Raw genomic sequence first — 140576 nt, forward strand, 5'->3', positions numbered from 1 at the left:
AAGTGTGCGAAAATTAATTCTCAATATATATATCAAATCGAGAAATCACTAATTAGTTTCAAATGCACCCAAGTTCCAATTAGTCAACTCACTTGAGCCTGTATGATTGGGCTGCGAGGTTCAGGTGCATCTTACTGGTTGTCTTGTCGAAGGAGTGTTGGATTCAAAAATGGTTTTACAACTAACACATTTCGATTTGCTTATAAAAGAGAAGTAGATTTGACAAATGCTAGTCGAAATTAAGGATCGAGTCTCGTCCATGGGAACACCAATCTCGGAATATGGATGGAGGCATATGTCACCACTATTTTGTCAATTAGGTTTCACTGTTTTCATATGTGACAATACCAATAAGAGTTAAACTTTGAATTCTGCTGTAAAACCTCGAATTTATGTATTTGTGTCTGTATTTCTCATCACGTGATATAATTGACGTGGATAGAAGGATAAATATCATCAATGTAGAGAAATAAACAACCTTCATGTTGGAGAGATTTAATAATCGGTGTCATTCTCGCATTAACTTGATATTACCAATTTATTTATGTTTTAACACGTCTATTTATTTTTAAAACTAGATCCTAGTTTCATGAAACATTAACCATGTCATCTACCAATATTATAACACGTTAATTATTAATAGTATATGACATGTCACACTAAAAAAATTTCTCCTCTTATTCAGACAAATCTCCCATTTGGACTAGGATATATAGAAGTAAAGAAAACAGTTTTGTAAGAGTTTTTCATATGTGAGTTGATCAAACTATTTATTTTGGTATGTCACACAACAAGTAAATAAGGGATTGTGATACATTGAGACTTAACACATGGTTTAATCAAGTGAATTAATATAATTAATTCTTAGAATTAGAGTTGGTTACAAACTCTTAAAACTGATGATTGTCTCTACGATAGGAAGAGCAGTTGTCATATAAGTGGCTTGATCCCTCTTCTCAAATCAACGTCGTTCCATTATGATCACTAGTCCTATTGAAAGCAAGGAGCGCTAAAGGATTTCTGAGAAGGGAAGATCAAACACAAAACCTTATCGTGATGTCTTCCAGTGCAAGTAAATCCTTTTCTCTAACTAGGATTACTGGTATATGAAACGTGGATTAATCACTTGATTGTTGTGATCTCTGGATGATGGTTAATAATGGTTGACATGTTTTTCATAAATATTTTCATCAAAAACAGTTTTTCTACTGGAGCGATTTTTCTATGTTGTTGCTTGACTCAGCACACGATGTGGCATTATCAATCTATTTATTAATAATATACTCTAGGTCGATGAAATATCAATTTCATCGTCCGCCAATATTGTAACAGGTTGAATACTCATCTATTAATATTACAACATGTAAATTAATTATTAATATATACTACATAAAAATGTGACTTTCAGTCTAACAATTTCTCCTTCAATTCAGCAAGCAAGAAATTATAAGTTTAATTTGGTGTTGCGTTGTGAGAAGAAAGGGTTTGGGTGAGTGGAGGATATTTAAAACCCAGGGTTTATAAAACCAAATTGAGGGAATGGTTTAAAACTAAGAAAGGGTTTGGGTGACGTGAGTGAGAAGAAAAGGAACTTTCTCCATGTCCTAGTAGGATTAGGAATACATCCTTAAACTGCCAAACCCTAAAATCTCCATCTATAAATACTTGCTCTTGTATTTCAATAGAGATATATCCTTGACAACCCTAGGAGAACTTCTCCATGACGAAGGCATCCCCATTAGGCCATTACCGCCGAGAAGATTGCAACCTTGGTGAAAGCTGCCAACGTCCCTGTCGAGCCTTACTGGCCTGGCCTGTTCACCAAGCTCGCTAAGAAGAAAAACATTGAAGATCTTATCCTGAATTCTGGTGCTGGTGGTGCTGTTGCCGCTCCTGCCCCAGGTGTAGGAGATGCTACTGCCCCGGCTGCTGCTGCTGCTGCTCCTCCACCGGAGGATAAGAAGAAGAAGGAGGAACCTGAGGAAGAGAGTGACGACGATTGTCCAATTTCCGATTTGTTCAGTTAGGAGCTCCTTTCAAACAAGACAGTGACGTCCAATTTTCAATTAATTTCCTGTTTTTCCTACTTAGTTTGAGATTAGTTACCTTATGAATAGTGGTGAAGCCAGGATTTCCTGCCCGGGGAGGGGGAGGGGCGAACTTAAAAAAATACAAGGTTAAAGAAAAATGGCAACAACTAAATCTTTTTATATAGTAATGTCTTCCATGATTAATCTATACAAACAAATTACAATTGTTGCCGGCGATGTTTTATGTCATGAAAACGTCGCATAACGGCAAAATGCAGCATCTTTTGATATACTATACTCCAACCACTTAAACTTATCAAACCAACCGATGATAAAACATCGTTTGTCGCTAGCTTTTCTGGGCATGATGTGGTCTCTAGGTTGACAAAGATCATTTTGGAGATAGTGTCTACGAATTGCTTCACGATAATTAGGTGGATAATCAAGCATTCGACGTCTATATGCATGGTCTGCAGGAAGATTAGCCAATATTTCATCCAACTCAATGGCCTCACTTTGTTGTGACCTGCTCGGAATATTTGAAGGAGAATGACTACCCGAAATGTTTGAAGGAGGATTTAAGAGCAACTCCACCCCTAAAGACTTTGCGCCAGCACCCAGCCCATTTATCCACTTAATTGAACAGTAATAGACTGGATGAATAGTAATAGGCCAAAGCATCTCCACCCCAAAAAAAATGTGCTGGCACCCAGTCTAAAAATGCGTTGGCACAAACGATCTCCACCCCTACAAAATGCGCTGGCACCGAGTCCATTTAAAATATTAAATAATTTTTTTATAAAATAATAAATAAATAAAAATAGTTTTAATTTCAGATAGGATTTTTAACCAATCTCGTCACGCCACGTGTCATTATCCGAACGTACTATTTTTTGAATAGATTTCCGCTAAGATTTTCAACCAATCCCGACAACCCACGTGTCACTTCCTGTTTACAATAATTTAGGCAAGATTTCGATAAGATTTTTAACCAATCTCGTCACGCCACGTGTCATTATCCGAACGTACTATTTTTTTAATAGATTTCCGCTAAGATTTTCAACCAATCCCGACACGTCACGTGTCACTTCCTATTTACAATAATTTAGCCAAGATTTCGATAAGATTTTCAACCAATCACGTAGTGCCACGTGGCATTGTCCAGAACCTCATCTTCTTTTTTTTTTTGTCCATATAAACCCTACATCCCTACATCCATCCTCACACTAAACTTAATCCTTTTTTTAGCTCAGAATTCTTCTTTATCGTTTTCAAATCTTGAGTTCTTACAATGTCTTCTTAAAGGAGAGCGTATAAACAGTTGCAAGAGCAGCAGAAAAGGTTGTTGGCACAACAGGAAGAATTGGTCAATCTTGACCAAGGTGGAGGTGGAGATGAGGCCTTCGCAATGGAGGAGGATAAGGATGATCACCATAGAAGGCGGAGGGCCTCACATTCCCGCCATATCATGGAAGCTATGGGTCAGATAGCCAAACTCAGACGTGCGGCAAACATCGATAGAAGAAGGGAAAGACGAGGTAAAGATCTCTTGGAAGATTATTTTATTCCCAACAGCGTTTTCCCTGATCATGTTTTTAGACGTCGTTTTAGAATGCAACGAAGTTTGTTCGATAAAATCATGAGTGATGTTTGCAACCATGATCCATATTTTGTGCAAAAAGATGATCCATTTTCATGTTCTAGGTCTTCTTCCTGAGCAAAAAATTACGGTTGCCTTGCGAATGCTTGCATATGGAGCATCTGCAGATCAAGTGGATGGGATCGCAAGGATGGGAAAAACAACAGTTCTGGCACTTGTTCAGGCGTCCCTTCCATGTCTTCAAATGTGTTGGCTTCTTGTTCGGCTGTGTCTGCTTCTGGCGAACTGTGTAGACCCATACCGTGCATGACAACTTCTGGACCGGTTGCCACAATTTTGTATCTAGGGCAATCTTTGACAATTTGCCAACATTCCCATTTGTTAAATGATTTGTTATGGTTCTTTGCATTGTAGAATGCTTGTGCTTGTAGTGTCTATAAAAATGTGGGATAATATAGTATTAAAAAATACGGGTGTAACGCAAATAAATAAATTAAAATATTGATGGACGTGGAATGCATATAAATTACATAAGAAATTACATAGAAATTACATAAAAAAAATTAAATAAATTAAAATATTGATGTGGGTGTAACACAAATAAATAAATTAAAATATTGATGGGCGTGGAATGCATATTACATAAAAATTACATAAGAAATTAAATAAATTAAAATATTGATGTGGGTGGAATGCATATAAATAAATAAAAATATTGTTACCTCATCCGCTAAACTTGTCCCACTACGCAGATTACCAGAAGCATGAGAGAGGGCGTTTTTCCAACAAGTAAAGGATGCGTTGAGTTTTTTCCAACGACCTTGAAGACCTTGACTAGATCTGGCATATTTTCCATGTACATCTTTTCCATGTACATCGCAAAACGATTTCGTAATTTTACTCCACATTTCTCGCTTATCCATCTCATTACCCGTAATCGGGTCATGAGTAGTGCGAACCCAACATTCACACAACGTAACATCTTCATTGAGCTTCCACGAAGTCATTTTTTTCTCTCAAAGTGTACAAAATATTCAAATGTAGAAAGTGTAGAAAATATTGAAATGTGGTGTAAGGTGGAAGATGAGGGTTAGGTATTTATAGAAAAAAAAATTAATTTTTTAAAATTTTTCTGTATTTTTTAAAAAAATCTTGACAATTTTTAATTAATTTTTAATAAATTTTAATGTTGTAATTAATCTGGACCGTTGGATTTGAAAAATAATCAAATCCAACAGCCAACACGCTGCCACGTGGCCAACGGTCAAATTTCTGACCGTTGGGCCTTTTTTTTTTTTTTAAATTTTTGGTGAAAAAAACGTGGACCGTTGATCTGTGATTGGACGGTCCAATTTAAAAGTCAAATTTAAATTTTTTTTACCGTTGGAAATCCAACGGCCTACAATAACTAGCCGTTGGAAATCCAACGACTCTGAGGAGGGCCATCAGCCGGTCGAACGCAACTTGCCCTGCACGCGGGCCCCACCGCCTACAATTGTTGTCGGCTACTCGCGCACAGTCGCGCGTGTTGTGCACGCGCCAGCCTTTTAGACCGGCTTCTGGGTCTGTCCGAAATGGGCAGGGCTGCTGCCTGGCTTGGGCTGGGTGCCAACCTGTTTTGCGGGCTGGAGGTGATGGACAGGGTGCCAGGCTATTTTTTTCACTTGGTGCCGGTCCAAATGGCTTGGGCTGGAACTGCTCTAAGCATTGTTTTTTATAGTATCGTTCCATTACATAATTGTAAAATGGAAAGAAGAAAAAAAATCTTGGACTTTTAATCCTAGAGTAGACTATACTACAGTATGCATAGTAACTAATCCAACCAACAATTTAATTAATCAATACCAATAAGCATACAAATTATTCGATAAATAAAAATTCAATTCAACTAATCATATGAATACAACTAATCAATTCAACTAATAATCAAGAATTCAAATTTTTTTCACCCTAAAAAATAATTTCATATCAATAATCATATAATCATATCAATAATCAATAACCAATAACCATACTAGTGAATTACCATATGATTTTATACCAATTAAACGAAATTCGTATTAAATAATTAATTAGGGTTAAGGATTATAAATTTAAGAAATAAAAAAATTAGCTTTGATTGAAGTCGCGGCTCAAGACTTCAGTGGCTGCCTGGCTAGTGATGGCTACAAAAAGACAACAGGAATCAACCTTCCAAACTTTTTCATTCCGTTGGGCTTGGGCAATTGGGCATTGGCTACTGGGATTTTGGGGGCAAAGTTGCTCTCTCCCTCTCTGATTGGTGAATGAGATGTCGAAACAATAAAGGGGGACAGTACACGGGGCTGAAGGACTGAGGAAGGTGACATGTAGTCCCCTATATATATATATATATGTATATATTTTTTTTCAAACACCAAAAACGACATCGTTTTGGTTTGGTTGTTAAAAAAAAAAAATCAAATCTTCTGCTGCTGCTGCTGCGCGCAGCAGAAACAGAACACCGGAAACAGGGGCTGCACCAGCCAGTTTTCCGTCGAGGGGAGGGGCTGAACCCAGCTCTCTAATGGTGTTTTCCGGTGAGGGGAGTGGCGGCCGCCACTCCTCGCCCTCATGTGGCTTCGCCACTGCTTATGAATATCATAGTAGGGCTTTCTTTTTTTATTTTTGGCTTATGATAGCGTTGCTATATGGACAAATTGTTGTTCTTTTTTGGGTCAATATAATTATATATTCATGGACAAATTGTTCAAACTCTTTTTTTTTCTCCTACCGAGCACCCTAATTTTGAACATATAATTTGTCTCAATTTCTGGGTAAAAAAGTTTGCCATGTGGTCCCTGCAACTCAGTTCTTAATTGTTTCCGGTCGAAATTCGTACACAGCTTTCTGACTTTGTTTCCTGTTGAATTTAATGCTTGTGTATAATGCGTACGTCGATCTTTACCTTCTTAAATTTTATGATTTAAGCTTCATCTTAAATCAAAGGATCTGGTTGGAGATGAGGGTTTCCTTTTCACAATTCTCTGCTCACACGATATTTGGCTGGAAACAAGAACTTTCTTGTCACGATTTTATTATCCCTCTCTTCCTGTGGCATTTTATAAGCGATGAGAGCCTCCTTGTTACGGTTTTACTGTCTTTCCCCTTAGGTGATATTTTGTCGGGGATGAAAACTTCCGCGCCACTATTTTTGCCCAATCTTTCTATTTGATCTCAAATTAGGTGAGAAATATGGAAAAGAATCGATGAGTAATGAAACTGTGACATGCATGGATGTATTTTTCCTTGTTGAGAGCAATGAATTAATCCTTCAATCATTTTATTGGGTCTGGCCTCATCCTTGATTCGCTTAGAAAGAAAAATACGCTTATGAGGAATGTATAATAAAATTTTAAAAGTGCTAATAATAGTTCTCTTTTATAATACCCAACATCATTTACAGTTAACCGTCACATTCGATAGATTAGTAACATCATGTTGCTTCGCCCACCTCCAAACCGACGGATGCGGACAACCATTTTCCAGCCAGCTGGGGTGGGGCTTTAGCTTACAATAAAAGAGAAAAGCCATTGTTTCTCCTATTTCTTTGTGCAATGGTCTCCATAGATTTTGGCATCAATTTTGATTGAACTGATGAGTGTGATGACTCTGAGTGGGTGGGGACTGCGATTTATTGCTTTTGAGAAGAGTGAGGAGACGCGGAAGAAGAATAAAAGGATTTGGGAGGGGGGTTGAGTTGGATTCACAGTTGACATGGTTGTGCCAATTTTTTTTTTCTATTTTAAGTAGAGATAATTTAAGAATATTATAAATTTACATGGATGTCCAGAAAAATATATAAATTTAATTGTGGGTGTCCAAATCTTTATATATAAACCCAACAACCTCTTTGGGGTCACAAGTTTTACCAAGAAATTTTGAACAAATTAAAATGCCCCAAAACAAAAAATTTCAAAAGCAACTCAAAATAATGCAAAAATAATGTAGGGGTATTTTCATCATTTTAACAGTATTTTTTAATAATAATTATTTTTTGTACAGTTTTATTTTTAATTTTTTAATTTTTATAATTAATACCTAACAATAGGCTAGCAATAATGTTATTCAATCAGTTGTTCATTAAATATTATTTTCTCTATTTTTAAACACGTTCAAAACATCTTAAAGCATGTAATGTCGGTTATAAAAAAAATCTTTTGCACATGCATAATAATATGATTAAATTAGTTATCAAATGATTTTTTGTTTTGTTTGAATACATGATATTATCTACACTAAGGGAGAGAGGGATGAGCTTAGCCTCACAATGGGCTAGCAATAATGTGATTCAATCAGTTGTTTATTAAATATTTTTTTCTCTATTCTTAATGTAAATTCAATAGAATGTAAATGGAAATTAAAAGACCTATTTTATTATGTGAATTTAGCTGCTTTGATTGGTTTGTGAGAGATTTTTTCTAGCATGATTTAAGATTATTCATTTACTTCAAATATTTGACTGTCTTTTTTGTCAATTCACATATATAAATACATTTAAAACGTGTAAGTTGTGCGTAACATGCTGTGATTCAAAAAATATCTTTTGCACACTCGTGAACTCGCGCATGAAAGCTAATAAAAAAAGAGTGTTCAAAGATAAAATTGAAAGTACAAAGAACCACTCTTAAAAATTTATCCTCCGAAGCAAACAAAGAACATTTTAAGGCATGGTTGGTCCAATGAACTCCCACATATTGAGGCCTGTTAAAGAAAAGTGAGCCCACTAATTCAATTATGGGCTTCTTCTAACCCACTCAACTCGACTTGAATTTCTAATCGAATTAACCCGACCCGTTATTACGGATCCATACCAAATCCCCTTTGCACCTGTGAGGGTTTTAGACGATTAAGCAGAACAAGAAGCTGAACAAAGGGCTTCAGGGCATCAACCCTCGAGAGACCAGACTGAACCAGCAATAACCGTAATGGGTATGCTTCGTTTTCCGATTTTTCTTACGCATTTTCTTGGCATCCAAACAGGACATAAAGTTCCTTCTTTTTCTATTTTTTTAATGTTTTTAGTGGTGTTCTTCAAAGGGTTTATCTTTATCTGACTTAGCAGCGGCAATTCTTTTGGTTTATTAGGGTCGTACAAGTGTGCTATGGACTTATGGAGGAAAAATCAAGTAGATTTGATTAGGGTTTTGCCCAGGATGAGATTGTGGGGGCAGAGGGCTTTCCACACAGAGGAGGTCAAGGCTGATCAGGTTTTTTTATATGATTTGATTGATTTGCATTTCTGTTTTACTCTAAAGGTCACATTTGTTTTCTGAGTTACTGTTTGATTGCGATGCAGTTGCTGGCAGTAGTGAGATCAGGTTTTGCAAGTCAATCTGCTGCTCCTGGAAGCCATTTGACTAGGGTGAGGTAATTGTATGATATTGGTTTTACTATTCTGTTTCTTTCGCACATTGCGCGCTGATGTTTGTTTTCTCGTAATTATGCAGGGCGTAGCTGGAGCTAATGGTTGGTGACTGTGTTTCCAATTCATATAGTTGATAAGTAGTCTTGTGCTTAGAATAAGTATTTCAACTTTCTTCTGTTGGTTTGTTTAAGCAAAATAATCTCTGGTGGCTTCTTTTTCATTTTCTGTCGTAGATAGTTTTTGTTCAACTATGGGATGTGAAAGAGATGCTTAAAGTGGATGACTTTTTTTCAGTCGATCAAGCCTTCTGTTAAATGACTTCAGTTAGAGTATTCATATGATGTACCTCTGATCATTAAATCTTCTCTTAGTTTCTAGCTTTGAATATACAGTATGGACAGGAAAAGTTCATTAGTTAAACTTTCTAGGGTCTGGATGTATATGTATGCTATATAGTTTATGGATAAAAACCAGGAAGCATTTGGTGCCAAAAGTTTGCATTCATATTTAAGTCTGAGGTGTAATGATACACTCCACTCGTGGGGAGTAGGGAAAGATCATATTGTTTTGCATTATCAAGTAGTTTATTATTTGCAGTTGAGTTTTATACAATCATCTTCCAGGAATTCCTGTTCTATATGGAAGGAATCCCGCCAAAGTGTTTATGCATGCTTCTTGGCAACAGTCACAACTCACAAGAAACTATGGAGCAAGTACCACCATTCCTCTCTTTAGCAGATCCTTTTCATCAAAAGCTACACGGAAACAACAACAAAGTTCATCTGAGGTTTGAGTTTGAACCGATTTTTTTTTAAATTTACATGTGTGTTATGTCCGCATGTTTGTGGCCGGGTGATTTAACGTAGTCAAACATCACTCTTGTTTGGTTTGATCCATCGTCTATGCGCGTGATCTGAAACTAGCATTTGCTTCGATGAATACAAATTATTAGGTTGAAGAGGTCAAGGGATTTTCTAGGCATCTCAATATCTGTGTTATATGGAAACATTAGGATTATCTATCTGTATCAACTTACTTCCTCAAGACCGTCTGTGCTTGAGATTGCTAAACTTGCTTTTCACTGGATACTCAAACTCAACTTTTGGTTTCTTAATTCTTCAACTATTTCTTTTTCCAGAATAAGAAAGACGTATCTACTGTAGAGGATCCTTTTGATGCTCCTACATACAACATCCCAGAAAAGCCTGTGACATTTGTAGAGGGAGCTTCCTACAGTCTTGTCATTCTTGCAGGGCTTGGAGTTGCTGTTGCTGCAGGATATGCTGTTTTCAAGGAGCTTATTTTTGAACCAAAAGAGTAAGGAGATAAAAAAACCTTATTTTAATTTTCTAGATATGATATTTGATTCTGTCGTAAATTGAAAAATTGAATTATTCGGTATTACTCTATGATGACAACATGGTCCTTGGCAGGTACAAGATCTTTAACAAGGCTCTTAAAAGGATTCAAGATGATGCACAGGTTAGTATGTCATTATTGTTTCTCTAAAAGAAGTGTGGGGTAAATAATTTCCCTTCATCCTGGAACTGTGATTTCCAGAAAGGGGTTGGGGCTTTATTTATCTGTGCAATGGCAGTGAACCTTGAAAATATTTGTAAATTTGTAACATGGGTGGCAGTTTTTTTCATGTCCAACACTGGAAAATTCAAGAGCTACATAATTAAGGCTATCAACGTATAAATTAAATGTATGATCATCCATAGATATGCTAGCTACAATTGCATATAGGACTACAATTGCTTGGGGGAGAGAAACCCGTATTTTTTATGCACTTCATGGGATTTATGAGCCGTTTCTGAATTAAATACTGGTCAATATTACACATAATCCTCTTCGTGTGTTTCTTTGTGAACATTGTGTTGCCAATATTGTGGCTTAAATGACCTTGATTTGCCTTTTTTATCAGGTTAGGATGAGGGTCGGATATCCTATTACTGGATACGGTCAAGAAAGTAGAAATCGTGCTGCTCGCCAACGCATTCCCAACAGAGTATGGCACGATGAAGAAGGCGTAGAGCATGTAGAGGTGATTTCTTATTGTCAACTTCACCACGTTACTTGCAATACAAATTGATTCCCAGACCCGCATTTTGAATTTTGTCATTGATGCAAATGACCTCTCACCATTTAGCCTAATTTTTTTTTTTACTTGTGCTTCTACCAATTGAGCGCAGGTTAACTTTCATGTTCGTGGGCCGCATGGAGCCGGGAAAGTATTTGCGGAGATGTTCAAAGACGGAACAGACAAGCAATGGAAGTTCACATATTTGATCGTTCAGATACAATCACCTTCTCCGGCACAATTGATTCTGGAGTCTTATCTGCCTGCTTACAACGCAGCCAACTAGTCACGGCGCATGCTCACGTCTGTACCAAAATGGCATCGGGGTAGGATCGATATAGGGTTAGTCCTGTTAATAATTTTTCTCTTCTTTTTCCCCTAATATCCCGAAAAATTGAGCTTAAACTTGTCCCAAATTCTTGATCAACTCGCATAAGAAATTTAATAAATTTTATCCGGAATTTTGAGCAGCTTATTATTTAGCAGGGAAAAGTTGAAATGCTTTGTTCCTTCCTACTCACATTTTATTACAAACTTTTCACCACCTCCAAGTTTTTAAGATTTTGATATTAACCTAATTAAATGTTTAATTATTGTTAATCAGCTTTAGGTCCAACTTTTGGCGCTGTCATGTTAGTTAGTTAATCTTACAGGGATCTGGATATAAAGATGTGCTTTTAATTGTATAAAATATATTCTTTATATAAAAGCTAATAGTTGTATGTTTATGTACATATTGTTTTCCCACCAACTTACTAATACATACATACATACATACATATATATATATATATATATATATATATATATATATATTTCTTTGGCCCCTCTCGGTCAATTTGGTCTTTTCAGTTTGTCTAAATTGGTCTCTATAGTTACATTCGTTAGCCAATCTGTTAAATAAACAGTAAAATTGACATGTCTTCCACGTGAGAGGACAAAAATGTAATTTCACTGTAAGCTTGTTAAATCCATGCAAGTTCATGTTCGTTCGAAAATGATCATCTCATGTGCAAGGTACAAGTCAGTTTTAACTGTTCTTTAACGAATTATCTAAAGTTGTCATGAAGGTATATATGGAAATCAATTTGACCAAATTAAAAAGACAAAGACCAAATTGATCCATCGGAGAAACACATACATCATATTGACATTTAAGCCCATCTTTTCACAAGTTTATTTTATTACATCATGGTGAAGTGAAAAAGTTGCAACGTGTGGAAATAAAGCGAATCAGTTTGAAAGTGTGGATTTTGATTGCAATCTTCTAATTGATACCGTGTGTCAAGGCGGTCTTTATTGTCCACTTTCTTCAACGATACTGCAGCAACGGCCGTGATTGCACCGCATGTGGGTCCCTGGTCTGCACCGTTGGTTTTTTGGGATTTGGATAATGAAGAGGATCCTCTTGACTCATCATCGTAGACTGTTAAATTTTTATTCAACAGTTATAATTATTATAACTTTAAAATGATCCCTTATTTGTAGTCGTTGGATAAAATTTCAACGGGCCATGATGATGGATCAAGAGGATCCTCTCCATTAGTTCAGGAGAGAATCCAAATCCGGTTTCTTGACCCCATTGGATGTTGACATTTTCGTTTTGCATGTCCTCCAGACTCAAATGTTAGAAGGAGGTGTTAATGCGCGCCCAAGAACGTGCCCACAAGTGCCTTAACACTGAAAATTCAAACCCACGCTCACGTTTGCACGCGCTCGGGTTGGTTGTCTTTGTTTTCTAATTTGTTATTTGTTTTTAAACCAACAATATTATGTACAATAAAGAGATGAAAGAATCATCTAAGCTTTTGGGCTAGTCATAATAATGTAGTTCAAATTTTCTGTTTGCGAGAATTAAATCTAAGATATTTAACTTATAAGTGAAAATGAATATCATTAGACCGTAATACTAAGTGAATAATTTAATTTTTATTGTCTTTAGAATATCCCACCTTCTTTCATATATTATTCTAGGACAATAAAAATCCGAAAAGGAAAAGCATTAGTTTAATCAACAGAAATAAGAAGTATAATAGAACCTCGATAATTTAATACTCGATAAATTAATAATTTAAGAATATTTTTTGTCAATCCCAACTTGACGATAATGTGCTAATTTAAAAAAAAAGAAGTAATAAGAGTTTATTAAGAAAGCATCAGGAACGTAGGTAGGAGAAGCAGAACTCGGATCCCAATATCCTAAGCCTAGGGATCAAATCATCCGGGCCGTGAAATTTAATCCAACAGTTACAAACAGGGGATCCTTTTAAAAAGTTATAATAATTGTAATCGTTTGATCAAATTTCAACAGTCCGGATTAAATGATCCCTAGGCTTAAGATATTGGGATCCGGAGGGGATCCGGGTTTGTACAAGCATGTCAAATGTAACAAATATGTCACATACTCAAAAAAATACCACACAAATTTACAATTACAAACTCAAGAATGCAATATAATTTTCCAACCACCATGGAAACCCATATCTAACCAATAAGAAGTATAACAACCTTGTGAGTCGTAGAACCACTGTAATAAACATCACGAGGAAGAGACTACACCACCTTTGATGACTTGCAATTGTCTGCAAAGAAGTACTGCTACAAGTCATCTTCAACAAATGTCAAGTTTCTTCCTCACAATCATTTTCCAAGAGCACAAACCAAAAGAAAAAAACAAAAATCAACCTTAACTATGAACAGTAGTCTCTCCTTTAAGATTTGAGTTTGATATGTAACTCATAGCCATTACAAAGGATCTCCTCGACAAAGCGAGAGTGCGACAACAATCACGAAAACTCTTTTTGCCCTAATGAAAGAGTGACCACAACTAAAAAAGAAACACGAAAGAAAATAGAAGGAAGATACCAAGGGAGATTGTCGCCAACCCCAAAGCTAATTGCAAGGGTCGACGGCTGAGGAATTTTTCCTTTAGATTTTATTCTTTAGATAGCGGCTAGGGTTTTGCATTGGTGAAACGAAGAATGAGAAAGATTTAGTTGACTATTGTTAAATTAATAATTCACCAAACTTAGAAGATAATACAATAAAAAAATCATTTAAATCCCACATAATATATAAATTAATAACTTATTGATGCATAGTATTTATGATTCGACTATAAAGCCTTTATAAAAGATGACTCAATCATTATTTGTTTCTGCTTAAAATTGATGTCACTTTAGATATCATCTTCAACTTTCTAACATGATAAAAAGTGATGGTGTGATATTCTCATACCACAACAAAAATTATTCAATATCATCACAGCTTTGAGAGCTTTTTTTCGCTAAACGGGCTCTATGGTCATGTACCATCTATTTAATTAATTAATAAATTAATGATTTATCGATTATTTAATATTTCTTTAAATTAATAGATTTTGTTGGTCCCGATGCTAATGCTATTAATTTATAGAGGTTTGGCTGTAGTTTGACAAAGAGAAACAATAATAAGGCGCGTGGTGGGTTCTTCTATTTCCAACATCCTTGAGTCGATGAGGTGACTTCAAAGCCACGTGGCTCCTTTTTATTGGGAGTCCTCAAGTAACTTGTGACTTTAGCCATTTGACTAGGTTTGGCAGTTTATTCTCTCCATCTGTGCTGTTGATGCCGCGTTTGGCTTAATATTTTTGTCCCCTCCCATAACTACCCCCAAAACTGAGTTATTATTACGAAAGTAGCCTTTCTATATTTCAACGCACATTCAAGCATTTGTGGCTACTTGGTACTACGGTCTACGATCTAGTGGTATCATTCTTCATTTGTAAGTGAGATATCTTAAATTCGATTATCCAAAAAAGTGAATTTAAACCACATCCTTACTAATCTATTGTGAGGTTAAGCTTACCTCATTTCTCTTAATGTAAATATTATCGTACATTAAAAAAAAAAAAAAATTTGTGTGCATCCTCTCATGGTCTAGATTTTGGTGTAGTTCCTTATATCATAAGTTCATGGAAAATGCTTGAAAACTATGTTTTTAGACATTTTACAAATCATATGATGCGACGGTTGATAGTTGGTTCTATTATTTATTGATTGTTTTTTTAAATTCAACCAAGAACCACCGTATCATTTGGTGATGATACAAATTTTATATTTATTGTTGATTCACAAATCTTCTATATCTGACCTGATCACAATGGAAAATGTTTCAGCTAATTAACTATATCATAAATAGAGAAACTGATTGTGACAGCCCACATCGCCCAGGGGAGTGATCCTTATATGTATATTCCTATCCCTACCTAGCACGAGGCATTTTGGGAGCTCACTGGCTTTGGGTTCCGTAGGAACTCCGAAGTTAAACAAGAAGGGGGCTAGAGCAATCCCATGATGGGTGACCCACTGGGAAGTTGCTCATGAGGTCTCAAAAACAAAACCGTGAGGGAATGGTAAGCCCAAAGCGGACAATATTGTGCTACGGTGGTGGAGCGGGGCTGGGAAGTGATCCGCCCAGGGCCGGGATGTGACAATTTGGTATCAGAGCCTAACCCTGATCGTGGTGTGCCGACGAGGACGTCGGGCCCCTAAGGGGGGTGGATTGTGACATCCCACATCGCGCAGGGGAGTGATTCTTATATGTATATTCTCATCCCTACCTAGCACGAGGCATTTTGGGAGCTCACTAGCTTCGGGTTCCGTAGGAACTCCGAAGTTAAGCGAGAAGGGGGCTAGAGCAATTCCATGATGGGTGACCCACTGGGAAGTTGCTCGTGAGTTCCCAAAAACAAAACCGTGAGGGAATGGTAAGCCTAAAGCGGACAATATCGTGCTATAGTGGTGTAGCGGGCCTGGAAAGTGATCCGCCCCGGACCGGGATGTGACATTGATGAGTCTAATCGGTAACAATATTTGTATTATTTGTCGAAGCCTTAGAAATCACTACGTCTAACCTAAAAATTATCAAGAAGAAGCATAGCAAGTTTTTTTTTTAATATTATAAAACTTAAATAAACCTATAAAGCTGTACTATGACAAAATAAAATACAAATATGATTGCCGATTAGTACTACGGTCTAGTTAGTATTCATTTTCACTTCTTAGCTTCAATTTTCGTCAAATACCAATTTGAACCATATTATTGATAGCTGTTGTGAAGCTAAGCCTATCCCCTCATCCTTAGTGTAGATAATATCGTTTGTTAAAAAAAATAAAATATAGTACCCCTTTTATTAGTGCTTGAAATTGAGAAGATAGCCCAAACCAAATAGTATTATCATTTAAATGCTAGCCAAACAAATGTAAATTTAATGTAGGGATGGGGAGAAAATTTAGAAAAAATAACAACCTTTCATAAATTTTAGGATTTAATGAATTAACATATTTGTCCTACCAAAAATAGCAATATTCATCGTAACATTTCCTTACAAGTTCATGCCATATATATGAATGATACACTGTAATTTTTTGTAAAGTGATTAATTGTAAATAAAAATTGCTTCTACCAAATACAAATCATGCGATTAATCACCAAAATTCTCTTGCATTCGCATCATTTTTGTGTCGTGCATGGTCCGTATGATGCTGTGAGTTAAAAAAAAAAAAAAAAAATCTTTTTACTAGTTTTAAATCTCAAATTATTTATAAATCCTTTAACATTTCTCTTACCGGTAAAATTACGATAAAAAAAACAATTAACATTCAATAGCGAAAGCGATCAAGAGTACTGCTCATGAAAAGAAGTAGACAAAGTAGAGAAATAGAGAGAGTTTACCGCGTCCGGTATTCGATTAAAAGGTCAAAGTTTTCACACAAGTCCCGTGTGAAGTCCAGCGGGACCGTGTCTTAAAATTGCGTAATTACAGTCAACATCCAAGGGCAGTTTCGGAAACTCAGGAAGTTAATAGGCGTTTTATTTTGTTAATTAAATCGTTAATTGGAACAAAATTATGTTAATAAAACTTTACAGAGACCCGAAAAAATAAAAACCAAAGTCGACAGAACAGAGAAAAACAAAGGGCAAGAAAATCTAGTTGGAAAAAAACAGAGGGGGGCTTAATCTCTTCGGCAAGTTATTTGGATTTGTTGGAGGGGTTTAAGCTTCTCATATGTCATTCAATTTTTTTGATTAAATTATTTTTTGGAAAGAAAAATCGGCAAAAATTGTAGTGGAAGGAGGAGAAGTTGGAAGCTTTTGTGGTTGCTGGAATTGGATGGTTTCTGTTGGGAAGGGCTGGGAGTAGATCCAGAAGCAAACCCAAGTCCCTGATCTGATCAGTTTACTGTAAAAATGGTATTTTTATATATTTTATTTATATTTCTGTTGATTTTTTTGGATAGTTCATTGATTTGGAGTTCTGGGATTTTGATATTGTATGTAGGTTGTGTTTAAAGATTGGAATTTGTTGATCATTTCATGGTTGTGTTTGCTTGACTTGCTTGTGGACTGATCTGTGCTTGGTTTGGAGGAGAACAGAGATTTGATTTGCTTTCGTTGTTTTATGTTTTGCTTCATTTGGTCGGATTTGTTTACTTATGCTGTCATGTTGAAATGCCCGTCTGGATTTAGTGAGCAACCGCTTCGAGCTTTGTCTTCGGTAGCATAAACGTATTGGCTACGTTGCTTAAAGTTTCGGAATTTAATTGACAGGAATGAGACTTTATAACTCAATGTGATTGAACTGAAATGCCCGACTGTGTTCAGTGAGCAACTGTTTCGAGCTTCTTCTTCGTAGCATTGACTTGTTGGCAACACTGTTTAGGGTCTAGGAATTTATTTGACTAGAGGGAGACTTTGTAACTCAATGTAATCAGTAATTTGGATGTCTGTTTCTGGGGTTGCCCTGGCAATGACTCATTGGTTCAGCTCCCGTATGCAATATGTACTAGTATTCAGGCTGCAGATTTAACGAGCATGTCTAAATCAGTCACTGAACATCAGTTAGATTTGTTTGGCAGTAGGAATATAGAGTCTTGGAAGTGAAACTGGGAATGATGTGGTTGTTTTTGAGTTGCCAATAATTTTGAGTTCAGTAACTGAGTTTGAACTTCAAAAGGTTCATTATTCAGCTTATTTCATGCTGAATCTAGCTTAGTTATCAGTCAACTTATTTAAACCGCTGACTCTCTTCCCGTTTGAGTGGTTAACTATTTTTTTATCAATTATCATAGAATGCATTATTTTCTTTATCTTCTTTATTTTGGATTGGATCACTCCTTTTTTTTTTTCTCTCTTAATTGCACGTATGCTGACTCTTCTGCTTAATTCTGTTGAGTTCCTTTGTTTTAAAAATTAAAAGAAAATCTTTCGGATACACTATGTGTTGTTGGCGTTACAATAAATTCTTGTTCTAATAATCCACTTGGTATATTAACTATTTGGACTCTTTACTCTAGGCTACTGCTATTAGTCTTGTGGTTGGATCTCTTGTTTGGATCGAGGATCCTGAAGAAGCTTGGCTCGATGGTGAAATTGTGGAGATTAAAGGTGAAAACTACAAGGTTCTCTGCACTTCAGGAAAGACGGTGGGTGCATTTTATTTTTGTTTACCACGAATTTGTGCATCCCGACCTCTGTAATTATGTTCAATGTTGAATCATTTAGCCTGTTCTGATAGTTCTATGGATCTTCCTTGCTTTCCCTATTTCTCGCAGGTTGTCGTTAAAGCCTCAAATGTCTATCCTAAAGATGCTGAGGCCCCACCCTGTGGAGTGGATGATATGACCAAGCTGGCTTATTTGCATGAACCAGGTGTCCTAGATAATTTAAGGTCAAGATATGATATCAATGAAATATATGTAAGTATTGACTAAATTAAATACATTCTTCCATCTTCTTGCGTATGTGAGTGTGCTTTTAATTTTAACTTTTAGTATATGAAAGCCAATGATCTGATGTACTAAATGCTGCTTCCAGACGTACACAGGGAGCATTTTGATTGCCGTGAACCCTTTTTGTAGACTACCTCATCTGTATGATAGCCATATGATGGAACAATATAAAGGGGCTGATTTCGGTGAACTAAGCCCACACCCGTTTGCTGTTGCAGACGCAGCATATAGGTACATTTTCACATTCTCACTACTTATTTGTTTATTTATGTGATTTCTTCTTGTCCAATGGTGTAAGGTTCCATTGGTTTGGTTGGTTACAGACTTATGATTAATGACGGAATAAGTCAGTCAATATTGGTTAGTGGTGAGAGTGGGGCTGGTAAAACAGAAAGCACCAAACTGCTTATGCGCTATCTTGCCTACATGGGAGGGAGAGCTGTTGCCGAAGGGAGGAGTGTTGAGCAGCAAGTCTTGGAGGTACCCAGGATTTAGAACCTCAGTTTAAGTTGCAAACAGATATGAGAAGTCATAAGATTTGATACAATTTATGATCCACAACTATTTTCTTTCTTATCTCTGTTTTATCTTTGTATGACGTTAATATGTTATGGTTTCTCTTGACTTTCAGTCAAATCCTGTTTTAGAAGCATTTGGGAATGCGAAGACTGTTAGAAACAATAATTCCAGGTGAGAGGGTCTTTATTCAAAATGTTTCTTCACGTCTTGAGTTTTATGTTTACTACATGCTCGACTTGGGTATAACTTTATTTGCCTGTCTTGATTGCTGCAGTCGTTTTGGTAAGTTTGTGGAGCTTCAGTTTGATAAGAATGGGAGGATCTCCGGGGCTGCAATAAGAACATACTTGCTTGAAAGATCGCGTGTTTGTCAGGTGTCCAGTCCTGAAAGAAACTATCACTGTTTCTACATGCTTTGCGCTGCACCACCTGAGGTAAATGAATCTCTTAATATGAAATTAAATCCAACTAGAAGCAGAAACGCTTAGTCTCTGTGTTTTCAGGCAAAGCTCAAGGTTTCTTCTCTAACAATTTGGATTGACTTTTCTTTGTCATCTCCAGGATGTTCAAAGGTTCAAATTGGGACACCCAAAAACATTTCACTATTTGAATCAATCAGATTGCATTGAATTGGATGGGCTTGATGATGCCGAAGAATACATTGCTACAAGGAAGGCAATGGAGGTTGTTGGAATAAGTACTGAAGAACAGGTATTAATGATAGAGGGTACCTTCAAGTGTTAAGATTTCTCATAAGTGGCCTTGAATTATAATTAACCTTTGCATCTGTATTTAGGATGCCATATTTCGAGTTGTGGCAGCAATTCTACATCTCGGAAACATTGAATTTGCAAAGGGAAAGGAAATGGACTCGTCCATGCCGAAGGACGACAAGTCTTTGTTCCACCTAAAAACTGCTGCTGAGCTTTTCATGTAATTGTGCAATTTCATCGACACAGTCACACACAAGCTGGTGCTCTTATATTAAGTTTGCTTCTCCATATTCTATAAATTAATAAAATGCATCCTTTTCTTTCAATGAATTTTGTTCAGGTGTGATGCGAAGGCGCTAGAAGATTCTCTTTGCAAACGTGTTATTGTTACGCGTGATGAAACAATCACAAAATGGCTGGATCCAGAAGCCGCAGCTGTCAGTAGAGATGCTTTGGCTAAAGTTGTGTACTCGAGATTGTTTGATTGGTAAGCTTCTATACCAAAAAAAGTTTGACTGAAGATATAGTAGTATGGTCTTTCCTTGGTTTTACTGTTTACTTAGATTTGGAACCATAGTTGAAACTGAGGTTACTTATGCTGGTATCACTGTAATTTCCCTTGTTTGTGCAGGCTGGTGGATAAGATTAACAGTTCAATTGGTCAGGACCCTGACTCAAAATTCTTAATTGGAGTTCTCGACATTTATGGATTTGAGAGTTTCAAAACTAACAGGTGCTTCATTGGTATTCCTTTTTTTTTACATAATTGACATGAAATAGTTTCGTCAAGTGAAAAAGTATCCCCCTTCCTCGATGATAGTGTGCGCATCAGATGCAAAATAGTTGGAGCATAATCTCCCATCAGTTACTTTCAAGTCATTGCTCTCATGATCATATAGCAGTCCACTGTGCTCCACTGAATACGCTAGGTTTCAACCAGATCCTATTGAGTATTGTAAATTTATCATATTAGGTACCACTCATATGATCTTCCCACTTTTTACGGACAGCCTAGGGTTGGTCGGAAAGTTCACAGTTTGTAAGAGAGACATGATGGTCCTGGTATCCATAAGATGCATTGAAAATATGATTTACATTTCAGCTCATTAGAGTGTGATAATCCATTTATTAGAACTTGTTTGGCTCTTTCTCCTGATGGTTGCTTATGAATTTTGCAGTTTTGAGCAATTTTGCATCAATTTGACGAATGAGAAGCTTCAGCAACATTTCAATCAGGTTTGTCGGTCAATGGACTCCCTATTTTCTCTATCCTCAGCACTTCTTCAGTACATCTAATCTATGTTGCTTATTTTATTTGGGCAGCACGTTTTCAAAATGGAGCAAGAAGAATATACAAAAGAAGAGATTGATTGGAGTTACATTGAATTTGTTGACAACCAAGATATCCTGGATATGATTGAAAAGGTTTGTGCTGTCTAACTCGAATACTGTAATTTCTTTCTATGTCGCTATTTAACACCATGTATTTATATGTATATTTAGTTTAATTTTTTTGTGAATGTACTGTTCAAGTAATTGTGTTGATTTGGTTTTTTGTTGTATTAATTATTCACACTTATTTTTATGATGATTCTTGTGTCAGAGTTCTTATGATGTTTTTAAATTTAACTCTGTTTTATTTCAGAAACCTGGTGGCATAATTGCTCTTCTCGATGAAGCTTGGTGAGTGAAATAGTTTGGATTAGCCTGTCGTTTTATGTCACGTTGATTTCCTTGACTTACCATTGTTTAAAAAGTATTTTGATACTCTTTTATGGTGCGATAACTGAGGCTTATTTTTTGTAGTATGTTTCCAAGATCGACACATGAAACATTTGCTCAGAAGTTATATCAAACATTCAAAAATCATAAGCGCTTCACCAAACCAAAATTGTCGCAAAGTGACTTCACAATTTGCCATTATGCTGGTGATGTAAGTATACTTGTTTGTCGACCTCTACGGTTACTGCTAGTTTTAGGGATAAATGTAATATGTTTTGGTTATAGAGTTTAGAGTCTTATCTGTACCAAGTAACAAGGTTTAATATAACTTTCAGGTCACTTATCAAACTGAACTGTTTCTGGACAAGAACAAGGACTATGTGGTTACTGAGCATCAAGCACTTTTGAGTGCTTCTACATGTTCCTTTGTTTCGGGCATGTTTACGTCATTAGTTGAGGATTCATCCAAGTCGTCAAAGTTCTCTTCAATAGGTTCTCGGTTTAAGGTCTGATATCTTTTCTTTTCTTTTTTTGTTTTTTTTTAAATTCTGTTTAAGCAAATGATTTGTATTTTTTCTTAGTTTTGTGAGTTATTAACACCTCATTTGTACTTTATGCAGCAACAACTGCAACAATTGCTTGAAACTCTCAGTTCTACAGAGCCACATTATATTCGGTGTGTAAAACCCAACAATGTTCTTAAGCCAGCAATCTTTGAGAACAAAAATGTTTTGCAACAACTTCGGTGTGGGGTAAGAGAATGTTGATATCTTTAGGTTGTTTTTTTCCTGATAGTGTTGTAATTAAGATTCCCGGCATTTATACATGGTCTGAATTCAGGGGGTCATGGAAGCAATCAGGATAAGCTGTGCTGGATATCCTACTAGGAAAGCTTTTGTTGAATTTGTAGACCGATTTGGCCTCCTTGCACCCGAAGTTCTGGATGGGAGGTATTTATACTTTTTGTTATGGGTTGGGGTTTTAAATCTTGATTGGTCACATCATTGAAGTTCCTAACATTTTTTCTTTCCGCTTATGTTATACTTTAGCACTGATGAGGTCAATGCTTGCAAGAAACTTTTAGAGAAGGTGGGCCTAGAAGGCTATCAGGTAAATGCTGATCCAATAATCAATTTTGCTTCTCAGCTTGAAATTCTAATACAGTGATGCTCTCTTTTGAAGTTGGACATTTTTTTTGGTACTGTTGTTGTCTTAATTTAATCCTTGCCGGAATGATGTATTTAATTTATATTATCCTCTAATAGGCAAAATAGTGTTCTCTCAAACTAAACCTAACCTACTAGCTTATTCATGTTTTCAGATTGGTAAAACGAAGGTCTTCCTTCGGGCTGGTCAGATGGCGGAATTGGATGCTCGTAGAAGTGAGGTCTTGGGAAAATCAGCTAGTATTATTCAAAGGAAAGTTCGTTCTTATTTGGCTAAAAGAAGTTTTATTTTGCTCCGTCTTTCTGCAATACGACTCCAAGCTGCTTGTAGAGGTAGATTAGTTAGATGCTAATTTGAGTTTTCAAGAACTTTTGCCTATTGATTCCTTGAGGCTTATTGCTGTGATGTTATGGTCATGTCAATTGTAGGACATCTTGCTCGACATGTCTATCAGGGCATGAGGAGAGAAGCTTCCAGTCAGATGATCCAAAGGCATTTGCGCATGTATCTTGCTAGGAAAGCTTACAAAGAATTGTATTGCTCTGCTGTATCTATTCAGACCGGTATGCGAGGGTTAACTGCTCGTAATGAGCTACGCTTTAGAAGGCAGACCAGAGCAGCAATTATCATCCAGGTAAAATGATAAAATAGATCAATGTTATAAACAAAATCTGCAGCTCTATTTTTATTTTGTTTTTCTTAGCCATGTGGAAGTTACACATGAAATTCCAATACCACTTTTTTGAATTTCAAAATGTTTCAAGGAGTGATTTAAAACTTTAAATGTCTATCATGCCTTCCTATTGCTATATCTGGCTATCTGGCTAAAAAGATTTAATGTTTCATATATTTTTCCTAAATGATTCTCTTTGGTGATTGCAGAGTCACACTCGCAAGTTCTTGGCACGGTTGCATTATAGGAAGACAAAGAAGGCTGCAATTACCACACAATGTGCTTGGAGAGGAAAGGTTGCTCGTATTGAACTACGAAAGCTTAAGATGGTAATAAGCTTTCTTTCTATGTTTTCTTTCATAGCGAGGTCTGTTCAATGAGACATGCATTATTAGGTTTAAGTTTGGACATTTTAACTGAAGAACGGAATCTTTTGGAGATGTATCCATCTACAATGTTTGGAGCCCGATAATTTTCCCAAGTGCTACCGAAATAAGATTTCTTGTCATGTTTCTTTAATTTTGTTTCCATTCTGTAGCAGCTGAGAAGTTAAGTTTGTTCTTTCGACTGTTGGCAATTAAATCTTAGTGCGTCTCATTTCTTTATTGTTATATTATGCAGGCTGCAAGGGAAACAGGAGCTCTCCAAGCTGCCAAAAATAAATTAGAAAAGCAAGTTGAAGAATTGACATGGAGATTACAGCTGGAGAAACGCATAAGGGTATGCATGATAATGAATTTACTAAAACGCGTGTAAAGTTGTTATACTGGTGTTTTGGCTAGGCATACAACAACTTAGATTGTTCTTTGCATCATCTTCTTGAGCAAAACTACTTTGGGGATGGTGGTTCTTGCTATCCTGTGTCTCTCATTTGAATGCTATGTTCTCTTGCGTGTAGGCCGACTTGGAAGAAGCCAAAACACAAGAAAATGAAAAACTACAGTCTGCTTTGCAAGAGATGCAAGTTCAATTTAAAGAAACGAAGGCGATGCTTGAGAAGGAGCGTGAAGCCTTAAAAAGAGCAGAAAAAGTAGTCCCGGTAATACAGGAGGTTCCAGTTGTTGACCATGGCTTGATGGAGAAGCTAGCCAATGAAAATGAACAACTTAAGGTAAAGTGCTCAAAAGTATAGAATTTGTTGTCGAGGACTGTACTTTGATATTTTAGAGTTGATACATCAAGAATGTACGCTAACTTTGGGGGAAATGAACTCGTACATTTCTATTTGCTGATAAATTTTAACCTTGCATCCCTATTTACTTGTGTGTCTTGCTGATTAATATGTTGCAGGCTTTAGTGAATTCACTGGAGATAAAAATTGACGAAACAGAAAAGAAATATGAAGAGGCAAACAAAATGAGTGAAGAAAGGTTGAAGCAAGCTTTGGAGGCAGAATCACAGATTATTAAGTTAAAGACGAACATGCAAAGGTTATTTGAGTAAGCTTCTTTTGTCTGAATATCGTTCAAATTGCGACCAGTCATCACTCTCTCGCTCTCTCTCTCTCTCTCTCTCTCTCAGTTATTTATTTCATAGTGATTGTTACTTTCATTCGCAGGCTTGAAGAGAAATTTGCTGACATTGAGTCTGAAAACAAAATTCTTCGGCGACAGCAAATAAGTACACCTGTTAAAAGGGCACATGAGCACCCACCAATTCCACCAACTCCAGAAACTCATGTAGCACTCCTCTCTTATCTTTCCCTTTCCTCCCTCCCTCCCTCTCTCTCTCTCTCTCTCTCTCTCTCTCTCTCTCTCTCTCCGTATCTCTATACACACACACACACACCCACCCACCTCTTTATTGATTTATGCTATTATTTTACAGAGAGTAGAAAATGGTCACCATTTGAACGAAGAGAGCAGAACCAATGTAATTTTACTTCTCTCTTCTCTGTTGCTATCAATCTTCTTTTATCTTTCTCCCTCATATAGCTGCTCCCTATCTTTTAGTAGTTGACGGAAGCGTCTTTGCAGGAACCACAAAGTGCAACACCGAAGAAGTTTGGCACTGAATCTGATAGCAAGTTGAGGAGATCACTTGTTGAACGTCAACATGTATGTTCTAACTAATACGAACATCCTTTGATTAGGTTGGCTTCTTTTAACATCATGCCTGGTCCTTTTCCACAGGAGAGTGTTGATGCTCTTATCAATTGTGTCGTGAAAAACGTTGGGTTCAGTCAAGGAAAGCCTGTTGCGGCCATTACCATCTACAAGTGTCTTCTCCACTGGAAATCTTTTGAGGCTGAAAGGACTAGTGTGTTTGATCGCCTCATCCAGATGATTGGTTCCGAAATTGAGGTAATGGCATTACTTTGTATAAGGTTTTCTGTAGGAAGTGAAAAACAAAACTGAAATCTGATGCTTTAAAGCATGAGAAATATGACAGAAATTATGCATAATCAATTAATCTGTCTATTGATTCCAGAACCAAGACCACAATGATCACATGGCGTACTGGCTATCAAATACATCTGCATTATTGTTCTTACTCCAACGAAGTCTGAAGGGTGCTGGTGCAGGTGCAAAGAAACCACCCGCTCCGACATCTCTCTTTGGGAGGATGACCATGGTATCCAGTCTTCAATATAATCTTTTTTCTACTTTCTCTTTGGTTCTTTTTGCTTTATATTTCGTTTGGAATGCATTATTATTTTGATTATTTCTTGGACATTTCACTCCTGTTTTATATAATATGGTTTTGAAATTGCAGGGTTTTCGCTCATCCCCTTCTTCTGCAAACCTTGCACCTGCACTTGATGTAGTACGCCAAGTGGAGGCCAAGTACCCAGCATTACTATTCAAGCAGCAGCTTACAGCATATGTGGAGAAAATATATGGCATTATTCGAGACAACTTGAAAAGAGAGTTGAATCCATTGCTTTCTTTGTGTATCCAGGTACGCTGAATTTTATTTGACTTGTCTGACTGGAAAAAAAAGAATCTTAGTCCTACCAAGAGGTGCAGTGGCCGTGATACAATTTTAGATATAAATCCAATTCATCTTGTGGTTTTTGACTTTTTATGTCTTGTTCCTAAACATTTTGAATGAGTCTCTGTTGAAATTGGTTTCATTATCCAATTGTTTTTGTTTTCTTCACTACGAACTTTGTTTTTTCATCTGTCATACAGGCACCAAGAGCGTCAAAGGGTGTACTAAGATCTGGTCGGTCCTTTGGGAAAGATTCTCCAGCGAGTCACTGGCTGAGCATTATTGACAGCCTTAGCACTTTCCTTAGCACATTGAAAGAAAATTTTGTAAGAAACTTATTGTACTATTATATACTAATTTTGGCTAATGCCATACATTTTACTTTGTGTTATTCCTATCCTATTCTTTTTTTGGGGTTTCAGGTGCCTCCTGTTCTTGTCAAGGAGATCTTTACTCAGACTTTCTCCTATATTAATGTTCAACTGTTTAATAGGTAAGTACTTTTTTCTGCTTGGATGTTTCATTGGTTATGCTGAAAAGTTCATTTATACCGGAGCATGTTATTCTTTTCCAGTCTTCTTCTACGTCGTGAATGCTGTACATTCAGCAATGGGGAGTATGTGAAATCTGGATTGGCTGAATTGGAGCTGTGGTGTTGTCAAGCAAAAGAAGAGGTGATTCTCCCCCTAGTTTGTAAATTGCTCAATTCATCCTTATTTATTTTCTGACTTTCGTTGGCTTCATCTCCCTGGATTCCAGTATGCGGGCTCATCGTGGGATGAACTTAAGCACATAAGACAAGCTGTTGGTTTCCTGGTAGGCTTAACCCTCTTTGTGTCAAACGAAACATATTCGTGTATTTGTCATTTTGTTAGTGAACTCCATATTGTAGGATATATCTCTCATTATAATTTATTTCATTAAATAATTGGCGATGGAACTTACTTGATCTTTAACTCACATTGACTTAACAGGTCATACATCAAAAGTACAGAATTTCATATGATGAAATCACCTATGATCTGTGCCCTGTGAGTCTCTCTTCTCTCTCTCTCTCTCTCTCTCTCTCTCTCTCTCAAATAGTCCAGCTTATTCTCCAGAGACACTCCCACTCAACCAACACTTTTTCTCTCGTCTCTCTCTGATATTAATTCTTCGTTTCTTCAGATCCTGAGTGTTCAACAGCTGTACAGAATATGTACTCTCTATTGGGATGATAACTACAACACCCGAAGTGTATCTCCAGATGTAAGCTTGTTTATGACAATATCTTCTTTAGTTAGCAGTATTTGAATTCATATCGTCCAGTGATTTTTGTTCTTAACAATCACCATATTTATCATTTTACAGGTAATTTCCAGTATGAGAGTACTTATGACTGAGGACTCGAACAATGCTGTCAGCAACTCATTTTTGTTGGATGACAATTCCAGGTGGGCTTTCGTTTTCTCATGTGTTCTCTGTTGATTAATTACTGGAAGAGTTTGTATGACAGAGAGTGAAGGAAAATGACCTTACATGTATAAACTTGCATGAATGCATGCAAAGCAATGCATAAAATGAAACCATGCTTTCTACGGGATGCTCTTGAAACTGTCTAGTGATTGAACGTTTATTTGCTTTATTTAATTTCCATTTACCCAGTGAAGACTGGCACTTTGAATTACCACTAATCCGTGCTTGTTAATATAGCATCCCCTTCTCGGTTGATGACCTCTCTACGTCCCTGCAAGAGAAGGAGTTTTCAGATGTCCAACCAGCAGAGGAACTTCTTGAGCATCCTGCCTTCGAGTTTTTACATGAGCGAGGCTAAAGAAGCTTGGACATGATTTTCCCTTGTTTTCTCTAGGTAGGACAGTAATTCAAATTCTATTGCATTTGTTTGTAAATCTTTTTTCTTCCTTTTCTTTCCCCGTTTTATATCCATGCCCCTTCAGTAAAATTCTTTATTCATTCTTTTATTTGGGCATTCAAAGTGTAAAATCCTCGCCGTCGAAAGGGGAAGCAGATACGTGGAAGTGGGTGTGCATTCTTTTTTCTTTCTCCTTTGTCTAGTTTCTTCTGCCAATCTATGCAGGAAGATAGATATTTGGAGTACACATACTTTCTTGTAGTGTGGTGGCTGAGCAATTTCTTTCTCCACCAATTTTTTGTTTGTACATAGAAACAATATATAAACAAGTCTTACTACATAATTTTAAGGTGTTTTTGGATCAGATTCTGGCCTTTTTTCTGCAGTTATATGACAGTTTTATTCATTTTGAACTTTTTGTTTCTGGCTCAAAAGATTTAAGAGTCTGTTAACTAGTGAGATTCTCCTCGTGCTGTTGGGTTCGCCTGTTATGGGAGCTGGAAGTAACGATTAGATGTGAGAGGGCTGGGAGACGATGGACGTTTACGCCGGCCCTGCCAAGAATTAATGCTTCCAGGACTGCAGTGTGTTGAATGAGGAGGGTACTAAAAAGAATAGAAGAGATGGAATGCCTATGGTGTTTCCCAATTCCATTGAGTTACAAAATGGGGCTATTTTCTACGTCCACTAAAAGCAAATTGTATTGTGGAATTTTGGGTTCCTCTACCCAAAACCTACTAAACAATAAATGAATGGGGATATCCTTGAACTCGAATGAATATCATATTGAGGGATGGTAAATTATGCAAGGTGGCTTGATCCATATAATGCGATGGTAAGTTCCCATTCCGATGATAAAATCTTACCTACAGGCAACAGCGTTCTTCTTCTCGTCACGGAACTTGTCATGTGATGAGAGATAAAACTTTTGTTTAGCCTATTTAAGAAAAAATGGATCCTCTCGCCAGTCATATACAACTGTCGACACTCAAGAGTTTGTCTCCTCAGAAAACCTAATTGACATGCAATAAAGCCCTCTTGTGCATCACCATCTTTGACTTCAATTTTTTTCTCTTCCTAACTGTTTCACCTCTCTCTAAACCCTAAACCTAAAGTCCAAAAACATTCAAATCAAAGAACAAGTTGATGAAATATCTAAATTCTTAGCAAACTTGACTTCCTAAAACATAAATGCACACCGACATCTTGAAAATCAAAGCAAAAATTGATTCAAATCCTTTTGTTTCTCCCTAGCCATGAGGATTTCACATGGCACTTGCCAAGTACCTCCATGTATTTCACAAGGGACTTCACCGTGCCCTTCTCAACCACAAGAAAATCCTCATTCCTCACTCTGCCTCTGGACCATATAGCAAATTTAGATTGGACCACCCTATGATTTTCTTCATACCAGTACAACTTGCCCTTCGTCGGCTTGGTTTGTACAGCTTGCTAAACCAGTCATATTGCACCTCCTTGGACCCTATCCACTGAAGGCTACTTTGGGTCCATGTGGTTAAATTATGAGGATCACCTGACTCAACCAATTTTGTCACTCCGGTATTTTGGTCCATGGCTTGTAGGTCCCTTCACTTTTCTCTATCTAATCTCCTCCTGCCACTTGGAAATTAGACAAAAACCACACATCGTGTTATGCATGCAACAAAATTTTATCTGGCTTTATTGGGTCCATTTCTCAGGCATTCGTGTACACGGTTACAAAACGTTTTGGTTCGAGTGCGTTAACATGTTATGTTGTTAAACTATTGATGAAGTAGAATTACGTTTGGATGTCCTTCCTAAAAAATTTAGTGGAAGTTTGTTCAAGTTGAATAAGTAATAAGGTTAGTACAAAAAGTTATCTAACATTTAGCGGTTATCTCAAATTGGTCACAACTTTTTAAAATACTTTCAATAACTATATAACGCTTTGAAAACTGGACACTTATTAAGTCACTATTGTTAGTTAAGAACTGAATATATGTGAGGTCATTATCGTTAGTGATGATGTAAGAAAATATTGAAGCTGGTTCACTCTCACATATCTATGGAGCTATGAATTCCCAAATCGGCCCCTTTTAACAAGTACATTTAAGGTTTAACTTGGCTAAATAAACTCAATTTGAGGATTCATAGCTTCATAGATGACATGTCAATGAAAATCAGCTTAATTATTTGCCTATATCCTCACTTCACACTAGTAACACTATCAGTTAACGTTGATGACCTAATGAATGTCAAATTTTGTAAACGTTGAATGGTTACTAGCTTGTACAATAACATACGAATCGATAAGCTTCATTTGTATGTTTGCTGCCCAAACCCTAATCTATATCAATTCCTTTGACTGTAATGATACAAGCTAAGATTCATTCTTTATATCAAACAAGAAAAAAAAAACAAAAAAAAAAAAAAACTAGGTAGCCGACGTGATATAGAATTCGCAATCCTAAATAATAATGTACTCTAAATTTGTCTTTTACTCAATCGAGGATGAATAAGATGATACCTAATGGGAGAAGTCCGAGTGTGTCACTTTCATTATCACATGGCACACATCAAAAACATCCAAGTTGAACCTCTCTTAATTTGTAGAGCATCATTTTCATATGGCTTATCATATTTGTTTCCAATTTGTGGTCATGATTTGTTCAAAGTTTTCCAATGATTGCAGCCAAGAATTCTTATCATCGGTTACGTTACGACAAAATGTTAATGTGAATCGTTTATACATACGTAATGAGTGCTATTTGTCATTAATACAATACGCGAGTTAATTTCAAAGTATTTTTGGTTGTACATATTTGGGCAAGCATGCCTCTATTGGTGAAAGACAAATTAACCAAGCTTTTCAAATATCTAATTTGTCACCAGTATAACTGTATACGTATAATAGTATAAGTTGCCAAAGTAACCAACTGTCGTCTTCGATGCAGAATCTGACAGCTGACTAAAAGGGTTTTGAGAAGGAAGAGTTTTGGTTAGTAGCACTAATGCTTCTAATTAGCATAATTAAGCATCTCACACCGCATGTTGATTTTTCAATAACTAACTAACTAATTAATTTATATACTAAAAGATAATGGGCTCGTTTGAAACTTCTTTTAAAATGGTTGAAAACGGTTTTGTCAAAATATTTTTTGAACCAATCTGTACAAATTCAAGTGAATTCTAAAAAAATACTTGAAGTGCTTCATACGAGCACATAACTGGAACTTTTATAACCTAAAAATGTTTTTTTTTTTTTTTTTAAAAGTGTTTTCAGTAATTTTAGAAACACTTCTAAATAAGCCTAAGGTGGTTTGCCACAACCATAACGAAAGAAAATAGCAAAAATAAGAAATAAAAAATCCAAATGCATTGATTTGGTCATAGTCAATGGTGCCCCTCTTAATTAGTATAATTGAACAATTATATGGATTATGGAGATCAATTAGTTGGTAAAAAATCAAGGTTTATAGGTGATGATGGGTGGCCGATCATATATCTGTTGCACATGTATTAGTTGGGTAAAATGGAATTTTAATTTGCTAACAACAAAGACATTTGACTAATTTCTCACTAACGGTATAATTGAAGTCACTAATATTATTCCAAAATTGTAGTTACAATCGGCTGATCCATGTGGTCTCATGTGTTTCAAGGAATCGAGATCTCTTTGTTCCTATCTGGTCAAACTCCATTCATGACGTAATCGTAGGCTAATCTCTAATTATATATGGTTTAAGGGTCACGTTCTGGTTTGAAACCCTAAACGAGTAGTTCATCAGAAATATTATAAGATGCTTGCAGTTAATGTAGTTGCAAAGTTAGTTAAGATCACCCATTCATGTTAGAGAGTAGTGAGCTTAACGATTTTGTTCAAAGCATAATCCACATATTCAGAGGTAGAATCGCCGACTTTCTCCGCATTTAGTTTCTTTTATTATTAGAGTTTAGAAACTATTTCTTATAGTTTCAACATTTTCCCTCAATATAAATGGTCAAACGGTATATTAATTAGTACATTTTTCTTTTATTATCAGGATTTTGAATCTCAAATGTCTAATCTAGTTCTACTTATCATTCTACATTCTACGTGCGCTCATCACTAATTAAATTTCAGTGACTTACTAATCAGTAAATAAGTTAATAAAGCTTTACTGGAAAACGTTGAGCTCTATAGCATTGCCCTCTGTTCATTTGATGATGATCATACACCTCTGTATATTATCATCTAATTTTTTTCATCAAAGATTGGTTTAGCATAATATTAAGCGTGGTGGTTGCAAAATTTGGTTTGCACAAATACTAAACAAATGGTTGACTTTCCCCACATAAAACCCAAGTGACTTTCTACCCTCTAATTTTTGGTATTTTTGTTTTTTCTTCAAAATACTAACCCCACCATAAAGTTTTGACTTTCCAAATGGGGAAATACCCGGGTCTCACCCACTAATAATAATGGTTTGTAACTATAAGATGGGTCACACCACATGGATTGGATTTGAGTAGTAGCTCTTATTGTGGCATAAATAAATAAGAAAAAACACAAAAAATTAATAAAATTGGTAGCTCGCATGACAAGATACTTACATAAATTTAATTTCTGGACGGTTAGGATCATTCCATAGCGACGATCATACTCCATCAAATTTTCTGTAGTTGCAAAGCTAATCCAACGTGTCGAAGCCGGCCTTAGATAGTGCCTGACATGTGGAACTCTGCATGCAAATACTGAAGCCATGAAACATTCATAAAAGTAATAATTTTTTCCGGAGTTTCTTCTCTACATTCTGCTCTGATCTACAGTAGCCAGGGTTCGAGGACAAATGCAGCTAGGGTTTCGAGGACCAATTTTAAATAAGATGCATTATTTTTGTTAATAATTGAGTTGCATGGCAGCTTTGGGAGGATAGAGAAGCATGAGACTGCGCCAATGGAGATTGACATGTCTATGTGCATGAATCTCATAGCACCTAAAACACCCACGTAGACAAAACATTATTTTTTGTGTTGGGCACTTAGATATATTTATTGAAGTTCCAACCTGCAAAACTTGGTTTCTCGAGAAGCCTTGAGATTCTGACAGAAAATATGAGTTTAAAATTCTTGGAACTGTATAGTGAAGAATGTGTCCGAAGAGGGAAGCTAAAATAAGGCAGCATCATATTGTATCGCTACGATTGAATTGATTATGGGTTTATTATTATTTGCACCCAGTAAATATGAAATACTTTCACTCCAAAATTATGGTGAGCATGAATATTGAAATGATGTTATTAAGTTTTGAGATTTACATAGTATAAATCTGTTCATTTTACATAGTAAACCTGTTCATTTTAATAAAATCAATAAATTAAGCGGTGACGTTCACTGCCACCACTTGAAGAATAAAAATACATTCGTAATTTGAAGTTGTTTCCAAATTGATCCAGTGTTTTACAAAAGATACATGACCTAGGAAAATTACAATTTATTATAATTTGGAGTTTTCTTATATATAATTGGTCAGGGACCAAAATTTTGTTATGACTAACTGAAAATTACGAGGAAATTGTAATAATAGCTCTTCAACTTTAACTCAATTGGAGTAATGGCTTACTCAAACTAAAAATCCATGGTCATTGGTCCTTTAACTCATCAAAACATGCAATTATGGTCATTTTCACCAACACCGTTAAAACTTCCGTTAAAATGAGTCACATGTACACACATGTGAGGCTGAATTAAGGGGCAAATATGAAAAACCAAATGAGAAATATTATAGCAATAGTTCATTAATTTTAACCCAATTGGAGAAATAATCCTTAACTTTTACCCAATTGGAGCAATGATCCATTAACTTTAACTCAGTTGTAGCAATGGTCCTTCCAATATGACTCATTTTGACGAAATTCTGACAGTTGACGAAAAGAACCATAGCTGCACATTTTGATGAGTTAAGGGACCAATGATCATGAATTTTTAGTTAAAAAACCATTACTCCAATTGAATTAAAGTTAAGGAATCATTGCTACAATTTTCTCAAAACTTACTCTTATATAGGATATCACTATAAAGATATTTATTGTATATGGGATTTTGTTCTATCATGTTCATCATAGTTTCACCATATAAATGCTTGAGTTCAATGCGTAGAGCTACCTAATCTTTAGAAGTGATTTTAATATGGTCTAAAACTTGTAAAATAGTAATTCTAAATAATTATCTAACGTTTGAAACTTAGACATTTGTCTGTCGCTAGAGCATAAGTATTGACGTGAACAAATATATATTGAACGGTTTGTTTAGATGTTCGCTACATGTCATCTATAAATCTTTGAATCTACAAACGGACCGCTTTTTAGCCAAGTTAATGTTTGGCTAAAAAAGGTGGCTTTGAAAATTTAAAGTTCTATAAATTTCCTGATAGTAAAAATCTAAAATTATCTTTCAATTTGTTTTGTTTACGCAATTATTCAACGTTGGTGACGTAATCATCTAACACTGATGACCTGACAAATATCTAATTTTCGAATTTCAAGTATTTATCTAGAATATTGAGTTTACCAGTATACATATCGAAGCCAAAATATTTCTAACTTCATAATCATGTTGACAACTTATTTGCATGAAATTTTTTTATACTAGAAAGAGTGCTTTATACGTACATGCATTAGCTATAAAAAAAACTAGACCTAAAAAGCACTAAATTGAGCTACACTATTAAGGTAGTTCTTTGTATCTATAAAATTTTCAATTAAGATAATTAAGTCCAAAAAAATATTTTTTGTAGCTAGTAGCTACACCTCTATTAAGTTTGTCACAATAATAATAAAATTTGTTTGGTAACTACACTTCTATTAAGTTTATCACAATAAAATAAAATTTTGTTTGGTCCTAATTACATTATTACAACATAGAGATTCTATCATAACTTCAAAATCTTAATTATAGTCAAAGATATTCAAGAGTATCATATATAAAATATACATTTAATCCTAATTAATCAGATGAATTTGTTTAGTGAGTATGGATTAGTCAATTCATATTGTTATACTAAGATGATAATACCAAATAGTGTATGAATTGAGTACCACAATGTGGGAAAGGGTATTTACTTAACTATATACTTATAGTAGTTTATGATTAATTAATTGGAAAAACCATGTGACATCTATAAAACTTGGTTTATACGACCTCTAATCCCATTTTTTAATCAAAACCTCACCTGAATCCTCTCTCACTCTCACTCTCGAACTTGGAAGACTATCTATGAATGGATTTTGACGGGGTTTGTGGTATAGTTACAACGGAAGGGGGCGGCACCTAGGATTAAGAGAAGGCTCCAATAGAAAATTCACATAAAAATTTGGAAATAAATAACATAAAATATAAAGCCCGATGCCACATGCAGGCCTATGGTAGCGCCAGGTGCAATGACCCTAAAATGGTCTTTGGGTGATTAATTAGGAGATAACTTGAGACTTCATTCAAACTGTGTTACCGACCTCATCAACCGATTATATCCCATAATATAACATTACACTAAATATTAGAGAGACTATTTTTTATACTATTCGTAAAAAACATGATGTGGTGTTTGATGATATTTTTTTTAATGAGTTATAGAAGGAATCAAACCAACCGTCATATATATCCTATGTTCTATAATGATCTAAAAACTGATATTTCTGGCAATCTAAAAACTGATCTTTCTGGCAATATTATGTGGGGTGCGATCATTGACGGTTTCTTTTGACTATTATTGACACAATGAAAAAAAATTCTATATCTTTTTATATAAAGAAAACAAAAACATATTTTAAAATGACTTATTTAGACTGCCACTAATAGCAACCTTTATATTATAAAATTATTACTATATAAAAACATACTTATACCTGTTGGAAATTTAGTTATAAAATTGAAGGAATGAGCATTATTTATTTTTTACAAGAGAAAGCATTTAGTTTTAAATTTTTTTGGGTTAGATGAGTTTTTATGTTCTTTCAACCAACGATGAAGATAATTACACTGAAAAAATTCTAACTTAGCTACATAAAGTAATCACACTATTCTGACCAATTTGGCTTAACTTATATTTGCTTTAAATTTTATTGCTAGTGAAGAAACAATGATATTACACTGGAATTTATGAGGTCATCCACTTCCAAGGGATCAATGATTCGATTTAACAAACACATAGTCCATGTTCTCGTTCACATGCATGTGATTAACACAATGCTGATTATTGGGGAGTTGGAATCCTTAGTTTAGGGCTCTAATTAGAATCGTATATTATAACAACTTTTAATATATATATATATATATATATATATATATATATATATATATATATATTTAAGTATAGCTTTTATATATCAAAATTGGGTAGCACATGCTACACTGTACTAAGTTAACATCGTTAGAGAAGTTAAAAAAACAAATGAATTTATATAGAAAAGCCGTTCCAATGGAAATTGAAGCCTAAAACGAAACTGAAATAACTTCCTAATTTAGTACTTCAATATGATCTTTTTTTTCACAATAATATGAATTTGAGGTACATCAAATTAGATTTATGAGAATAATAGATTTTTTTCTTCTTCTTTTCAATCAAGAATATAAAGATGATCAAAATTTCAAGATATATAATAAGTGTATGAAGATAATGTAAAAGCCTAATTTAATATGAGGCCCAAACTGTGACATCCTACATCGCCCAGGGGAGTGATCCTTAAATGTATATTCCCATCCCTACCTAGCACGAGGCCTTTTGGGAGCTCACTGGCTTCGGGTTCCATCAGAACTCCGAAGTTAAGCGAGTAGTGCGTGAGAGCATTCCCAGGATGGGTGACCCATTGGGAAGTTGCTCGTGAGTTCCCAAAAACAAAACCGTGAGGGAATGGTAAGCCCAAAGCGGACAATATCGTGCTACGGTGGTGGAGTCCGGCCCGGGAAGTGATCCGCCCCGGGCCGGGATGTGACAATTTGGTATCAGAGCCTAACCCTGGTTGTGGTGTGCCGACGAGGACATCGGGCCCCTAAGGGGGGTGGATTGTGACATCCCACATCGCCCAGGGGAGTGATCCTTAAATGTATATTTCCATCCCTACCTAGCACGAGGCTTTTTGGGAGCTCACTGGCTTCGGGTTCCATCAGAACTCCGAAGTTAAGCGAGAAGGGGGCTAGAGCAATCCCATGATGGGTGACCCACTGGGAAGTTGCTCGTGAGTTCCCAAAAACAAAACCGTGAGGGAATGGTAAGCCCAAAGCGGATAATATCGTGCTACGGTGGTGGAGCGGGCCCGGGAAGTGGTCCCCCCCCGGACCGGGATGTGACACAAACTGCATGTCTTATATTCACCTTGCTTTTAGGCCGCCTCTATAATACAGTGATGTAAAAGCTACGTAATAATTTTTGTGTTTTTGAAAGTCTAATACGTTAGTATCAAAAGATAACAAAAATACTATTTTTACCACATATTTGTATTATCTCTCTAATAGAAATGAGACTTACATGTGTTCAGTTAGAAAGATAGTACAAATAATAATACAAATAGATAATGTAGCACTACTCAGAGAGTAAAGTTCAAGAAATGCGAAGTTCCTCCTAATGGGCTCGTACTCTCTGAAATTGTTCTACTTTCCAAAAGAAAGGCTGAGTTTTTATTGTGATCACACACTGCTAATTGGAAACTTTATACAATTTCATTGGTAATAAACTTGTGATTCTTTTATTTTAACAGAAGCTTATTTGGCTGGCCATGTTATATTAAAAATGAACCATTAATTGTTTAAAGTCAATTTGACTAGCTAGTTGACCAAAACAAAATCGACTGACAAGCAATTTCATGTAAAAAACTACTCTTTGCATTTTCTTTCAAGAGAAAAAAAAAAAAAACCCTACTCTAAATTAAAAAGTAAAGACCATGTCATTTATTGCACTCACTAATATGTTGACCTAAAATAGAATGTCATGAATTTTAGGCTTGACCATAACCCTGAGCAAAATGTTAATACTGGTATCTTGGTACTAATCATATCATCACTAACATTTTATGTTCGCAATACAAATATGTAGAACAAATCTAACCACATGCGATAAATATTCCTACTTGAATTAATTAATCAAATTTTGGTATTGCTTGTATTTAGTGAGCCACATGAAAGAAAACACATATGGAGGTTTAATTTTGGAAAGAAGATCTTTCAAATCTTTCCCAAGGTTGTTATGTGTCCATATAAATTGGTATAAGATTATCTTTGTATTTGGAGCCGTTGATTTGTGAGGTAGGCGAGGTGTATATATATATTCTCCTAACGTTGTTTAAATCATTGGGTAGTCGCCAACTCGATTATCTTTTTTGCTAAACAATAATGAGATCAAGCTTTAAAAAGTTGTTGTAAGTGATATGAACATGGAGAAAGAGAGAGAGAATCATACTCTCTTGTAATCTTTTGGGCTCCTTTCTTAATCATGAATTAGACCTAACCCTAAATTTTAAATTTTATATATTCCCTTTCCTACCAAATAAGAGAAATGGAAAACGTTGCTTCTGGTTTGACCAAGAAAGAAGTGTGAAGACATGTTCGCAGACTACTAAAACTAAATATTTGTGAAGGAAGATGATGAATAGGAAAGAAGGATAAAAGAATATATTTATGTATACCTAAAAGGAAACTAAAATCTTTACCTACCCTCTAATTAGATTTTCTGGATAATAATTAAGACGTTCACCAAAAAACAAATTAAACAAAAAATTCATATGGTATATACAGGACCATATTCCATCTTATACATGTGTGTTTATCCATAAGCTGTTTCTGTAAAAATGGACGTAACCAACCCTATGGTCTGGCATTAGTGTTTCGATTTTGCGATATAGGGCAGATGTTGTCAAAACTTCCATATAATAAAGTTGTTGAAATTTGACCACAATAAGTCTAAAATCTCTAGAAAAGTTGTTATATATGTATTTTGATGTGCTAATCACATATATAATCTCATGAAGAAAAATACTTAAAGTGCATTTTTCAAAAAAGTAGGTAATGCTAGAGAGATTAAATTTCTAAACTACATGATGTGTCATCAATAGAAAAGAAGCACGTTAATCAATATTTAAGTAATAATCCAATATTCAATAGCCACATTATTTAGTTTATAATATTTAGTTCAAAAATTGGGTAATGCTAGGGAAACTAAATTTGTAAACAAAATTTTATAAACTAAATGACATGTAAGTTGATGATTGGATTAATACTCAAGCGTTGATAAACGTGTTCATTTCTATTGGTGACACATCATTTAGTTTGTAACTATTATTTACAAATTTAATCTCCATAGTATTGCCTTTAAAAATTTAGTCTGCTTAACATAATAATAATAATAAATAAATAAAAAGTACATAGCACTAAAGCAGGTGCTTCTAGCAAGCACTTTTAAGTGGTTTATTTTATTTTATTTTTTAAACTAATATATACTTTTAGAAACTTTTTTTTTAAGAAAAAAATTTGAACTTTTTTTAAACACTGTCAGAAGTACTTTTAATAACCTCAAATATACCCAAATCTTCCAATTCTTTACTTGATCTCCAACATGCAATTAGGTAATCCATATGTTGCATATTACCAGCCTCCTTATTATTAAAATATAAGTGATGCTAGAGAGATTATCTTTTTAGGTCATATTTGCAAACTATATAATTTGGCGGTTAATAATTGAATTGTTTCATTAAATCACCAAATTTGAATCCAACCATCAACCGTCACATCACTTAGTTTACAAAATATGATCTAAAAAGTGGTCTATCTACCATTTAAAGTTAGAGTAATGCTAGGTATATCAAATTTTTAAATCAAATTTGCAAATCAAATGATGCGTCATTATATGTAATAAACACGTTAATCAATACTTAATTAATAATTCAATCATCAACAATCATATCATTTGATTTATAAAATTTGGTTTAAAATTTTGGCCTCCCTTAGCATTACCCTTAAAGTTTACCCCAATTATGCCCTAGCCTCCACTTGACATCGGCAACATTCACATTCTCTAAGACCATTTATGACTCATTTACGTAACCATAATTGGAATCAAAATAAGAAATTGAATTTCAATTATGGGAAACCCTGGTGCTTACCAAATATGGAGGAATCAAATAGTTTGTGAGATCTACATGAATTTTGGAATCTAACTCCAATAGTTGGAGGAATTAGACTCCTACATTTACGTGGTATTTTGATTACGGGAGAAGGGAGGAATCGTGAATCCACTTTTTGTACCTATTATACCCTCACATAATCTCTAAATTCCAAACTTACCCTCCAACCCAACAGCAATCTAGGTGTTCTTTCTTCTTCCTCTAAGCGTCCTTCACACAACTGCGGCCATCCACCACCAGAAACCCCTACCGTTTTACCTTCCCCCCACACTAGCAACCTTCCCTTCCCATGAAATTAGTTACCAACAATTCATTGTACAAGAAGTTATGGAGAGAGGGAAAGGAACTTTTGTGGCTTTCAATCAAAGAAAAAAGTTGAGATCGAGAAAGAGAGAGAGAGTTACAGTGGATGAGTGGGTTATTTTCTTGTTTAGGATCTGTGGGGTGGGAAGGTGAATTTGGCTAGAGTTTTTCATTTGTCTTTTAATTAGATTATAAACAATTTTATTTAAATAATGAAATTATTCTATTTTTTTTCCTTTTATTTTATTATTTTTATTTTTTGAACAAATAATATTATCTACACAGAGAAAAGGTCGGGCTTAGCCTCACAATAGGCTAGCAACAATAATGTGATTCAAATTCGCCTTTGGTGAGAATCAAACCTAAGGCATCTCACTTAAAAGTGAAGAGGAATACCACTAGACTGTAGTACTAAGTGACATAACTAATTAAAATTTTATTAAAAATAAATATAGGGATGTAATAAACAAAAAATAACAAGGGCATTTTGGTAAACATATGAATTCTATTCCAGTTAAACAACTTATATGAACTTAGTTACTATTCTGATTTTAAAACATTTAAGTAAACATCGTCAATAGAAATTCAATTATGACTTATTCCTAATATTTTGGTTATGGTTACATAAACGAGCTTCTCCTTGGTGAGAATTAAGTTGGCCACCGAGCTTCTAGCAATTAGCATAGCTAGCATTTATAAATAAACAACAACTAGGAAGCCAGTGATATCCTCATGATTTCGCTTTTCTTGCAAGCACTTTTCTTTACGCGTGACTGAAAATCATTATAGGTTTAACAAATTAAACTACTTGTCCATGATTAATCAATTAATTAATCTACACTTGAAAAGATAAATATTCTCCCCCAATGCTAACGCGCTTGCTTCTTAGTAAGTACAGCCGGCCATAGAGAATGAAGGCATGCATGCATATTTCGATGAAAGAGAAGAAAGCTAGCCCCAAGGATCTTGCTATGAAAGAGGAGAAAAAGAAAAGAGAGAGAAGCTAGAAAACATTTCTTCCCCATCCTAAAAGTAGAAAGCATCCCTAATAAGATTATCAGCCACTAATCTGGCAGATTGGCAGTGGAGCATTGCAAGGCTGGTAGAATATACAAGCCATAGGGATGGCAAAAAAAACACATATCCCTATCAAATCATGCATGGGATATATCATTTATCACTACCAAACTCATATTATATATAATTATGTAGATATATATTCTCATTCTCTATCGCGTATATCATAATATCTATCACCTTTGCATGTTGCATTTGGAGATTTGTTTTTCTGCAATATTAGAGAGTGGATCACCAATGAAATATTGGGGCAAGGAGTAAGTGACTAGATAAGATTATGTAGCATGCAAAGCATTTCACACTATTGAAGTTTAAGGTTAGTGTCAAAATAGGCCATGAAGTTTTATTTTTTTCACATTATATTCTAATGTTTTGACATTTGTCTAATTTACACATTTCGTTAGGTTAATTGTATTGTCAACCATTTAATTCTAGCTGAACAACTAACGATTGAATATCAGAACATCAGAATGCAATGTAAAAAATTAAAACCTCATAACCTAATTTAAAATTTTAAAATTAACTTCAAACATTAATTTTGTAAAATGTATTTTGCTGTTTATTTTTCTGCAATATAAAACTGTTGGTGGCAAATGGAGTATTGGGGCTTGGAGTAAGTGAATAGATAAAAGCTTAGCAAGCAAAGCAACTTTAGATATTCATTTTGATCATAGTGATGATGATACTACTCATTTCATCAAAGCCAATATAATATGGAAATTCTTACAAGTGCGAAGCTTATATCTTCCAAAACCTTTCATGAAAAGAAGAGACGCTCATGGAATTCAAGGCTTTCATGCACATGCTTGCCTCTCCTCTTCCCATGAATATATAATCTCTTTTCATATACTCAGAGCTCCAAGTGGGGATTGAGATGATCAGTAGAGTGGGACAGACCCATGATTTTTTCCAACTCAAAACTAGGAAGTATGATTCTCTTTATTCTTATTTAAATAGTTACAATTAAATTATGTCAATATCTTATTTTGAATATTTTTATAAATAAAAAAGACAAAAAAGAAAATGTTAGAAAAAAAGGGAAAAAATATAATAATAAGAAGGGAGGAAATCCTAATCCTAAAGCTAATTGTGTATATCCACAAAGTAGTGTACTTTGACAGTCCTAGCTAGTAATTTCACACAAGTTTTTAAGTTATAATACAAACCCTAAAAAGTTAAACCTAGGTTTAATCACCATCACGATCAACTTAATTAAGAAAAGCTCTAAAACTTCACTTTGTAGCCAGCTTTTAGCAGGGGACGCGTGTCAAAATAGGACTATTCAAGTTGATACCGAAAGTAGAACATGATATGAGTTTCTCTCACCCTTCCGCGTACTAGTATGAACAAACATCTAGGGTTTATCCAGCAAAATTAACATGGTCAAATGTGTAACTTAGTATTACATTATATTGTGATAATTTTTTTATTTGTAAATGAGACGTTTTAAGTTTGATTTTTTAAAGACGAATTTAAACTACATTATTACTAGCTTATTGTGAGATTTAGTCATTCCTAACTTTCTTAGTATAAATAATATCGTTTGTTAAAAAAAAAAAAAACATAATAAAATGTAGCCAGTTAGATTCATGCGATCTAAGGCTAGATAGCTGACTAGAAGATTGTGGTTCGTTTTGGTTTGGCATGCATTACATCTAAATTCCCAAAGGTGTTAGAGAAAGTAACTATTTTTATAAGATAAGTGAGAGCGCTTTCTACCTACAAAAGTAGGTTACAATTCAATTTTTAAAACTAATTTGTGGGAGTAATCGAGTCTGCAAGTTATAAACTTAGTAATTTCAAACTTACTGAAAAAAAAGCAATATCGTATGATCCAAACATCTTGTTATAATTGTATAGTCGGTCACTTGCAAAGAAAAAACATATTCGTTTATATCAAACATTTGCAAATGACTGAACAACGATAAATATTTAGTATCAAACAATCTACTTAATGATTGATATAACCAAATGACAAACATTATAGTACTCGGCAAAAGGAAATCCTAGGGCTAGGGTCTCTTTTCTTTTTCGGTATAAAGAAAACACTACGGAAGTAATTCTTAAGTATAATTGTCACTATATCACGTGATGGTACAATCCATCCACTTTGTAAAATGCATTTTATTAATAATGTTATATCGTGAACTAAAATCAATTGGTAAAGGCACAAATGTGTCATTGGTTACTTCGTAAAAAACAATTAAAATAACTGGCATTTCATCCCTAACAAATGTGCTTGATAAATTAAGACTGTAATATTGTCGTGCGCGATAGATACAATCTTTATTTTTGAATACTGTATTGTCTTTTTTCTTTGGGTCAAATAAATACTATATATACTCTAAAACATACACTTGTTGATGGTGAACGAATGCATCATTGCTGACTTCAACAAAAACAAGTGAGATGGACAGATGAGATGGACAAATGTGGGACCAAGGGAAGCTGCTAGCGTGGTGTGAAACCGGTTGGTGGAATGGGCTTTGTGGGCCATTAGGGTCCAGTTTCCTCAAGTGAGCCCCAAACAACAACTTGGCTCCTTCCCTCCACGTGAGCACACTGCTCAGACATCCATGTCAGCATTTTCCGCCACGTAGGCACCAACTTCACGAGATATTTTTTTTTATTTTCAAAATAAATTATTTTTCAAACGGCTTTTCGAAATTCCCTGCGGGCCAAAATGCCATTTCTTGGATTATTATGATTTAATTTCCACTATCTATGTACTTATTTGATTTATGCATTATTTTGTTATATATAATTTAATTTTTATTTAAATTTTGTATTATTATGGGTATCATCTATGATTGTGAATGCAATTTCCCTACTAACATACATTTCAAATACTTTTGCATGGTTGAAATAGAGATGTGATATTGGTATAATATTATTTGTGATAATAATAATTGTCTTTTTTATAGGTCTAATTCATTTTAAATGCATGCCTCCAAGGGTGATTGAAGCGTTTTCCTAACCTCATTTCTTTTTAAAAAGGGGGACAATTGATGGCGAATCACGGTTATCTATCTCTTCTGGGTCCAGAGGAGGCTAGTTAGGAATTGCACTTCATTCAAGCAGTTTCGCATTTTACAAAGTATCAAACTCAGAACCTCATATTATTTTTTTAAAGAGCTGATGTTCACACATTTTCGCTAAACAACTTTTGGCGGTTCTTGTAACATCCCACATCGCCCAGGGGAGTGATCCTTAAATGTATATTCCCATCCCTACCTAGTACGAGGCCTTTTGGGAGCTCACTGGCTTCGGGTTTCGTAGGAACTCCGAAGTTAAGCGAGTAGCGAGTGAGAGCACTCCCAGGATGGGTGACCCATCAGGAAGTTCTCGTGTGAGTTCCCAAAAACAAAATCGTGAGGGTGTGCTGGGGGCCCAAAGCGGACAATATCGTGCTACGGTGGAGTCGAGCCCGGGAAGTGGCCGCCCGGGCCGGGATGTGACAATATGGTATCAGAGCCTAACCCTGGCCGTGGTGTGCCGACGAGGACGTTGGGCTCCTAAGGGGGTGGATTGTAACATCCCACATCGCCTAGGAGAGTGATCCTTAAATGTATATTCCCATCCCTACCTAGCACGAGGCCTTTTGGGAGCTCACTGACTTCGGGTTCCGTAGGAACTCCAAAGTTAAGCGAGTAGCGCGCGAGAGCACTCCCAGGATGGGTGACCCATCGGGAAGTTCTCGTGTGAGTTCCCAAAAACAAAACCGTGAGGATGTGCTGGGGGCCCAAAGAGGACAATATCGTGCTACGGTGGAGTCGGGCCCTGAAAGTGATCCCGCCCGGACCGGGATGTGACAGTTCTTAACCTCACTTGTTTCACACACAACATACAATTCCCCACAAAAATAAAGATTATCAAACAAAAATATAAAAAGTCCTTCATCTTGTGGTAGTGATGAAAACTTTCCCAAGAAAAGAATAATCCAATAAAATAATTGCAAAAAAAATATTCCAAGCCTCTTGAATATTTTTATGCAAGATCTAATAAAATAATATTAGAAAATATTGTTTATTATTATTTTTTTAAATAAACAAAAAACAAAATGCTTATGATTTGGAAGTGCATTTAACTCCCCACACTCCTATCACATGCACTTCTCATCTATATAAGCACCCCCAACCCCCTCCTCTCCCTCCAAACCAAACTCACTCTATTCTCTACATTTGCAAACCTCAACTTACAAAACCTTTTCTCTCAAGATCTTTGATCTATTTTCGACTACAACAACAAACAATCCCAACTTGTGTTTTGCTTGAAACCCATTACTCAAAATCCCACAAAATTCACACTTATAGTGTTTGAACTACTTTTTTGATCATAAACATGGAGAACTTGTTTCGATTAGCGGATCATGAAGATTTCTTTGCTCGCCGTTGTATCATGATCAATGGTCCAGTTATAGTTGGGGCCGGACCATCAGGTCTGGCAACGGCAGCCTGTCTCAGAGACCAGGGAGTACCCTTTGTCGTCCTTGAGAGAGCCGAGTGCATAGCATCACTTTGGCAAAAACGCACCTACGACAGGCTCAAGCTTCACCTTCCAAAATCATTTTGCCAACTCCCCAAGCTTCCATTCCCAGAAGACTTCCCTGAGTACCCAACAAAACGACAATTCATCGACTACCTTGAGTCATACGCAAAACACTTTGAGATCAACCCAAAGTTCAACTCCTGCGTTCAATCAGCAAGGTACGATGAGACAAGCGGTTTCTGGAGAGTCAAGACCGTTACCTCAACCGAGTCGACCCGGTCCGAGGTTGAGTATATTTGCAGGTGGCTCATAGTGGCCACAGGCGAAAATGCTGAGCGTGTCGTGCCAGAAATCGATGGCTTGTCGGAGTTTGGAGGTGAAGTTATTCACGCTTGTGAGTACAAGTCGGGTGAAAATTTCAGGGGAAAGAAAGTGCTTGTTGTTGGGTGTGGAAACTCCGGCATGGAAGTCTCTCTGGACCTCTGCAACCACAATGCCTTCCCATCAATGGTGGTTAGAAGCTCGGTAAGTCTTCGAATAAAGTACTTTAAAACTAAAAAACGAAATGGTTATCAACCGAGTCATTAATTTTCTTTAATAAATTTTAATATTTAATGGGATTCTAATAATTCTTGCTCTGTTTTTTACAGGTTCATGTTATGCCTAGAGAAATCTTCGGAAGATCGACGTTCGAATTGGCGGTTTTCTTGCTAAAATGGCTGCCAGTTTGGTTGGCTGACAAGTTCCTACTGATGTTTGCCTGGTTAGTGCTCGGAAGCATTGAAAAATACGGGCTGAAAAGGCCATCCATGGGACCAATGGAGATGAAGAACGTTGAAGGAAAAACCCCTGTTTTGGACATTGGTGCATTGGACAAAATCAAGTCCGGTGGAATTAAAGTTGTTCCTGGAATCAAGAGGTTCTCAACCGGTCAAGTCGAGCTCGTCAATGGCGAAACCCTCGAAATCGACTCCGTTGTTCTAGCCACCGGATACCGCAGCAATGTCCCTTCTTGGCTTCAGGTAAAAAAATGTTCCAAACTCCTCTTTTTCTTTCTTGAAGTTTAAAACTCGGCCGTATACAGTGTCTGTCACATCATATGTTGACGTGACAAGTCAACTGAGAATGATGTGACAAAAAGTGTATGTATACGACCGTTGATGGTAAAAACTTTCATGTTAACTTTGATCGTTGATTTTGGACTGGTGACTAATCTTGTTTTGTGCTATGTTTAACAGGAAGGTGATTTCTTCTCTAAGAATGGATTCCCAAAGCAGCCATTTCCCCACGGTTGGAAAGGAAATGCAGGACTTTATGCAGTAGGGTTCACAAGGAGAGGACTCAATGGTGCATCAAATGATGCCATGAGAATTGCACAAGATATTGGCAATGTGTGGAAGGGAGAAACAAAGCAGGTCAAAAAGAGAACCACAGCTTGCCATAGAAGATGCATTTCTCAGTTCTAAAAATATTTACCTATCCATTCAGAAGATTAACCACACACTTAATTAACTCTCATGGTGTAAAAAAAATGAAAAAAAAAAAAAATAGTGTACATGATATAAGGGAAAGAAAACAAGCAGATAGCACACAGAGACAGAGCCCTCTCCAGAGGCCCAAGTATTGGAAATGTTTGGGCATTTTGTATACTGAGGATGACGAGGCTTTTTTTTTATCTTCTTATTTTTTTATTTTTTTATTTTTTTCTGAATTTCCATACAGTTCTTTTGTATCATATTAATCCAATTATCACGTTCAATCACATATTTTCATTTCTCTTTCTATTTTCTTTCTCCATTTATCACATACTTTTTACATACAAGTAGAAATGTCAGTCTTATTAAACGATCATAATTACATACAATACTCAGTTCAAATGTTTTTTCTTATACAATCGATATTCTGCTTTAAACTAATATAGTTTACAAAAGTAATGATTCAAACTCAGATGTCTGGAGAAGTACATCAACTATAGCTAATATGGCTATCGCGGGTGCCAGCTTTTGCGGCTAAGCTCATGTGTAAACTAATTTGAGGTTCCTTCTCCCATTTCCTCTCCACCTTGCAGTAATTTTACATGGTTTTTCATGTGCAATGTTCCTAATTCGCAGCCAAGAACAACTACTTGAAGCAATATAGCTCTAAAAATAGTACTAAATCAGCTTAAACCCATGTTTTCCCCAAAAACCTATTAAAAAAAGGCCAGCCCACTGATTCAAAGTTTTTGAGATTGGCGACTAGCCATAAGCATCCATCATCAGATGGGTAGGACCCATCAATGGAAAAATGCATACTCAACTCTCTCTCTCTCTCTCTCTCTCTCTCTCTCTCTCTCTCTCTCTCTCTCCACTCTATCTCCCTCTCTCTAGAGAATTAGCCAAACACCATTCCCTTTAACAACTATTACCTTTGAGGTTTGACCAACTTAATGATCAAATAAAAATACATGTTTATTAAGCCTCTGTTGCCTCTGCACATGGATAGGAGCCACAAAGCCCTTCATGAAAATTACTTACAGTTAAATCTTCTCTGTAAAGCAATATCTAGAAATTGAAGGAATGCAGTTCAAAACTTTTACCTTTTGGAGTGATAATTTGTAATGTTGTGTGAGAATTAATTGTTTAAACATATTTAATTATGTAAAGGAAGCCAATAACTATACCTTTCTGCCAGAACACTAATGTATTTGGCCGGTAATATTTCTGAAAAACTTTTAAATGGCTCAGGTAGGAGGAAAGGGGAAAGGGCATTATGCATATAATGATATTAGCAGAAAGCTAAAGCTTATCGAACAGATGATGAGGTTGGTGTTATGGATAAACTTTTGAGTGTGATGGTGGGACGATCATGTGATATATACTAATTCACGTGTTATAATATCAGTAGATGACATGATTGGTAATACATGAATTTAGGGTATAGAACTGTTGATAAATATATACAAGTATTATAGCATGAATGGTAAAACTGGTACGTCAACGAAGAAGTACTCGGTGGTTGGGCAATAGATTAGGAAACTATATTTGGTTATGGCGTGTGATAATGACTAAGAGGTTATGAAGGTATATTGGTAGTGGTACAAATGAGCTGGTTCTAATCTGGACGTGAAAAAACAACTCAAATTCCTTTCATCCATAGAAAAATCTTTGTATCTGCAGCCACATATAAAGTTTGTTTTCTGTGAAAAAGATATCCAACAATCTATTCTTACACTGTTACACATTCTATGCTTCACCATTCTGGTAAAGACAATATATGTCACTCTCAGTATTTGTTAACTGAATCAAAGGGGGACAAAAAACTTCTTTGAATATATCAAACTAACTAATTTCCATGTGCCTTTACTTAGTTCTTACCCATTTTATGTTGCAGCAATATTGTCTTGTAAGAGAAAATATCAACCTCATCGAATGTAATTGATTCAATGTACAGAAGACAGATTGTAGGACAAATTTACACAAATAGAAACAAGACTATCAGTTTCTTCCCGTTTTCTGTGCAAAGACAAAAGATCAGATATAGCTAGGAATGTCATTGTGGAAGTAAAAGCAATCACGCATTGAATCAAATTAAGGACAGTGATAATGATGCATTGTCATATAGTTTAAATTTTGCCTACATTAGGAATGTCATTGTGGAAGTAAAATCAAACACGCATTGTTATGTAGTTCAAAATTTGCGTATATAAAGCAATGCGTGATTGACTTGAAATACGATCATAATGATATCGTCTTTGCATGATCAAGTTGGCATACATATAATAAGAACATTCACATATATGTTGAGAATGAATTCCACATGGATGGGAGGTGGGACCTTGCATGAGCTTATAAGTAAGTTGAGCTACTCCCCATATTGCCAATCGATTTTATGGTATAACCTCAACTCTTTATGGTATCAGAGCAAGTTGTCCCACGTGTGAAGCCTGAGCCTAACAGCCACACGTGCTCCACGTCATCGATTCATTTGTAACGTGTTAGGCTTGAAAAATCGTCACACATGAGATGCCGTGTTGAGAATGAATCTCACATTGATGAGAGGAGGGACCTTGCATGAGTTTATAAGTAAGTTGAGCTATTCTTCATATTGTCAATTGACTTTATAGTGCAACCTCAACTTCTTCACTACACACACAAAATCGTATCCATTGAGTAAAAAAACTCTATGAGGCAACGCATCCATTAGGCTTTACAGAAAAACGAAGTCTCTTAAAAACACCCCACATGAGAACCCCATGCTGCAGCTGATTCAGAATCCCAAAAATGATTTCAATTGAAAGAATGAATGATGCTCTTTCAAGTCTTTCACCACCACAACCTCAACTCACCTGAGCAAACTGAGCCTTTCTAAAAAAAAACATGACTGCGATAACATCTACAGTTATTTGTTTGCTCCTCTCTCTCTCTGTTATTTTCCAACATCTTCTTCATAAACGGGTTTTTTCTGCCGGTAACACTAAAAATAACACATGGGGATGGCCACGGTTCTTCTCCGCCGCAATCACATCACTATTAACTTCTCTTTTGATTGTTGCTCAAGTGAACCATCAGACTTTGTGTTCCTTCACATGCCATGTCTATCACAGGCTGGTGTTAGTGGACCTATATGGATCATCGAGGATTTTGGATCTTAAGTAAAAGAAACGCATCACTTCATTTGGGCCAGTAGGGTTTCTGACCATAACCCTAAATATATCAATCAGGAACAGGCAGCAAATTAAGACACAGTCTGAAATTAGCCAATAAAGTTTTAGTTCTCTTTCAAATGTCATGTTGCTTTCACGAACTCCAGCTGCATGCAGTGTTTAGTACTTTCCAAGTACAATTGAATTGAGTGGTGCAGTGGTTCGCTGGAATCTAGATTCTATTTGAAGGAGGTTGTCACATAGTTAAGTCTATTTAGATGTCATCCATGCATCTTATGTTTTCATTTTTGGTTTTTTCATAAGAATTCATCATTAATAGTCAAAATTTAACTTTTAAATTCATAATTAACAGGTTTTATAAAAGCTTTTAAATATAACAAAACATTCACATCAACATATGAATACCCTCCAAAATAAAATAAAAAACAAACAAAACACCGAAGAGATGGCGGTTTCTATTCTTTTTTTTTCTTTTCATTTTAGGGTATTGATTATTGTCATCTCCCAATATAGAAAATTAGAAAGAGGAGCATGGTAAATTTTTATTCATTTCTTAGTTGACAAAACCCTCTCTATTTGAGGGTAGTTAGGTCTTTTCAAGATGAGTTTTGGCTATATTTAAAATAGTTTATAAAAATTGACATGTATGAATTTAGGGACAAACAAATTTTGGCTACAAGTGATAAAAACTGACATTTATCATTTTGAGGGTATAGTTAGCAAAACCCTCAAATCTTTCAAAATTAAAACTGACATTTACCATTAGGTTTTGAGGGTAGTTAGGTATTTTCAAGTGGAGTTTTGGCTATATTTGAAATGTGGGACATAAACTGCCATTTTCCATGATTGAGGTTGTGCCATTCCCATATGGACCATGCACGCACACTGAGTCACTGATTGCACATGCAGTGAAGAGACGAGTGCAAGTCCTCTGCAACCCTAAGCCTGAAACCAGCCAGCAATGAGTCTCTGACCATGCAGCAAGCCTTGCCGAACACAGAGACACAATTCATACATTTGTTGTATCATTATTTATCATGCTTTGGTTTGGAATTAAATAGCAGCGAGACAGAAAATTGATGGGGTTCTTGGCTTTACTAAGATATGCATGGATATCTGATTAAGATGCAATTTAATAAGGAAAAATTGGAAAATAGGCACATTTTGTTATGAAAGCAGATCATACACTTTTTACAAATATGAAGGAGCTGATATCATAGTTCGTCATCATCTATTTGGGGATTTATTGACGAGGAGGAAGATTTGGATGTCTCAGTCACGTGATAAGTGCTATACTCACATGACCGGGATACAGAGGAGACAGACTATGTCGTCACTGGTCACATAATCCTATACTTACATTAGTCGGATATAGAGAAGGTCGTCACCGGTTATGTGATGAATCCTATACAGTATACACACATGGGGATGTACTTGATGACCTCCAAGAATCCACTAATCTAGAAGGACAAAGCCTACAATAACATACAAGGCTGATCGTAGTTGTACAAGCAAAATGGTTATATCTATTGCTTGAAATACACAAATATAAAAATGTATAACTTATCTAACACTTGTTTTTATTCTTTCTTAGAAAATAAATCTTTATGTAAGACGGCTGATATTGATTAAAAAATGAACATGCATAAATGTTATTGAAAATGTATCTGCAAAATGTCTGGATGTATTGTTGGCAAGATATTAACGGAATGTTTATACTTTATAGTACATTATTTTTTCTAAGAACAAACGTTTGTTCAATAGCCGGATTATTACCCAAAATTATTAGTGTTTATTTTTGGTAGAAGGAGGGAGTTAAATCTTTATCAAAATTGAGAAAGATAAAAAAAAAAAAGAAGGGTACCTCGGCCCAAAGAAACATACACGCTCCCTAAGATGGCCCTTATACAAAAACCTAAAGGTCCATAAGTCCATATCTTCTTGCTGGTTAATGCTTTTCATATGTGGCTTTCGTTCTCCTCAGTCCAACTGCCAAAAGCCTCAAATCAATGGCAGCAAAAGCCCAGTTCCTGTTTTCACTTTTTAATCAGCCACTGAATGACAAGGAAAATGAATCCAACTGTCAAAAATCCAAAAGAGTAAGAGAACACAATGAAGAAATTTAAGATTTTATCATAAAATTAAGGATTGACAATGCAAAAAGTAATTTAATTTCTTCTAAATTCTTACAAAGTTTTTCTTTCATCGATGTGAGAATCATTTATTTCATATTTTCACACGTTCTCTCGTATATAAGAAATTTTCAAACCAAACACGTAAAAAATATGAATTAAACAACGTATAGCATGTGTAACTATTAAACTTAACACAAACATGGACCATCATTTTTCGATACCATAAAAATAATTTAAAGTTACATCATAAGCAATTATAGGAGACCCAAGCCTGACAATATTTCTCCTTCACCTGTTGTACAGCTTTTTACCTTCGCATTCTCATTTGTCAACAAAAAAGGCGGAGGAAGCAGGTAAAGTGACCGGTAGATAGGCCGAAAAGCCAAGCAAAAAGCTCCCAAGAAAGCTGAAGCCACAGAGAGAGAGAGAGAGAGAGAGAGAGAGAGAGAGAGAGAGAGAGACAGCAGCAACAGCAATGGCAGTCTCATACAATCTCACCAATTTCGCATCCGTTTCTCTAAATTCAGCTCGCATTCTTTCTTCTGCAAACAAGTCATCCATTTGCTCTCTTCCCTTCAGCAATAATAACAGTCCGGGAGGCAGCTCGAGCACCAGCCTTTCCAGCGTCCATGGCAGCTCGAGACGATGGAGACCCATGTCGGTTCAGGCCATGGCTTCCTCCTCCTTCGGGTCTCGGCTCGAAGAGAGCGTTAAGAAGACGGTGGATGAGAACCCAGTTGCCGTCTATTCCAAAACTTGGTGTTCGTGAGTGCATCTTTTCAAATCTCCTGTGCTTTTAAATTTCGTAAATTTGCAATTTGGGTGTTGATCTTGGTGTAAATTTGGTTTCTTTTCGAGAAATTTTGAATTCGGTTTTTGGGAAATTGTGTATGAAGATACTCGTCTGAGGTGAAAACGTTGTTCAAAAGGCTTGGCGTGGAGCCGATCGTGATTGAATTGGATGAACTGGGTACGCATTTTTTACCATTACGTGGCAATGCTTGAGTTTGCAGTTCAGTCCTTAGATTTAATGTGAATGTTAATTGAGCTTTAGTTTTAGTTTTCTGTGTTTCACAATGTGGTAGAATAGTTGGAATAGAAAATATGATGGTAGGTTAGCAGAACATCTGTAGAAGGTGTGAATATTGAATAGTATTCAAGATCAACGTGTGAGCTCCATTCGCCTTTCGAACGGAAAGGTTGTAGGAATGTCCTCACGTTTCTGGGGATATCCTAATGGTCGAAATAATGTTTCTAGAATCAAGAAAATAAGTTTGCTTTTATACACAAAGTTCAAAGGTTTTTGTTCCCTGAATTTAATAGGTTACGCATCTGTTTGGCTTTGTTTTAATGTTGAAGAATCATGTTTGAATCCGTCGCTGAATTTGAAAGCTATTTCTCTTGTTCAGGTCCCCAAGGGCCACAGCTACAAAAGGTATTGGAGCGGCTTACAGGACAACATACCGTCCCAAATGTTTTTATTGGTAAGTAACTCTTTGTAATTCTTAGTTAATCTAAAAAATCTCGAACATGTTCAATTTACAACCTGAGCTCCCATCCTTGGATTCATTTGATGGATCCAAGGGTGGACCGGTATGTTAGGCTACTTATGCTGCAGCTCCACATAGCTTAGAAAGAATATTTATTCTAGAAAGTATCTCAACGCGATGTTTATTGCAATTTTGTACAATTTCAGTTGTCCTTAATACTTATTATACACAGTTGTTGATAAGTGCAACGGTATCACCCATTGTTGATGAAGAATGTAATCTTTGAGCAACAAATTGTTTATCTCCTCCAACAAAACTAGAGTAGTAGTCTTGTGGATGTTATCTATATGTAGTTCGGCGTTGAATGTTATCCAAAAGGTGAATTGCTGTTTCCTTTTTTCTATTCTCGTCTCAAACACGCAATCTTCCTTTTTTACATTCTTTTCTCCATACTCACTCTCAAGGTTATATTCCCTTCATTTTTTCTCCTTTCAAACACTGAATCTCATCCTCCAAGGTTACAAACAAAAGTAAAGACTAAAGAAACCTCCTCGAACTCTCTTTTCACTCTTTATTTTGTTACTGAGCAATTGCCGGAATAGAAATGAAACTTCTTGGGTCCTTTAACAGTCTCTTGTGTCAATGCTAGAAAATTGTGATATTATCTGTCTCTAGCCCCCTGTTAATGGTCACTCAGTGAAATACGGTAAGGTTTAATTAGAAAAGAAATTATCATTTTGTTAGATTTTGACTTCATAGTAATCCCATCCTCAGTACGATTTCTCAACAGTAGCTTCATTCAGTAATAGGCACTATCTGAAGAAAGATATTACCGACTAATGGGTTTGAACACATTATAAGTTTTTCATATTGCAATTTCTACTATTGATCTTAATGTTTGTTTAATAATAAATTAGTAATAGAAGCTCATACTTCTGTTCCTTTCCATGCAGGTGGGAAACACATTGGTGGTTGTACAGGTATCATATTCTTACATGAATGGTCGTCTTTTATGGCACTGGTTTTTAACAAAACAGTTTTGCTTTTTTTTTTTTTTTTTTTTTTTTGTGTATTTTTCACGAGTGGGCAATTGATTATACTCTTAAAAAACATAGAAGACCAATGTGACAAGAAAGTTAAGAAAAGCACAGGCAAATGTGTAGTGACCATCTCCAACAGCCTAGTTAAATGAGACTTTCTGGCTACTTTGACAAAAAATGCAGAAAAACCAAAGCTCCGACAGGCTAGCTAAATAACTAGCTAGATTTAGCTAGGAGGAGGGGGAGAGAGAGAGAGAGAGAGAGAGAGAGAGAGAGAGTTAGATTTTTGCTAAACATTCAAAACTATACAATTACATTGTTCGTGGGCTTCAAGAGAAGAAAAAGGGCTTGGGTTGTTAAGTTTAGGAAAATAAATATTTTAACTTTAAGCTAAAATAGCTAGTATTGTTGGAACGTGGTGGCTAGCCATATTAACATGTGGGTCATTTGGCTAGCTACAATATCAAAAATTTAGCTAGTATTGTTGAGATGCCCAAACTCGTCTCTTTTTGGGTCAACAGTTGTATATCTTTGTGTTGGCCGTGCTGGATAGTTATAAAATCTTCCGTGACAAAGGAAAATCTTAAAGAGAACAAAGTTAAAACAAAGGGAAACTATTTTAATGTCTAATGTTGCTCTTACATCTGATATGCAGACACTGTGAAGTTATACCGAACAGGTGAACTCGAAACTTTACTCTCAGAAGCGAGTGCTAAAAATACACAAAGCTAAGCTCGACAGCCCAGCGTGCATTCACTTACAGAGCCTGATCTCCTCGCAGTCTGATTATTCGAAAGAAAAAGACGCTCAATTTCTACCTCGACAAATTTCATTGATCAGAGAAAGTACACTGTGAATGCAAATTCATTTTCATAATACCTTTATGATTCGACAGTTAATGAAGGGTTTTTGAAGATTACACAAGCTGTTGCATTTTTTATATATCTGATATGACTCCTTACTCTTGAACCTTTATTCGTGTTTGGTTCATGTATATATATTAAGAGACTTGGATATCAAGAATTTGCTGGCTTCGTAAACTTCTCCCTTAGGCCTTTAAAATAGGCCAACAGTTGACTTGGATCAGGATGATTTCCTTTGATCCCAGGAACTTCCCTGAAACTTTTAATCCATGCGTGCAAGCGTGGGAAGCTATCGACGTCCAGCACTTTTACACCAGCCGTTTCTTCCATGACCTCAATCCAGAATGCTATCCATCCAAAAGATAAGTCTGTCATTCCGATCTCATTTCCGTCAAAAAACTTCTTCTCACCAAGGCCATGCTCTTCTAGGATTCTCAGATGTTCTTGGGCATCTTTTACTGCTCTTGCTAGATCTTCGCCAACAGCTTTGTAGAATCTAATAAAGCTTTGCTTCTGAATTACACAAAAGAAAACTAGTCAGTGAAGACATTGTATTATGTCAAACGGGGGTAGAGTCAGGGAGGTAGGATTACCTTGTCGTCTCCAAACTTGGTCCAAAACCGAGCCACGGCCCTTGCGTGAGGGTCATTTGGCAGCAGAGGGTTCTGCGGCCATGTCTCGTCGATGTACTCGAGTATAACCATGGACTCTGCAATACTTTTTCCTCCATGGACAAACACCGGAACCTTCTTATGCACCGGGTTATGGCGAAGAAGCAAATCAGTCTTGTTAAAAATGTCCTCTTCCAGATACTCATATTTGATACCCTTGAGATTCAGAGCCCATGTAACCCTGTAAACATATGGACTTGTCCAGAACCCTATTACCTTCACTTCCTCCATATTCTTCTTGCTTGTGGTTGTCTTCTTACTCTGGTCTGGTGGATGCTATATATTGCTGGTTGGATGCAGTTCAAACTTGCGTGGGCTCCAAGCTGTCTGTAAAGGAGGTCACATGGAGATTACGAATTATAATACCGTCTTATTTGACCTTGAGTAATATTTCATATAAACCTACACTTAGTCTTAAGTCTTGTCGGTTCATGTATCTATCTAAGATAGATATATATATATATATATATATATATATATATATATATATATATATATATATATATATATATAACTTAATTCTAACAACTCTAATTTTTTTTCTACACAAATCAAAAATCCAGATTTTTAAATCCTTATGCTCCGGACACTAGTGGATCCAATTTCAGAAATTCGTGCTCTCGGAGCTATACGTGGCAGAGAAACGTTGGTGGTCTTGGGGAACACACAAATTGCTTTGAAAAGTCAGCTCATTTGGTCAGAAGGCCAAGAAGAAATAATCAACTTCTTGTTAAATTGCTAAATCCTTTTTTCCATTCTCGTCTCCAAACTCAATCTCAAGGTTATATTCCCTTCATTTTCTCTTTTCAGACACTGAATCTCATCCTCCAAGGCTACTAAAAAAGCTAAAGACTAAAGAAAACTCATCGAACTCTCTTTTACACTTTATTTTGTTACTGACCAATTGCTGGAATAGAAACGACACTTCTTGGGGTTCTTTAACAGTTTGGAGATATCTTGAGTCAATGCTATAAAATTGTGATATTTGATTACAAAGATAACCAATCTTTGGGGCAGTTTTAGAGAAGACAGGTGGGCTATTCTCATTTGGCCACATTATGAAGTCAGTAACTTGGGTACTCCCTAGCGAGTACCCAAGTATCGTCCAAAAAATAAAAGATCAATGTGACAAGAAACTTCAAAAACATAGGCAAATACGTAGGGAGCATCTCCAACAACCTACCTACTTTAACAAACATGAAGAAAACCCAAGCTCCAACAGGCTTGAAGAAAGACCAAGCTCCAACAACCTACCTACTTTAGCTAGGAGAAGTGAGAAAGTTAAATTTTTGCTAAACATTGAAAACTATAAATTGCATTGTTTGTAGGCTTGAAGAGAAGAAAAAGGGCTCGGCTTGTTAATTAGTTTAGGGAAAAACATATTTTAACTTACTAAAATAGCTAATATTAAGTGGAAGTGGTGGCTACCCAAATTAACATTTGGGTCATTTGACTAGCCACAATAACAAAAATTTAGCGAGTATTGTTAGAGATGCTCGAACTCTTCTATTTTTGAGTCAACAATTGTTTATCTTCCGTGACAAAGGAAAATCTTAAAAAGAACAAAGTTAAATCATAGGGAAACTATTTTAATGTCTAATGTTGCTCTTACTTCTGATATGCAGACACTGTGAAGTTATACCGAACAGGTGAACCCGAAACTTTACTCTCAGAAGCGAGTGCTAAAAATACACAAAGCTAGGCTCCACAACCCAGCATGCATTCACTTGCAGAGCCTGATCTCCTCGCAGTCTGATTATTCGAAAGAAAAAGAAGCACAATTTCTACCTCGACAAGTTTCATTGATCAGAGAAATTATACTGTGAATGCAAATTCATTTTCATAATACCTTTATGATTCGACAGTTAATGAAGGGTTTTTGAAGATTACACTAGATGTGCTTGAAACTATTGACGTATGGAATGCACAAGCTATTGAATTTTTTTTGTATCTGATATGACTCCTTACTTTTTAACCTTTATTCGTGTTTGGTTCATGTATATTAAGACTTGGATATCAAGAATTAGCTGGCTTCGTAAACTTCTCCCTTAGGCGTTCAAAATAGGCTAACAGTTGACTTGGATCAGGATGATTTCCTTTGATCCCAGAAACTTCCTTGAAATTTGTAATCCTTGCGTGCAAGCGTGGGAAGCTATCGACGTCCAGCACTTTTACACCAGCCGTTTCTTCCATGACCTCAAGCCAGAATGCCATCCATCGAAAAGACAAGTCTGTCATTCCGATCTCATTTCCGTCAAAAAACTTCTTCTCACCAAGGTGCTCTTCTAGGATTCTCAGATGTTCTTGGGCATCTTTTACTGCTCTTGCTAGCTCTTCGCCAACAGCTTTGTAGAATCTAAAAAAGTTTTGCTTCTGAATTACACAAAAGAAAACTAGTCAGTGAAGACATCATATTATGTCAAACGGGGGTAGAGTCAGGGAGGTAGGATAAGAGTTCACAATTATGAGAACGTTTTCACCACGGGTTGGCCTTGAATAAGAGTTCACAATTATGAGATTTATAGATGACAACTTTGTTTCTATTTTGTGAGTATGGTACTTGAGAAACCAAACTCCACATGAATGACTTAGAATTAATGTTTCTTATACTTTAAGCTTATTGTTGGACAGATTCATTATTCAAATAGAATAGGGTCTAGTTATGTTCAGGGCTGATGTGTGTTTAAGAGGTTTGGTGTTACATGTAGGCCTCGTCGAGTTGGTTATGGCAGTGTGTTTCAGGATTTTAAAGGCTAATTCCTTGGAATTTTTTGTTCTAACTTGAAGATTCCTATCTCTGTGGTGGCAGAGGTAATAGCGATAATTAAAGCTATTGAATTAGCTTCAGTTCAGGATTGAAATTTTATTTGGTTAGAAGTTAATTTTTCTTTGGTTGTTGACTTCTCGCGTTCTCCTCAATTGGTGCCTTAGCAATTGATGAGAGTGGGAGTGGAGGAATTGCTTGCATAAAATTTTCCAAATGCATGGTAGATTGGAAGAATTGTCTCCGGCAACTTCATCAAATGCAATTTATGTGTACACATATTTATATAGAATGAAATCAGGTTGTAGATGATTTAGTTTCATTTGGGACAAATAGTTATGCTTATTACTTGTGGTCTAGGGTTCCAAATATTGTAGCCTCTGTCCATGTTCGTGACACTTTGTTTTGTCCTTATTATCGTTTTCATTGTTCATTTTGTCTTTGCTAGACTTGGCATAGTCCTCCGGCTTGTATCTTTATGGTTTACTTTCATTTATTATCAATAAAAATGGTGGAGGGATGGGGCACGTGGTTCTTTGGAGGAGGGTAAGTGTCTTACACACGACCATTGCCGACTAATCTCACCTAAGTTTTTCTCTATTTAGCAAAAAAAAAAAAAAAAAAAATCTGTAGTTTGTGTCAGATTCTTTATCTCTCTTCCTCCTCCCCAGAAATATAATGATCACAAGTGAAACAATTACTGAGAGCTTCAATAAACACATCCATAAGTCCATGAAGATATATGTGTGTGTGTGTGTGTGTGTATGTATAATTGTTTATGATTCTGCTTAAGCAATGAGTGTTGCTCTTCGGTCCTTGTAATACGTTAACATTGTGCTGCGCTCGGGAAGGTTTTGTTTGATTGCTGGGAACTCCTTCAAACTTGTATCCATGCATGCAACCGAGGAAAGCTTTCAGCTTCCAACACTTTAACCCCAGCTACTTCCTCCAGTACTTCCAGCCACCAAGATATCCACCCAAATGCTAAATCAGCCAATCCAATCTCTTCGCCGCCAAAAGACTTCTAATTTCTCAGGCCATGCTCTTCCAAGATTTAAAGACTTTCCTGCGCTTCCTTTATAGCTTTCACTTGTTCTTCCCCAGTTGTTAAAAAGAAACCAAGAAAAGCTAGGTTCTGTGACAAAATATATCAGGGTTAGTTTTTGCGTTTACATCAAAGATTTTTATGGCCGAACAGTATGACAAAGTCAGTTTGTAGTTCAATACAATGTCAATATAACAGTCATATATCCGAATAAATATTCGTAAGTATTCAATCATTCTGATAACATCATATGTCTTAGACTGTCGAGAACAATTACCTTATCCTCTCCAAACTTCACCCAAAACCGAGCTTCGGCTCTTTGGTGAGGGTCTTTCGGAAGCAAGGGCTTGTGTTGCCATGCCTCTTCAATGTACTCAAGAATGACAACTGATTCTGCAATCGGTTTCCCATTATGAACAAGAACAGAAACCTTCTTGTGCACTGGGTTGTACTTTAGAAGTTCCTCACTCTTGTTAAATAACACATCCTCTTCTTCAACATACTCATAGTCCACACCCTTGAGTGTTAGAGCCCATCTAACCCTGTAAACAAATGGACTAGACCAGACTCCCAGCAATTTCACTTCTTCCATTTTTGTTATGCTGTGGTACTAGTGATACCTTATTTTTTGTAATTGGATTAACTATTTGTGCTTGAAGTAATCAAGGGGAATATTTGACATTTCCCACGTAAAATACAGGGTGGTGTTATCTATACACTAATTTTTATCTTCCACATAACTTTTTTCAAATTTTGACCTTTTGAATCTTGAATTAAAGAAGTTCAAATTATAGAAATTAAAAAGGTATGTACAACGTAAAAAAAAAAAAGTAAAGAAAAGTGTGGATGTCATTACCCAAAATATATATCATATTTGGGTGATTGTTAAATGGTCAACAACACATACAATTCAAAGGTGCATCTGTACGTCAGCGATGATGTCACAACAAGAATTCAAGAACAGTGAACATGCAAATTAAGTTTTTATTAATGGGTTCTATTACCAATAATTAAAGATGATATATGATATTTTTTGGGGAGGCTATTACCCGTTTGTTTTCTAACGCTGACCGCATTCATATATTATCTCACCTACATGATGTTAATAAAAGCTCTATAATACTGCCACCTAGAAATAAAGAAAACCATGCATATTGTACATTTCAAAGAAGTGTGTTATGGTCAATCAATTGCTTCATAATTTGATATGTGATATCTGTTTATCAATCGTTGTGGGGGTTTTATAATGCATTAAAATAGCCAATAATCGTGGACGATTGGAAGTAGTAAAATTATATGTTATCCATGACCGAAAGTAGCAAAATCATATGTTATTGTCACTAGTACATAAGATTTTAATCAAAGTAACAACGCATATGTTTATCTTAGGAGTCAAAATGTGTGCAATTTGCACTTTAATTGACTTTTCAAAGTCAATTAGAGATAAAGAGAAAAGTACACTTCATTATTCATAAGTAGTTAACAATATTCCTCAGATCTCTTCTTTGGAATTAATTTTTTTTATATGACCAGACGTCTCTCCCTAGCACGAGAAAAAAGAGAGTAGGAATATGGAGACCTATAACTCCAGTAGGCCATGGAAGTGTACATGTAAATTTAAGTGCAAGTTTTTATTTTCTGGAAATTGGACAGTCCAACTAATACAACATGACAGTAACAAAGAAGTGACACCAGCTAGCACTAGCTACTTATTAGCTAGAATATATTGTTCATGATTGTGCTGAAGCAACAACTGTTGCCCTTCGGCCCTTGAAATAGTTCAACAATGCATTGCGCTCAGGTAGGTTTTCTTTGATTGTTGGGGATTCCTTGAAACTTTGAATCCATGCATGCAAGCGAGGAAAGCTATCTCCTTCAAATACTTTAACACCGGCTGCTTCCTCCAAGACTTCCAGCCACAAAGCTATCCAACCAAATGCTAAATCAGCCAACCCAATCTCGTTGCCGCTGAAGAACTTCTTGTTTCCCAGGCCATGCTCCTCCAAGATTTTAAGATTTTCCTGCGCTTCTTTTATTGCTTTCACTTGTTCTTCGCCAGTAGCAAAAAATAACCCAAGAAAAGCTCCGTTCTATGTTGGACAAAACATTTGGGTCAGTTTGTGTTTAAAATGTTACGTAGCCAGACAGTCTAATACGTAACGTTAGTATACCATTAATCTCAATAACCTATTTAAATAAGAATAACTCATGCTCAATCACATGGATACCATAACATGCTAAACTAATGTCGAGAGCGATTACCTTGTCCTCTCCGAACTTAGCCCAAAACCGAGCCTCGGCTCTTTGGTGTGGGTCTTTCGGAAGCAAGGGGTTGTGTGGCCATACCTCTTCAATGTACTCAAGAATGATAATGGACTCAGCAATTGGTTTCCCATCATGAACAAGAACAGGTACCTTCTTGTGCACTGGGTTGTACTTTAGAAGTTCATCACTCTTGTTGAATAATACATCCTCCTCTACATACTCATACTCCACACCCTTGAGCTTTAGTGCCCATATAACCCTATAAACATATGGACTAGCCCAGGCTCCTAGTAGTTTCACTCCTGCCATTTTTGTAGTTTTTGTGTTGTGGTTCCTGATTTGTTATGCTGGGTTTCTAGATCTATTTATACCCCTCAATTAGATCGGCTGCTTGTGCTTCAAGTACATGGCTTTGGGAATTTAGGGAGGAATTGGCTTCTTTCACATAAAATATTATTGGAAGGTGCATGTGGACGCGAGTGATTTCACTTCTGCCATTTTTGTTATTTTTGTGTTGTGATTCCCTGATTGGTATGCAGGGTTTTTAAGTTTATTTGTACCCAACAATCAATTTGGCTGCTTGTGCCTCAAGTACATGGGTTTAGGATTTTGGAGGGGAATTGGCTTCTTTCATGTAAAATTACTTTTCACTGGTGTATAGTTCTTAGTAGTACGGAAAATGAATAGCTGAAATTAATGCTACATAGAATTGAAGTCGCACCATAAAATATAATATAATATTCTTAAGTTATTGTTACTCAGTATTACGATTTAGTAATATTTCTTTTTACCTGGAAGTGAAAGGTCTTAGGTTTGAATCTTGTGATTGGCAAATTCGATACCAAATTAGGCTGCCCATTGTGTGGCTTTATCGAACTCCCCCTCCCCTTAGTGTAAAAATATTGATGTACTAATTAAAAAAAAAAAAAAAAAAAAAATATATATATATATATATATATATTCTTAGGTTACTTAGTCAAGGGCCATCCTTAATGTAAAAATATCGATATATTAATATATATATATATATATATATATATATATATATTAGGTTACTTAGTCAAGGATCCTTAATATAAAAATATCGATATATTATATATATATTAGGTTACTTAGTCAAGGATCCTTAATGTAAAAATATCGATATATTAATATATATATATATATATATATATATTAGGTTACTTAGTCAAGGATCCTTAATGTAAAAATATCAATATACTAATATATATATATATATATATATATATATATATATATATATATATATTCTTAGGTTACTTAGTCAAGGGTCATTATAAATAACTCACTGGAAACATAAATGGGGTGCATGTACGTTAGCGATGATGTCACACAAGAAATCATATATGTATCCACAGCTCACTGGCCTCTCTCCTGCAGGTGGTTCGATCAAAGACAAATTTTTTTTTTTGTTGCCGGTTCAAATGTGGTAGATAGATAAGGAAATCTATCTGCAAGGCCCGGTCAATAGCACAAGTCGCACACTTTCATAATTCATTGTAGATAACTTTAACGAAAAACATCAGGTAATGTTTATTTTAACGAAAAATCATATTTTTATACTAAAATATCAATCATGGTACTATTCATTCGACCCTTTATTTGGTCCTTATCGTTAAAACTCAAAGTTTTCAAGCCATTTTCATTAGTTTTCTTTTCATTTTATCCTTTGCTTCAATTATGAGTGTAAAAACAATATATAATACATTTTTGTAGAATTGGAGAACTAGTTGTGGGCAGGGACGGATCTATTAAGGGACCGGGGTGGTCCCGGAACCACCCGAAAGCTCAGATAAATAGTTGTGAGGATCTTCAAGGACCACCCAAGTCTAGGTAGTGGTGAAGAAGAACAGCAGCCATGACGAAGGAGCCTCGTTCCAACGAAGAAGACAATGCAGAGCAACCTTTTGTCTCTGTTTGTAATCAATCTCCAATGAGGCTGCTCTACCTGGCGCACTCATTAATAAGAAATTCATGAAATAGGACATGGCTTCTATGCTAACAAAAGTAAGATAATATCAAGAGGTGTGGTGCTTCAGATGTAAGACCTTTTGACTTCTTTTGCAATTGGTGGCTAATGAGGCTGCCCCACCTAGCCCATAAATTAAAATAATAAACCAAATTTTTAATATAAGTATAACTTTTTTAAAATAATAAACCACCTCTTTGTTTTATCTTTTTGCTCATCACATATTTACACGCACCGTTAAAAAAAAAAAAAAAAGAACATCCTACTATCACCATCTTTTATAGAATAGTCAGATTCTTTCAATTAAATTAACTTTACCAAAATCAAGTCATTAAAAAAATTTTAAAAAACCTTCACGTGATACTGTGTAAAAGAATAGAGTTTGGGGGTAAAAGTCTAAATGTGTGTGAAAGTAAAGACTTTTGAACACCTATGTTTTATGTTGTCTTGTAAAATGTCTAAAAGAGATGTCTATGTATGTTTGTAATCAATTTCATTCCAGCAATAAGAAAAGAAAGTGTTTTTGTTATCAGAAGAAACTTGCTACCAATGGTAAGGAGAAACTTGCATCAAGCTTTTAGAAAAATAGTCTGAAAGTTTTTCTTACTATTAGTAGCAAGTTTCTTCTCGTTACAAAAACATTTTCTTTTCTTATTGAAGGAATGTGATCGATTACAAACGTACATAATAGTTTTTATTTTATTTTTTTGATAAAAAAAGGGAAGTGTTATTGGCACTCAAAAAATCTCATTCTACACTCCTCACAAGTGTATTTTTCTTTCATAATATAGAAAGTTTGGAGTGTAGAATGTGATTTTTAGAGTGCTAATAACAATTCCCAAAAAAAAAAAAAAATCCTTTTTTGTGCATATTTTTTGTTGTTGTTTGTAGCTACTTCTCAATTCAATAATGAGATTTGATTTTAATTTCCTTCTTACTTTCGAGAAATCTAAGCATAACAATAGTTCTTTTTAGTATCTCTGTAATGTAAAGAACAACTACTCATGAGCATAATAATAGTTCTTTTCATTATCTCTGTAATGTAAAGAACAACTACTCTACACGAGGAATGAAAATTTAGTATTTCTAGCTTGTTTAGCACAAAGATTATGAATGAAAAGTTGTAGTTTGCCATTTATTTGTTCAATGATATTTTCATCTTTTTTTTTTTTTTTTTTGGAGCTTTTATATTGGGACCACCCTATGTTAAAATCCTGGATCCGCCATTGGTTGTGAGATCTACTCCACGTTGAATTTCAATGATCTGAACCGTACATTTTGTAAGTCTCGATTCATAGATCACCCTTGCAAAAATTCAATTTAATCCGAAGACAGTTGCCTATTTTATTATCACAATGAATTTTCATTGTTTATTATAAAACAAAGTGTTCGTCAATTTCTTTGAACTCAATTAGAATTCTCAAATATTATTCTCGAGTTCAAAAAACTGGAGGTTCTTTTAGATGAGATTGTATTAGTTTTGAGTTCCTTTTTAACATATTAGCTGAAGATGTAAACATTTTAATTAGAATTTAATAAAGTCTTGTCTTTTGAGGAAAAAAAAATGAGATATCTCAAATATTTTTTATTTGGCTAATATTTTGTAAATATGATCTATGAGGTCCATCTCGAATCGTTAAAATTCAATGTAGTGTGGACCCAACAACTAATCTTTATTTAAAAAAAAACGAAGATCCCGTAAAGGCCTCTTATATATATATATATATATATATATATATATATATATATATATATTATCATATCGTGCCCTCTTTTGAAATGCTGACCACATTCATATACTTTTCTCACAAATATAAAGTTAATTAAACATATACTAATAGCATTTGAAAAGGAAAAGCATGCATGGTATATTTCAAAAGTATGCTTCAGCGTTCATGAGCAATTTCTGACTGTTGATGTACCGCGAAATCTATTATGCATCACTGTCTGAGCTCATGTGCATATAGAAGACGACGACTAACAATAGCCAAATTCGATTTAAAAACTAGGCTATGATCTTGCTGATGCAATGAACCTCTCTCTTAGGGATTTGAAATAAGCCAACAATTCATCATGATGAGGGGTGTTCTCCTTGATCTCAGGCACTTCTTTAAAATTGCGTATCCAAGCTTGCAAGTGAGGAAACATATTTGGTTCTAGCAACTTTAAACCAGCTGATTCTTCCATAGCTCCTAGCCAACCAGCTATCCATCCCAAAGCCAAGTCTGCCAACCCAACTTTCTCCCCTCCAAAAAATTTCTTATCTCCAAGTCCATGTTCTATTGTCTTCAACGCTTCTTGGGCTTCGTTTTTTGCCTTCTCCTGCTCTTCACCAATTGATTGAAAATATGCAATAAAAACTGAACTCTGCAAGGCTCAATTTGATATTTGATTAGCTATACACATGTGAATCCATGAAACATTTCAAATTATTTGGTAAACAGATTTGACGACAGGATTATTTTCAATATGTAGTTAGCCTACTGTTAAGATGTGTTATAAAGAAAATAATAAAAAGTTAGTAAACAAGTCATGCTTAGGATAATTGTAATAGATTAGAGGGACACCAAAACAAAATTTATTATGAGACTATTACTCACTTATAACGTGTCATGTTAAAATTTGTCACATTTTCTAAATACATGTGGCCAAATTTTTGTCTAGTGGTTGTTCTAGAATTCTAGGATTGAGATTGTAGTCCAAATATAAATATCGCCTGGAGATACAATTATGTTATGCTGACCACATTTTTATATCAAATACGTTCGCAAAGAGATGTGTTCATAATTAAGAATATGAGCATCTTGTTAAAATAAAATAAATCTAAAGCGAGTCTAGATTTGAATTACTTAAACTCAAAATTTTGTGAACAAATTTGAATGACTCTCACCTTGTCCTCTCCAAACTTAATCCAAAACCGAGCCATGGCCCTCTCATAAGGTTCATCTGAAAGCAGTGGGTTCTGTGGCCAAACCTCCTCAATGTATTCAAGAATGATAGTGGACTCTGGGATTGGTTTTCCGCCATGAACGAGAACAGGGATCTTCTTATGAACTGGGTTATGCTGCAAAAGACGTTCACTCTTGGTGGTAAGATTTTCTTCGACATATTCATACTTGACACCCTTTAGTTTTAGAGCCCATATGACTCTGTAAGAAAAGAGACTAGGCCATGCTCCTAACAGCTTCACTTCTTCCATTTTTGTAAACTACTTGCTTTTTTCTTCTTCCTAATTTGCTCTCACCAATGCGTTAGCTTTATAGGTCTCTATGAGCTTTTGGTGGGATAGGAGAAATGAGGAAAGGAAAAGGACGAATGGAGATGGTGTGAGTCTCGTTCCATTCACATTTCTTTCACCATCCTATCTTGGCACTTCTTCGTTTTTTTTCTTTTTTATACATACTTTTCTTTTATCTAACTAAACAAATCTTGAGTTTGTTATTTATATTCTTTAAATTGACTATATATATTGAGAATTTAACTAACAATGTTTACCATCTCAACGTTTGAATGATAATATATTCAATGTTATATTCACATTAGTTATATTTGACATAACTATGCTATAAATGCATTAGCCCGTTGTAAAATATCTTTCAAAATATTTAACATTAAATTGTTATCCTGTCTGGAAAAAAAAATTGGAAATTCGTGTACATAATCCACAATTGGCTCTTGGAGTTAAATACTTGGCAGAGAAAGATTGGTGTTCTTGGGGAACACTCAAATTACTTTGAAAAGTCATCTCATTTGGTCAAAAAGGAGGCCAAGAAGAAACAATGCAACTTCCTGTTAAACTCCAAAGGAAATTTCAAAGCTTTATGTATTCAAAGAATCATAACATAAAAGGGGGCCAAGGGCTTGAGGAATTAAGAATACAAATTAAACAAGAAAAAAAGTTGGAAGAAGTGAAGCTGCTGTTTGGAATTTAACAGGAAGTTGATAAATATCAATATTGTTCTCAATCTATAGCTTTTATTTAATTCTACAAGACGACATGAAACTTTATATCTTCAATAAAAAATTGAGAATAGCAGAAAGATTGCCTCTTTGGCCTGTTAAATAAGATATCCAAAGGACCACAGCCGTCTGCAGACAATAGCTAGATGGGAAATCCTGTATATTCTAAGGTAATCAAGCTCAAGACAACTTTTCAAATACATGAACGCGTGGTTCTTCCATTACTATTCTTAATATGCCACACCTAAATTGCTTGAAAAATCATCTCAATTGGTTAAAAAGGAAACCAAGAAGAAACAATGCAACATCCGGTTGACTATTCCAAAAGGATATTTCAAAGCTTTATTCATAGAATCATATTGTATAAGGAGGCCGAATACAAACATTTAACGAACGCAAAGAACTCAACAAGAAATGGAAGAAGTGAAGCTGTTTGGAGCTTGGCCTAGTCCATATAGTTCCAGAGTGATATGGGCTCTAGAGCTCAAGGGTGTGAAGTATGAATACATAGAAGAGGATTTGGCTAACAAGAGTGATTTGCTTTTGCATTACAACCCAGTTCACAAAAAGATCCCAGTACTCGTTCACAACGGGAAGCCAATCGCTGAGTCCAGTGTGATCCTCGAGTACATTGAGGAAACTTGGCCCCAGAATCCCCTCCTTTCTGATGACCCTCATGAGAGAGCGTTGGCGCGGTTCTGGACGAAGTTTATAGACGAAAAGGTGATCATTATATATGTCAAGCAATGTCGTATATATATTTATATATTGTCATATAAGTTTACAGTCTGACAACATAACTTATATTGCTTCTATAGATTATTGGAGTTTCTGCCTTTTCAGTCATTACTAATCAAATGCAAATTTCAATTTGTGTGATCAAGCAGAGCGTACCATTTGCTAAATTCTTTATGGCTGATGGGGAAGAACATGAGAAGGCTGCAAAAGAAGTCAGAGATCTACTCAAGATCTTGGAAGAGCAAGCTCTGGGAGAGAAGGAGTTTTTCGGTGGCAATGAAATTGGGTTGGCTGACTTGGCCTTGGGATTTATAGCCTCCTCTTTTGGAGTGATTGAACAAGTGGTTGGTGTCAAAGTGCTGCAAGCCAGTGAGTTCCCTTGCTTATGTAATTGGATTAACAACTTTAGGGAAAACCCAGCAATCAAAAAGAGCCTCCAGCCTGTAGATCAAATGTTTGTGTATTACAAGCAGAAGAGGGAGATGATTCTTGCTTCCAGGCCGTGAATTGCTTTCTTGTTGCATCTTTTTAGCCATATATGTAAGTGGATTAAGAAAAAGAAATCATAATAATTGTTGTTATTCTAAATAAGTTGTGAATTGCATAACTCTTGACATTTTCAGTGTAATTGTCACACATTACATCTATATTATCAGTTTAATCCACCAAAAAGGACCTTTTGGGATGGTAAAAACGCATCACAAAATCTGCCAAAAGCGTCGCAATAGGCCTTTTACGACGGGCTTGTGACGGCAAGTGACTCATCGCATTAACTGTGCATCGTAAATGTTGGTCGATTATATGCAACGCTATATACTATTTACTACGGGACGGCAAGTAACGTGTCGCAAATAATTGCCACCAGGTTTAAAAAAAATATTGGGTGTCAAATTGGACACCAATGACAATATTTTTTAACAGCTTCAACAGAAAAAATTCATGTGAAATTGTACTACAAGTTTCAAACTAAAATGAAATTCAAACCAATGTTACAATTCATAATTTACAAAATGAAAAACACTTATTTGGAATCTTTAAGATTGTAATGTATTTCATTTGGAGTAATTAAACACATATACATGATTAGACATTTATATAGTCTATAATACTACATCAGACCAATGCTTCTCTGTCGGACCAAGCAAGAGATCCCCTCGAGTGCTTTCCTTCTAAACTTTATGCCTCTCCTCTTCATCTTCCAGTCTCTGTAGTTGACAAGAATTTACTACCACAAAAATGATATCAATAATGACAAAGGAACAAAAGTAACTTGCAGACCACTGGTACAACTATAACAAACGACGCAACGCCAGCATTTATATAATTACTTTCATAAGAACAATTTCAATACCACTGATACAACTATAACTGAGCTTATAACCAGATGTCATATCAAGAAATGGAACTCAACCTAGAAATTTTATGTATTACCTGTTATAGTGGAATTTTGATGCAACTCATCCCAGCAACATCTGATTTCACTCGACCTTAGCAGTAGCCTTTACCCAACCAAGCCAATTTCTAGGGAAAGAGGAACAAAATAAGGGAAAAAACACAAGAAACAAAGATGGAGGGGAACAGTAAGACACCAATTTATAACATAGATCAACCTTTTATACAGACCAAGTTATTACAGCAAAACAACACGAAAGTAGCTACATTTCTTAAAGATAAATAGTGGAGTAATTCTTAATGTAATAATAGAATTAATAGTCTAACATACACGAATTAGTAGAAGAAGCTCACTACAAACACATGATGGTTGAATGTGGATGACATCATAACACTTATTGAAATATTTAAACCATATCAAGACCAAATCAAACGTCATTTACTGGATTCTACTCAGACAACTCACTTCAAAAGGTGGTGGCCATTCTAACAAAACGAACTCAATTAATCCATCATCTTAGTAAGTTACTAATCAGAAATATTAAAAGATATAGAGCAAATTAATGCATGGCATTTATGTATGAAAGGAATACATAATCGTTTCTTCTTTCACTCTTTGCGGCGAGTTTGAGCAATTTCGTTAACTAATGACATAAACATAGATTTTTACACAACAGTCACAACAAATGACAACATAAACATAGAATACCAGTTATGTATGCATACCAAATCAATTACGTTATAAATCACAACATTGACAACAAATGACATAAACATAGAATTTACAAATTACTTACTTTCTTGGACTGCTTATTTACTTTTCTTTCTTCCTACTTTGTATGATCCTTTATGGCCCTAAGAAAATAACCTACTCTCTTGCTTCTTCGCAAACCTTACTCTGTATCAATGTCATTAGAATGCCCCACTTTATCTTCTACCTTTAAAGTACACCCCATTCTCACATTTCTTAGAGGCCCGCTTTCCATTTTCTCCTCCCTTTTGCTCTGATTTCAACTCATCATTCACCATTCCTTTCCAAACAGTTCTTTCATTTTCCTCTACAAATCTCACCTTTTTTCGGACCATTCCGTGCTTCTTCACAAAAGCACCACCATTGTCTCTGCATTCATCCATGCTTTCTTACTCATCCTTCTCCAATTAATCCACCCCCAAATTTCTGCTTCTCTTGCTAAATGAGTCACCAGCGCCATTAAAGAATAAATAAACAAAACCAAGCCAGCATACTTCTTTGACTAGCTCCAATTACAAAAAAATCCTCCAACAATATTAGCAATTAGTGATGAAATTGAACATAGAAAAAAAAAAGAAAAAAAAAAAAAAAAAAAAAAAAAAAACCCTAAACAACGGGAGAACTAATGGAGAATAGATAAGACTGGAATTTTTGAAAAATTGATGAAACAACACCAAGAAAAAACAAATTAGAAGATGATTCCTCAAATAATCTTACCGAATAAGAAGCGATGAGATTGAATTTGAATTTCTAGTAACAAAAAGAAAAAACTAAGAGATGACAAAAAATATTAGGGTTAGGGAAATGGGAGATTTGAGATTTGAGAGAGGAACAAGAAACATTAATCCTTACCTGGTTCAATTGTATCTCAACATAAGTGGTTGTGGCAAGAGTCGCAAAGAAGGATCTATGCTTTGAAGAGAGGGAGATAGGTTGAGAGCGAGAGGGAGATGAGAGCGCGCAGTTGTGTTTTTTTTTTTTTTTTTTTTCTTCTACTTATTCACAACAGAGGTGTGTGCAACGGAACTTTCATTCATGTCGCAAACAACAGAGCGCCAAAGTTTAGCGCACAGAAAATAATGAAATTTAATAGTTATTGCGAGAGCCGTATCACGCGTCGTAGAAAGGGTGTTGCAATTACCATATTTTCTTGTAGTAAGACATGTATATATTTATTTAAAAATACTATACTAAGTCAATGAAATATCAACAATGTTATCCACTCATTATAAAACGTGGAATACAAAACAACACGTGGTGGTGTGATTGTCGCAATAAAAAATTTGTCCATTGAGTATAATCAGATTGCTTCATGATATCATTAATCATCTCATGTTATAACAAATAAATATATTTATTAATATATTTCCTAATTTCGGTGTTCATGACATATTAATCATGTCACATATTCATATTATAATATGTAGATCAATAACACAACGTGATACAGTAATAGTTAGTCACACTTAAAAATTTCTCCACTTGTAACTAGAAACCTATGGTGTTAAACCCATGCTGCTAAACACTGCCGTTTCCAGGGGAAGTGTTTTTTTTTTTTCTATTTTCCTAAGAAACAAACAAAAGTAAAAAAAGGTTAACAGAGAAAATAAGACTGGCTGTAATTACCACCATTTGGGCTGTGGGAGGTGGCAGTATTGTCTTCATCCAAATACGGCCTCCCAAGAAACCATTGCCAAACTCTAAAAAGCAACACAAGAACTCTGAATTCAAGCGGTGGCCAAGGCTTCTGTTGCAAACTCTCCCTTACACATCCTCAAACCTCGAAATCACACTCACTACAAACTCAGCAGTGGAATCAGAACCGATCCTCTGGTCATTCTCTTGTACAAATGCACCATTTCTCACTCTGCAGACCTCAAAGCATAAGTCTTCAACCATCACATGCTTTGCAACTGATAAGCAAACTTCTCCTACTGAAATCAGGTCTTCCCTTTTCCAGTATTTTGAGAATGATTGTGTCGTATGATTCATTTAAGGGAGTTCTGCACAAATAGAATCGATTACCAATTCTAATTAAAAACATAATTGGAGACCCTAGACAGACGATAAAGTGTATACATAACATAGTTAGTGTCCTGTTATTGCCTGTTTAGTGTCCTTTCGGTTATTTTCTTATTTATTAAAAGCTTTTAACCTGTTTTACAAGTGCATATTTCCTTGGATTTAAGCTTACACCATATCTTAATGTTTCTTGGATAATTGGATTGGGACATGTAGGAACTATAATTGGTTAGTCTTCAACAAGGATCACAAATAACATATCTTACATATAACATTACAAGAGTTGGCATTAAAAAGAGATCGACCATACCTGAGAACCCATCTGCCCAGCAACAAAGACAGCAGCAACACCAACTGAAAGACCTGGTGCAGGCTGTGTTTACTGGTAACACATAAGAATTCTTCTACTCACTCAAGACCTTATGTTCCAATGGTGATAGAACCCTGATTACAGAACATGTTCTTTGTGAGCAGGGAATCCTTTATTATATCGAACTGAACTTCTCCAACTTCCATCTATCAAGATGATTGGATAGCAACTGCTATGAACTGCAGCAATCAGTTTCTTTTGACGTGGAGCAATGCAAGCATCCTTATCACGTCCCATATCCCTTAATTCTAGGAGATCAGTTATTGACATGGCCATGACTCCTAATTGGTTTGAACCCACGTTTAGGTATCCTTATCATGATATGTGTAAGTTCAAAACCTAACAGGGACATGACCAAATGAACGTCTGTGATTGGTAGTAGTTGTGCCATAGTGTTGCAAATTTGAACTTTTCATGATCATTGCATCAATTTTCTGGGATATTTGATAAGTTCTACCTATTTGTACTGTGAACGGAACTGGTTCTAAATTGAAGTAGATAGACTAGTAATGGGGTTTTCCCGGTTTCAACATCTTTGGCAACTTGGGTTCTCTGACTCTCTGCCTTTCAATCCAATGCTTTGTGCTATATTAGCTTCTACTTTACACATTAGGCTTCTTGTAATCATAGGTTTGTTTGTTCCTCAGTTCCACAACCAGGATCAGGAGTGAAGTTCTCACTCCCTTTCGCTCCGTTCAAATGTTTTTCTATCTTGCTTTCATTGCAAGTGGTGGTTTAGGAGGACTAATAGCAACCACACAATTGATTGCAGCAATAACAAATCCATCAAGAGTACTTGATGCCACCGAAATTGCCAAGGGTCTTGGCAGACCTTGGAGCAGTGTCTCTCTTTGCATTTTTGTATTTGAGGGAGAACAAGGCCAAAGATGCACAGATTGCTAGGCTCTCTCGAGAGGAAAACCTTTCGAATCTTAAGCTTCGTGTTTCTGAAAAGAAAGTCATTCCTCTTAGCTCTTTGAGAGGGATTGCTCAGCTGGTAATATGTGCAGGCCCTGCATCGTTCATCACAGAATCCTTCAATCGAAGTGAGCTTTTCACTGAAGGGCTTGTGGAAGGAGGAGTGCTCGTTGTGCCCTTGGCTACGGATGGAAACGTACCTAGTTTTGAGTTTGAAGAAAGTGAAGAGGCTAAGAATATTACTGCAAAGAGGAAAGGACTCTGGCAGCTGACTCCAATTTATGTTACTGAATGGACCAAGTAAGTAAACCTTTTTCAAAACAAAATGATTTAATCATTTACAAGTTCTTATTATCTGGTCAGACACACTCATTTTTTCGTTGGATATTGTAGCTGGTTGGACGAACAAAAGAAGCTGGCCGGTGTCACCTCTGACTCTCTCGTGTAAGCGTTTCTTATTATGGCAGTTTGTATAGTTTGTGCTTTTAACTATAGTTTTTTTTGCATTTCGTTAGTTTTCCTTTTAACCAATGGGTAAATTCGCATAAGATCACTTCTTGAGTAATTCTACATCATTTTTTTTTTTTTTTTGGCCATGTATGTATCTCTTCGCCTGGATGGTCGTATTCGTGGCAGTCGCGTTGGTTACCCACCTTGGAATGCTTTCGTTGCGCAGTTACCACCTGTAAAGGCAATGTGGTCTGGTCTCCTCGACGGGTTTGATGGAAGAGTTTTAAGAAAATATTTTTCGTTTGTATAGATGAGTTTCTAGTTCTGTATTACTTGAAATTTTTGCTATGACATAGGTTAGTTTCTAGTCATTCGTTACTTGTCATGACTCTGCAGTCTGTCGAGAATATTGGGGTGTTATGTGCCATTTATAAGCACTTGCATGCTTATCGATTTTTCGAGTATCTCCCAACTCTCTTGCATTATTGGGTGCTTAAGCTTAACTACATGGTTTTTTGTTTCGGCCAAACACGTAAAACAAACATCCTGGTGCCCACAAGGATTTGCACATTCTGAAACATAAAATGCTTATGATTGAACAAGTAGTCCTGCCTATTGGGTTCTGGAAATCGTCTTTGGAATTGTTTAATGACTTTTTTGTTAATGGAAAAGAGAAGTTATTTGCACAAGTTTTTCACCCCTTGCACACGCTTGCTTGTTTATGCTCTTTAGATATAAATGAAAGGAGAATCGATAAAAATAAACAAGGGTCAGAATGTATAAGGAGAAAAGTGAGTGCATAAATCATTTTCCATAAATAAAAAACCAGTTTGATACACTACTTCTCTCTTTATCGCGAGATAAAGATACAACGGTAAAGAGGGAACCATGATATGTAAGATAGTTTTTCTTGTGATATTATATACTTGGAAAGAGCTGTATGGACAAAAATATAGCGAAGCTAATCTGCCCTCAATCCTTGTGGAAATTTTAGAAAATACAATAATACTCTATGAATTTATATCGATCGATTGGGCGATTGGGGTTTTGAGCATGCGGTTATTTAAACATAACTAAGAAAAGGGAAGAAGAAATCATAGAGTATGGTACAAAAATAAGGGGCACCAACAACTAGGAAGAAATTGATAGAAGGAGAATTTAATTAAGATTACAATTTACAGTGCTACTACAAACTCATTTAACTTCTTCAATCTCGTCCAAAGCATAGTTATTTGTTGATACATTGGCATAGTTAACTTTGTTGAACCGGACCACGACCGGGTAACGGGTATTCGGATCCTGCAAAATGGATATAAACACGGAAATTTTGAGAAAAGCGCACCATTTTCCATGTTCATTTTCATTTTAATTGAGAGGGAGAGATAGGTCAGACCTGATCCACAGCTACAACAGATCCAATGCCTTTGAACCAGTAGGATTCCTTCCTCAGAATCTTCACCTGTTAATGGAAGTATATAAAGTTATTAGCTTATTATTCATACAAAAAATAGAAAAGTTGCAGCCTCCAAGTGAAACTGGGCAATGTTTTAATATTCATGCAATAATATTAGTTAGGAAACTTAGAAGCATTACAATTTTTCAATTTGGGATCCTTTGGAATTGCTGAACATATTAAAATTTAAAACTAAATAAAACCGTTTTCTATCGTAGAATTTGTACTAAAGGACATATGTATAATAAGGTGTCATTTGTGACTCAGTCTGGTTGGACTAATAAATACTTGGACCTCTAAGCCGCTAAGAATTAACTGAGATAGCATATATAAGCTTATAGCGATATTTTTTTTATACAAACGATATTGGGGGAGTGAAGATCAAAACAAAGAATCTCATAAGCGAGAATAAACACTCTTAACAACTTCATTACAAGCCCTTTAGCAAGTGCTTAGTGCTTTTAAGTCTCTATTTTTTTCTGGGTTCAATTTGGTTTTTCAATTCACCAATTGCAACTACCAAACCATTCAAAATTCACTAAAACAAATACTAGAAAAGAACACTACTTTTTTTTTACTTGAACTAACCTTAGTGCCTCTCTTGGGTCCAATTGGTGGTGGCTTAGGCTTAGGGGTAGCTTCCCCCTCTGGTGCAGTCTTGGTGGCTGCCGTCGGAGCAGCGGCTTCCTCTGCTGACCTGGTCACAAACCTAGCATTGCTTCTGGTGTTGGTGCTGGGTTTTGATGGGAAAAACAGCATGCTATTTCGGCTAGAAGTTGAGCCTGCGTTGGTGGTTGCAACATTTGGTGCTACCACAAAGCCTGAGGCAGCTGATGCGATGCCACAGCTAGCCATGTTTGTTTCTGTGCTGCTGTTAGTCACTAAACTCTGTGTGTGTTTGTGGTAAGATTGTGGCAGAAGTTAATCGATATAAAATTAAGACAAAAAATTGAGAGGCTTTGAATGAACTGAGTTTGTATTGCTCTTGGGGAAGACAGAATTATCTGATCCTGGCAACGCGAGATGATTCGTTGCCTCCACTAGGGTGATGACACCTGTGCACCATATCCTTTATGTTTGGATAATATGTGATTACATGTCATCCTTGCGGGTGGACTTGCTGCGTAGACAAACCAACATCTTTCTTTTTCTTCCCGTGAAATTCTTCTAAATAATGATGGAATTGTTATATTAATATTTAACATATGTTTGATTGTGTAAATTCCTGGTAGAATGAATTTAAGTCTATAAATTAATAAATGCACTAGCATAAAAGAAACATAATCCTACAATTTTCGTACGCTTTGTTCTCTCCACTCTCTCTTGTCGTATTCTCTCTCTTTAGTTCATTAAATTGGCCTCAATAAGAATTGAATTTTCAAGAAAAATATCTAAAATCATTCATTAACCACCAAAAAATCTTCTTAATTCCTTTTAATGTTTTTTTTAATATTATTAATTATGTGGTTGTTGATTTGGAGCCAATGAGTAATATGAATTTTTTAGCATATTTCTATGTCCTAAGCCTGTAAATAGACAAGAATAATATATATGGCTTGGTTTTCTACTCCCAATCTCTCTCTCTCGTCTATATCTTATCTCTCTCATCATATCATATCTAACATGTTCCGAATCATAGTTATTTCACCAAAACATAATTCAAAACCCAATACTAAACCATATACTGTGGAATGGAAAATTAGAAACAATTATTTTTAGATAATTGTTCGTAGCATTCATCTTCATTGTATATTGAAGTACAATAAAATTTAGATTTCTGGAGCCTTCTTGTAAGGGAAACACAACTAGTGCTTATAAGAAAATAGTGTACAAATTTTCATAAAATAAAATAAACAAGTTAAACAGATACCGTAGAGACGGTAAAATGGGCACTAAACAATGATTTTTTTTTTTTTTTTTTCAAAATTTTTTAAAGATAAAAAGAGACCTAAAAGTCAGAGGCTTCCCCTACTACAGCAATTGCCAACAAGATCAAATATTTCCTGGCAAAACTTGGGATCGTATGAAACTCCTTCAATTCCCTCCAAAATCAAAACATGAAAATAAAGCTAGGGTTTTAGCTGATGGTGCTGATCACAGACTTCTCAGTCTACGTTACCGCACCATGATGCGTAATACTTCCGAATCGAACGCCAAAGATCCAATGCAGATCAGAATTCCATCACATGGAGGTTTTCTTGGGATTCAGAGCTCCGATACCCGATTATCCCCATCACAACGCCTCCAAAAGACTCACAGGTTAATCCAAACCCTAGAGTTAGTCACTTATTTAGTTTTAAATGTGTTAAAATATTTTGTTTCTTAGTGAGTCTAAAGAGGGTATAGTCAAACTCGGATTTAAAGAGATTTTAAAATCCTATTGTAGTCAACTAAAATGATTTTAAAGGATTTTTAAAATCCATCAAAATCTTGGTGTATTAAAAAAATTAAAAATTTGTAGGATTTTATTAAGTTGTGGATTTTGTGGGATTTGAGAGTAAGAAGTATGTATAATCAATACCAAATAGAATCCTATCTCACAGCTTAGGATTTCATATCTAGAGACCTCTTTGAATGTCTGACTCTCCCTTCCTCTCATTGCCTTCCACCCACTTTGTTTGCTTGTCTTCTTCCTTCATCTCTGCAATTTTTTCATGTATGGATAAATATGAAGTTGCGTTGCATCATTTCTCATATGGCATCGAAACGGTCTGAAGGAGCTCAAGGACGAAGTATTGTGATTACATAGTGCAAAAGCCTAGCTCCTAAAGAAAAGAAGAGACATTTAAAGGAATACTTGCATATAGAATACCAATTCATTCCAAATAGCAGTCCAGTTACAACATGGATTTACAAATCCATTCCCAACAAGACTTCCTACTCAATCTCTAATCCTACAACCAAGTTTACCAATTCATATTCATGCTCATATTCTAACATTCTCCCACTTGAGCAACTATGAACCAAGAAAACTAGTTCGATTAAGACTATAATAGGGTGATCACAAAGTTTTTTGAGTAACATCATAAACGATCTATCCGTGCATTTCAAAACACAGAATCTAAAAACTTTCAGTCACAACCAATATGCAACCAATGCTTCTAGATTACTTATGTCCAATCCGCACATATAACATTATGATCAAACTGAAAATTTTAGTGGACCTAATTATCCACTCCCACTATTTCCCAACTTAATTCGAAATCAATCAAGCTTATCACAGACAGTAAAACTGTCTTCTTGCAATTCTCAAGAATTCAAAACAACTGCTTGAGTCAAATCACAAAGACTTCTCAAAGCATCAAACTGAATTAAAAATCACACATATACTTGTATATATATCATATCAAACAACTACAAAAATTGAATTTCTGAACACAACTAGCTCATAACAAAAAAACTTAACTCAAGAGAAGAACTTCACTGCTATACCAGCTCTTTGAACTTCACAATAGCAGCACTTCTCAACTTTATTATTGCAACTGTCTCTAACACTACTCCCACTGATCAAAAGACTCGAGCACACCCATTCTAGAGATCAATTCGTCAGAAAGAAGGTCTTGAACTCCCTCAAGAACTTGTTTTAGATAAGGAACATCCTCAATGTCAGGACTAGTGCAATAAACACTCATTACAAGATTGCCAGGTGCCTTAACAACCTCGCCTGCAACATGGGCTGCCATGGAAAGACTGTCCTTCCCACCATCAATTGCAATACCAATCAATTGCAATACCAATTCGATCATTGCCACTGAAAGAGACGTAGCAGCATCATACATAGCTGCTCCTTCCCCATCAAGCTTGGCTGCGTACATCCAAGTCCCGCTTTCTTTAACATCAGATAGAGAAGTGACCTTTGCCCAAACAATATTTGTGAGTGCTTCTCCAACAGCCAATCTCGCCAGCTTTTGGATCCAACAAACCTTTGATTGGCTGCTCCCCAATGGCACATGCACCTCCAGTCACGTCAGTAAAAGTATGCGCTATTACTGCAACAACAGAGAGAGGAAATTGTAAGGGCCCAACAGTTTGTTGCTGTGCTACAAGACCTATAACACATTTGTCTACTTTGGATGTCAAGAAGCGCTTTGAACAAACAAATGGAAGTCTCAACACCCTCTTAAGTGAATCCATCACTGTTATTCCAGGAGCAATATCAAGTGGTTCTCGTACATCAGTCATCCTGTGGAATTCAAAACTTTTCTGTGGCATATCACCAAGTACAATTGCCCGGATATCAATCTGGCCGTCCTTGGGGTATATAACTTCCTTAATTTGCAAACCATATTCTCATTCCCCCCCTTTCAATAAATCCAGGGGGTTGAACCATGTAAATGTCTTCTCGAAGATCACCATTGAGTTATTTTGTAATCTGCAGAACCTCATTTTAACATCCATTTGATGCAACTCCGGATCAAAGTGTGCACAACAGGCAGTGAAGAGATGTCTCATGCATGATAACCATCATTCATGGTTTAACAGAAAACATAAAGGTGCATTAGCATTCTGCAGATTACAAAATAACTGCAGATAACACATAATCGAACACCCAAAGTCTAAATTACTACAGAATAGTTTCAATTCGATCGAATCCATATAGTTTTTGTTATTTCAAAGCCTTATCCTTTAAGACCTAACATATGTTGAAGTTATCCGAGATTCTTGATGATAGGGCTCCTTTATTCTAGGGTTTATTCCTGGACGTGCTAATAACCCTCCTACACTTGAGGGACAAGTTTGTTTGTTTTCTGTTTTGACTTAGTCGATTACCACGATTCTAGGGCTTGTTTATCATGGGTTGTTATTTTATTTTTCCTGTTGATGTAAAGCTATATAATAGCTAGTTGATGTCTTTGAGTTCAATAAGAATACTCCCGAGTTTTATCAGTGCAATACACTTTGTGTTCACAAAAGCTTTACGTTAACCTAGTTCAGTTTCAACATCTGGTATCAGAGCCCCATCACGGGGCCTGACCAAAAATCTGCAAACACAGTTGTGTGTATAAGAGAACAAGAACATGACATCCGAGAATAGCTTTGTGCAACCTGCCATCCCGAGGCTCGATGGGCACTATGATCACTGGAGTATGCTTATGGAAAAATTTTGCGTTCCAAGGAGTATTGGAATCTGGTGGAGACAGGAATTACTACAGTCGCAGAAGGAGATGACTCTAGTGATTTGCAGAAGAAGGCACTAGAGGAACTGAAGTTGAAAGACTTGAAGGCCAAGAACTACCTGTTTCAGGCCATTGATCGTTCAATCCTGGAAACAATCTTGAAGAAGGACACGGCGAAGGACATATGGGATTCCTTGAAGCAGAAGTATCAAGGGACAGCGCGTGTGAAACGTGCTCAGTTGCAGGCACTTCGAAAGGAGTTCGAAGTATTACATATGAAAACTGGAGAAACTGTCAATGATTACTTTGGAAGAACACTCATTATAGCTAATAAGATGAGGGTGCATGGAGAAAGAATGGAAGATATAGTGATGATTGAGAAAATTTTGAGGTCTATGACTTCAAAATTTGACTATGTTGTTTGTTCGATCGAGGAGTCGAATGACTTGGATACTCTATCCATTGATGAACTTCAGAGCAGTCTTCTTGTGCATGAACAAAGGATGAGTCGGCATGTGGTGGATGAACAAGCTCTCCAAGTAACCACTGGAGTCCAACAAGGAGGAAGAAGTGGTGGTCGTGGCTTCTATCGTGGAAGAGGAAGAGGAAGAGGAAGAGGTAGATTTGGGTTCGACAAGTTTATCCTGGAATGCTACAATTGTCACGAGCTAGGGCATTTTCAGTGGGAATGCCCTAAGAAGGCTAAGGACTCTAAGGCTAATTTTGCAGAAACAAAGGAAGAAATGCTGCTAATGGCGCAGGTGGATGTCAAGGAAGCTGAGATGGAGCATGTTTGGTTTCTTGATTCTGGGTGTAGCAACCATATGTGTGGTATCAAGGAAGCATTTATTGAAATGGATGCCAATTTCCGAGAGTCAGTCAAGCTGGGAAACAACTTCAGTCTCAGTGTGCAAGGCAAAGGGAAAGTGCGAATGGAAGTGCATGGGACCATGCATGTGATTACAGAAGTCTTCTTTGTACCTGAATTAAAGAATAACTTGTTGAGTATCGGTCAACTACAAGACCTATAACACACTTGTCTACTTTGGATGTCAAGAAGCGCTTTGAACAAACAAATGGAAGTCTCAACACCCTCTTAAGTGAATCCATCACTGTTATTCCAGGAGCAATATCAAGTGGTTCTCGTACATCAGTCATCCTGTGGAATTCAAAACTTTTCTGTGGCATATCACCAAGTACAATTGCCCGGATATCAATCTGGCCGTCCTTGGGGTATATAACTTCCTTAATTTGCAAACCATATTCTCATTCCCCCCTTTCAATAAATCCAGGGGGTTGAACCATGTAAATGTCTTCTCGAAGATCACCATTGAGTTATTTTGTAATCTGCAGAACCCCATTTTAACATCCATTTGATGCAACTCCGGATCAAAGTGTGCACAACAGGCAGTGAAGAGATGTCTCATGCATGATAACCATCATTCATGGTTTAACAGAAAACATAAAGGTGCATTAGCATTCTGCAGATTACAAAATAACTGCAGATAACACATAATCGAACACCCAAAGTCTAAATTACTACAGAATAGTTTCAATTCGATCGAATCCATATAGTTTTTGTTATTTCAAAGCCTTATCCTTTAAGACCTAACATAAACCCTCGACTCAATATGGAGAAGGACTTTTAAGCAAGCAAGAATAAAACTTTGCAATTTATCAAACATACCTTGCACAGATCCAATTTATGAAACAGCGCAGCGGAATAACCATTCAAATTGATCATATCAGTTGCAAGATTGATGAAATCATAACCCAGAAGCATGTTTTGTTGGTTAAGTTCTTAATCGAAAAGACCCAATCGGAAAGAAAACCCCTTCCCTTGGATTTGCAGAAAATCCAACCGTGAAACTCAAACGATTATTATTTTTTTTTTTTTTCAAACATGTTTTGTCGTTATTCGCAAGGCATTATACTAGAACCCGTGTTCGATTCCCCAACGCGGCAACGAAGATATATTTTCCTCAATATTATTTATGTTTTGGAACCTACTGGTTTTAATCACAGAACTTATAATTTATGAGCCTATGGGCTCTGATACCACATGTTAGCATAAACACAACACCAGGATCATGCAAAACAAGTTACCGTGATCAAAACACAGAACCATAAACCATAAAGCAATGCACAGAGAGAAAACATACATGTAGAAAAGTTCGAAGCTACTGCCATGCCTGATTTCTGCATCAAAGTCGTGGTGCACCTTCTCCTCTCTTCAGTGAACGAGAGTCTCAACTAATAATAGGTCTTAGTCTTATATTGAGTACTCACTGCGAGAGCAGAGGCTACCATATGTATACTATACAATCTTAGCCAAATTCTATAAGGATTCCCCTATTAAAATCCATATAGAATACCAATTCCTTCCAAATAGCAGTCCAGTTACAACATGGATTAACAAATCCATTCCCAACAAGACTTCCTACTCAATCTCTAATCCTACAACCAAGTTTACCGATTCATACTCATGCTCATATTCTAACACTAATGTCCTCTCTTGAGGGGTAATTTTCAAGCTTTATGGAACCCCTTATTTAATGGCTTTAGCAGCTAAAAAAAACCCAACAATCTTTATCTCAAGCTCAATTTTGTTTATCTATACAAAAAGCAACAATCTTTCACAGACTTGTGATCATTTTATCTTATACCTAATTTTGTATTTGTCGAAAATCGAATGAAATTGTATTTGTTTTTGAAATTTGGTCAGCTTAAGGTGCTATTGTTTGGTAGAGCAAGGATGCAGCTCCCCAACATGAATCAAATGTAGCTTCATTGATTAGATTTTTAACCTAGGTATATTTATCAAAAATTGAATGAAATTGTGGTCAGCTGAATGTGCTATTGTTTGGTAAAGCAAGGATGCAGCTCCCCAACATGAATCAAATGTAGCTTCATTTGATTAGATTTATGACCTATGTACATTTATCACCATTTGATTTATTTGACAGTCAAAATTTAACGCTATAAAATCTATCAAAATCCATAGAAATCTGTTATATGAATCTTCTCAAATCTTTCAAAACCCATATGGATTTTGTAGAAGTTACATAATCCTATGAAATCCATCACTCAAAATCTATTAAAATCCTCTCAAATCCTAACTTAACTGCACGAGTTGAATTTGATGCTCTTGTTTAAAAATTTCATCTCCTTGTAGATGATCAGCTATAAGAAGAAAAAAAAATCCTTCTTGTAGATGATCGCTCTAAGAAAAGAGCCAAATTTACAAATCTTGATGATGAAAATCAGAGAACCCTAAGAGTGAATTTGTATTTTATTTCCTTGCCTTTTTCCAAAATGTGTCAAGTTCACTTTTCACATTGCAATTGAATTTATTTATTTTTTATTTTTTGAAAAGTTAAGGTGTATTAATTGAATTGCCTCCTTAAAATGTCATTTAGTCTCAATTTACCCATTCAAACTGATTTTGTTTCACTTTGCCTTTTGAAACTATCATTTTCAATTCTTTTGATCTCATTTTAACCCATTCAGTTAAGGAAACCTTAAATTCAAGGGCATTTTGGACATTTCAATTTTTACACTCTTCTTTTAATTGAATTCTTCAAATACGATCATTATATCAACCAAAATAAAGGTTACAATTTTGTTCCTAGAGTCATTTCATTTGCAAGACATCTATGTACGGGTTCAATGAAAACTTTGCACTTGAAAAATACTCATTACAATAGAAAGAAAATATGACTAGCCTATTTCAAGATATCTTTCTAATCAAAATTGGGCTAACTACAAGTTTCGCCTATAAAAAATGATCTTAGATCGAGTGCACAACATATGATCCTACAATAACCATTACGGTATCCCATCCAAAATATGCTTCTTATGCAAACCCAAAACCAAAAAAATTCATCTAAAGCAAATGTGCACAATTTGCAACCAAAAATTTCACATTGTTGAATCACATGTTCCACTAGGCATGAGCTTGTTCATAAGGTGCTTGCACTTGTGGTTGAGAATGAGCTTGTGGAGCAACAAATTCTGCTTGGCTCTGAGTGTGAAGCACTAACGGCTTGTACTCCTCCCTATGACTGAAATTGATCACAATGCCCTCGTTTTTGGATTCCTAATATATATGTTGTTGATTTCTCCAGGTCCACTCACGACCGATTAACATAACATTCAATCTCTCAAATATATAATTAAACACTTTAGTGATAATTCCATTAAAAATGGTGTGTAGAAAGTTAAATGTCCAAAATAGCATTGAATTTAATGTTTCTTTAACAAAATAAAGTGGAATGAGACCAAATGAGTTGAAAATAGCAGTTATGGGAAACAAAGTGAGACAAAACCAGTTTTAAGAGATAAATTAAGACTAAATGGCAATTCCAGAGACAATTCAATTAATAATCCAAAATTTAATAATCTGATGCAAAATCAATTAAGCAGCTATGATGCCGAGACTTCCGACTCCGAAGTACGATTTCTTTAGGAAATTGAAGGTCTCAAGCCCCTACAGTAAAAAATCGCAATTGTTCAAAAGACCATGAAACCCTAAAAGTCCTAAATCTCTCCAAAACCCAACATTGGGAAATTTTAAAATATAACCAAAAAAAAAAAAAAAAAGCCAATGTACAAGAAAGCCAAACATATTCGATGGCCACCCATCCCTAAACCCGATCACGGTCATCTCCGTCATTGGCCCTCGCCGGCCACCATATCACCAACCTTTCTTCGTCTCTCTCTATATAACCCCGAGTTTCCCAACACCCAAACTCACCAACCTCGTCCCCTAATAAAATGCAAAAGTATGTAATAATCCTTCACTTCAGTTTAACAAAGAAAATCCCCACATTATAGGGTTTGTACAATCGCAACAGAAAAAAAGCTTTAAGCAAATGAATGTCTTTACCCATTATTAGGGTTGTATTCTCTACTTGCTACAATCCGTGAAGAGAATTGCAAAACATAGACATCCAGAAAGAAAATCAGAATTGGAGAATGAATCAACAAGCGTAGCTTCCTTGGTAATTGATACCATATATTAGTTACAGAGAATTCATATAGAATTCATACGAACAAGAAGATGAACTTTAGAGAATGTGGCGCCATGTGAGTGGATGGGTGTGTAGTGGTGATTGGCTGCTGGCAAATGTTTATATGGTTGTTTTTTTTTTTCTTCTAACCTTAAGTTCCAATAGAGGTAAAAATGAAGTTTAAGTGAAAATTTTGAAGTGTAGGGTGTCTTCATAAAACTGTGGATTGTTAATAGAACTACCCTATAAATATCTTAATAGATTAAAATGGTGGGGTGTACATTCTCTGCACTAAAGTTTGGATCTCTCTCTATAGTTTCGATGCATTTAATATAATTTATCTGATAATTTTTCGAAAATAAATATGTAATGGCATCCCCTATGTGATATAGGACTCAGAATTAGGAAGTTTGAGTGAACCTTTTTCTAAGTTGCTGAAAAATATTTTTAAGGTTTATTTTCGTTTTCAAATAGTGATGCCATATCGATCAAATGACTGACATTTTTTTTATCAAACATATACAAAACATATATAGATGAAATCACTCAGTACTACCGTCTAGTGATATTCCTCTTCACTTTTACTTGTAAATGAGAGGTCTTAGGTTCGAATATCGTGGATGGCGAATTCAATATCAAATTAGATTGCTCATTATATGGATTAACCGAAGTTGCCCTCCACTTAGTGTCAAATATATCGGTTTAGTAAAAAAAAAAATATACATATAGATGAAATTCTCTTAAAGCGATCATTTCCGCAATTTAGATTTGCTTGTTCATAATTTCAAACAATTTCTCAGATTTATTTGAAAGATATTTGTTAGTCTAGACTCTTCTAATGGCCCAACCATCTAGGCCTGGCCCGTTTAACACAGCAGTTTCCAACTTTCCACACAACCAAAGTTAAACCAGTATAACGGCTGCTTTTCCCATAAAGCCTAACTTTGGCTCGTTCTGTGTTTCTCTCTCTCCACCCCTCACGCTCACAGACAACACGCAGCTCCCTCTCTCTTTCAAAAACCAGCTAAAACCCAGATAAGATTCTTCCTCATCATCTTTATTACGTTACCTTCTCTCACATCCTCGCCAAAACATGGCGCCACGTGTTTGCCAACCGAGCTCTCTCCCTTTCTGGCCTCGCTTACCATGTTTGCCACCTTGTTCGTATCGAATCCTAAAGGATAAAACGCTCCTCTTTTTTTGTTGTCGAGCTGCACAGAGTGTGAAGTTTGTTGAGTTGGTCTTATCCTGAGCAATGGCATCGCCCAGAAGCTATGCGATTCCTGAGGGCTGGGTGATGCGGAAGAAGGTTGAGAACGACGGGACTGAGGTCGAGGTACTCCAAATTCTCTACTCTTTTTATCATCTTTTTAAATTTTGAAGATTTGGGTTGGAATTTGATTTTGTTTTTATGGTTATGTGTTTTTAATTTTAGTGATGTTATTGTGAGTTTTTTTATGTTGATTGAGTAAGGCATGGAAAAATATCCTACGAAATAAAGACTTTCACTTGATTACCCGACAGCTGTTTTGATAGTTCGATGTGCAGATCTGAAGTTTTCGTTGTTCTTTACAAGAGAAAGGTTTTCCAGTGTTTTAAATTGTTTAATTTGCTTGGATGATAAAAATTTTGATATTTTGACTGCATGGAATTGTTTTGATCTTTATTTCGATAAAGCATAAGTACCATGCTTTGTTCGGGAAACTTCTTGGTGTAGATAGTTGATACCATGCAGCATAAGCATCTCCTTGCCCATTGATACGGATTAGGTTATATAAGCTGAGATTGAGTTGCTCATTATTGTTGTGTTCAAGGGATAGAACTCGTGGACTTGCACAGATATACTAGTGATCTAGCAGATATGTGCTCAGATCATACTAAATCTTGTGGGATTGGTTAATGTTTAAAAAACATATTTAGCAGTACGTGATACCAGGTCGCTGAACATCCTGTTCAGCTTCCTCGTGACATGTTTTTGATGAATCTAAAGTTTAAAAAAATTCAAATAGCTTCACGTGTTGAATTGCATATGTTTGTTGAACATTCAGTTCAGTGTTGTCGTAACGTATTTTACATGAATCTAAGTAATGTCCTTTTCCTATTATATTTTATGTATCGAAAACATATAAATCAAGCCGTTTTCTCTCTCCCAAAACCCTAGATCTGCAAGTCTCTTAGCCGTCAATCTTTTCATAAAATTTTTAAGATGTATCTAAGGAATGTCGTTTTCCAAATAGCTGCACATGTTGAAGTACTTTAACCGTCAAATTTGAGGAGCTTAATTGATATTGGATAGGTGTTGCCAATAAGCGACACAAGATTTTTTACGGTCTTGAAAAAATAGCTCGTTGGGAACGGAAACTTCTTGTTCCCTAACCGTTTTAACGTATAAATAGGTTTGTAATTTACCATTTGTGTACACTTAATAATGATCCCTGTTTGTAGGTTTCATGTTGCCTTTTATAATCATGAACTTAAATTGAGGAAAATCCTAGATCTGCCATGGGTCTACTATATTTCTGAGCCTTTTTACAGAATTGCTAGCAGGGAAGTTGGTAATTATAAATGTTTGATCAACTTCCCTGAAATTTGCTTTAACTTTTTCTTTTTTCCTTGTTTTTAATCTGAATATTTGGTTCACTCTTGTAACTATATTTCTTAGATCGTTTGGCTTTTAGCATGCTCGAAGACATGCTACTATATATAGTACTGATTATGATAGAATTGAATAAGTAAGGCTAGCAAGTCTTGAAGATAAAGAAAAATTAGTTGAAACCTAAACAAACCTTTAGGACTGATACTTTTCAATTTATGTCTCTTGTAGCGCTTCGTCTGTCTTGCAACAGGACTAGAATTTGGAACCTATAATGGGATGATGCGGTATGTTCATTTTGCTATAGCTAGAGAAGCTTCCGTCTACTCACCGGTGAGTTTGAGCTACTTTAATTATTTTTAGTTCATGTTTTTTTTCTTTCCTAATAACTATCGTGCATATATCTACCTGAATTGTGGGTTTCAGAGCCTAGAATCGTATTCTAGCTATGTCGACATGGGAAAATGATGAACAGGAGCTTCACGGTTTTATCTAGTTATTTGATTTTATGATTGCTTTTTGATACTTATACGTTATAAAATCTAACCCTTTTTGTGCTATGATCTTTAAAGTAGGTTATTTTGGAGGAATATTTTGATGTATTAGAGAACAGCTTTGATTATAAGTTAACTAAGAAATATATATGTATTCAAACAGTAAGGTGGGGTTTAGTGTATCATTTTCTTCTAACATTAATTCGTTGATGAGTACCTCTAGGCCTGTGTTGTCTAGCTTTGGATAGTTAGATGGATTAGCCATGAAGAAAATTTATCTCTCCCAATCCTACTTTCGTGGGGATTAGGAGGCATTAGTTTTCTTCACAGCTAATCCATCTTCTACCTTGACAAAAAAATGCAAGTAGACATCCATTTTTCCATTCAACGTTCTTTGAATGTAGTGAGTTATCCCATCCAAGCCAATCCTAAACAACAAATGTTCATTCTGTGAATTTTGTTTCGTTGATAATAATCTACGGCTCCACTTTTACCTGCATTTGAAAGACTTATTTTAAATCTAATAACATTATAGATTTGAAAGCAATTTATACTCATTTATACATGAAGGGGATCCTATTCTTACTACATGAACGGCAGATTGTTTTGATTTTTTTTTTTTTTTTCTTATTTGGAATTACAAGTATTTATCCATCATGTTCATGTGCAGGGCTTCAGTCCACCGAAGAAAAAAGCCAGCTCTAAGCGGGGAAAGAAGAAAGCGAGCTCTAAGCAGAGAAGTAATGCACAAAGGGAAGGGGGAGCAAAGAAGAAAGCGAGCTCTAAGTAGGGAAGCAATGCACAAAGGGAAGGTGGAGCTCTAAGCGGGGAAGCAATCCGAGCTCAAATTTAAAAATAGATCAAGCTTTGTGTTAGAAAGAAAAGGCTGGTTATTTCAAAACCGGCTATTTCTCCCCTCTCTCGTCTATCTTCTCCCCCCTAACTAGTGAGAATGTTTGTAATTTTTCATTATTAATAAGTGACTATCAATTGTGTTTGTTCTAGAATTCAAGAGTAATGTTATTCATATTATGTTTTTGTACCACATTTTCATTTTCATACAACCTTAGGTGGCATTTGATGTGAACAACCACATCATTTGAATTAATCATATTTTTAAATTTAGTTCATTATTTAATAAACTAATAATTAAAAAAAAAACTAGTTAATTAAATGATGATTGCGGTATACGAGAAGTCTTTCTCTTTTCTTTCCTTGGGTTTTGCAAATTTTTCAAATGATATAGATGTTCACATCAGATATCACCTAATGTGGTATATAAATATAGTATAAAAACATAGTATGAATAGCATTACTCGGAATTCAATGAGAAACAATTAAAAGTGCTAGATTTGTAGTTAACCTTTTGCATCGGGAAGGAAATTTTATATTGGTAGGGTTTATTTTCAGGTTTATTTCCTTCTAGTCAAAAGAAGATTCAATTAGATTTACTTTCCTATTTAATGTTTTCCCAAACGTAGTTGGATAATTGATTAAGACTAGTTCCCCTCCTATAAAAGGGGCAATGCACTGCTCTATTCCTTTGTGCTTCTTCGGCGTCACAATGTCAGACCTCCCATTGGACCTGCTCTTTAAGATCCTTTTGCTTCTGCAGCCCAAGGATATGATCCGATGCATGTGTGTTTCAAAGTTTGGAATTCTTCTATCCGCAACCAACGGTTCATCACCATCAAATCCAACTTTTGTCGCACCATTATACTTAATCTGTATGATCCCATGCATTTCTTGTCGTTGCCTTTGTACGACAATGATACGTTGGGGACTGCGGTGAAAATTGCATGGCCGCCGTTGGAACAATCTTGTGATAGCATATTGGGCTACTCTAATGGCTTGTTATGCATTGAACACACCTATGACAACAATAGAGCTTTTGCTTTGTGGAACCCGTCCATTCTAAAGTTCAAGATGATTCCTTGTACAACCACCTCTGAGCCGCACCACCAGCAGCCATCGGAGATGAACGACAAACTGAAGAAGCAAGGGCACTATGGATTCGGGTATGATTCAGCTAATGATGACTATAAACATGTGGAAATTGTGGAGTTTTGTAGTAGATAAACGGCGTTCCACTAGATCTGTTTGTGGAAATTGTGTATACGAGGATAGGGTTGTTGCTAGTTATGAAGTGAATGTTTATAGCCTGAAGTCCAACGCGTGGAAAAGGATCCAAAGCATGCCTCCTCGCAATGGCTTTCGACTTACTCCATTACAATCAGTGGCCGTGTGTTTGAACAGTGCCTTAAGTTGGAAGATGGATTTGTAAGAATACGAGTATGAGATAGAGAAGTTTTGGGAACAGTTATGGGTATTCAATTAGGATGGAAAGTCCTATTGATGAAAGGAATGCTGATCCTTTATAAAAAAGGATTTTGGTTAGCATTAAGGTTAGTTTGCAGGGTGCGGAAACAAGAGTTTGTTTCCGATAAGGATTTTGATAGGAAATTCTGATCTATTTTGGAAAAGTCTATATGTATATATATATATATATATATATATATATATATATAGTGGCCTCTCTTCTCACATATTGAATGCTGATATTGAACCATAACCTATTTGTGAGTCGAGCCCTTAACATTCTGCAAGAGAAGAGAAGGTTCACTGAGAGATTGCGGCAATGGCTTCAAGTTCTGGTGTTGTTGCAGGTATGTTTTACTTTCTGGTTTATTGTGTGCATATATTTGGGTTAGTCCTTTTATGTTTGTAGTTCATGTTTTGGTCTTGGTGTTTGGTTGCTATAAGATTCTTACATGTGGTATCAGAGCCACAAGACATACAAACATGAGTTCAAGTTTGTAAAGGAGAAAAGATGTATGTGTTTATAAAAATAAAAAAATATAAAAAAAAACCATTAAAATCTTGCCCTGATAGAAAATCGAGGTTGGGTTCTCGAGACCATGAGATCGGCTGTGGTAGAAAACAACAAAAATAACGGCTCTTTCTGAAATTGAAAATTTTGACCGTTGGAACCTCTTAACCACAACCGAATGGGATTTTCTCGGATTGGGGTTAGGTTTTGATCTGGGTTTTCACAAAATGCAAAATCTTATGTTTTCAAATTCTAAATTCGCTTCCGCTATCTTCATCGAGAATTTGAAATCAGTAATTAAAAGGTAAGTTATATTTTATTGTTTCTGAAATTCCATTATCTGGTTGAATATGTATAAATATATGTTGCTGCATTATGTGTCCATAAATTGTTGGTGATAATTGATATCAAACGTGGTATAATTGTTGGTTTTGAAAGTGGATTAAAGATTCTTGATTTAACCTTGTTTATTTTGCATCTATAACATGGTTGAAAGGACTCCATGCTCAATAAATGTTTAAAGATACATGGCTGCTGCAACATGTTGATCGAATCCTAAGTATATCACTTATTCTATATATGCTTGTCAACAATTTGTTGATTAAGACTATGTGTATGAATCTATGATCATAGTCATGATGTGCAAAGGGATGTTGGAATGAAATCTAGAACTAATTAGTTCATATTTGTGATTTTATGAATTGCTGCAGCATCTGCAATATCATTAAGGACTATGAACTTAGCCAATATACCTATTCTCACTAGAGGAAGCAACTACAAGAAGTGGAGACGAAAGATTGGTCTCTTGTTGACACTTAATGAATTTGACATTGCTCTTAACACTCCCAAGCCGGTTTTAACTGATCAAAGTACTCGGGCAGAGAAAACTGACGCAGAGAGATGGGTTAGAGCTAACAAGGTTGCACTTTCCATACTTGAAAGTGCCATGACAGATACTGTTCGAGGAGGGATCAAGAAGCATGAATTGGCTGTTGATTATTTGGGTGCAATTGAGATGAAGTTCAAGGAATCTCAAAAGGTAGAAATCAGTCAATATATGGCAATGCTTACCACGTACAAGATTGAAGGCACAGGTTTTATTCGGGATCACATTATGAAAATGACCGATGCAGCTGAAAAGTTAAATTCCCTAGATGTTAACATTGGAGAAAAACAACTAGTTTTTATGATCCTCCAAGCTCTTCCAAGCAAATTCAGTCAGTTAAAGGTGTCCTATAACACTCAAGACAAGAATTGGGATGTTGATGAGTTAATAGCACAGTGTGTGCAAGAAGAGACTAGACAGAAGCAAGAAAGATCAAAGGATGTTGAAGCAGTAAACTTTGTGCATTCAAACAAAGGGAAAAAGGCTTTCAATTCATTTCCCGAACACTATGGTAAGAATTCCAATTCTAAGCCTACTTCTTTTAAGTCAATTGCATCTACTAAAGTCAAGGACTCTATTAAGGGATCTAACAATCTTAAAATCAAACCTAAAAATATTGCCAAACTTAGATGTTTCTTCTGCAAAACTAAGGGACACTTAAGGAAAGATTGTCAAGTCTTCAGTGATTATCTTAAAAGCAAGGGTGTAGAACATGTCAATGTTTGTGTTGAGTCAAATTTGATTGAGATACCTGTGAATTCTTGGTGGTCTGACACTGGATGCTCAGTCTACATTACAAATTCTTTAGAGGGCTTCACAATGTCAAAACAAATTGGATTCAAGAACTATAATGTCTTTGTGGGTGAAGGAACTAAGGTTTCAGTAGAAGTTATTGGAATGGTATATTTAAAATTGTCTTATGGTTTTATAATGAGTTTAAAAGATGTGCTTTATGTGCCTAAAATGAGGAGAAATTTGATTTCTGCTTCTAGAATTGTCAAGGATGGTTTTGCTTTCCTAGGTGATGATGAAAGCTTGAGAAATTTTGAAAAGAACAATTTAGATTATGTTTTGGGAGATGCTTATTTGAGTGACAACCTGTGGTGTTTGAATTGTACATTGGAGTCTAATAATCAACATGTCTTAAACACAAGTACTAAAAGGATGCACTGTGGTGATGATTCCTTTATTCTATGACACAAAAGGTTAGGACATATATCTAAAGAAAGAGTTCTAAAGTTGTCTAAGGCAAACTTGATTCCTGAATTGAATTTTGATACTACAATCGAATGTGTTGATTGTGTCAAGGGCAAGATGACTAATTTTAGGAAACTAGATGCTAAGAGAAGTCATGATTTGCTGGAAATCATACACACTGATATTTGTGGACCTTTTTCTACCAAGACCATATGTGGAAACTCTTATTTTGTTAACTTTATTGATAATTTCTCAAGATTTTGTTATACTTATCTGATATGTGAGAAGTCATCAGTTCTTGATTGTTTTAAAGTCTACAAAACTGAAGTTGAGAAACAACTAGGAAAGGTCATTAAGATTGTTAGATCCGATAGAGGAGAAGAATATTTTGGCAGGTACACTGAAGCTGGACAAAAGAAGGGTCTTTTCGCTCATTATCTTGAACAACAAGGTATTGTGGCTCAATACACCACACCTGGGACACCACAACATAATGGAGTTTCTAAGAGGAGGAATCGAACTTTGATTGGAATGGTGAGAAGCATGATGACAAGGTCAAAGTTGCCTGGTTTTCTTTGGGGAGAAACATTAAAGACAGCAACTTACATTTTGAACAGAGTTCCTTCCAAAGCAGTTTCATCCACACCTTTTGAAATCTGGAACAAGAGAAGGCCTAGCTTTGATCACTTTCATGTTTGGGGATGTAAAGCTGAGGCTCGAATATATAATCCAAATGAGAAGAAACTTGATGCAAGGACTGTCACATGCTACTTTATCGGATATTCAGAGAAATCTTAAGGCTATAAGTTCTATTGTCCTCAAAGTCACACTCGGGTTCAAGAAACTCATAATGCCAGGTTCTTTGAGGATCAAGATGTTGCAGAATTGTCACAAGGAACATTTATATTTGAAGAACAGAATCACACTGAGGTTGCTTCTTCCGAAACTAATTATAGAGAAATCTTGGTACCTTCCTCGTCTACAATTCGATTGGAGGATAATCAGTCTATTCAAGATAGAATGGAATCAAATCCTAGTTTGCAAACACAGACACAAGAAGATCATACTCACAGTTCTGAAGTTCAACAAGATCTAACCACTGAAGCTATTCATGAACCAACAGCTCCATTGAGGCAATCAACAAGAATCAGGAAGACTACCATGTCAAATGACTATGTTTATTTGCAGGAGAATGGGTTTGATTTTGGCGATATAGATGATCCTCTTACATACTCTCAAGCTATGAACAGCCCTCAACATGCATTATGGAACAAAGCAATGAATGAGGAATTAGAATCGATGTCACAGAATAAAGTATGGACATTGGTGGATTCTAATCCCCAAATCAAGGTTATAGGATGCAAATGGGTCTACAAGACCAAGAGAGATGTTCAGGGCAAAATTGAAAGGTACAAGGCAAGATTGGTTGCCAAGGGTTTCACTCAGAGAGAAGGAGTTGACTACAATGACACATTTTCACCTGTTTCTTCCAAAGACTCTATGAGAATGATCATGGCCTTAGTTGCATATTTCGATTTAGAGTTGCATCAAATAGATGTAAAGACCACTTTTCTCAATGGTGAACTCCAAGAAAACATATACAGGCTACAACCTCCTGGATTTGTTGAAAGAGGGAAAGAAAACAAGGTCTGCAAACTTAACAAGTCCATTTATGGACTGAAGCAAGCATCAAGACAGTGGTTTTTGAAATTTGATCAGGTTGTCACAGGTTTTGGTTTTGTGGAAAATAAATTAGATGATTGTATTTACATCAAATGGTCAGGATCAAACTTCATCATTTTAATCCTGTAAGTCGATGATATTCTCCTTGCAAGCTCTAATATAAAGCTTCTTAATGATACCAAGGCCATATTGAGCCAAAATTTCGAGATGAAGGATCTTGGAAAGGCACACTATGTGCTTGGCATTGAAATCATTCGAGACAGGTCCAAAAGGTTACTTAGACTATCACATAAGGGTTATATAGACAGAGTATTGCTAAGATTCAACATGGAAAACTACAATAATGGTGAAGTACCTGTGAATAAGGGAGACAAGTTCTCTAAAGCTCAGTGTCCCAAGACATCAATTGAGGTGGACAAAATGCAAAAGAAGCCTTATGCCTCTTTAGTGGGTAGTCTGATGTATACTACAATTTGTACAAGACCAAATATAGCATTCATAGTAGGAATGTTAGGTAGGTTTCAAGCAAATCCAAGAGAGTCTCATTGGATAGCTGCAAAGAAGGTTTTGAGGTACTTGCAAAGAACCAAGGGATACATGTTGGTTTATGGCAGAGAAGAGAATCTAGAGTTAGTTGGTTATACTGATTCAGACTTAGCTGGTGATGTAGATGACAGAAAATCCACAGGTAGTTATGTGTTTATGCTTGGAGGTGGTGCAGTTTCATGGAAAAATGCAAAGCAAACTATAATAGCAACATCCACTATGGAGGCAGAGTTTGTAGCTTGTTTTGAAGGAATGAAACAGGTTGTGTGGTTAAGAAACTTCTTAACAGATTTGAAGATTGTAGATTCTGTTCAAAGGCCGGTCAAAATGCACTGTGATAACAACTGTGCCATATTTTTTGCCAATAACAATAGAAGAACTTCAGCTTCTAGATTGATGGATGTGAAGTTTCTTAAAGTTCGAGAAAAGGTAAGAGAGGGGGCTATACAAGTGGAACATCTAAGCACTGATTTGATGATAGCAGATCCCTTGACCAAGGCGTTACCCATTGGGGTGTTTAAAGCTCATGTTTCGCGGATGAGGGTACATGAATCATTTGATTAGTGGGAGTGATCTCTTGTTGCGTATTTGACTGTCGGGTTGCTGCTGTGAAGTTCAGAGAGCTGGTGCAGTAATGAAAACAGGTTTTATGTATTTTAATAAAGCTTAAGGCTAGTGTTTAGTTAGGTAGCTTTATTTTAGAGTGTTTTATTTCCTAGTGAGACTTGTTATAATGGTCTATTGTTTTTAAGAAATAAAACTTGATAATTCATTTGATGATGAATGACAGCTTGTCTGTCTAAGCAGTTGTTATTGAACTATTGTTTCATATATTGTCTGGAGCAATTATTTATTCTTGTTGTCAATGATGTGAAATAGTGGGAGCAAATTATTTTGCTTATCTAATGAGACTAATTGAAGTTCACAACAGTAAAGATACAAATTGAATGTATGTGACTCATGAAAAACTATATTGCATTATGATTGTGATGAAGATTTTCAGAGTTCTACATTTTGAAATGTATGTAAGATTGGTTGTGATTGAAAACTTTTGTTAACAGGACTTAGTGTACACTTCTATCTGAGTATGATTGAATAAACTGAGTGCTTGAAACTTTTCTCATACTCAAGTGGGAGAATGTAAGAATATGAGTATGAGATAGAGAAGTTTTGGGAACAGTTATGGGTATTCAATTGGGATGGAAAGTCCTATTGATGAAAGGAATGTTGATCCTTTATAGAAAATGATTTTGGTTAGCATTAAGGTTAGTTTGTAGGGTGTGGAAACAAAAGGTTGTTTCCGATAAGGATTTTGATAGGAAATCCTGATCTATTTTGGAAAAGTCTATATGTATATATATAGTGGCCTTTCTTCTCACAAATTGAATGCTCATATTGGACCATAACCTATCTGTGAGTCGAGCCCTTAACATTCTGCAAGAGAAGAGAAGGTTCACTAAGAGATTGCGGCAATGGCTTCGAGTTCTGGTGTTGCTGCAGGAATGTTTTACTTTCTGGTTTATTGTGTGCATATATTTGGGTTAGTCCTTTTATGTTTGTAGTTCATGTTTTGGTCTTGGTGTTTGGTTGCTATAAGATTCTTACAGGATTGCCGTTTAGATGACGATCGTCCAGGCATGATTCTAACTCTTGATCTTGCCAGTGAGAAATATCGCGAGTTTCCCATCCCAATCCGTGGGCACGAGGATGAGATTTCTTTGGGTTTGCTGGGAGGCTATTTATGTATTTGTCATCGTAATTTTGAGGTTTCAGACTTTCAAATTGATGTTTGGATTATGAAGGAATATGGAGTGACGGGATCTTGGAACCTGCTTTGTTCTGTTGAGAAGTCTGTTGACTCCCACATCAAACCTTTGGTATTTTCGAAGAAAGGCGACATGGTACTTTTTGAGATGGACTGTGACCAGCTTTTTTGGTTTGATTTAGAGAAAAACAGTCCGAAAGTTGAATTCTGTCGTAAGCCCGATGACTTTGAGGTAATTGTTTTTGAAGGTGGATGCTCGGGGAGCCTTTGTGTTCTTCTTGATGGTGATCCTGTAATTGTTGGGAGGCAGCAACAACTGTGTTCGACCTCTGAGAAAGAAGAAACTTTCAATATTGAAGAAGGTGTTCCATCACATATGGTACTCAAAGCAACAGAAAATCCGAGTTTAGTGCTCCTTTCTTTCTTTAGACTAGGCTGTTTTATCTTTGTAATATTTTGTATTTCTTTTTCTTTTTTGTAACTCATATCATTGATCTATGGTAACAGCTAGCATTGGTTATAGTCAGTTTGTTAGTTACAAACTTTGATTCAACTAAATGTATATTGCCTTGCGTACTTTGATTTCTTCTTAGAAACTCGTGTTTACTATCATGTGTTGAAAACAACACCAGTTTGACTTGATGCTAGAAAAGTTAGTTAGGGTTTAGCGAAGGAACACATAGCAGCCGATAAGATGTATACAATGATTTATTTACACTCGTCATTCTCGAGATTCAAACATCAAACCTAAGACCTCTAACTTACAAATGAAAACTAGAAGTCTAGACTATAGTACTAAGTAGCAGCAGCATACACCAGCAGTGTTTAAGTCTGGGTAGCAAAAATGCTCAATAGTCCTACAATTAGCAGCAAACAAATGGGTGCTAGATAGGAAAGTCAATACTGTGATGTGACTCTAGTTGTGAATATGATTTCATGTAATTGATTTTAATTTGCTTGAACAGTAGATCCATGCCTTGGGTTCCAAGCAGTCTAGTCCGTATAAATTCTTGATAATCTGTCAATTAATACAAATCATCCAGGTTTAAGAAAATCAGTTATGTTTGTTTGCAGAACGTGTAGATTTGTTTTAGGTTTTATGTTTCCTAAACCTAGTAAAACAATTTGATTATATTCTTGCTCTGCTGCTGCGTCAAGTACAAGTACAATGTTAGACCTCCTCCCACCGGAGTTGCTCTTTAACATCTCTCTACTTTTCAGCCCGTGGATCTTATTCGATGCATGTGTGTTTTTAAAGCTTGGAATGCTTCCATCCGCAACCAACGGTTCATCCAAGCTCATCTACAACACTCAATCAAAACCAGCTCTTCTCCCACCATTTTACTTAATCCATTTCATACCTTTGATTTTCCCGTGGCGTTGCCTTTATACAACACCGGTTTGTTCAAGGCTATCGTAGAAGTTGCATCACACCCATTGAGACGCTCTTATAGCCTGGTTTGCATTGGCATTTATGCCAAAAAAAAAAAAAAAAAAAAATGGAAAGAAAGATTTTATTTGTGGAATCCGTTCATTCAAAAATTTTAAGAAGATTCCTTTCACAACCACCCATGAGCGACACCTACAACAGTAATCCAAGTTGGACACGCTAAAATGTGTTTATATGTTTGGATATATGATTCAGTTAATGGTCACTATAAACTTGTGGAATGTCTTCTTGGGTATTGGAAGACAATATCAATTAGTATATTTGATTCTCCTTGATTTTAGGATCGACTCTCTTCACATATTCTTGCAATTATATCGTTGATCAAAATTCTAGCAATATCATTCTTTTGCAACCTCAACAAACACCACATCGCCAGCATGAGCGAACCAAACTCTAAAATCAACAAAGACGTTCACTGATGTCTCAAATCCCTATACTTTATTCTATAGATCAACCTGTGAATGTTTGGTTTCCAAAACGGTCCAAGGGAAACTACAGTACTGTACAAAGTTATGGAAGGTTGGAAAAGCTATAACAGAACGCCAAGTTTCTCACCAATGTGCATAACCAATTAACGTTGGGTTGCTTGTATTTATAATACATTAGAGATTACATCCAGGGTTTGAAAATCCCATTTACAAGGAATATTTGAAATTCAAATATACACAGATATGAGAGTTACTCAGCTACAAAATATATGAAAAAGTCATAAACTTAACCAACTGTTTGAAGATAAGAATTAGAAGACAACTCAAACACTTGAACTAGTGTTGACTTTAGAGGACTTTGTCTAACATCCCCCCGCAAGCTGACAGGACGGGGAACAACTGGAAGCTTGGACACCAAAAGCTTGAACCTTGATGAAAGCAAACCTTTTGTAAACAATTAGTTTGTGATTTGGTCCTGTGAACATATAAAATTTACCAGAAGTTCACCACGAACAACTTTCTCCTTTACATAATGGTAATCGACCTCCAAATGCTTAGTTCAAGAATGAAACACAGGATTCGATGCCAAGGCAATGGAGGAAACATTATCACACCAAATATGTGGACGAAACAAAGTAAGCTGCAAATCACAAAACAAAGATCTCAAACATGATAGCACGGCTGCAGTATAGGCCAATTGTCCATATTCAGCCTTTGTACTTGATCTAGAAACTGTTTTCTGCTTCTTGGAACTCCATGAAACCAAGTTGGAACCCAAATAGACACAACATCCTCCTGTTGAATGTTGTGTATCTGGATATTCCGATAATCGGCAACAGAGAATGCACTGAGAAGCATGCTTCCAGGTTTATGAAGAAGACCATTAGCATAAGTAGACTTCACATATCGAAGGATACGTTTCACAGCCGTCCAATGAGTATTGTTTGGAGTGTGCATGAACTGGCATACCTAATTCACGGTGTACGAGAGATCAGGATGCATGATTGTCAAGTAATGCATGAGCTAACGATACTTCTGTAAGTCTGTGGATCAGGATGAGGCTTTCCGGCAAACATGCTTAGTTTTTGCCCTGCAGGAACTAGAATGGAAATGGGCTTCGCATCAACAAACTTTGTGCGTTTCAAGAGATCCAAGGCATACTTTGTCTGACTAAGATGCATTTGATGATTGAAATAGGACACTTCAACACCGAGAAAATAGTGAAGAGGCCCTAAATCTTTCATGGAAAAGAGCATCCCCAACTTCTTTATCAAGTGATGCATTTGAACTGGGGTATTGCATGTAAGCAAAATATTGTCCACATATATCAACAAAATCAAATAAACTCCTCTTTGATTGAACACAAACAAAGACTAGTCACACTTGGATTCTTGAAAATCCAAATGAAGCAGGAAGTCTGAAAAACATTGGAACTATGCTCGTGTTGCTTGTTTTAAACCATACAAACTCTGTTGTAACTTGTACGCGTGATTAGGATATTGTTTGTCTACAAACCTAACAAGTTGCTTCATGTGCATTTCCCCTATCAAGTAGCCATGTAAAAAGACATTTTGAAAATCCAATTGAGGAACTAGCCATTTGTTAGAGACTGCAAGACTTAGTACCAAATGAATAGTACTATGCTTGACCTCTGGACTAAACGTTTTGATGTAATCAATGTCGTTTCGATGTAATCAATGCCATGCTTTTGATGAAACCCATTCACAACCAACCGCGCTTTATGGCATTTTATCGAACCAGAAGCTCTTCTTTTAATCTTGTAGACCCACTTATTGGGAAGTAAATTCATCATGGGTTGATAAGGAACCAGTTTCCACGTTCCACACCTTTGTAGGGCATTGAACACTTGACCTCTGGACTAAACGTTTTGATGTAATCAATGTCGTTTTGGTGTAATCAATGCCATGCTTTTGATGAAACCCATTCACAACCAACCGCGCTTTATGGCATTCTATCGAACCATCAGCTCTTCTTTTAATCTTGTAAACGCACTTATTGGGAAGTAAATTCATCATGGGTTGATAAGGAACCAGTTTCCACGTTCCACACCTTTGTAGGGCATTGAACTCTTAAACCATAGCATTCCTCCATTCCTGGTGCTTAACTGCCTAACTGAAATATGTGGGCTCAACAACTTTATCATTAGTAACAACATGCAATGCATACTTAGGAATTCTTTTATGGATTCCAACTTTGGAGTGAGTGGTCATTGAATATCCTGGATTAGATGCACAAACTGGTTCACTTTGTTGATTATTTTCTTGTTGAAATGATTCTTGCTCACTGGTGGACCCTAGGGTTAGGGAAGGCATACTAGGGCTAGGGGGAATGGGGGAAATATGGTTGGGGTTAGATGCAGGTATTGTAGTGTTTAAAGGTGAGGGAATAGGAGATGGAGGTGATGCAGCAGTATCTAAGGTAGGATTTAAATTAGTCACGGTGGGATTGGAGGTAGGGACTATAGCATGCTGACGAGGTTGAGTGGATGAGGGAGTCTGTTGATAAATATTAGGAAAAATAAGCAACAAATCAAGATTAGATAAATTACCTGGTGGTTGGACATTTCCTTGTGAAGGTGTGATTTCCTGGAAAGGAAAAGAGTCATCACCGTATAGGACATGGCGAGACAAATAAATTCGTTTCGTGGATAAATCCAAACATTTATATCCTTAGTGATCCAGCGAATAACCTAAGAAAACACATGGTTTTGACTTTACTTGAAGTTTGTTTTGTGTGTATGGTCGTAGCCAAGGAAAACACCGACATCCAAACATTTTAAAAAAAAATCATATTTAGGTTTTGTTTGAAATAATTTTTCGTATGGTGACTCATTGGAAATGACTCGAGTTAGTAACCTATTTATTATGTATGTCGCTGTTTGACAAGCATCAACCCCATAGTTCGAAGAATATGAGCATGAGACAACATGACTATAGCCGTTTCAACAATATGACGGTGTTTTCTCTCGATGAGGCCATTTTGTTCAAGATGTTTGGACATGAAAACCTTTGAGATATCCCATGTGTGTCAAGAAAGCGGCGAAAAACATGACCCTTATATTCTCCTCCTTCATCACACTGGAGTGTTTTAATAGAACAATTAAACATGTTTTCAACCTTTGTTTTAAACTTAATGAAAAAATTGAAAAGCCTCTGACTTATTTTTCATTGGAAAAACCCAAGAATAATGTGAATAATCATCAACAAATAATAAATAATAACGATAACCTTCAATGGAAACAATTGGTGAACACCAAACATCAGAATGCAAAAGTTCTAAAGGAAATTTCGAAACAAACTCTGAAGATTTGAAAGGCAATTTTGTACTCTTGCCTAATGGACATGAATGAAAAAAACTTACATCAGAGGTGCCACTAATTGGCACTTGTTTATTTGAAATAAAAAACTTTATTACGGAGGAAGTAGAATGACCAAGTTGTGCATGCCACTACTTTGCAGACACTCAAACTCCTAAAAACGCTGAAAAGGGACGATTGGATAATCCACCGCCATTTGGAAATGAGTATAACCCATTCTCACACCTCCCTCGGAAAAGTGTCCTCTGGGTCTTGAGGTCCTTAACAACAACAAAAATGTGAAAAAAATTAAAATATAGCAATGGTTATCAAGGGTGAACCTATGGGCAGAAATACGGCTAGTTGAGGCAGAAGGGCAATGTAAAATATTATTTAGGTTAAATGAGCAAGAACCACCCTTAATTTTATTAGAACCAGAATGTGCAATAGAGGGTCCAGAATCATTACCTACACCACCAATGTTGTCATTACCAGTGTATTCTTTAGGATTCACCATTAGAATATTAATTCACATGCAATGAACGTAACAAATATCAGGGAAGCTCCTACACAAGCCCATCAGACAAAAAGAGGAAAACCACCTCTTCACTGCTCATATTGTGATCAAGACTATCACACAGTCGAAAAGCGATTTTGCCCCTTTGGCTTCCCGCCTGGCCGCAAATACCATGGGAAAACAGTGAAGCGAGAAGGTATGCTGCCAACCATGCTACGACAGGCACCGAGGCCACCAAAGACGCTGACACAAGACACAAAGCGACATCTAGTGATGGCCCTAAATTTACCACATAGGAGTACAACCGGATTATGGTGACGCTCAAAAAGAGCAACATCAACGGTAATCCGCAGCATTTTACGAATGCCCCAAGCATAATCACACCTTCCTCTATATATATCAGAAGTTGCCTCACAAAAAAATCTATATTGGATCGTTGATATGGGGCAACGGACCATATACCTGCTCCGCCTCATTTACTAGATAAGAAATCATTGTCTACCTTAGATTGCCGAATGGAGGACGAGCTAATTTAGAATCATTTGGTTCCATACAAAGTTTCTCCTCATATTAAACTCGACGAACACTGCTCAAAGGGATTAGACATATTATGATCAATAAGTTCTTACACATATTAAACTTGACGAACACTGCTCAAAGGGGTTAGACATATTATGATCAATAAGTTCTTACACTTTATGTCACTAGTTATGGATGAAATAATATTTTTCTAAGATACAATTTTGTTACTATACTCTTGTGGACAAGACGAATTGGGTGATGTGGAGCACTTGTGGCCGTTGGACTTCACACGTGGGTCAACTTGCTCTGACACCATGAAGAAGGTTGAGGTTTCATCATAAAACCAATTGACAATATGGGGAGTAGCTCAACCTCTTATTAAGCCCTTGCAAGGCTTCTCTTTTCACCATTGTGGGACTCTTTTACCTTCACATTCTCACACTATCTTCATAATACCGAATCTTTCTTTCCTCTGGACTATGGAACTACCTTCCGTTAAGTGGTTCCTCGAGAGAGCATTATTCATCAACTCGTCTTGCTCTACGATTTCCCTACACAGGAAGACATATCTTCACACCTTCTTACTTACCATGATGATAAGTACTAAAGATGCTTAGAAGTCATACAAGACGTCCTACTCATTTCATTGAAGACAATGTTAAAGTCCCTGACGACAGCGCAGCTTTTTGCCTCCAAATTCCATTGGACAGAGAGAAGGCATGGCCATTTCTGCTTGATAAGCCGAGTTGGGATGAAAGTAATGAAAGAGAGCTGAACTTTGCTGATAACGATGTCGAGATTCTTGAAGGTAAAGTAAATTTCCATCAATGGCTACGTATATAGGATGTATGACAGCAGCAATTATAAGAGTTCATAATTTGGGGCACTGATTTCTTTTATCACTGCAAGATTGCAGCATTATAAACAAGTACAAGTGATTGATTCCATGAATCACAACTCTACATTTTATGATTTCTGATGAACTGATCCAGCGCCGTAGATTGAATGTATTATTCATGTCTTATACTATATAAAGACTCATTATAGATTAAGTGATAAGCAAGTTATTTGAGCAGGGGACTTCTTTGTAAAGCAACTTCACATTGTTTCCAATTCAGAAAATGATAGAATTTGCAAGACTTCAGGCGGAAGCAAGTTGATAACTTGATATTGTTCTTAAATGCATGAGAGGACACACGTCTCTTAGACATGTGAGGCTCACGTGGAACTCTTGTGTGAAACACATGTGGTAGGTGAACATGAATCTAATATCATGATATCATCCTACCTTGATGGCATTATCAAAGAAGAAGTGTTATTGGTATTTCAAAAATCTCATTCTACATCACTTATAAGTGTATTTTTTTTTTAAATATAGAAAGTTTGAAGTGTAGAATGAGAATTTTGGAATGCTAATAACAATTCCCTATCAAAAAACCGTTTATTGTAAATAATTTTAATTGTGTCTGTTCACTTGGGATCAATATGCAATATCATAGTATTATAGTTTCTTATTAATGTAAATAGAGAAAACTCTAAGCCTATAAATAGAATATCAAACGAAAAGAGAGACTCCGATTTCTCATCTCAATCTCTCTCGTCTCTCTCTGTTCTTTCTAATTTTTATACTTTATTCTACCGCTCAAATCGTTCACTCACGTATTACCACACAAGGATAATTAACACTATTAGGCATTTTTTCGAGAATTTTGTATTGTGTATCCTTACTTTTGTAACACCATATTATCAAAGTGGAGTTAACGTGATTTTAGTACTAATAAGTAATTTGGTTCCAATGATTCTTCAAAGTAGTTGAAAATAATTACACTGGTATTTTCATGACGTTTCCTAATTAAGTAGACAAAGACATAATCAAAAACAAAATCATCACAAATTAGATTAACGTTGTCGTTGCGGACGGTCCTCTAGTCCCTTAGATTTAGCATCTAATCAAGTCATTAGCATATTTGAATGAAAGAGAAAGGAGTGAAAATGATGTGTTATCATATGATAATCTTCGTTAATCTTAAATTAATCATTAGAGTAAATTGTAGTAATGGTTCGTCAACTTTAATTAAATTGGAGCAATGATCCCTCAATCAAAAATCTATTATCGTTGGTCCCTCAACTCATCAAAATATGTGCTATGATCCTTTTCGTCAACTTCGGTTTTGTCAAAATAAGTTATGTTGAAATGACCATTGCTACGATTAAGGTTCCTCAACTCATCAAAACGTGTAGCTATGGTCTTTTTCGTCAACTTCATCATAATTTTGTCAAAATAAGTTATTTTGGAAGGATCATTGCTACAATTGGGTTTAAGTGAAGGGATCATTGATACAATTGGGTTAAATTTGAGAGATCATTGCTCCGATTGAGTTAAAGTTGAGAGACTATTTATCCAGTTGAATTAAAGTTGAACGACCAATGCTAATAAATTTTTAATTAAGGGACCATAACTGCACGTTTTGATGAGTTGAGTGAGCAATGATAATAAATTTTTAATTAAGAGATCATTGCATCAATTGAGTTAAAATTAAACGGGCATTGTTACAATTTACTCTAATCATTAATGATGTGATTTAGTCATTGCAAATGATTTTTTTACCCTCCGGTCCTCAGTCCTTTCTTGAGTCCAGGGTGTAAACCCGGTTCTTCCGCACAAATGAATTAACTAGTCTGTGGTACCATGCAGTCCCTCCCACTTGGCACGGTATCTGTCCCCGCCTCATTCATTTTGTTCACATTCTTCCCCGGATCTAGCTGCTCATTATTTTACCATCATATCTTTTGACAAAAAAAATTTCTTCGAAGGACATAAGAATTTTGGACTTTTAGGTCAAGCTGTAATAAAGTAAGTTGGGAGAAGAGTAAATATCGAAAAATACTTAGCTTCTTAACTGTAATGAATTATGTAGTGTTTTAATAGAATATTTAAAAAAAAAATTGACTAAAATACTCATTATTTGTTAATTTCATTAAAAAAATCACTTTATACCGTATGTACGGTTAAATTTAAGAGTTTGGAGTATGTTTGATTGAGGTTAACCAACAGTGAGTATTTTTGCCCAATTCTCCCAAAAAAGTTTTGTTTTTTGTGATTTTAACAAGTCATCTCAGTAGGTATTAGTTTGTAATTTGCATGAAAAAAGACATTCATCTTTTACTGTAATAAGTCAAACAATGTTCTAGGTAACCTATACGTGTTAAAAAAAATGAAATTCTTTACACATGAGGATTAGAGATGTCATGTTTAAGAGTTTTGAGTATGTTTGATTCAGGTTAACAAATTAATAATAAGTATATTTGCCAATTCTCTGAAATTCTTTTGTTTTGTTATTTTAATAAGTCATTTCAGCATGTATTAGTTTGTGATTTGTATAAAAAATAAAATAAAAAACATTCATCTTTAATTGTAATGAGAGAGGTCTTGGTACTACGGTCTAGGAGTATTCCTCTTCACTTGTAAGTAAGAGGTCTTAGATTTGATTATCGCCTAAAACGAATTTGAACCACATTCTTATGGCAAGCCCATTGTAAGGCTTATCTCACTCCTCAACCTCTTTAGTATAGATCCTATCAATTAAAAAAAAAAGTGTAATAAGTCAACAACCACGTGCTCTCTCGTTCTCTTTTTAATATTCCTAATTTCTAGTGGCATTTTTATTGTGTTTTTTGTTTCACTCGAAAATATATGTTAGCAATAATTCACTCGTGATCAACCCATTATATGTTGGTCATGTTATTAGTTTTAGAATGTTGCTATTTAGACCATATTTACTGACTATATTGTTAATCACCTCTCTAAATTTTAATCCACATAAGTTTTACATACACAAAATAAGCCCGTCTATATTAAAGCGATAATCGGTCAATGGATCAGTGCGAAAAAGCTCGTGCTTTGTTTAACATAATGATTACATTCAAAATTTCCACCTTTGTGTATAAAGTTTATGCACTTAATTATGGCTAAACATGTACTAAAATGGTGCCAAAATTGCAGAGTTATGAAGTGACACAATCCCTCCAAGTCCAAGTGGAGTGGTTAGTTGATACCACATCCTTTTCCCAATGATAAAACAACAAACTTAACCTCCTAAATCTGCCCATTATTTGACTCGATGACTTGACAAATGGAAACAAAAACAAAGAAAGTAGTCATTATCGGATGCATGTGCACCCTATGAGTATGTGCGTCATCGTTGATAAAAAGATAAAAGATTTGCGTCCCCTCATAGATTTTTTGCCGGATTTGAGTTACTGATTACTCACTGACTAAGCAAATAAGCATGCACACGCTTATATCCATATGTGAACAAAAAAGAAACTATTAATTATTTCATTAAAAGTTTTACCCATATATATATTTCTTATATAATTAGGATTTAAAAATAAAAAAGAAAATAATAGTAGTAATAATCACTGAATATATATATATATAGAGAGAGAGAGAGAGAGAGAGAGAGAGAGAGAGAGAGAGCTGGTTACAAAGTATTAATAAAAATAAGAATTTAAACGAAACTAAGTAGGAGCACTAAGCTGTGTTCCATTTTTATTTTTTATTAAAAGTTTATAATTGATTTTACTTACACATACTAGTCCATAAATTAAGAAGGGGTGTCATATTCACACTCATTTTTACTTCTCATACACCTCTTATTAATTTTTGTCATTTGATCTTCTTCAATTCATTCGATATAACGACCGAAAATTAAAAAAATATGTGAGAAGTAAAATAGGATGTGTGAATAGTATACCCATTAAGAATGAGATTGTGAGAGAGAATAAGGTAAAACAAATTAATATAATGAGAATTAACAATATTCAAGAGGAAATTACGAAGCGATTTAGTCAAGCTAGTTGAACAATATGTTTCACACTTCAAAATAATGTGTTCCACAGTTTATGTGATTTTAGTGTATCGTTTGTCTTTTTTTTTATTAGGAAAACTAACGAAAAGTTCAAAAAAAACTTTAATTTTAATGAAAAATAACAAATAAAAGTATAGTGAATAGTACAAAGAAAAAGTAAAAATGTGATTTTTCGTTAAAAATGAACATTACCGGAGAGTATTTCGTTAAAACTTCCATTTTTATTTTATAAATATATAGACTTAAAAGAAAGTGCATAAAATCTTGTATGACTTGTAATATCACTTTATAAAGGCCAGATATGGTGTTGCATTATTGTGTTATGGACCCAATGTATTGAACCCCAAAATTGGGTTAACCATCCTAATAATTGATTAAAAAATGGAGTTTTAATTAAGTAGGGAAAATCAGACCCCCACCAAATGGAGTAGTCCTCTTTACTCGTGAGCAAAAAAGATCTCGTGTCTTGTAAGGTGATACCGTGATAGTGATTAGGGGTAGTCCTTCCTTTAGCCATGTTGAGTAATATTGTCAATGTCAAAGATTTTACCGTTGAGATTCATTGTGGCTGACCAAGCTAACTTTGACCATAATAATTTGTTTTACACTGGTGTCATTCACACATCCGTTTTTACTTTCTATGTCTCTTTTATTCATTTTGTTATTTAATTTTTTTATAATTTATTCGATTCGACAATTGAAAATTAAAAATTGTGTGTGGAATATAAAAAGATGTACGGATACTACCGCTCTTTGTTTTACCCTATAGGCTTTTCCTTTGCTAAATTTTTCTTCACATCTACTTTTCAAACCTAAAAGCAATTCACCTTCACATTCACACCAAAAGTTCATCTATCACATCCAAATATGAAATAACATGATTAAAGCATCCGAGAGAAGTGAAAATAACATAAGGCTGACTAGGGCAACTCTCTCGTGCTATGTTAAACTAGTATCAAGACTGAAAAGATCAAAATTGTGAGAATTTCACTTTGTCGAATGACAAAATCATAGTATCTTACTTGTGATTTTGTCTTCTTGTAAGTATTTGTTAGTTGATAGTGTTGGGAAATTTTGGACACGTTTTAGCGTAGTTGATTTCTTCTTATTTTAACTTTGATCTCCGTTGTTAAACGAAAAACTTCACCTGCTAGGAATACATATGTATTGCAGTCCTAAATTAGTTAGGAATCTGATATGTGTAAATACTAGTAGATTATGTATAGGAATCTACAATATCTTTTAGATAGTTTCCTGATTGGAATTGTATTCCTTGGGGAGTAAGTTTTTCTCTGTATAAATAAAGGCACAAGGCATGGAGAATAACACACATAATTCATTGCTCCATCTCTCTTTTTTTCCCCTCTTTGCCACACCCTCAAAGAAAATAGGATAACATGTTATCAGCACGCTTATGGCTGCGTAAGGAATTGAAAGATATTTTGCTACAAATCCGTTCACAAGATTCATCATTGCAACTCAGGTTCTACTAAAACACGGTCTATATTTTTTTAGCTTAATTGCATGAAACATTCACCATTAACCATAAACCCTAACTTTTGATTACTGAATTATATATTCTACTCAAATTATGTAAAATAAGATGCATAATTTTCCTTTTTCAATTACTCATAAATTATTCTTTTGTTATAAATTTCACAATATATCCATTGATAATCCAAACAGTGGTTGTTGTGGGGATCTTGCTTCGACTCAAATTATCACACATCATCTTTTAAAATAATCTACAAACCACCTATTCATTATATGTATATTGGAAATGGCTCAGTTGCTGCTAAGAGAACAAAAACAAGAACTAATTATTTGGTATTAAGTCTTGAGCAGCATCTGGACAATTGTACTTTGTTGTTTAGTAATACCAAGCGGCCTTCCTAAACCTTTATTTAATTGCTAACTTGCTTAATAATAAAACAACAAAATATTAATTAAAAGAATCTTCTTATCTTATTAGCTAAAGTAGAAAAAGTTGTTCTATAATTAATTAATTAATTAACCTAAAACTGCATGCCATTTCATGCATTAGAAAATTGTCCACCCCATTTCTTTTGGTATATGTCTACAAATAATTTGTGTATTATGTAGGTGTGTGTACGTTTGGTTGGTCAATAGCTTTGTGCTACAATTGTGCAATAAAAATAATTAAAAGCATGCATTGACATGATCGTTATTTTATATATGTTTATTTGATTTATAAAATGATGAGGATGTGATTAATATCGGATCGAAATTTAGGGATAAGTAATGTGACATCCCACATCGCCTAGGGAAGTGATCCTTATATGTATATTCCCATCTCTACCTAGCACGAGGCCTTTTGGGAGCTCACTGGCTTCGGGTTCCGTAGGAACTCCGAAGTTAAGCGAGAAGGGAGCTAGAGCAATCCCATGATGGGTGACCCACTGGGAAGTTGCTCGTGAGTTCCCAAAAACAAAATCGTGAGGGAATGGTAAGCCCAAAGCGGACAATATCGTGCTACGGTAGTGGAGTTGGGCCCGGGAAGTGGTCCCACCCGGGCCGAGATGTGACAAGTAATCTACAAACTTATAAACACGGTTATTATGTCACTTAATACTACTGTTTAGTAGTATCCTCTTTACTTGTAAATGAGAGATGTTATATTTTATTATTGTCAAAAGCAAATTTGAACTCTATTATTGTCAGCTCATTATGAGGCTAAACCCACTCTTTCTCTCTTAGTAGCGATAATATTGTTTGATAAACACAATTGTTATGAACTTACGAGTGAAAACTTGCTTGTCGTATGCAAGATAATTGGATTATCATACATATTTGGATACTAGTCTTTTTACCATAGATTAATACAATAATATTTATTTGAACAGGAGAGTGGAAATAGCTTTTCCAAAACTATAAATATTTTTGATAGAGGATCAAACTTTATACAAGATGAAAACAGAAGGCTTGATTGCAATAATGGTTTTTGAACTTTACCTTTAGCTTAATTGTAGGCCATGAACTCTCATATTAATTTTTTTAGTTCTCAAAATTAACAATGTGTTGCACCATTAGTCATTATTACTAAAGTCGTTTTTTTTTTTTTTTTTTTTAAAGCTAGGGGTATATTAGAAACTTCAACTTAAAATTTCTTACAAATAAAATTTTAAAAAAAAGCTAAAATGAAAATAAAAAAAAATTTATAAATTAATATCTAAAACTTAAAACAAAATGAAACTTGAACTATAAAAATACAAATGAAAATGATTGGACTTTAGCAACTTGTAAATATTAGGCAATGTAATTTCAAAGTTGGTAGGAGATCAAATTAGGGGCTGGACTTAAACAACTAACAAATCACATATTAAACTACAAAAAATTCCTATGTATTCCATTTTCTTACACACACACAAAAAAAAAAAAAAAAAAAAAAAAAGGTTTTTTAGGTTTTTCTTTCTTTCTTATTTCTCATTTTTGTTAGTGATGTGGGATGAAGTTCCTAAATATCCCTAAATTTTACAAAAAAAATAGACGGCCTTAGTGAAAAATGACCAATGGTACAACACATTGTTAGATTCGAGGACTAAAGAAACTAATATGAGAGTTCAAAGGCTAAAATTAACCTAAAGAAAAAAATTTAAGCATCATTGCTACAATTAAGCCAAAACAAAATACAGTACAATTAAAAAATAAAAAAAACCCTTTTATTTGCATTCTGAAAATATGGGTCACGCATTTTATCTTACAACTCATGCATACGTTGCAGACATATTTTAGTATAGATAACATCGCTCTCCTATTTTTGGAGAAAATAGGATGATTTGAAGTGAGTTATAAAAAGAAAAGAATAGGATAAAATTTCACTTTCACATACTAAAGAAGGGAAATAGATCCTCTCCGGATCTCTTCCTCCAAATCCCACGGATCAAGTGATCCAAGTGATCCTGGCTCTTAATATTTGATCCAATGATAAAAAATTATTATATCTTTTAAAAAAAATTACTAACTATTATGTTTTTAGCCGTTAGATCAAATTTTAAGGACCCAAACCACTTGATTTGCGGGCTTTGGAGGAAGAGATCCGGAGAGGATCTCTTTCCAGATCTCTTTCCCTAAAGATGGGGGTATGAGTGATGGCAAACCCAATAATAGACCATAACTGTAAATACCCAACACTACAAGGACATAAATAGAAACACAAAAACCTTTGGCTCTCTAAGGCCATCTCCAACTAAAGGATCCAGAGGGCCGAAAATAGCCCAAAAATCGTCTCCAACCGAGGGCTAGGCCAGAGGGCTCATAGGCCCCATGGAATCTGAAAGGGCCAAAAGGCTAGAGGGCTGGCCCATTCCAGCCAGCCCCGGGCTAGCCAGAATTTTACTTAAAACTGTCAATTTCCTGTCGGATATAATCGACAAGAATAAGTTTATTGCAATAGTGTTGTTTATAACCGACATGAATAGTAATCGCTACACAGGAATAATTTTGATTAATTGATCGACACGAATAGTATGAAAAATTTTAGCTAGCCGTTGTATCAAATTTTTTTTTTTTATATGAATTTAAAGCTTTTTTTTTTCTTCTATTATTTTCTATAACTTCTATTTTACAAAATTTGTTTCATATTTTTTTTAATTCTATTTTTTTCCTATAATTTCTATTTTACAAAATTTGGTTCATATTTTTTTTAAATTCTATTTTTTTTTTCTTATAACTTCTATTTTACAAAATTTGGTTCAAATCCAACGGCTAGCTGACGTCACTTAGCCGTTGGATTTGAATTTAAGTTGTAGTTTTTAAATAATAAATTATGTTTGGCCATTTGGCCCTTGGTTGGAGACGGTTTTTTGTGATAGGACTAAAATGAGCCCTATGGCCCTTTGCCCCTCGGTTGGAGATGGAGGCAAATATGACCATGTATTGTTCATTAAAATATTAATATCTTGGAGGGCCAGATGATTAAAACGAGCCATTTGGCTAGCCCTCGATTAGAGATGGCCTAATCTAACTAAATAGAATCACGAAAACCTTCTACATTAATGGTGGTGAGGAATGTTGTTCTTGCACCATAATGTGGGTTCGAATCCATCGACATTCTAATCTAACATCTAATATAACAGATATGTCGTTTGATAAAAAATAAAAAAAATAAAAACCTCCCTACAAAAAATACGAATATTGTCTGATTACCCTCCACTTTCCACTTTTTCGTTTTTGATCCCTCCCTCTCTCATTGTCATCTGGTTATTCTTACTCGCTCTCTCTCTCTCAAATCAATCTCAATTAAACAGAACCATTTTCAAGTCCGACACCACACTGCGAAGAAAGTCGGTGGGGAAGAAAGAGAAACTGGAGAGAGAAAGAAAGCAGAAGCTCACAAGAGAAACCGAAACCAACTACCGTAGATTCTCAGAGCCAACGCCGCCGATCCAATCGCCACCTCAGATGCCGGCAGCTCCTCTGGCCGCATTATCGCCGGAATGACAGATCCTCAGCTCCTCGCCGCTCACAGGTCCCAATCCCTCTCTCGCTCTCCTTCTCTCTCTGAATGCTGCTTGTAACTGTGTCAGAGATTTATGGCTGTGTCGTCCTTTCGAGTGTTAACTTTTTGATCTCTCTCTCACTAACTTTTTCCGATCTCACACCTCTCTCTCTCTCTCTCTCTCTCTCTCTCTCTCTCCCCTCTGTGTTGGTGATAAGGGGAATCTAATTCCTTCTCACTTTTTAATTAGCTAAAGCTGAAGACATAGCAGCTTTCCTGAGCTTAATATTATCTTTTTTTGTTCAATTTTCGCTCAATGATTTCCTTGTAATTAGCTTGCCTTTTGGGTTTCATTTTGATCTTAGAAAAATCCAAACTTTTTGGCTTTTTTTTTTTTTTCTTTGCTGCTTTTTACGCATAAAAATTGATGTGATATTTGAATCCAATGTGCTCAATTTTCACTCGGCTTAACGTTCGATTTGTATCTCCTGCCTCTCTCTCTCTTAATTGGGATTCAAGCTTCAAGCTTGTAGCTTTCAGGTTCGTTGTTTGTGTGCTGGGTTTGACTCAAATGGGAAAATATTATTTATTTATTTTTCCATAATTTCTAATCGTGTTGAATTGTGTGGCTTCGAATTGGTTTTTTTTTTTTTTTGCCCCCTTTAATTTCTTTTGGAAGATGTCATGTTGTTCAACGGTTTTGTTTATTTGGTTTGGGAGTCTTTGACTGCATTTGTTTTATTCCATTTCAACAAATGAAGCAGAAAAGTGATTGTATGTTGTGATTAATCTACTGAGTTATGTGATCATACAGGGGTTGAAATGAACGGGATGCAGATCGGCAAAGCTCTTAACGCGGACAAGCCTTCCCCGGGATGCTTGGGAAGAATGGTGAACCTCTTTGATTTGGGTAATGGGGTTTCTGGAAATAAGCTGCTCACTGATAAACCGCACCGTGATGGTAATTCCTTTGATATATTCTTTTATTAATAAGTCAATAGCGCAATATTCTAATCCATTGCAAAATCGCTTTCAAATTCCTGTTGTAATTTTTGCTGTTCGTTATCCTTCTGGAGCTTTTGGTGATTGCTTCTCTGTGCTTTTGGTAATCATACCTGTCAAATATTATACTGATCCATCAGTTTTGGTAGGCTCTTCACTCTCAAGGAGTCAATCAGATGTGGCAACAATGTTGGGCCCTCCCCCCTTTGGAGATCACATAGACGATAAAGTGGTAAGTGTTGCAGGATTTTTCTCTGATCAATGTATTTTTAAACCAGCGCGAGAAACAATTCCAATGCAAAGTTGTCTTTTGTTGCTCATCACATATATAATATACTGCAGTTTCCTGATTTGTGTTACATTTTTATGGGGTATTCAGATTGTGTCTGAGTTAAGAAGAAGTTCATCAAACAATAAAGCAAGTGGAACACCCATAAAGATCCTTTTAGACCGAGAAATGTCAAAAGAAGTGGTGTCTAAGAAGAATCCGCCCAACTTGGTTGCTAAATTGATGGGGCTTGATGCTCTCCCACTTGAGCAGTCCGATTCAGCTTCACAAAGAAGTCATACAAACAGTTATTCGCAAGGTACTAATAACAGCATGCCATTGGGATGTTGGCAGCAAGAAGATGGGTTTTTGGACAACGGAATTCCACGCGAATTTCATCAGTGTTCAGAGCAGAATGATTACAAAGATGTTTATGAAGTCTGGCAACAACCTCAGAAGGCAAATTATGGAAGAAATATGTCGCCGCAGAAGGGAAGGTATAATGAAAAAGTTAACGAGAAGAAGATGACTCTTGTTCGTCAGAAGTTCATGGAAGCAAAACGCTTGGCCACCGATGAGAGGCTTCGCCAGTCCAAGGAGTTCCAAGATGCACTTGACGTATTAAGTTCCAATAGAGAATTGTTCCTCAAGTTTCTGCAAGAACCTAATTCCTTATTTTCTCAGCATCTACATGAATTACAATCTATTCCTCCCCAGCCTACTGAGACAAAGCGGATCACTGTTCTCAGACCTTCAAAGATGGTTTCTAGTGAAAAATTATCAGGCATAGGGGACAAGAATGATGAACAGACAAAGAAATCAGCTCAGGTCGGTCAAGCAGCTGCATGGGACAAAGGCCACCATGGATACTCTCCTACTATTGTTGATCAGGAAGTTGATGGATATCCGGCTCCACCAACTCGGATAGTGGTATTAAGGCCTAGCCCTGGGAATGTTAATGACATTAAGGCTGTGGTTTCTTCACCCACCTCATCACCAAGAGTTTTACATGGTGAAAACTTCTATGAGGAACCTGAAGATGATGAGGAGCGAGAATCAAGAGAAGTTGCAAAGGAGATCACGCAGAAGATGCATGATAATTTGATGGGTCATCGGAGGGACAAAACTTTGATTTCCTCTGTATTTTCCAATGGCCATACCGGTGATGAAAGTTCATTTTACAAATCAGACCATGAATATGCAGGAGGAAATCTCAGTGATTCTGAAGTTATGTCACCATCTTCTAGGCATTCATGGGATTACGTCAATAGGTTTGGCAGCCCTTTTTCTTCGTCCTCCTTCAGCCGCATGTCATGTTCGCCAGAATCATCCGTTTGCAGAGAGGCGAAGAAGCGACTTTCTGAAAGATGGGCAATGATGGCACTAAATGGGAATCCTCAGGAACAAAGACATGCTCGGAGAAGCTCTAGTACACTGGGAGAGATGCTTGCCCTCTCAGAGATAAAGAAGCCAGAAAGATCTGAGGATGACAGTATTCAGAAGGAACAAGAACCAAGGGAATCAGTTTCATGCTTGCCTATTGATTCTAGAAAAGAAGAAGTTGTTGTTGATTCTCCCAGAAATCTTTTGAGGTCAAAATCTCTCCCTGTATCTTCTACAGTATATGGTGGCGGGGTCAATGTTCAAGTTTCAGATCCCGAAGATGTAAAGACAGATGTTCCCAAAGAGCTAACAAAGGCAAAGAGCATGAAATCATTGCTAAAAGGGAAAGTCTCAAGTTTATTTTTCTCCAGAAATAAGAAATCAAATAAAGGGAAATCTAGCGAATCTCAATCTGCCCTTGCTGAACCACCAAATTCTCTGGTTCCTCCTGGCATAATTAGTGATGATGCATCTCAGTGTGCTAATGATGGTGGTTTTGAAGGTTGTCTGTCTCCTGCTTTATTTGGATATTTAGGAAAAGAATCTCCACATGTAACAAGCATGGGACAAAACCAAGGCACCGTTCCACGTGAGGTAGTTCAATCTTTTGTTTTCATCTGCTATTAGTACTTGCCCTCTTTATTGTTGCAAATCCTCCTCCAAAACAAAAAAATTAAAAATCATAGGATTTATGTTGTTTGACCTGGCTCTGGGGCAACCTATTCGAAATGTTGATGCCTATGTTTGTGATATGCATTGTACTTGGCACAATGGAATGATTGGCATGGAAAAACCATAAATGTTGATGCCTATGATGATGGTTTTTCTTAAAACCTGAGTTATTCAGTGTCTTATTGTCATCACATGGATGGTTTATTTGATTTGTTTTTCGCTTCAAATTTTGCAGGCAGGGTTGTGTGTGGCAAAACATGTGGTGCCCGGTTGTGTTGGTGAGAATCCGGATCAACCAAGTCCAATATCAGTTCTAGAACCACCGTTCGAAGAGGATGACAATACAGCCCAGGAATCCTCCGTGCATTTGAAGCAAGACCACCTAGGTCTCTCTCTCTCTCTGTAATTACTTTATATTGCTTTTTCCTTAATTTCCTCATTAATTATTCTCTAATTTCATAACTTTTTTTTGTGGTAAAACAGGTAGACTTCTCAAGTCTAACTTGATTGACAAATCACCACTTATAGGATCAATTGCGCGGACGCTGTCATGGGATGAGTCTTGTGCAGAGACAGCCACACCATATCTATTAAAATCCCCTTCGGTTTCAACTGAGGAGGAAGAACAAGACTGGCATGCCACTGTCCAGACTCTTTTATCCGCTGCTGGCCTAGACGGCGAGGTGCAGTGCGACTCCTTTTTCGCAATATGGCATTCGCTTGATAGTCCTTTGGACCCGTCTCTGAGAGACAAGTACTCCAACCTAAGTGACAAAGAGCCTCTGCATGAGGCTAAACGAAGGCGATTGCGATCAAGTCAGAAGCTTGTATTCGACTGCGTGAATGCAGCCTTGCTGGACATCACCGGTCATGGGTCCGACAGCTGCTCAAGGACCACGTCATGCAGCGGGGCCCATGACAGGTTCGTAGAGGGTGATTCTCCGCTGTTGGCAGACCGTGTGTGGGCCCGAATGAAGGAATGGTTTTCTGATGAGGTGAGGTGTGTTTCGGATGGTGGCGGGGACATCAACGGCCTGGTGGTGGAGAGGGTGGTGGAGAGAGTGGTGAAGAAGGAGGTTGTCGGGAAGGGGTGGTCGGAACACATGAGATTGGAAGTTGATAATCTGGGGAGGGGCATAGAGGGGAAGTTGCTGGAGGAGCTGGTGGAGGAGGCAGTGGTGGGTTTGACAGGGAGGACATGATGAGGATTTTGTTTCATTTTCTATTGAAGATTTTTCCTGTAACTCTATTAGTTTGTGTATTTGATTTTCGACAATGGTAGGCCCAAAAAACCCACCTTAATTGTTAATGCCACAAAATGTTTCAGTTGATCATTATTTGATAAATGTGCCCACTCTGTTTATATACAAAATTGTTAAAAATCATTCTGGTTGCTGACTTTGGCTCACATTCAGATCTCTCTCATGTTTGTACGGTCTAGAGGTTGGGATATCAGTTTGTTGTTATGCTACAATAATAAAAACAACAAAGTCTTTTCCCAACTAAATAGGGTTGGCTGTATAAATCGTAGAACGTTATTGTGCTCGGTTATGTAGTTTGTTGTTATGCTAAAGAGAGAAAATTCTATTATGCTCAAATGTACATAATCTAGTTCGCAAAATTTTACTATGCTCCAATGTACGGAATCTAGTGTCTCTCTTATAACCAAAATAAATAAAATTAAAGGCTTAATTACTCTTGCTCCACTGACATCAAACCGAATACTAAATGGCCTGCTCGGAAGCTTCTTTTGACCCACTTTGCCTTATAAAGTTGGTTTTTTGCGTTTCACTTTACTCTCTTTATCGTTAAAATCGTAGCAAGGACAAAGCTGGTTAGTGACAATTGCCCTCTCTTAAATGTGAATTAAAGAGTACTATGACAGAATCAACGCTTCGTGTAGGCTTGATTCTTTTTCTTTAGTGGGTGATAAGGGCTACGTGGCGATACCTGTGAAATTGAGTAGACCCTTCATATGGATCCATTCTTCCTTAGTCTTAAAAAAAAAACTCCGTTAAAACCGCTGACGCGGGACGCGCAGAGCTTCTTTTAAGACCAACTAGTTTTTCTTATATGTATGGGATTAATGCTATCACGTTTATGCTTAAGACTCATCTTAGTCCAAAATCATGGAAGTTAACAATCATGTTTGGAGCGTCAAGTCCTAATAAAAGCAGCAAAATATATGGAACATTTGCATTTGCCTTTCAATTATTCCCTCACTTGTACTTCTATATTGGTGTAACATTCTCCACGTTCGCACATGGGATTTCAATGCTAAAACCAGATTGTAGCTCAATGCATTAATTCCCTGTAGTAGTTTGATTTGGTGATGTGGTGGTGGGGAGAGATTTTACTGCGTTATCGGTGATTAATCCTTTTGTATATACATTCTCATCACACAACGTGTCTATGTGATGAAAGATGAAAATACAAACAGAGACGTGGTTATCTCTGATTTTATGTAAGAATTTGTATTTCGCATTGAAATATATTTTTATTGACCAATCAAAATTGCTCCCTAGGGTCTATAATTGCCTCAAAAGGTCCAATATACATACATTATTGGAACTTTTGAATAACAATCAAGAAGATCTTATGGAGGGGGAGTTTGGTTGAACCATACAATACGCAGCCTAATTTGCAAACAAAAGTTATTCTCAAGTCACATTTAGTAATTAGAAGAAAAAAAGGGGTGGATGTCACATTCCACAGAAATCTGAGATCAAAATGCAATGAATAAGTTCCCCACGGGAAGGGATCCTCTCTCCGGATCCCTTCCACCTAATCTTTCTCATTAAACAATCTGGATCCTTGAAATTTGATCCAAAGGCTAAAAGCAAGTACCCACTCTAAAAGTTATAATAACTTTAGTCATATTTCAAGAATCTGAATTATTTGATAAGAAAGATTAGGTAGAAAGAATCCGAAGATGATTTCTTTCCGTTCCCCACAGGAATTGCTACTGCCGCAGCCCCCAGAGTTAAAGCTATTGGTCAGAAACGACAAAGATTTTGGTATGAGAAACAGAGAAGGAGAAGTGACAGAGAATTGCAGATCCTCCATTTTTCTAGAGTACGTTATTAAAAGTACAAATTCCTATTTAATGGGTCATAATGAGAGAACAAGTATTAGTACTTAATATCAACTCTCGTTATTTACGAAATTCAAATTTAAAATTTCACTAACAAATGAAGAAAATATCAATGAACTGTAATACTAAGTGACACACCAATAAGATGTTAAAACTTGTACTCCCATCGAAAGTTCTACAATACACTGATGCTTTGATATATCCACTAACTCTTCAAGATAGCATTCTAAAAAAATCATTATTTATTATCTTCGATAAAAGAATAAAAATAAAAATGAAATTGACTTTTTTTTAAATACTAATAACAATTCTTTTTTTTTTTTTTAGAGCGGAATGAAAAATAATTCATAGTGTAGACGTCTATTAAAAATAAAAATAAAAACAAAAACAAAAACAAAAACAAATGTGCCCCAGCACCACACCAAGCCACAGAATGGAGGCCAAGTAGTATGGTTAGTTTAAAGCAAAGGACAGGCAAAACAAATCTCGTGAGTCTGCCATTTCTATGTGTTTCCATTTCCATGGAAGGAATCAAATAATAATTATCAGCTTCATGGACTTCTTGACAGCTGAAAGAAAGAATCCACACTTCCATAGACTCACGGGATAAATGAAAACGAAAGGGTGGGGCTTCTCGTATACTCTCGGGTATCTTATGCACCAGGGGTTTTTGACCGTTAGATCCTTAGTCAAAAACCTCGTCATACAAGATACTCTAGAGCATAATGGAATTTCGATTAAATGGGCAAAGTTCGTCAATGTGGACAGCGGAGAGAATCTTATCAATACAACAGCATGCATAATACAAGTGCAAACCCCTCAGAATTACTCAGGAATGATGACAGTAACAGACTCACAATGTTACATGTAAATCACAAGCTTTCTTCTTTTACAATTAATGACACAACATCTTTACCAGAAACACACATCCAATTCATACAAAGGAAAACCACCAAGAACACTTTTCGAGAGTTAGATATAAACACCATAATTTCCTGCAAAACAAAATTTCAAAAAACTGAAACAAGGGAACAATGATATATACTTGAGTATCAACAGAAAACCTGCTGATCGATGTTCAGATCAGTGAGATGAAAAACCCACTACCATCTTTACTGCTTGGATTTCATACTCGGTGATGCATTCTGATTCAGAGAGCTCAATCCATACTGTGCAAAGTATACGAACGATGTGATTAGAGAATAAAAGATACTCATATTGACAAGATATCACGGATCAAGATTCGATATCAAAGTATACATTATAGCTACTCTTGAAACAAAATACCTTATCTCTTATCCGTAAGCTCCAAATGTCAGAGTGAGTCCCTTTCCCATCGCCCTTGGTTGATCCAGATGCTTGGTTTAATTGTTGTTTTAACAGGGGCTCCCGAGTTCTAGCCCTATCATCATAATCATCTTCAACATCATAGTCAGGTTTGTGAGTAGAAAGCAAGCCTCGCAGAGTTATTGATAGTAGCAGAGATAAAACCTGACATTTAAAAAATGATGGGTATAAGAAAACAATTCAATGCAATAGTAATCTTCACTAGTGAAATATAACTGTAAAGTATCTCCAATCCAAATACACTACATACAATCAGTAATGCAATTTGGTCTGAGGCGTTAATCTTAATCGGTTTTAGCCATCCCATGAGCTTTCCTCTAAAGGTACAAAATTTGAATTACAAATCATGTAAATGGGATAGTTCCATTGATCTTAGTCCTATGAAATCATAAACATAACGATAAACATCATCACTACATTGGACTTAGCATACCTGTATTACAATGACACCGAGCCCGACCCACCTACAGATGTCAATATTCTCTTCCACAAAAGATCGGAAACTGTCAAGTTGACCAGTTGGGTCAAATGGAAGATCCTGTGGAGGTATGAGAAACCAGATTATTCTGATAGGAAAAAGATTAAGGATAAAACCCATGCACACATATTACTGAAATTTATTTGTCATCAGAAAACGTTACCTTTTCCCAACGGCGATCAATTAAAATGAATGCCACCAAAGCTGCTTCTAGTAGAGTGAGCAAGGTTATAAGTATTGTATACTGAATTGTTTGAACAGTTAAGAAAAAAGGTAGAACACATATCACCAAATGCAGAAGGCGCATTGAAAATTGGGTTCATTCAACTCAACTTGCATGACATACAAAGGACAATACCTCAAAACTATTAAGTTTGGAGCTAGTGGTAAAGCTTCTTATTATGCAATACAAATACTCTAATCCACTAACACTTTGTCTGGAGCTTAATACAAGCAGTAGGAAGTAGTCATCTAGCTTCAAAAATACAAAACCTTCCAACTAAACGAAAATGTGGGAATAAGATCACTGAAGCCTTTTGTTTCCTAGGGGCTCGTCAAATGAACACTACTACTTTGGAAGTTTCTCTCTTTTGTTGGTTTAATACTTTTAATAACCAACCAAACTGAGAACTCACAATTTATGAACTTGCCATGTCATGGGTCTCGAAACATTGATCTAAGTTTCAGAAATCGTAGCAAACCAGTAACGGGATACTAGCAAAACAATTTCTTAGCTAAAATAGTGAAAGATTTATAGGCTAACTGGTTAAGGATACAAAGCAAAGGCAGCAGCCATTAATTGCTGCGGCTGCAATACAACCTATGAAAGTAACGCAACAGAGCAAAATCCCCAGTCCCATAAAAGAGTAGATGAACCTGCGAGCAAGAAACCAAATCATCAAATGAACAATAAAATGGGTCCCTTCGGAAACTTAATGATTTCTAAGCATCTAATGTATCAAAAAATTCAATACACCATTCCCAGAGCCCACCAAAATCCACAACTCCAAATTAACGTATCAAAATCAGAACCCTGAATTCAAATTGCTTCAATACCCAACTCAAAAAACCTCGAACTTCGAACAACAATCGAATATGATTACATGAACCAGTTGAAACTCAGCTAAATTTAGAAACTTTGAAATTACCAGGGCGCGGGAAGCTTCAGCGAGTTCAATCCGAACCCCGATCCCTCATCGAACCCAGAAACCAAATGGACAGCAAAATCCAACGGCGTGATCTGATCGGCAACCGCAGCCGATTCGGAGCTCAATAGGAGGGAGGAGAAGGACGAAGAATCAGGAGAAGGAGCTGAAGGCGGTGGCGGGACTATCGGGATGTGGTGGTTCCACTGGTTGAGCATCCATGCCGAGTAGACTAAGATCGAAACTCCGACGAAAGCTTGAAGAAAGTTGAGGAGTTTGAGGACGAAAGCTAGGGATACATGGCAGCAATTGGGCCGCATTCTGGGTATCTAAGAAATTGAGGCTGAATCAAAACCCCTAACCCTAAATTAGCTATGGCGCGCACAGTGTCAGCGGAGGAGGTGGAGTTTGTGGCAATTGGGGGCGTTTCCCTCCGCGTGAATTTTGCTTTTTTGATTTTGTTTCTATGTATCTACAATTTTCTGGTTTTTCGGAAAAGGGATTTTTGAGTCCAAGGCCTTCAGAAAGACCCTAAACGGAAAAAATCACCAGCTTTCAGAATGTGTTGTTGAAATTTACCAGTTGTGTTATTTGAAATTCACCGAGTTACACAATGTGTTTTTGTTTACAACCGTTTAAACGCGCATTTTAGGTATATTTAGTAAAATAAACAAAAGTTAATCAATCATCTCGATTGTTATAATTTGGTTTTTAAGTTAAAAACTTCATTACATGCAAAGGAAAATGTGCAAGAAAAATTGTCGTTGGAAGTGTTTTTAAATTAATTGAAAACATTGAAAGTGCTATTAAAATCAATCTTTAATAAAAATATAAGTGAATCATGAAAACAGTTGAAAACCAGAGCAAGTGACTCGATGGTAAGGGCGCGGACTGCGGCTCCCCAACCAACAAAAAAATGTGAGATGTCCTAGGTTCGATGCTCTGATATGTTGAGTCTGCTTAACTGTGCTCACGGGCGGGGTGAAATTTTCCATAGTCTCTCTAGGCTCAGAAGAGGTTGATAACCGTGGCTTTTCACCAGTTGTCCTTTTTTTTTCCTTTTTTTTTCCATAAATACACTTCAAGTGCTTTTAAAATTCAAATTTTCTTCTCCCAAAAATACTTTTAAACAAGTCTTAAATTTAGAATAAGTGTATCCCAGAATTTCAGTTTTTTAACACTTGTTTCAATTAACTTAGATACTAATCATTTCTTCCTTTTCTTTCAATTCACGAAAAAAAGTAAATCGAACTGAAGGCGAATGATCAAATTAATTACAATAATTATTGACATGAGTTTATTTAAGTTGGTTGTACCAGTAATTTCGAATATTTCTTTCTGTATTTTAAATGACACTTAGCTTGATTGGTAGTTATAAAAGCTTATGCTGGGCTAGATCACTTTTGTCTCAAACATCTAAAGCTGGACTCGGTTTTATACAAGAGCCCAGAAAAAATATTTATTGAAATCAATTCATTTTACATGTTAACATTTGTGAAAATATCACTCAATACTATGGTTTGGTAGTATTCCTGTTTTATGTTCAAATCTCGTGAATAACGAATTCGATACCAAATTAGATTGCATATTGTGTGGCTTAACCGAAATCTCTCTCCTCTTAGTGTAAAAATATCGATGTATTAAAAAAAAAAAAAAACATTTGTGAAAATATCTTCTCAAATTACTTTAGAACGGTTGGTTTCACTCAGATCCTTGCTATAATACACTATTTTTTTAGGCTTTTTTTTTTTTTTTTTTTTTTAGTTAAATCCGAATAACTAGCCAACTTATTTTTTGATTCTATAAATTAAAAGACTGGGCGATTCTTATGAGTAGTATGTTGTTGAGAAGTGAACCTAGAATCTTTTATTTTTTTAAGTTGTCAATTACCATTTGAACTAAGTGATGATGTCAGGATGCTTCACATAAAATTCACACTTAAATGTTGCTTTTATATTTAAAATTTACATTCTGAAACGTAAACGTAGTTTTTATATCCCATAATTCGAGCAACAATAATATGAAATATGCCAATTTTAAAGTATTTGGCATCTCCTATTGAAGAGATTTTTCAATGTAACTGTTATACGAGATGGTATACCACATATTCATATATAAATGGTGGATTATGTGTGTTAAAAGATTAATAACTTAAAAATTAAAAATTTTCATCATTTGCATAAAAATACATGATGTACCATCTGTGTTCCCGTCACAGCTAAAAATTTCTCCTTCCATTGGGCTTAGTTGTGGGTGTAAATAGGAACAAACAGTTGATCTCTTGAAGCATAAAGCAAAGGGAGGAGAAAAGAAAATAGAAGGGGGAGGATGAAGCTGGAACCTTCCTGATTTCTCTAAACGGGTCTATTAAAAGTTAGGTCACTTTGGAATTTTCAAGAACTATCCCATGCGTATCTCCAACGTCTATGCCATATAAATACATAGATCAACCTTCACGCCCTGACAAAGCTACCAGACACCAGACACCAGACACCAGACATTGCCATATCGATATTTTCTTCTTCACTACACCAATCCAATATTCCAGTATTCCTGCTGACAAATAAACCATATAAGAGCAATGAGGAAACAACCTTCTCTCAATATTGTCATCACCTTGTGCTTTCTCCTTTTTCTTTCTAGGTCATCCAATGGATCCTTGCTGCCGTTCATGGACCGACCAGAAACTAGTTCTCTGGTCGATCTCTTGTCGGAGCGCTTTCCAGATCCGTTCCGAGTGCTAGAACAGCTCCCATTTGAACTTGAAAAAGAAGACAGCCTGCTGGCACTCTCACCAGCAAAAGTGGACTGGAAAGAAACGCCGGAGGGTCATGTTATAATGTTAGATGTGCCGGGACTCAACAAGGAGGAGCTGAAAATCGAGGTGGAGGAGAACCGGGTTTTGAGAGTGAGTGGAGAGAGGAAGAGGGAAGAAGACAAGAAAGGGGATCACTGGCACCGAGTTGAGAGGTCTTACGGAAAATTTTGGAGGCGGTTTAAGTTGCCGGAGAACGTGAATTTGGACTCCATCAACGCCAAGTTGGAAAATGGGGTTCTCACGGTGACGCTGGCCAAGTTGTCCCCTGATAAGATCAAGGCTACTCCAAGGGTGATTAGCATCTCTACCACCGGAGGAGGAGGAGATCAGGGTGAACCTGCCAAGCTCAAGGGTAGCGAGCCCAAGCAAGAGCTGTAACTTAGAAAGCAAGGACATTAAGTGCCTTGCTTCAAGTTTGGCTGATAAGACTCAATTTCATTTTGTGTCTTGAATTTGTAATGGTGTTGCTTACCGTTTAGCTAAGTTCTATCTTCATGACTTAAGTTTGGTTTGAGGATCATCTTGAAGTTATTCAGGATGTCATCTTCTAAGACTCCTCTTGTAATTGAGTTTGAGCTTTTCGAATAAAACTATCATTTATCTTACAGAATGATAAATAAATAAATACATAAATATATAAAGGCCAAGAAAATTGTCCAAGTTTGATTCAATAAATTTGTTAATCTAAAGGAATAGAATGAGTTTGTGCATATCGCTAAAAGGAAACAGCATATACTCCTCCATATGCATAATTTTATTTAATATTTTCATTTAATTTACGAGTGATGCTAAAGAAATTATCTTTTATTTTTTTTATTACAAGTTGAATTCTTTTTTTTTTTAATTATTAAAAAAATGTCTAATTATCAATAGCTAATAGTTTAGAGATCGGAACCCAAATTTTGAAAAAAATTTTGGATCCGGATTTCGAATAAATACTTGAAGAGTACAAATTTGATACGAGTAATATGGAGTATGGAGAGAAGAGAGAGAGAGAGAGTTGTAGATGAGAAGTCTGCAATTGCAAAAATGGAGATGGCCGCAGTTGGAGAAGAGGTCTGCAATTGCAGAGATGGATGCGGCGGAAATGGTTTAGCAATTGCAGCTTTAGAACTTTTTTTTTTTTTTTTTTTTTTTAACCTTTTATTTTGAGTGTAACAATATATAATATACTAAGAGTATCGAATATCTCCAACTCATGGGATAAAATTTAAAATATTCAAAACTTCCCAAACCATCTCAACCATTAGAAAGGATTTAAGCGGCTTAAATTATTCTAGATTCACTAAATTATAATATTTCAAAACTTTTTTTTTTTACTTATAATCTAACGACTATGATCAAATGAGATTAAATTTAATAATAAAAAAATATTTGACAACCCAAATCAAATCTAATGTCTAAAATAATTTTAAAAAATATTTAAATAAAATATAACTTAAAACTTTATAAATACCTATATATTTGTAAGATATTAATTACTTATTGGAATTTAAATATTTTTTTATTAAAATATTTAGAAAAATAAATTAGGAGAATCTTCATAAATTTTATTTTTAAAGAGGTTACAAAAAAAAAGGGTAAAATTATTATTTAATAATCTCGGACTAGCCACTCAGTACTACGGTCTGATGGTATTTCTTTTCATTTGGAAGTGAGAGATCTTAGATTTGAATCTTATGGATGGTGAATTTGATACCAAATTAGGCTGCCCATTATGTGACTTAACTAAACTCCCCCTCCCCTTACTGTAAAAATATCGATATACTAAAAAAAAAAAAAAAAAAAAGAAATCTCGGACTAAAATTTTAAGCCATAAGGGATGGAGGAGAAAAACAGTTTTTGGATTATGGCTTAAAATTTTCTTACTTAAATTCTTAAGTTTTATCCCTAAGGTTGGAGATGGTCTAAAGGGAGTGAAGAAATCGACTAAACCACACAATGCGGAATTTAATTTGGCATCAAATTTACCATTTACGAAATTCGAATCTAAGACATTTTATTTACAAGCGAATAGAAAGACCACTAAGCCGTAGTGTTGAGTGACAATTTTAAGGTTTGTTTATTTATTTATTTATTTTATTATTTTTTTTATTTATATATTTTTGGAAACAAGTGACAATTTTAAGTTTAGCTAGCTTTTAGTTAAGGGTTTTATGAGTCGGAGCAATTTTATAAAATAAGGAGTGCAAGCCCAACCTTCTATTTTACCATAGAGAATAAGGGCCCAGCAATAGGGGCTTAGAAAATGACAAAACTAATATAAGGAGTCTAAAATTTAAGAGACATACTTACGTATATTTTTTTTTTTTTTTTTTGAAAACAACACACTATTGAATGTTCATTTATGAATTATATAGTAAATTTATAATTGATATGATTTATAATTAATTTACTTAGATTCGTCTAATCTAATCTATCAGACGTGTGAAGGCTAGCGTCTCCTCCTTGATGCATCCTCCTCTCTCCATTGTTTTCTTGTTGTTCTCTTTGTCCATCATCATTTTCTTGCTTCTTCCTCTGTCTCCGAATCAGATCTGGGTGGGCATTCAAATTTATTTTTCAAAGGGAAATAATAATTACCATCGTTTCTGACAACTGTGGTTCCACTTATGTGCAAATTCAAAGACGAATTCTACTCAAATAAACATTACAAATTTAATTATAACCACAAAAAAATTCAAGTCCAATCTAGTCCTTCTCGTTTCCTCAACATCAAACAATGGCCATGAATCTAGTTCTGTCCCAGCCAATCCAATCAAATACTTAAGTCATGTCCATTCCAATCCATGCCAAGCCACCAAACAAACAGATTGGATTGGCTAAGATTGAAACTCTGAGAATTTGAAAATTGAATCAAAGAAGTGTGAGAAAGCAAGTTATTGTTTGGTTGGAGGAATTAAAATATAAAACAATAAATTACAAAAAAATTCATTTAGAGAGGAGAGCTTGTTCTGAAGTACTTTTAAAATGGTGAATTGTTTTTAATGAAATTATTTATGGAGCCAATCCTTGTAAAATGCAAGTGAATCTTAAAAAAACACTAGTTACATTTTTTCTTAAAAGCACTTTAGGCTCTTTCTTTTGAAACAAAAAAATATTCTCTAAAAGAAGTTTAAGAAGCAGTGGAATTATATTATTACTAACCCATTGTGATGTTATGCCCATCCCTCTCCTTAGTGTAAATACTATCGTTTGTTCCAAAAAAAAAAAAAATCTCTAATAGCGTTTTAATTATTTTAAAAGCACTTTCAAATGCTAATCCAAGACTACTACTTTCAAGCCGTTTTGTGGCCAAACCACGGCGATTTAGCATCAAGAAAGGTACCATTCTATTCGTCTCGTCGAAAGGTATGATTTTTGTATTTAAATCACTCGATTTCGTTGAGTATTGAAAAAGTTATGAACGTTTAAAGTTTATTCAGTTTCCGACGAGTTTTCCAGTTTTCCTGCGGACCAGTCACCTTTCAGGCTATTTTCCAGCCATCTCTGGCAACCATTGAGTTTCCAAATAGGTGTAATCTTATTCTACACTTTCCTATCTTCATTTTGATATATTATAGGTCGAATTTGATTAAGAAACGATTGAATTACGAAGCTTTGAAAATTGTCCAAACTTTTGACCAAGAGCTCTGGGACGCTTAATAGAGTTTTTAACAAAATGATCAAAATAATGGATGGTGGACAATCTTAGGAACCTTTTTTATTTATTGTCAATATTAGAAACCAAAGTAACGTGTTATGCAAATCTCAGAAACCATTTTCGCTAAAAAGTCTTCAATTAATTTACAAAACTTATTATGCACTTGAGGTGGCACAACAAAACTACACGTTGAAGACAGACATAGATCACATCACAACTGCTAATCAATTAATTTCCAAAACTAATAATTTTGTTCGCTTCATAAAGAAGAAAAGGAGTACATATAGTCCAACGATTGGGCCTTGATTAGATTGGTCTGGATCTCTTTTGTCTTAAAAATCTAAAGCTGGACTCAGCCTTGACTCAAACTAGAATACAACTCAAAACATTTTTTCTTCTTCCTCTACGCACTCTATTTAATTTTGTTCCTTTTTTCGTTTAATTTATTAAGTTTGGATGGCGAAAAATTTGAAGGAATGTTTAAGAACAATAAATGGTGAATAGTAATTATAATTTTTCTTGTGAAAAAATATCTTTCCAAAACACACTAATTTGGACCAGTTGGTTCAATCTGATCTTGCTATCATCTTATTCTGGTGGCACAAAACAAGACAATGTAATACAGCACATATCGACAGAGGAATTTAATAGCCTAAAAATGAGTTGGGATTAATGTGAGCTAAGCTAACTGTTTAATTAGTGGCCTTTGTTTGACTATAGATAAATCAAGAAAACTTATTTTTGTTGTAAACCAAAATATTTAAAAAAAAAAATAACATAAATATTATAAAAAAAAAATGAAGGCACTTCATATATGGGGTGGATCATGAATAATTTTTGTCATAATTTGGCGAAGTTTGATTTAATCTGTTTACTTAATATGATTTAGGAGAAGCCAGGGTTTTGTACTTTTGTTGCTTAAGAGGTAAACAACATCCACACCTGCATCGAATTTAGAAGTATCATGTATTTCGATTTCCTTAGGGCCGTCTCTGAGATTTTGGGAGCCCTGTGCGAAATTTATAACAGGGCTCCTCCTTAAGGTATTTAAAAAAAAAAGGACAATATATTGATGCTAGCTAGAAAATTATTACTTAAATTAAAATAAACTTTAGCACTCACTAATTACAAGTTTATAAATGTCATTAATAATAAGTAAAAAGAGCTACAAACATAACTTTTACTCAATAATCAAAAGCGTACAATGAGCTAGCAATAATGTAGTTTAAAGAATCAAACCTAAGACCTCTCACTTACACTTACAAGTGAAGAGGAATATCACTAGACCGCAAGTAGCATGAAACAAAAGATTTTTGAATGTGATGATTTTAATCAGATGAGTTATGATATAGGCGCCTCATTTTTTTAATTTCTTAGATAAAACATATGTTCTTTTTAACAATTTAATTAAATATTCGTCTACACTTTTCTAGATATAGGACATTAGTGATTTTAGATGATAAAATTTTGGGGGCCTCTTCAAATTTGGGGCCCTATGCGACTGCACATTTCGCTCCCCAACGCCCCCTCTGGTTTCCTTGTTCCTAATACCATTTGAACATTCAGTTTCATGTTCATGTTGGAGGGCGGGAGCGAAGCCGAACAAGAAAAACTAAGCACCATATTGAATTGGCAAGAACAAGTGACTAAACCAAAATATTTTACTCTAAAAATGTATAATCTGTGATACCATATTGAATTGGCGAGAACAAGTAGCTAAACCACAATATTGTACTCTAAACATGTAGAATTTGTTTTACCACGATAATATATGTATGACTTTTGGAGGCAAGCAAAACGCATTAAGGCCATTTGGTAGGACTGCATGAATGCAACAATATTGATCGGCCTAGGAAGCGAGACTTCCATATATATGAATCTCCATGCACCAAAATTAAGGAGAACAGAGCTATATGTTAATTAATTATAACAATTCTCTCCTTATACGTCAACAGTGTAGAGCCACTGACTTAGTATATGATTATATTGTAACATCAGTTGTGCTAACAAAATACACTCACGCGTGTATAAATGTATAAATGACTATCTGCAACTGATGCTAATAGATCTCACGAAGCATCAGCGGTAGACACTTTGCTGCAAATGAATTTTTGACAGACTATCCTAGCATTTATGTCATCAATGCATGCACAAAGCAATTAATGTACGTGGATACTAGAAACTCCACGGATTGTTTACAATGCTCATTAAAATTCAGGTACGTATATACCAAAAGACAAGGACATATGAGACGTACAAATATTTTTGGGGAAACCCTAGCTATTGAAATAAATAAAACCCTAGCTGCTCCGCACTTCTACTCCACGGGGTTGGAGAGGTTTCATCTACTCCAAGCCTGCCCATTTATGTTTCTCACATGGAGCCCTAAACTGGCACACTGTATCGACCGAAAATTGCAAGTATCCAGGTTCCAGAACACAAAAAAGTGTGAAACTACGTTGTCATTTGAAAAGGACTTCTTCCTACCATGTCAGCTATATCATCTTAACAAAAGTTAAAGTGAAAAAATCCCCTCAGATATTTCCTCTGCATGGATTTGTTTTCTGAGAAAATACAAGCTCAATAATGTTTGGACAGATTTCGGTCTAGAGTAGCGGCCGCAACAATCAGCCAAGGGGTCGTGAACATCTAATATATCTTGAAAAAGCAATCTCGTGAACTTCTAATAGTGTACCAAGGAAGCCATGGTTACAATCTGCCAAACGGCCAGCCTTTTTTTCTTCATTATTTTGTGTATGAAATAGCAGTTGTTGCACATTTATAAGCAGCTAGCGTTCTTGTTTTTCTGGACTCTCCAAAGAAAGAGTAATCACCCACCATTCGAAGAAAACACAAGTGAACGGTTAATCAGAACATGCAACCCTACAAATTAAGGGAAAGTTTGCATGACCCGTATGTTCCGATTCACATGATGTGAGATAAAAATACAACTGAAATACATACTTGATACAGCTCGGTTTTCATCACAGACTACAATTGTATTTTTTGGTGAATAATTTCACAAAGAAAAGTATTATAGTGTATCCATAATTTGTAATATCCATATTGGGATTAGCTAGCCTAATGATGAGAGTGTGCAGTGTGATGGGTAGGAGTGGGCTGAGGTTCGAAAATCTCCAATCTAACTCAAAAAAGTAGCTCATTTATTTCCATGGGCTCAACAAACAAAACAATTAATATTCACATATCATGAACCTCCAAAATCTAGCCCTCATAACTCTATAAGTACAACTCATGCAACTGATCAGAAGCCATAACATTTCATACCAACCTAGTCTCAACGAAGAGAATTTAACCTAGAGAGCAATATGTCAGGTAGAACTCCCAGCTGCAGGGTCTTTACTGCTGTCGCTCTGATAGTGGCAATGGCTGCAATTGCACCTGAAGCCGAAGCAGCACCTGCTTTCTTTGTGTTCGGGGACTCACTCGTCGACAGTGGCAACAACAACTACTTAGAAACCCCCGCACGCGCCGACTCTCCTCCCTACGGCTTGATTTTTCGACCCACGGACCCACCGGCCGCTATGTGTAATAAATAGGTGAGCAAATAGGATCTGAACGCGTATTGCCATATTTGAGTAGCGAGCTCAGAGGACAAAAGCTGCTTATTGGAGCCAACTTTGCTTCTGCAGGAATCGGAATCCTCAATGATACTGGGGTTCAATTTGTAAGTCCCTTAACTACCCAAAAAGCCACTACCACACAGGATTTTCTTTTTTTTTAGTAATCTAATTTTTGGTATCATAGATTTTCTTTTCTTTCCTAAGAAGAGGAAATTATTAGTTATACTTTCTAGCTCTACTTTATTAGTACTTTTTTTTCTTCTAAATTTATTATTAATAAGAAGAGAGTTCGAAACTATCACAACAATTAGTTATACTTTATCTTCTAGCTAGCTAGCTCTACTTTATCAGTTAACTAAGTGAGAGATTATGTGAAACAAAAAAGATAAACAAGTGAAAATCAACCAAATTAACTTTTTTGGACAATTCTGTCATAACCATTAAATATGACGGTTACTTTTTTCTTACAGCATAGAATCATAATCACTGTTAGACCTATAATGTATGTCGCACATTATTATATGCATTGTCATTGTGTCATTGTGTGTCATTCATTGTTGTAGTATGAGGACAACAAGTGTGTCTTCCTACAAAAAGTTGAAACTTTTCATACTTTTCTTATCCCTATCATTGTTGTTGCCTATATACGTTTCACTTCTGCTATGAAGAATTCGAAAATGATTATCAAATAAGCTGCAAAGTTAATTGTGTTTGTGTTCTTTTTAATTACCACTGCAGGTTACTATTATAAGGATCTTCAGGCAGTTTGAATTGTTCCAACAATACCAGCAACGACTGACTGCACTTGTTGGAGCAGAACAGGCAACACGGCTAGTGAACAGTGCACTTGTGCTCATAACTCTCGGAGGCAATGACTGGGTCAACAACTATTTCGTCCAACCTGTCTCTCCAAGACCACGCCAGTACTCCGTCCCTGCTTTCTCCACTTACCTCATCTCAGAGTACCGCAAAATTTTATTGGTAATGTATTTCCGGCTAGAACTCATTTTCAGTCCCTGTAATTTTCACAAAGTTCCACTTTCGTTGATATATTTTTCAATTGCAACGAATTTGGTTCTTGTAGTTTGTAAGGGAAGTGATTTGCATACTCTATTTTCTCCACATTCACTCTTTCCTTTTTCTTTAGCGTTTGGTTGAACAATCAAAGAAGTATTAATGAACAAGAGTTGAAGTGCACTAAGAGAATTGTAACTTGTTTCGATCTGAGTACATTCATCAAATTATGTTGCCTTTTTGTATGAAATTCGTCAAATTACGGAAGTTGGCGGAATTGTTATAGGTTATGTATCCACCACATCAACAATCCATCTTGCCGCTCAAAATATGTCACATTATTTCGTGAGCTTGAAAAGATTACAATGTGGTATTAGAGTACTACCATCTAGTGTCATTACTTACTTATCATACGCTCTAACATGAACGAATTGATTACACCACATGAAGTTTCTATAGTGGTATCGAAAAATCTTTGTGACAAAGTTGTAAATTGAGTGCAAAAACTATATGAATTAGGAGCCCGAAGAGTGTTGGTGACAAGTACAGGCCCATTGGGCTGTGTTCCATCTGAGCTAGCCCAAAGGAGTATAAACAGTGAGTGCGTCGCAGAACTACAAAATGCAGCATCAATCTTCAACCCACAACTCGTCCAGATGACTCAAGGACTCAACAGGCAACTCAGTTAAGATGTTTTTATCACTGCTAATGCATTTGATATGAACATGGACTTCATCTCCAACCCCGAAAAATTTGGTTTGTCCCCAAAACCCTCAGAAACCCTTTGTTCGACGTCTCAATTTGAACTTTACTATGCAATTATGTTCGGACTAATGTCTTGATCGTTGTTCAGTAAACTTATAATGTTGATACCAAACTTGTTAAATCATAGAACATATTGTGTCTTTCAAGTTAGTTTCATGTAAAAATATAACTTATAAAAAACTGCTTGGCCTCAATTCCAATCTTGTTCAGTCTCGGCAGCCAAACGAGTCGAGTCTTTCAATCAATATTTGGTTAGCCTTTGAAAGTAATGTATTTGCTTCATCTTTGACAGGTTTTGTGACATCAAAAGTGGCATGTTGTGGGCAAGGACGCTTTAATGGGTTGGGACAGTGCAATCCAACGTCAAACCTGTGCCCAAACAGGGATCTCTATGCTTTCCATCCAACTGAGAAAGCAAACAGGCTCATTGTGAAGCAGATTACATGAACCCAATGAACCTAAGCACCATGCTGGCTTTGGACTCAATGAGCTACTTATTATTAATTTCTAAATTAATTAGCCTCTTATAGTGGTTAATTACCAGCTTGGATTATGCTATTGTGTAATGATTATGTAATGCTTATGTGTTCTGGCTTTGTCAAATCAATCGGCATGGAGCCTTAATTATAAAAGATTAATTAATTAAGTACACAATGTTTATGCATATTGTCTCATAGCTTGGCAAACAATTCGATTGCGAAGCAAATTGTTACCAATAGCTCTTTCGTCAAGTGTTAATTCTTTTTTCAATGTTATTAGAAGACATCCCAAATTTTAATGTTTTCTCGTCTGTTGATCGACAAACCGGACATTTGACAAACATATTCATCAATCATAAAGATTATAGCAACTTAACTCGTATATGAATAATACAAAACGCAATATAAAGGTTCTTGGACTCCTCTTGCAAATAGAAACATGAAGATGCATGCATGTTACGTAGACTAGATTTTGTCCACTGCGCCAATGTCCAAAACAGGGGTTTTTCCTTCAGTGTTCTTCCTCTCCATTAGTCCCATGGATGGCCTCTTCAGCCCGTATTTTTTTATGCTTCCGAGCACCAGCCGATCCAGCCACGAAAACATCGGGAGGAACTTGTCGGTCAGCCAAACTGGAAGCCATGTTAGCAAGAAAACTGCCAATTCGAATGTGGATATCCTGAAGATTTCTCTAGGCATAACATGAACCTGTAAAGAAACAGAGCAAAACTTATTAGAATCCCATTAAAGGTTAAAACTCAAAATAAAGAAAATTAAGATTTCGTTTGATAACTATTTCGTTTTTAGTTTTCAGGCAACCAAAAAGTACTTTTACCCAACACTTACCGAGCTTCTAACCACCATCGATGGCAGGCCAAGAGAGACTTCCATGACGGAATTTCCAGTATGGTCTACCACCAACATTTTGATATCGTCTCAACACTTATTGCTAGGTGTTGGGTTTTATCAAAAAAGATCTCGGTGATATTAGTCATCCGTGTATTAGTTGTATATTATTTTATCATGTAACTGGTGTGAAATCCTATTCTCCAACAGTCTCATCGTACTTTGGGGATTGAACGCAAGAGTTGAACTTTTGGGTTGATCTCAAAGTGTTTTGCGTATGACTCAAGGTATAGTCGATGAACTATCGTTTTGTTTGTTACTCATGGAAGTCTTATGGGAATGGAAGCTATGCGAGTTGGCGAAATGCCTCCTGAAGGTGAAGCTTGAGGATCTAGAAATGAAATATTTTTGCTCACCATTCTAAGTGATTTTATTCGATGTCGTTACGTGATGGTGATGCACACCAACAACACCACCTTGTTTATTATTGTTGGATGAGTTTGAATTAACCTATTTACTGCACATATCTCAAAATTTAAACTAGCTCAACTCAGTGGCAGATCCAAGATTTTAGACTGGGGGGGGGAGGGGGGTTCCCAATAATAAAGATAAAAAAATTATAGTGAAAAATGTCCTCTCCACGGAACTATTAATCTCCCATTTTGTTGTGGAGTAGACCCTCAATGATATTTATAGCGAAAAATGTCCTCTCCACTGCTGCTTGCACATCCATTGCGGCAACAAGCCTCTCCAAACTAGAACGAAAATATCCATAATATAATTGAAATTATCTAAAATTAGAATTGAACTACTTAGTTTGTGAAAACGGGGAAGGAGACTGGGGTTGTGCTAGTGGGTGGGGATGTGATTGGAGAATGAGATTAGCCAATTAGGAGTTAGATATGGAATTGGAAAAATTCTGACTCTATTTGAAAGTTGAACCATTTTGTTTAATAAAAAATTGCAAAAACTATATATTAAAGAACGTTGTATTGACGCACCGTTTTACTTAGAAGGTTTTTTTCAAACCATATATCAAACGCACCATTTTCCCAAGTCATTTGAATAAAAAGTAGTCTTATTTCTTCTTTATGGTCTGCAGAATACCAGAACACTTTACAGCTCCGTTTCTCTTCTCCTCCACCATATATGCCCAGACTTGGGTGATCCTCAGAGGTCCTCATAGAAATTTATCCCGACTTCTGGTGGTGTTAGGACCACCCAGGCCCCTTAACAGATCCATCCCTTTGCATCTGTTCAAATTGTTGGAGGATCCCGAAGGTCGATTACAAGTGTTTCCTCGAGCTTTCGGAGGGTCCCGGAACCTCTCGGGTCCCTATATGGATCCGTCACTGGTTCAACTAATCACTAAGGTAGTGAGCACCACCATTTGTGGTATATAATTAGCTGTAGAATGATCTAGTCGCCACCGAAGCCACAAGGGGCCATCTAAATTGATTCTTTTCTTCCCGATAAGCTCCAATTGCATCATAGAAATTACAGTATATAATTAAGTTGTAGAAATTTGATCAAATGTCTTACAATATCTCTAGAAAAGTTGTTACTGTATTTGTATGTGATCAGTCAAATGTTCAAATATTTTTTTTTATATATAAAACATATTCGGATTATTGCATGTATTACAACAGGATGTTACCAAATACATAGTTGCATTATATTTAGCAACGGGATATTTGAAAATATGGAATAATACCTAGTACGTAAACCCTCATGCACTCACATTTCTGTATCATCTAAGTTATTACGAAGCTACATAAGTGTAAGGAGGTGCAGCTGCATCTCCAATCGTCGGAAATCTTCACTGAGATTGAGGAACCACCCCTTTAGTTCTCTAAATTTGTCAGAAAATGTTGGTGCTGCAACTTGCGCCCTCTTTAAAAAAAATTAAAAAAATAGGAAAAAAAAAAACTTAGGCACGAC

At 35.8% G+C, this 140576-nt stretch overlaps 15 protein-coding genes, 1 long non-coding RNA gene and 3 pseudogenes across 30 annotated transcripts; 11 read left to right on the forward strand and 8 right to left on the reverse strand.

Annotated features, from left to right (window-relative positions):
* Positions 1-8445: 8445 nt before the first annotated feature.
* Positions 8446-11569, forward strand: LOC137726374 (putative mitochondrial import inner membrane translocase subunit TIM21). Of its 2 annotated transcripts, none has more exons than XM_068465293.2 (9): positions 8446-8580; positions 8737-8858; positions 8948-9013; positions 9099-9117; positions 9640-9803; positions 10155-10333; positions 10450-10498; positions 10944-11063; positions 11212-11569. In XM_068465293.2, exons 1-9 carry the CDS (start codon positions 8577-8579, stop codon positions 11383-11385), a joined length of 897 nt encoding a protein of 298 aa, XP_068321394.2. In that variant the 5' UTR covers positions 8446-8576; the 3' UTR covers positions 11386-11569. The 2 variants fall into 2 exon arrangements, with proteins under 2 accessions (XP_068321394.2, XP_088550446.1); XM_088694320.1 differs by having other exon boundaries at positions 8737-8843.
* A 5420-nt stretch (positions 11570-16989) lies between these two features.
* LOC137721610 (myosin-6) lies at positions 16990-28815 on the forward strand. Of its 4 annotated transcripts, none has more exons than XM_088694318.1 (40): positions 16990-17333; positions 18437-18565; positions 18695-18838; positions 18957-19102; positions 19195-19351; positions 19503-19561; positions 19665-19824; positions 19952-20101; positions 20187-20323; positions 20444-20590; positions 20735-20836; positions 21282-21339; positions 21427-21528; positions 21749-21786; positions 21910-22036; positions 22161-22331; positions 22446-22577; positions 22666-22775; positions 22875-22935; positions 23147-23324; positions 23421-23626; positions 23875-23994; positions 24287-24385; positions 24564-24776; positions 24956-25104; positions 25224-25344; positions 25493-25537; positions 25642-25722; positions 25798-25968; positions 26096-26239; positions 26381-26566; positions 26800-26925; positions 27022-27092; positions 27174-27273; positions 27359-27415; positions 27574-27630; positions 27767-27847; positions 27950-28032; positions 28292-28448; positions 28576-28815. In XM_088694318.1, the coding sequence occupies exons 1-39, from the start codon at positions 17331-17333 to the stop codon at positions 28410-28412; spliced, it is 4542 nt and encodes a 1513-aa protein (XP_088550444.1). In that variant the 5' UTR covers positions 16990-17330; the 3' UTR covers positions 28413-28448; positions 28576-28815. The 4 variants fall into 4 exon arrangements, with proteins under 4 accessions (XP_088550444.1, XP_088550445.1, XP_068316775.2 ...); XM_088694319.1 differs by having other exon boundaries at positions 24956-25095; XM_068460674.2 differs by having other exon boundaries at positions 28292-28815.
* Positions 28816-46263: 17448 nt separating this feature from the next.
* Positions 46264-48032, forward strand: LOC137726868 (putative indole-3-pyruvate monooxygenase YUCCA5). Its single transcript, XM_068465822.2, has 3 exons — positions 46264-46975; positions 47101-47472; positions 47689-48032. The coding sequence occupies exons 1-3, from the start codon at positions 46304-46306 to the stop codon at positions 47914-47916; spliced, it is 1272 nt and encodes a 423-aa protein (XP_068321923.2). The 5' UTR covers positions 46264-46303; the 3' UTR covers positions 47917-48032.
* Positions 48033-53526: 5494 nt separating this feature from the next.
* Positions 53527-56684, forward strand: LOC137725456 (glutaredoxin-C5, chloroplastic). 2 transcript variants are annotated; one of them, XM_088694321.1, is made up of 6 exons: positions 53527-53828; positions 53862-53995; positions 54127-54200; positions 54640-54714; positions 55674-55700; positions 56416-56684. In XM_088694321.1, the coding sequence occupies exons 1-6, from the start codon at positions 53706-53708 to the stop codon at positions 56490-56492; spliced, it is 510 nt and encodes a 169-aa protein (XP_088550447.1). In that variant the 5' UTR covers positions 53527-53705; the 3' UTR covers positions 56493-56684. The 2 variants fall into 2 exon arrangements, with proteins under 2 accessions (XP_088550447.1, XP_068320244.1); XM_068464143.2 differs by having other exon boundaries at positions 53532-53995.
* Positions 56607-57570, reverse strand: LOC137725454 (putative glutathione S-transferase). Its single transcript, XM_068464142.2, has 2 exons — positions 57217-57570; positions 56607-57136 (listed from the first exon to the last, which is right to left on the reverse strand). The coding sequence occupies exons 1-2, from the start codon at positions 57523-57525 to the stop codon at positions 56777-56779; spliced, it is 669 nt and encodes a 222-aa protein (XP_068320243.2). The 5' UTR covers positions 57526-57570; the 3' UTR covers positions 56607-56776.
* A 1547-nt stretch (positions 57571-59117) lies between these two features.
* Positions 59118-61728, reverse strand: LOC137721468 (glutathione transferase GST 23-like). The gene is made up of 2 exons (XM_068460567.2): positions 61381-61728; positions 59118-59667 (listed from the first exon to the last, which is right to left on the reverse strand). Exons 1-2 carry the CDS (start codon positions 61693-61695, stop codon positions 59311-59313), a joined length of 672 nt encoding a protein of 223 aa, XP_068316668.2. The 5' UTR covers positions 61696-61728; the 3' UTR covers positions 59118-59310.
* An 819-nt stretch (positions 61729-62547) lies between these two features.
* LOC137726683 (glutathione transferase GST 23) lies at positions 62548-63727 on the reverse strand. The gene is made up of 2 exons (XM_068465623.2): positions 63366-63727; positions 62548-63193 (listed from the first exon to the last, which is right to left on the reverse strand). The coding sequence occupies exons 1-2, from the start codon at positions 63675-63677 to the stop codon at positions 62834-62836; spliced, it is 672 nt and encodes a 223-aa protein (XP_068321724.2). The 5' UTR covers positions 63678-63727; the 3' UTR covers positions 62548-62833.
* Positions 63728-67110: 3383 nt separating this feature from the next.
* On the reverse strand, positions 67111-68758 carry LOC137726929 (putative glutathione S-transferase). Its single transcript, XM_068465884.2, has 2 exons — positions 68249-68758; positions 67111-67725 (listed from the first exon to the last, which is right to left on the reverse strand). The coding sequence occupies exons 1-2, from the start codon at positions 68555-68557 to the stop codon at positions 67369-67371; spliced, it is 666 nt and encodes a 221-aa protein (XP_068321985.2). The 5' UTR covers positions 68558-68758; the 3' UTR covers positions 67111-67368.
* A 775-nt stretch (positions 68759-69533) lies between these two features.
* Positions 69534-70678, forward strand: LOC137726931 (putative glutathione S-transferase). Its single transcript, XM_068465886.2, has 2 exons — positions 69534-70041; positions 70206-70678. The coding sequence occupies exons 1-2, from the start codon at positions 69733-69735 to the stop codon at positions 70560-70562; spliced, it is 666 nt and encodes a 221-aa protein (XP_068321987.2). The 5' UTR covers positions 69534-69732; the 3' UTR covers positions 70563-70678.
* A 380-nt stretch (positions 70679-71058) lies between these two features.
* Positions 71059-73045, reverse strand: LOC137727156 (uncharacterized). 4 transcript variants are annotated; one of them, XR_015962617.1, is made up of 3 exons: positions 72246-73035; positions 71488-71577; positions 71059-71261 (listed from the first exon to the last, which is right to left on the reverse strand). It is a non-coding gene; the product is annotated as an uncharacterized LOC137727156 (long non-coding RNA). The 4 variants fall into 4 exon arrangements; XR_011067734.2 differs by having other exon boundaries at positions 71059-71281; XR_015962616.1 differs by having other exon boundaries at positions 71059-71577; positions 72246-73045.
* Positions 73046-73697: 652 nt separating this feature from the next.
* On the forward strand, positions 73698-76423 carry LOC137724772 (protein LOW PSII ACCUMULATION 1, chloroplastic-like; annotated as a pseudogene). The gene is made up of 5 exons (XR_015962136.1): positions 73698-73702; positions 73793-74143; positions 75239-75809; positions 75903-75953; positions 76146-76423. The product of XR_015962136.1 is annotated as a protein LOW PSII ACCUMULATION 1, chloroplastic-like (transcript).
* A 623-nt stretch (positions 76424-77046) lies between these two features.
* Positions 77047-78574, reverse strand: LOC137725226 (photosystem I reaction center subunit IV B, chloroplastic). Its single transcript, XM_068463846.2, has 3 exons — positions 78001-78574; positions 77353-77418; positions 77047-77258 (listed from the first exon to the last, which is right to left on the reverse strand). The coding sequence occupies exons 1-3, from the start codon at positions 78265-78267 to the stop codon at positions 77154-77156; spliced, it is 438 nt and encodes a 145-aa protein (XP_068319947.2). The 5' UTR covers positions 78268-78574; the 3' UTR covers positions 77047-77153.
* Positions 78575-80594: 2020 nt separating this feature from the next.
* Positions 80595-82509, reverse strand: LOC148696773 (putative phosphoribosylformylglycinamidine synthase, chloroplastic/mitochondrial pseudogene; annotated as a pseudogene). Its single transcript, XR_015962619.1, has one exon. The product of XR_015962619.1 is annotated as a putative phosphoribosylformylglycinamidine synthase, chloroplastic/mitochondrial pseudogene (transcript).
* Positions 82510-88676: 6167 nt separating this feature from the next.
* Positions 88677-91675, forward strand: LOC148696774 (uncharacterized). Its single transcript, XM_088693262.1, has 3 exons — positions 88677-88877; positions 90366-90467; positions 91299-91675. The coding sequence occupies exons 1-3, from the start codon at positions 88797-88799 to the stop codon at positions 91416-91418; spliced, it is 303 nt and encodes a 100-aa protein (XP_088549388.1). The 5' UTR covers positions 88677-88796; the 3' UTR covers positions 91419-91675.
* A 690-nt stretch (positions 91676-92365) lies between these two features.
* Positions 92366-92707, forward strand: LOC137724773 (F-box protein CPR1-like). The gene has a single exon (XM_068463470.2). It carries the CDS (start codon positions 92366-92368, stop codon positions 92705-92707), a length of 342 nt encoding a protein of 113 aa, XP_068319571.2.
* Positions 92708-115810: 23103 nt separating this feature from the next.
* LOC137725247 (uncharacterized) lies at positions 115811-120768 on the forward strand. 4 transcript variants are annotated; one of them, XM_068463874.2, is made up of 6 exons: positions 115811-116127; positions 116912-117058; positions 117249-117331; positions 117479-119344; positions 119658-119808; positions 119906-120768. In XM_068463874.2, exons 2-6 carry the CDS (start codon positions 116920-116922, stop codon positions 120622-120624), a joined length of 2958 nt encoding a protein of 985 aa, XP_068319975.2. In that variant the 5' UTR covers positions 115811-116127; positions 116912-116919; the 3' UTR covers positions 120625-120768. The 4 variants fall into 4 exon arrangements, with proteins under 4 accessions (XP_068319975.2, XP_068319974.2, XP_088550449.1 ...); XM_068463873.2 differs by having other exon boundaries at positions 115880-116127; positions 117240-117331; XM_088694323.1 differs by lacking the exon at positions 115811-116127 and adding an exon at positions 116342-116637.
* Positions 120769-123316: 2548 nt separating this feature from the next.
* LOC137726184 (tetraspanin-18-like) lies at positions 123317-126050 on the reverse strand. Its single transcript, XM_068465066.2, has 6 exons — positions 125490-126050; positions 125118-125217; positions 124505-124585; positions 124297-124401; positions 123804-124007; positions 123317-123685 (listed from the first exon to the last, which is right to left on the reverse strand). The coding sequence occupies exons 1-6, from the start codon at positions 125804-125806 to the stop codon at positions 123629-123631; spliced, it is 864 nt and encodes a 287-aa protein (XP_068321167.2). The 5' UTR covers positions 125807-126050; the 3' UTR covers positions 123317-123628.
* Positions 126051-127886: 1836 nt separating this feature from the next.
* LOC137726751 (22.0 kDa class IV heat shock protein) lies at positions 127887-128914 on the forward strand. Its single transcript, XM_068465701.2, has one exon. It carries the CDS (start codon positions 128068-128070, stop codon positions 128680-128682), a length of 615 nt encoding a protein of 204 aa, XP_068321802.2. The 5' UTR covers positions 127887-128067; the 3' UTR covers positions 128683-128914.
* Positions 128915-135133: 6219 nt separating this feature from the next.
* LOC137726966 (GDSL esterase/lipase At4g28780-like) lies at positions 135134-137921 on the forward strand (annotated as a pseudogene). The gene is made up of 4 exons (XR_015962021.1): positions 135134-135635; positions 136270-136513; positions 137050-137301; positions 137603-137921. The product of XR_015962021.1 is annotated as a GDSL esterase/lipase At4g28780-like (transcript).
* The last annotated feature ends 2655 nt before the right edge of the window (positions 137922-140576 follow it).

The sequence above is a fragment of the Pyrus communis genome, chromosome 5 (assembly GCF_041283825.1).
Source record: "Pyrus communis isolate YQ-2024b chromosome 5, ASM4128382v1, whole genome shotgun sequence".
Taxonomy (NCBI): Eukaryota; Viridiplantae; Streptophyta; class Magnoliopsida; order Rosales; family Rosaceae; genus Pyrus; species Pyrus communis.

Bases quoted from the DNA above. Each gene is read 5' to 3' on its own strand.
- LOC137726868 (XM_068465822.2), top strand. From the start codon at position 46,304: ATGGAGAACTTGTTTCGATTAGCGGATCATGAAGATTTCTTTGCTCGC. The intron at 46,976-47,100 runs GTAAGTCTTCGA...TGTTTTTTACAG, and splicing joins CAATGGTGGTTAGAAGCTCG to GTTCATGTTATGCCTAGAGA. The intron at 47,473-47,688 runs GTAAAAAAATGT...TATGTTTAACAG, and splicing joins ATGTCCCTTCTTGGCTTCAG to GAAGGTGATTTCTTCTCTAA.
- LOC137724773 (XM_068463470.2), top strand. From the start codon at position 92,366: ATGCATTTCTTGTCGTTGCCTTTGTACGACAATGATACGTTGGGGACT.
- LOC137725456 (XM_068464143.2), top strand. From the start codon at position 53,706: ATGGCAGTCTCATACAATCTCACCAATTTCGCATCCGTTTCTCTAAAT. The intron at 54,201-54,639 runs GTACGCATTTTT...TCTCTTGTTCAG, and splicing joins GATTGAATTGGATGAACTGG to GTCCCCAAGGGCCACAGCTA. The intron at 54,715-55,673 runs GTAAGTAACTCT...CTTTCCATGCAG, and splicing joins CGTCCCAAATGTTTTTATTG to GTGGGAAACACATTGGTGGT.
- LOC137725454 (XM_068464142.2), bottom strand. From the start codon at position 57,525: ATGGAGGAAGTGAAGGTAATAGGGTTCTGGACAAGTCCATATGTTTAC. The intron at 57,137-57,216 runs GTAATCCTACCT...TGTGTAATTCAG, and splicing joins CCAAGTTTGGAGACGACAAG to AAGCAAAGCTTTATTAGATT.
- LOC137725247 (XM_068463873.2), top strand. From the start codon at position 116,920: ATGAACGGGATGCAGATCGGCAAAGCTCTTAACGCGGACAAGCCTTCC. The intron at 117,332-117,478 runs GTAAGTGTTGCA...TGGGGTATTCAG, and splicing joins ATCACATAGACGATAAAGTG to ATTGTGTCTGAGTTAAGAAG. The intron at 119,345-119,657 runs GTAGTTCAATCT...CAAATTTTGCAG, and splicing joins AAGGCACCGTTCCACGTGAG to GCAGGGTTGTGTGTGGCAAA.
- LOC148696774 (XM_088693262.1), top strand. From the start codon at position 88,797: ATGGCATCGCCCAGAAGCTATGCGATTCCTGAGGGCTGGGTGATGCGG. The intron at 88,878-90,365 runs GTACTCCAAATT...TGTCTCTTGTAG, and splicing joins ACGACGGGACTGAGGTCGAG to CGCTTCGTCTGTCTTGCAAC. The intron at 90,468-91,298 runs GTGAGTTTGAGC...GTTCATGTGCAG, and splicing joins AAGCTTCCGTCTACTCACCG to GGCTTCAGTCCACCGAAGAA.
- LOC137725226 (XM_068463846.2), bottom strand. From the start codon at position 78,267: ATGGCTAGCTGTGGCATCGCATCAGCTGCCTCAGGCTTTGTGGTAGCA. The intron at 77,419-78,000 runs GTTAGTTCAAGT...TTCCATTAACAG, and splicing joins GACCCAAGAGAGGCACTAAG to GTGAAGATTCTGAGGAAGGA. The intron at 77,259-77,352 runs GTCTGACCTATC...TCCATTTTGCAG, and splicing joins CTGTTGTAGCTGTGGATCAG to GATCCGAATACCCGTTACCC.
- LOC137721610 (XM_068460674.2), top strand. The intron at 19,562-19,664 runs GTGAGAGGGTCT...TGATTGCTGCAG, and splicing joins GTTAGAAACAATAATTCCAG to TCGTTTTGGTAAGTTTGTGG. The intron at 24,777-24,955 runs GTAAAGTGCTCA...AATATGTTGCAG, and splicing joins ATGAAAATGAACAACTTAAG to GCTTTAGTGAATTCACTGGA.
- LOC137726683 (XM_068465623.2), bottom strand. From the start codon at position 63,677: ATGGCAGGAGTGAAACTACTAGGAGCCTGGGCTAGTCCATATGTTTAT. The intron at 63,194-63,365 runs GTAATCGCTCTC...TGTCCAACATAG, and splicing joins CTAAGTTCGGAGAGGACAAG to AACGGAGCTTTTCTTGGGTT.
- LOC137726751 (XM_068465701.2), top strand. From the start codon at position 128,068: ATGAGGAAACAACCTTCTCTCAATATTGTCATCACCTTGTGCTTTCTC.
- LOC137726184 (XM_068465066.2), bottom strand. From the start codon at position 125,806: ATGCGGCCCAATTGCTGCCATGTATCCCTAGCTTTCGTCCTCAAACTC. The intron at 124,402-124,504 runs GTAACGTTTTCT...ATACCTCCACAG, and splicing joins TTGATCGCCGTTGGGAAAAG to GATCTTCCATTTGACCCAAC. The intron at 124,008-124,296 runs GTATGCTAAGTC...TTTAAATGTCAG, and splicing joins TCGGTGTCATTGTAATACAG to GTTTTATCTCTGCTACTATC.
- LOC137726374 (XM_068465293.2), top strand. The intron at 9,804-10,154 runs GTTTGAGTTTGA...TTCTTTTTCCAG, and splicing joins AACAACAAAGTTCATCTGAG to AATAAGAAAGACGTATCTAC. The intron at 11,064-11,211 runs GTGATTTCTTAT...AATTGAGCGCAG, and splicing joins AAGGCGTAGAGCATGTAGAG to GTTAACTTTCATGTTCGTGG.
- LOC137726931 (XM_068465886.2), top strand. From the start codon at position 69,733: ATGGAAGAAGTGAAGCTGTTTGGAGCTTGGCCTAGTCCATATAGTTCC. The intron at 70,042-70,205 runs GTGATCATTATA...GTGATCAAGCAG, and splicing joins CGAAGTTTATAGACGAAAAG to AGCGTACCATTTGCTAAATT.
- LOC137721468 (XM_068460567.2), bottom strand. From the start codon at position 61,695: ATGGAAGAAGTGAAATTGCTGGGAGTCTGGTCTAGTCCATTTGTTTAC. The intron at 59,668-61,380 runs GTAATTGTTCTC...TGTGTAATTCAG, and splicing joins TGAAGTTTGGAGAGGATAAG to AAGCAAAACTTTTTTAGATT.
- LOC137726929 (XM_068465884.2), bottom strand. From the start codon at position 68,557: ATGGAAGAAGTGAAGCTGTTAGGAGCATGGCCTAGTCTCTTTTCTTAC. The intron at 67,726-68,248 runs GTGAGAGTCATT...TGAGCCTTGCAG, and splicing joins TTAAGTTTGGAGAGGACAAG to AGTTCAGTTTTTATTGCATA.